Below are 134767 nucleotides of genomic sequence, written 5' to 3' on the forward strand. Positions count from 1 at the left end.
CCTCGACTTACAACAATTCATTTAGTGACTGTTCAAAGTTACAATAGCACTGAAAAAAGGAACTTATGACCATTTTTCACACTTGCAACCATAGCAGCATCCCCTTGGTCGCCTGATCAAACTTCAGGCTCTTGGGAACTGACTCACATTTAAATAAGTTGCAGTGCCCAAAGTCATGTGATCACTTTTTGTGACCTTCTGACGAGCAAAGTCAATGAAGAAGCCAGATTCACTTAACAACCGTGTTAATAACTTAACAACTGCAGTGAGCAACTGTGGCAAGGAAGGTCATAAAATGGGGCAAAACTTGCTTAACAACTGTCTCACTTAGCAACATAAATTTTGGGCTCCATTGTCATTGTAAGTCGAGAACTATCCGTAGCAGCTTTCTCTGCGCAATGTTGACCAGGAAAATTTCACAGGAGAACCATGTCAACATGCTGCTGTGCTATTTGCATCATCCCCATCTGGCAGCTGTAATTAAATTGTAAACAAAGCAATGTTCTTATCACATATCTCCCACTTCCCGAATAAGGTAAGTCTCAGCCTCACAATCATCTTTTGATGTGCATTAAGTGGCGATTGTGATTTAGCAAGGCTCACAGCTTGAGCTAGTTTAAATATCATATGTTGCTGAAAGATGAAATCAAAGATACATTACTTCAAATTTGGCCTTGCTTCAGTTCTTAAGCATTAGTCATTGACTGAAGTGGGCGGCCATAGAAATTGAACAAATAAATTGTAAAATAAAACATAAAAGAATAAACAAATTCGCACTCTCATGAATTAAGGTTTATTTCTCCAATTTAAGCGCTAGTAACTCAGAAGAACGTTCTCTTCCTCACCCTGGTGAGAAGCCCGTCATGTCCTCTGACCAGAATCAGTGTGTCTGATTGTGACTTGGGTGATGATGGGGTGAAGCCTTCTCTTCTTTTCTCCACCCAGGCCATTGGTCTCTCCTCTTTTGTTTCTCTCTGAAGAAATGATGACAAATGGGAGAGAAGCTTGTTAGTTCGATCCTCAGTGAAACTTTCCTGTGAGTCCGTGGATGCTTCAGGAATGGCCTGCTTCATTTGTGGAACACTATGGGATGATCAGAGGTCACCTCCCATTTATGTTATTTACATATTCATTTTTTCCTAAATACAGGGTGGGGCATAACCTTTTCCTAGGGGGTCACAGCAAGATCGACAGCAGTTTACAACTTCTGCGACACCTCATTTTAAAGCCCATAAAAAACTGAATTGAATGAGCTATTAAATGTTAAATTTGCTTTAAGAATGGCTGGAAAATTCGATTCGGAAGAACAAAGGATCATTGACAGAATAAAATGCATTGCCTTTCGAGAGGCTTGCGATGCTGGAGCGATGTTTATCAATCCACCTCGTTTGAATGCTGTTCGAAGGGCTAATGGTGGTCATACTGACTATTAAATCGTGTCAATAAACTCAGTTTTTGATGGGCTTTCGAATGGTGTATGAATTATTTGTGTTGTTATTACAAGTGTTGCTGTGACCCCCTAGGAAAAGGTTATGCCCCGCCCTGTACAAAAACCCACCTTCTTTGATATTAATAAGAGCCATCAATTGATATTTCCCAACGGTGGAGATCAGGGTAAAGGAAATTGAAAAGCCCAGAGGTTCACAGTCAAGGATAAGAGGAAGGAAATGATTGAATCATTTCATGCCATACCTATTCATAGTGAGCAAAATGATGTTTCATGCAGGAGGAAATTAAAGTAAAATATGAAAGGCAGGCACCCCCAACTCTCACGAGGGTAGTGCTACTGAAAAGTATAGAAATTAGAGGACTAAAACGCTCAGCATGCCGAACAAAGTGTTTGGTGAGAACAGTACAAAAAACAAGAGTAAAGTCATTATTTTACTGGAATTCCAGGCATTTAAAACTTGGGCGCCTGGAAACAGATAGTGGGGGACTGTTTATGCTACTTTCCAAAGCGTTGCCTGGTCCTAATATGAATAATATGCAAACGTGTTCTATCTGGCATTTAGGTCCTTGGGCTTAGGAAGGGAAAATGGACTTCATTCAAGATTTGTTTCCATGAAATGGATGTGGGGGAAAAGGACAGCTATGTATCTCAGGTTTAATGTTGATTCTGGGCAGCATGGAAAGGCAGATGCTTAGGCCAGAGAAAAGGTGCTGTAAAACGTGACTCAGTTGTAATGGTTCCTGGGTGGAATGATACATTCCTGCATTGCTCAGGTTAAAAGGCGCAACTATTTGGCCTGGAAGCAAGACTGAGCTGCAGGGCAGGTGAGAGGAGATCGGCTGGCCATTAGATCTCAGCAGGTCTGGGCAAGGTTGGAGAATGTAGTTGCTTATCTTCCCTCACCCATAAACATTCCTGCTGAGCCATTCATCTGTTCCTTAGATAAAGTCATGCCATTTGAATTCCAGCTGGAATGGACAGGAATAACAAACTCAGGTGCCTTGCAGGGACTATCAAGAAACAGGGACAAAACTCAGCTGAAGCCATTCTTAAAATCAACACCATGACTGATGAAGAACATGCATGATCCTTACGCTCAGCATCCAAAGAGGTGGCTGGGCTGTAAATGCCACATAGGCGTCGTTGTGTTAAGTTAAGGTCAAAATGTGTGGCTAGTCTGTGCTCTCTTGCCTTGCCCCCTTGCCACTGCAGGTGATCAGACAGGAATTTCCACCAGGATGGTGGGTCATAATACTTTCTTTTCTTTCTCTTCCCTTTGGTTGCAGTGGGTGAATAACTATTAGAACAAACAAGGACTCTGTTAAACAATGAGCCACCGAAGAAAATAACCAGAAGGGGGAAATAATCACAACAAAAAGGCATGCTTTGTTATGGTTAGTCACTTAGACTTGCTGACTGTTCATGTCCTGTTGGAGGTTTTTTTTTTTTGCCAGAACTGTATGCCAGTAATTCTTTTTAAACTGATGCTTGCATCATCGGTGATATATTGATCATCTTCTCGTCTGTCAATCTTTTTATTTTGCCTTTGAGTTTTCCAAGCATCAGGGCCTTCTCCAAAGACTGGCTTTCCTATTATGTGCACAAAATATTTAGCTTCACTGTTACTGCTGCCAGAGTGAACCCTCTGTTTTTTTTTTCTTAATCTAGCTTTGAATGATTTGTTCCTGTTGTGGTCTAAGGGTTTCTCAACAATTTCCTGCAGCACCTCAGTTCAAAGGCATCTCTTACCCTATGTTCTGCAGAGTTTTCACAAAAGGAAACACATTTACACTTTGCGAAGTGCTATATCTGTGGCTTCTGAACAGATCACAGTGGAGAATCATGATGTAAAGGGACATAGAGGTATCATCAAACAAAGGACAAATGTGCAAAGTCAAAAGGAATAAAATCCTCCCAGATGCTACTAAATTATTGGCTCATTCCATGTAACCTAGTGATAAGCACAACAATGAATGCAGGACTACTTTTTCAGATTTTTGGGGGGTTGTTTTTTTTACTGCATTACAATTTGACAATTGTGTGACTGTCACTTATAGGTATATTGTTAGCTTGCATTCTTCTATTCGGTTATATTTCTTGGCTGGATTTAGAGAAGACTTCTTCCCAGCAGCAAAATCTGCTTCAGCCCCCGTTACTAATGTCTGGTTTGCTTGGATTTATTATTTTTTTGTGCTTGAGGGACAAAATATGAGAGGAGCAGGGAGAAATAAACAAAAAATTATGTACAGTACATTGAATAAATCACATCCCTCTCCTTGTTCTGATACACTGACAGGTATGTTTGTTATCCATGTTGTCTCTACCATGGAATTTAGCTTGTTCAGGAATGAAGCAAAGGGCAAATTATAACTTTTTTTATCTTGTTCTGAGAAGACCAAACCAAACTCACGGAGCTACCATATCTTATGGATTGGTTAGTTACAGTTGTTCTCGGAATGATCTGAGCAGTAATAGATGGGCAACACATTGCCTATTTGCTTTTAAGCCAAAATTCAGAATGATTTTAATGTTGTGCATTGCACAACACATTCAGCTATGTGTGTCATGTAGTATGAATCCATAGTGTCCATTTTTACCACCACCATACAGAGATCTTTAACTTTAGATGTACTGTGTCATGTAGAGCCCAATTTGCTATTGACCGTGGATGCCAGTTACTGACATTAAGCCAGATGTCCTGCTGAAAAAAATCACTGTAGGTGTAATATCTACCGTAGTTTACAATGATCCTGTCATCTATGAGTATGATGGTCATTTCAGAGTCATACAATAGTCTTGCTGAAAACCGAGGTGGAAAGAGCTTGCTTCTTGGAGTTTCATAACAGACTATGGTCTGTGAACAAAGCCACTGGTATTTTGAACTGTCCTGTTCTTCCAAATGGTCACACATCACTCCTATTTCAATGATCATAGATATTGACTTTTTTTTACCAAATAATTCAATTTAGCCATCTCAGCAAGTTCCATCATCTTCTTTAACCATTCCTCCATTGTGGGTAGTCCCAATTTTTTATCTGTGCTTACAATTATCTTGCTGCAATTATCATGTAGAAAAATAAGATTGCATGATTCCCCCCCTTCCCAAGGTTTGTCCCTCAATCCCAACAGAAAAATCTCGGTCCTTAATCTTTGATGCAAATGCATGTATGCATTTGAAGCCAACATTTTCTTGCTTTCTTTACATATCCACCAAACATGATAAAATGTCTCTTTTTGTTGTTCACATCTCCAGCATATCACTTTTATTTTCAGTACCATATATTAGAAGATTCTCTGTTCCACATTATTGTGGAGTCCCTCAACTATTTTAAAGGAAAAAACAGATAAAGCTATGTGCCATGCTCGCATCAATGACAACTTAATCCATCACCTCCAGATTATGTCTCAAAGGGGTTTCATAATTGTGATAAGAAAGAAGCAGGAACATTTTAAAAAGATAATTCAGGTATTTTATGTTCAGTCAGCATCAAATAAACTGTGGACCAAATGCTTTAATCAGTAATGAATACAGCAGATATCAGACTCTTCTCAGCATTTTAAACAAAGAAGCTATTGCTAACATCTCACAAATCCCAACAGTTCTGAAAATATAGACCTCGGTGATTGTGTACCTGCAGTGTGAAACAGACTGGAGTTTATTGGTGGAAATGGTTTCATATAGATGCTAAATAGGTTCAAAAACACATTCCATCACTTAGTTGCCCCAGAGCAGCTTTACAAATTTCAGTACCATCCTCTGGAAGCCACCAATCATGTAGTTGCAAAATCTACTATAATGGATAATGCTCTCGGCTCTACTTTAGACAGTTGATCAAGTATTGAAAACAGGGGAGGGCTATGAGAAATACAATGAGTTGTACTCTCCCATCTTTCTCATAACAGAATCCCGCAAGATTGTCAGCTCAGTTTCATGCATTTATCAACTAGTTTGTAAAAAGACTTAACTGGAACTGGTGATAAAGTGAGTGAAGCTTCTCCATTTATCACCCGACTTGAAGATTTCACCAAAAATAATGTTTGGTGTATGTTTGTGAACAGATTATATGGGACCTCCCATGCCTACCTTTTGCATTTCTTCTTACCACAGTCTGGATGATGATGATATGGAAAGAAATTATGGGGGACAATTTCCTTCCCAAATGGGATGGTCTATGTCCCAGAGGTGAACAGAAGTTCTCTGATCTCACTCATATAAAGAATTTTTGCTGGTAGAACTTCTTACAGGCCTCTGACTGATGACTTTGAAACCTCCTGCCAATCACAGAAGATGGTCCTGGTCTTAGATGGACAGATGGGCCAAAATGCAATATGGCTTCATATGTTCATAAGCAGCTATCTGCAGCTTAAGATATGAGAAGCTTATGGTCACCAAGAGAAAGAGAGAGAACACAAATTAACAGGCACTCATAACGGAATGAGATATGACTCTGTTTTTTCATCCCTTCAAGCTTGCCTTGTCACACATTTCTCTACTAAAGGAAGGGCTACCTAGCAGATCTTGTAACAAGTTAAGCAAAAATTGCATGATAAATTTTTATACCTTCAATCTCCCACCAGATCCTTGAAACTCATTCTGTAAATATGCATCTGTTGCAAAAACAGAGGCCAAGCAGTGGGTTTCACCTCGATGACCGGATACAGCAGGTATTTGGTTTGAAACACTGTTTGAATCATTAGGCTCTTGAGTGTCACACAATTGTTTCATTACTAAAGTTTTTATTAACCTTCAGTCCTTTTTTGTAAGGCAGGATGTGGGTGGGTAGCGAGCCAGGCCCGGAGATGTCATTAATGACTCAGAACAATGACCTACTGAGTATAAACTGGTTGGGCCAGTCCGTGGCAGAGCTTGTGCAGGAGAGTTCAAAGACCCAATTACATGCTAAAAGGAAATGCAGCCTAGCTACAAAACTGCAGCTCAATGCCTTCCAGCAATAACAACGACTTTTGAAACACAAGGTAGTTTTAACTCTTGGATTCCCCAGACTTCAGCCTCCTTAATCAGGGGTTTAGGGAGAAAGATCTTGCTTTCAAATGGACAAATTCTCCACATTCTGAAATGACAATGGCCCTTCTTGAATGTTGAGAAATACCACTCTTGGGAGGCCTTAGGGAGCAGACATCATGCAGTCATACCGAAATGGCAATACTTGTAGAGACAGGGAGAAAAATTAAGCAACACACATCCTGGATTTCAGAAACAGAATAACATTGGAAAGGACCTTTGAAGTCTTTTAGCCCAAATCCCTGCACTGGCAGAAGACCCTATACCATTTCAGATAAATGGTTGTCCAATTTCTCTTTAAAAACCTCCAGCGATGGAGCACCCACAAGGTCTGCAGGCAAGTTGTTTCACTGATTACTTGTTTTAACTGTTAGGAAATTTCTCTCTAGTTCCAGGTTGCTTCTCTCCTTGATTTGTTTCCATCCATTGCTTCTTGTCTGCCTTCAGGTGCTTTGGAGAACAAATTGAGCTCTCTTCTTTGTGGTATAACCCCTTACATATTGGAACCGCACTCAGCTCTGTCTGTCCAGGGGATCCTGAGACATCGAGAAGTGTAACATACTACCTGGGCATATGTAAAGTGCAAACCCTTGAAGCAAATTGGGATCCCAAGGGATCTCTGATAAAACAAGGGATCTCTGATAAAACCAGATTAAGCAATTGTTCAATAGTCTGGACTATCTACTGAGTCTAAACTTACTTTGAATATATGCAAAAAAAGCTGTTGCTAATAAACTATATGTAGAATAGAATCAAACTACTGAACTATATGTAGAATAGAATCAAACACAACAGAACTGAACTGGACTGAATTGAATTGATTTGATTGATTTTATTTTATTTTATTATATTTATATGCCGCCCTTTTCCCCCCGAAGGGGACTCAGGGCAGCTCACAATTCAAATCAGGGAAGGGGGGTACAGACAGAAAATAAAAGACAAAATATAACAATACATAATTTAAAAACACACAACAGTCATACCATTCGAGACGGGGGCAACAGCTCTTTAGTCCCAGGCCTGTCGGAACAGCCAGGTTTTAAGGGCTTTGCGGAAGGCCTGGAGGGTGGTGAGGGTTCGAATCTCCACGGGGAGTTCGTTCCAGAGGGTCGGAGCAGCCACAGAGAAGGCTCTCCTCCGGGTAGTCGCCAGTCGGCATTGGCCGGCGGATGGAATTCGGAGGAGGCCTAATCTGTGGGATCTAATCGGTCTAGTGGAGGTGATTGGCAGCAGGCGGTCTCTCAAGTACCCAGGTCCAATACCATGAAGGGCTTTATAAGTGATGACTAGCGCCTTGAAGCATATCCGGAGACCAATAGGCAGCCAGTGCAGCTCGCGGAGGATAGGTGTTACGTGGGTCAAGAATAGAATTCTTTATTGGCCAAGTGTGATTGGCCAAAGAGGAATTTGTCTTTGGTGCATATGCTCTCGGTGTACATAAAAAGACAAGATACATTCATCAAGAATCATAAGGTACAACACTTAATGGTAGTCATAGGGTACAAATAAGCAATCAGGAAACAATATGCAGCAGTAGGACTTTCCTTAAATATACAGCTGGAACATTTAACAACCTTGCAGTGAGATGCAAAAACAATGCTTGTCTTAAAAAACTGGTCCGGCATATCCAAATTCTTTTCTCTGCCCTCAGTCTTGACCTCCAGCTTTTGCAAGCTAGTTTAAACGCACACATACACACCAACACCTGACTCTTCCAACAGTTTCCATCCTCCACTCTCCACCTGTCAGGCACTTCACATCTGCCAATCATCCAACCTAATTTATTTTTCCATGCATTCCTCTCTTTCTTCTGCCTCTTAAAAAGTTAAATGCAGTAGAGTGCCACAAACTATGACTAAAGACTGCAACCTACTGATAACAGCCTTCTGCCCAAAGGGATATAGGGAAACACTGGAAATATCCAAGCCTGAAATGGGTAGCTTTACGGTGTTTAGCCACTGAAAACTATATTTCTCTAGCTCTTGAGTTCTATTCTGTCAGTATATTTAAATCCCCCCTTAGGTTGATGGGATGGACAAGGGACAAAAGGCAAAAACTCTCTTGCCTGTATCTCGCTATAGTGAGGATTTATGGAAACGTTTAGATTTTAAGTCTTGCAACTGTTACAGACACAGTAATTACATAGGGTTTCTTAACTGTTGTTAAGCAAAATATTCTTTTAAAGTATATTCTATTGATTGAGATGAAGACACTGCTGCTCTGTTTCCATAGCTATGTCTTATTAGATGAATAAAGGCCTGAGGCACATTATTTCCTTAATATTGCATGCCAGTGATGGGATTCAATTGTTTTTTACTACTGGTTTTGTTGGTGTAGCTTGGTGGACATGGCTTAGTGGATATGGCAGGGGAAGGATACTGTAGAATCTCCATTCCCTTCCCACTCCAGGGGAAGATTACTGCAAAATCCCCATTTCCTCCCGATCAGCTGGGACTCGGGAGACAGAGAATAGATAGGGGCAGGGCCGGTCAGAGGTGGTATTTACTGGTTCTCCAAACTACTCAAAATTTCCGCTACTGGTTCTCTAGAACTGGTCAGAACCTGCTGAATATCACCTCTGTCACATGCCCATAGTTGTAATTTGTAAATATCAATTCCTTAATTACAGGTGCACAGATTAAAACCCAACCCCTTTAAGTGGATGTACAACATTAGGTACCTGTAAAGCAGGCCTGTTAAACTGGTGGCCCCTGGGCTGGATGCGTTATGCACAGGCCACGCCCATCTTGGCTCCTCAAAGGCAAAAAAGTCATGATACATGATGATACATCATGTGATGCGATCGAATTTGACACCCGTGCTGTGAAGTGTTACCTGTGCGGTAACTTATCAGCCCTTATGGATGCTCGCAATTACATTAATGTTTTTCCCTCAGTCAAGTTTAAAGATTTATTTTAAAATACTGTAGTTCCAAATAACTGAGATACTATATTCTTCCTTAGACCCAAGGGAGAAATAATTTTGTTTTACGGCACATATTTCTCTTTTGATTTTTAAAGATTCTAAATTGCAACTGCTACAATGATGTAATAAAAGTAGGAAACAACAGATACCAGCATCCAATATATTAGTATATTTCATTTCATGAAAACTTCTTGACAATTGAAATGTCTATTTTATCCTTAGGCACCTGTGTGTGGGGAGAGGGAGAGTAAACAAAATCAAGATGTCACCATGAAGTTGAAGCCTTGCACGTTTTTTATTACATTGCATATGCAATCTGGTAAAAATGGCCAGGCTTCTTATGACCACACCCTCTATCTTGATCATAGAATATAAACTGGCAACAAACCCCACTCCTTAATAGCACTGATGATATTACTTAATTTGCATAATGAAAAGTCACAAGAAAGCACCAAAGAGCCCTCATTTCAACCCTGAGCTACAAATATTCTCCTTTATTGGTGCTATCTTGATTCTTTTTAATCTCTTCACCCCGATATCTGCCCCAATATCCATTAAATTAAACGGTATATGCAAATGAGGCAATTGTTTTTGATGCAATCATCTGTGCTCTTTTCCCCCCCCCTCTGTGTTTTGAGTTCCCCGTAAGCTTTGATGAAACTGCAGGTGCTGTACTTTAGATGTGCTTCTGAGGCTCACCAGCAAATCCAACCCTTAGAGTCAGCATGTATCCCATATCAAAATTGCTCACACAAACACGGCAGCGAGTTCTACTGCATTCTCTTCAACACACACCAGACAAAGTCACCTAGGCTTCTGGCAAGATTCATCGTGCACACATTGCTACCAATGACTTGCTGGCAAAAAGAGATAGGGCCAGTTCAACAATTTGCATCATAATTAGTCTGCCAAGGTCTCCTGAAAAAAAAAAAAACTCTGATCCATTATATTCATTTAAAACTACATTTAACAAATCAAGAGTCCTATGGCCACAGCAAAAGAAAGTTGATGAGGGCAGCAGCAGGTTTTGTTCAGCAGCAAGTACTCGGTAGCCAGCTTAGCATTGTTTTCATGTAGGAAAGCATCTCCTCTCTGTGTGATAGCAGTTTGACACATCTGCCAATGTGCGCTAAGGCCACCTAATTATGTATCAATGAAATTATATGTTTACTTTTCACTAGCTTGTCACTGCCAGCTCTCAATTATTGTACAGTCACAGTCTTTCCTGCACTACTATGAGGCTATGCTTAAAACGGAAGCCTGTTGAATCTGTCACATGCAGTCATTACTTTCCTTTAGCCTCTGATCTCTGTGTGTAGATGGAAAACTTTCGCTTCAATCCTTGCTCAATCATAGAATCAAAGAGTATCACTCTCACAGCCACTTATTTATAGTATTAGGACAGTGATGCCCAACCTTTTTGTCATTGCATGCCAAAAGCGTGTGCGTGCACCCATAATGCAATAGCACATGACCACCTTGTGTGCCACACCCCCGCCCATGCACCCTACACCCACGCATGTGTGCATGACCTCCCTGCGCTCCCCCTGCCCCCCACATAAGTATGTGGACCCCCTACCTGTACCTTCCTGTGCATGCGCACGTGACCCCCGTGCATGCATGTGTGACCCCCTCCACTCCCTCCGCATGCACACGTGTCTCCCGCATGCGTCCTGCCCCCCTGTGCATGTGTGGCAAAGACCTGAACACTAGCTGGATTATTGGATGCGTGTGCGCATGTGCGCTGGTGCTGAGTTGGGGCAACGGCTTTCATGCCCGCAGAGAGGGCTCTGTGTGCCACCTGTGGCACGTGTGCCATAGTTCACCATCACGGTATTAGGACATACCATGGAAGGTTCTCATATAAATTAGAAGAGATAAATTAGAGGGATAATACATGTGGATTCCCAGAAAGATCATTATATGAACATTAGTGGCACACGTGCCACAGGTGGCACATAGAGCCCTCTCTGCGGGCATGAAAGCCATTGCCCCAACTCAGCTCCAGCGCACATGCGCACACGCATCCTGTCATCTGGCATTGAGAAGACTCAGTTTCTAGTCCGCCTTCAGCCTTACCTTAGAATCTCATGGCATAATTTGGGGCCAATCACTGCCTCTCAGTCCAACCTACCTAGCACGATTTTTGCTACGAGGAAAAATAGGAGGAGTAAGCACTACTTTCAATAGGATTTTCAATAGGAGAGCCTATTTGGCCTAGTGGCAAAGGCTCCAGGCTAGGAAGAGACCATGAGCTCTATTCCTGCCTCAGCCATTGGGCCAGTCACTCTCTCTCAGCCCAACCCACATCATAGGGGTGATGTTGTGGGGAAAATAGGAGGAGGAAAATAGGACAGAAGGTGTTCATAACCTTGAGTTATTTATCTAAATAACAAATGTGGGATGTAAATAAATATTTTTTTTTAAAAAAATCACATCAAAAAAAGCATAGAATGGGGAAAAGTAAGGAAATCTCAGCCCAGTGCTCTCAAACTGGATCACCCTGGATCACCCTGTATCTAGAGAGCATTGGAAGGGGAGCTTATAGTTGCCCAATAAAGCATTCCTTCCTTGTATCTGCTATTATACCCAAATTAGAAACAGAAACAAATAACGCCTTCTAATTTTGTTAGTATGGGATGTCATTGGGAAAATAATCAAATTTATATCTATGTAGACATTATCGAAACATAAAGCTATCATGACCCTCACTGTAACATTCCAAAAAAGATAAGATAAATAATTTAAGTGAAGATCTGCAGCCAAAATGGGATCTCTGCTAATTTTTTTCATTTGGAGTTGAGGAAAAGCTTGTTCCATCCTATTGATATTTGTGGATGTGTTTGAATCCACGTATCTCAGTGATTGGGCTTAACAACTGTTCAAAATTATGTAACTGAACTCTACTGAGGTATGCTATGCCTCAAACTGAACTGTAGCTTGTCTGTTCGCACTGAGGGCTAAGAGAAATGTAATTCTCTTTACAGCAAGAGAAGCTACCTCTTGATCTGCCATTGAGTTTTCATGGCAGGACAAGTGTTGCTTCTCTTCCACATTCTTGGAGAGAAGTGACTGAGGAAAGTCAGCCTATCGATGCCCCTTTGGTCTCTCATCACAGTAAGGCCTGCAATGTCTTGTCTTTTCAAGGCCTACACTGCTCCAACAGAGTTGCGATTTGTAAAGTGACCATTGATTGGTCAAGAAAGAACGGAGAGGTACACCTGATGAGCGTCAGTCTTGGTAACTGAAAATTCAGAAACTCTGTCTTCTCTCTATCTAAACTGCACATTTTACCTAGACAGGATTATGGGGCTTGTCAGGTGAGGGAGAGACAATAATAAAGGCAGGAAATGTGCAAGCAGATGCAGATGCACGTACAGACAAACACAAACACAAACACAAACACATACATATACACACGCACGCACACACACACAGAATGATAATTTCCATCATTTGGTGCTGATATAGTCCGATAGTTTTGGAAGGGCCCTAGGAAAAGCAGGAGAGGGGGGATCTTGAATGGCAAAATATATTCAGCTTTCAGCTTTCATTATTCTTCAACATAGGGCCCAAAATCTTGATTTTCCTATATCAAGTGTCAACTTTCTTATAACTGGGAGAAAGAGGGGTTGAAAAATAAAAAGCACCATCAATCAACATTTTTTTTAAAAAAATAATTCTATTTCATGGATGACCTAAATAATTATGTGTGCATTTGCCCAGAGTACTGTATTACCACTATGCAAATGAAATTCAGTGAAGTCAAATTTTATGTAATTTTTCTTCTAAGTATCAAATTTGAAAAGAAATATTTGAAATTGGTTGAATGCCTGGCAATCCTGAAACATTAAGGATGCCCCTCTCAGTTTCTCTTGCTTGGGGCTAAGAAATATTGATGAACTACCATTCCCAATGTCCCCCAGAAGTGTTTGTGCTGACTGAATGTGCTGGAGATGTAGTCTAGCAACAGTTAGGGGCCTTAAGCCATGCAGCTGTACCCAAGCTGTTGTTTATTTGTAACTAATAAAAAAATGTTGATTGATGGTGCTTTTTATTTTTCAACCCCTCTTTCTCCCAGTTATAAGAAAGTTGACACTTGATATAGGAAAATCAAGATTTGGGGCCCTATGTTGAAGAATAATGAAAGCTGAAAGCTGAATATGTTTTGCCATTCAAGATCCCACCTCTCCTGCTTTTCCTAGGGCCCTTCCAAAACTATCGGACTATATCAGCACCAAATGATGGAAATTATCATTCAACATTTATGGACAGCATCAGGTTGAGAAATGCTAAACCAGGAGTCCCTGACAGGAATCTAGAGACCTCCCAATAAATAGTCAAGCAAGTCTGGCTTCCCTCACTTTTCAAATAGTTGAATTCTGCTCTCCAAAAAGGGAGGCCTTCATAGATTGATTAAAACCGGAAGCAAATATTTCCTGCTAGCACCACTAATCTGGACAAGAAGTAGGCTCAAGAAACCAGGTGTCAGCTTCTGCCTTGCTGCTGCTTCAGCTGCCATGAAACGGGAAGGGGGGGGGCTTGTATTTGGGAGGGGTTAATTGATGTGCTGGAGGAATGTTCTAGGATGTACCAGTCGTTGGGATTGCGCATGCGTATGTGTTTCCCGCCTGCATCAACGGCCTCGACATTCCATCGTCCGGCCTGTCTTTTTGAAGTTATCTCACACCTGACATTTGAAGGACTTATGATTGGACTGGAGCTTTGATCCTAAGGGGGGGGAACGGGTTATTCTATATATCAATTGCTTTCGCGCCATATTAATCAGACTTTGCTTTGCTACTGCTCACTTACCATTTATAATTAGTAAAAGTACTTTTGATTTCCAACCCATGGAGTCTCTTAGCCTTCTTTCCTAATTATGTAATGGAGTGGGGCTTGACAAGAAGCAAAGTCTGAAAATAAAACCCCTTTCCAGGAGATTTACATCTACCGAGAAGGGAAATAATGTCTTCTCCGAGCAGAGAGGAGGAGGGGGCCGTTGGAGGGGCGGATTCCAGTGAACTAGGACCTCCCGACCTTTCTTTACACGAGCCCAGCCCGCCTGACCGATCCTTGCACGAAGATTTATTTCAACTGCAAATTTCCAGCCAGCCTGAACCTTCCCCCCCACCCCGATGGTCAACTTCGGTGGGACAAAGAGAGACAGAGACAAGCTGGAATGCTGGACTCACCCAAAGACCACCCCGACAAACTTCGCTGGAGCCGGGTGCCGTGAGAAAACCCCAGACGAGTGAGTTCCCTGACTATTTGAGCCAAAGGTACTTTGAGGAAAGAAGGGGGGGCGATGAAGGAGAATGGAGAAGCTACCAGCACCAGGGGCCCATGAGAAAACCCCAGCGGAGTGAATTACCTGATTATTGGGGTCAAACATATTGGGGGAGAGAAGGGGGGAGGAGGAAAGAGACTGGAGAAATTGGCAACGTTACCCACGCCCGACATCTCCCCCTCCCCCTCGGCCTGCTTCGCCCCCTGCGGCTAGAGGTGTTGCTGATCAAGGAGGCCCTCCCCCCCGAAGACATCGGATGGCTAAAATCCCTCCCTTGCCTGTACGTTATAATGGTGGTTCTGCTAGCCTGCCCTCGTTTCTTATGCAGGCGTTTAACTACATGGAGATTTATGGCCGGGACTTTGAAACTGACACCATGAGAGTCAGGATGATTCTTTTGTCCTTAGATGGTGAGGCGGCTACATGGTCAACTGCGTTGCATATGTCTGCCTCTCCCCTCTTGGGGAATTTCAACCGCTTTATGGAGGCTTTCCGCCAACGTTTTGATGACCCGTTAACTGAGAAGCGGAACAAATTGAAGTTTTTAACCTTTGAACAAGACGATAAACCTGTCGCCCAATACATCCAGGAATTTCAGTGTCTTTCCCAATACATGAGAGGTTGGGGGGAGGACGCCCTTCTGGACAGATTTGCTGAAGGACTGAATGAAGACATTTATCAGCAATGTGTCAATCGTAACCTGCCGAGACGTTTAATCACTTGGTTTGAGCATGCAGCGGACGCTGAACTCGACTTAACCCGTCTCCGTTATGCTAAAGAGGAAAGAAGGAAGCGGAAAGAGAGGGCTGCCAAATCCCTCCCCCCTCCAACCACTCAATCGCTCTTCAAACGACGAGGTGAAGCAAGGGGGACCCCTTCTGGCTTCTCCAGGCCTGTAACATGCTTTCGCTGTGGCAAACTCGGGCACATCGCCCCCGAATGTCGTGCTAAATTACCCCTCTCTGCCCAACCCCCTCCCAAACGTGAGGAAAAGTCTGCCAGAGGCCCTGAAAAGAAGAAGGAGACAGCTTTCGCTGGGGAATCCAACCCCCCTCCGTTTGCCCAGCCATTAGAGGGAGACGCGGACGCTAACTCCTCTTCTTCGGAGGACTCCGATGACGACACATCACCTCACTGGGTGAGTTCAAACAAGGGGCCCCTGCTAATCCCTATTGAATTAAAAGTTCCTCCTGAGGGGATACCTGCCACCCTCTTGGCTTTACTTGATTCAGGCTGTTCCCGGTCCATGATCAATCCAGCCATGGTGGAGAAATTAGGCCTCAAATTGCGCACTTTGAAAACCCCAATTGTATTTTGCCAAATAGACGGCTCCATTGCGGGGGGGGGGCGCCCATTTTTTTACGGAGCCTTTGGAAATGAGGATGGGTACCCATACTGAATTAATCTCTTTTGTGGTCGCTCCGGGCATGGACAGGCCACTCATTTTGGGCATCCCATGGCTTCGAAAGTGGAACCCTCACATAAATTGGCGGACAGGCCGCTTACGCGTTCGCTCGAAGGTGCCTCCAGTGGGGGAGGGCTCTCCGGACCAACCTGCCGTCACTGACGTTCCTGAAGTAGCCGCTAGAGGGCAGGAGAGGATTGCAGGAGAGGAGAAAATTCCGAAAGAATATCTGGATCTTAAGGAAGTCTTCAGCGAACAATCTTCGGACATTCTGCCCCCCCACAGGCCTACTGATTGCTCCATAGACATTTTACCCGGGGTTAAGCTCCCTAAACCCCGGATTTACTCCATGTCGCCCAGGGAAATGGAGGAGATGCGTTCTTTCATTGACAAAAATTTGAAACGTGGTTTCATTGAACCAGCCCGACCCAAAGTGGCTGCCCCTGTACTGTTTCGTGAAAAGAAAGATGGTTCTCTTCACTTATGCTGTGACTTTAGAAACCTTAACGCGGTCTCTTCTCAGAACCTCTACCCACTCCCATTGATGAAAGACTTGTTGGCGCAACTAGGGAAGGGCCGCATCTTCACAAAATTGGACCTGCGAGAAGCTTACTATAGGATACGCATTAAGGAAGGGGACGAATGGAAGACTGCTTTCAACTGCCCTCTTGGTTGTTTCCAGTTTCGGGTTATGCCTTTTGGCCTCCAGGGGGCTCCTGCTGTGTTCATGCAATTTATTAATGAGGTCTTGCACGATCATCTGTACAAGGGCGTTATCGTATACCTGGACGATATCCTCATTTATACCCGCAGTTACGACCACCACGTCAATCTGGTACGCACTGTTTTGAAAAAACTCCGTGCCGCTGACCTTTATGCCAAATTGTCTAAGTGTGAGTTTCACCAAACTAAAATTGACTATCTGGGCTACCGCATCTCCCCTGATGGCATTGAAATGGACCCTGAAAAGGTGAAGGCGGTCACTGAATGGGACGCGCCCAGAACTCGTAAGCAATTGCAAAAATTTTTGGGGTTCGCCAATTTCTACCGTCAATTCATTCCCTCTTTTGCTAACATTGCTCTCCCTATTACTAATTTGCTCAAGACGAAAGGCGACCCGAAGCCTAAACCCAATAAGCCTTTGGACTGGAACATGGAATGCCAGGCGGCATTCGAAAAGCTTAAACGCCTTTTTGCCGCTGAACCAGTTCTTAAGCACTCTGATCTCGACCAGCCTTTCGTCGTCCAGGCTGATGCCAGTGATGTCGCCGTAGGGGCCGTTCTGTTGCAAGCTAACGACCAAGGTAACTTGCAGCCTTGCGCATACACTTCCCGTAAACTCACTGACACGGAGCGGCGTTGGGCAGTTTGGGAGAAGGAGGCTTTTGCGGTCCGTTGGGCCCTCGCGACTTGGCGCCATTTCCTGGAAGGCGCTAAACACCCATTTGAGGTTTGGACTGACCACAAGAACTTGGAAGCGTTGCGAACGCCTTGTCGTCTCTCCCCCAAACAGATGCGATGGGCCCAATATTTCAACCGTTTCAATTTCACTCTAAAGTATATCCCGGGTGGAAAGAACTTCATGGCAGATGCTTTGTCCCGATTACCTCAATATAATTGCTCTAAACTGAGTATCGTCCAACCGCTCCTGGCAGCTCCGGTACTCACACGTCAACAGACCCACGCTCAGAAGGAAGTGCCTCAAGATCTACTTTCTGACCTTAAAAAAGCTCTTCCTCGAGACGACTGGTTTCTGGACCATCGGGACGAGTGCACCATGAGGGACGATCTACCGTGGATTGATGCTAAATTATACGTCCCCGCTTCCCTACGACTTGTCGTCCTTCGTCGCGCTCATGACTCCAGATTGGCGGGTCATTTTGGTTTCGTAAAAACTTTGCACCTCGTGAAGAGACAGTTCTGGTGGCCCTCTTTAAAAAAGGACATTGAACTTTATGTGGCCAGTTGCCCTGTTTGCGCTACCGCCAAAAAACCGCCGGGGAAACCGCAGGGGCTTCTCCAGTCCGTCGCTCGCCCGGTTGCCCCTTGGAAGGAGATTTCTATGGACTTTATTGTTGAGCTTCCCGAGAGCCAGGGACATACCGTCATCTGGGTGGTCACTGATTTGTTTTCCAAGCAAGTTCATTTCGTGCCTTGTCACAAAATTCCTTCCGCCAAGGCATTGGCTAAACTGTTCCTTTCCCACATCTACCATTTACATGGGGTTCCCGACCGTATTATCTCCGATCGTGGGGTCCAATTCACATCTACTTTTTGGAAGGAGTTTCTCAAATGCATTGGCTCCGCCCAGGGCCTTAGCTCCGCCTACCATCCTCAGACTAATGGCGGCTGTGAACGTACTAATTCCGTCCTTGAACAATATTTACGTTGTTTCATCAATTATCAACAGGACGATTGGGTTGACTTGTTACCACATGCTGAGGTGGCCTATAACAACTCGGTTCACTCCAGCACGGGGTTTACCCCTTTTCGGGTCGTTTACGGCCAGGATTTTGTTCCTATTCCCGAATTGCCCACGGCCCAGCCTCAGGTTCCTTCGGTTGCGGACTGGAGTGAGCGTCTCAGTCGCATTTGGCCTCTGACTCTTTCCACTTTGGACGCTGCCCATAAATCCCATAAGAAGCAAGCCGATAGGAAACGCTCTCAGCCCTATGAATACCACATTGGGGATTTGGTGTATTTGTCCACAAAATTCTTGCACACTACACAGAAATCAAAGAAATTGGGACCCAAGTATGTTGGCCCTTTCCCTATTGTGAAAGTCATCAATCCTGTTTCTGTTCGTTTACAATTGCCCAAACATCTCAACCGAATCCACCCAGTGTTCCACATCAACCTCATCAAGCCGGTTCGGGTGTCCCACTTACGGCCCCCGGATGACCCTCCGCCTGCTCCGTTGCTGATTGATGGGGAACGTCATTTTGAAGTTCGAGAAAATCTTGATTCCCGCAGGCACCGTAATCGCATCCAATATCTGGTGGCTTGGAAACACTTCCCCCCATCCCACACGGAATGGGTTGATAAATCCCACGTTCGTGCTCCCCGCCTGCTACAGAAATTTTATGCTTCGTATCCCGACAAGCCTTGACTTTTCTCCCCTCCCTCTTCTTTTTGTGTTTTGTCGTTTGTCTGTTTTGTTTGTTTTTCTTCCAGGCCTGACTGCCTTTTTTCCGGGGGACGGCCGGATGTCAGCTTCTGCCTTGCTGCTGCTTCAGCTGCCATGAAACGGGAAGGGGGGGGCTTGTATTTGGGAGGGGTTAATTGATGTGCTGGAGGAATGTTCTAGGATGTACCAGTCGTTGGGATTGCGCATGCGTATGTGTTTCCCGCCTGCATCAACGGCCTCGACATTCCATCGTCCGGCCTGTCTTTTTGAAGTTATCTCACACCTGACATTTGAAGGACTTATGATTGGACTGGAGCTTTGATCCTAAGGGGGGGGGAACGGGTTATTCTATATATCAATTGCTTTCGCGCCATATTAATCAGACTTTGCTTTGCTACTGCTCACTTACCATTTATAATTAGTAAAAGTACTTTTGATTTCCAACCCATGGAGTCTCTTAGCCTTCTTTCCTAATTATGTAATGGAGTGGGGCTTGACACCAGGCCTACAGGCTACTGCCTAGAGCAGGGGTGTTAAACTCGATTTAATTGAGGGCCACCTCAAAGTTGTGTTTGACCTCGAGGGTGGGCAGGCAGGATGTATGTGGCCAGTTCGATATCACTCATGTGATGGCGGCTTGAGAGGTTCTGCCAATGAAAACAGGCTCCCGAGTGCCATTTCCAGCTGTGACGGCCTCCTACAATCCTCTGCCAGTGAAAACGGAGCTCAGGAGGGCTGCACGCATTCTGTTTTATCTGGCAGAGGCACTGTTACTCTTTCCAGATCGGCCCCGTGGGCCAGATCTAAGCACACGCCCGGGCCGTATCCGGGCCGCGGGCCTTGAGTTTGACACCCCTGGCCTAGAACATCTCTCTTTAAAGAGACTTTACAATCACCACTCCTCTATGACTCAGGGCAAAAAAAGACCCCAGGACCTCTCTTTGCAAAGGGCAGCTGCAGAGGACAGGGCACATTTGGAGCTAAGCACCCTCATTGGCACCTTTCCTACCCACAGTGCCCACCCCTCTTTTGCTCTCCTGCCACTGCTGGCAGCCCTGCACATTGCTGTGCCTGGGTTTGGCACGTCTCACACACAGTGAAAGAGAACTGTAAGATGAGCTCAGTCCAATTCCAGAGATTGGGAGTTTGGTGCCACTGAGTCAGAGGAGAGGCGTGCGGGGAGCTGGGTGGAAGGGAGAGAGAGGCTAAAAATATCACAGAAGAGCAACACACAAGGAGATCTGCTGGGTGGAAAACACAGCCAGGCAAGGGCAGGTAAAGACACCCAGAAGGGACTTCGCTTCTCTCTCTGTTTAATTCCTGCTAAATATCCAACCAGACATAAACCCCGATTTGCTGGGACTACCATTCCCGAGGGCCAGGATGCCCAGTAGCAACAAGCTACGAATTTAGACTAGGTTTTCTACTAGGCAGAAATCCTATCATTCAGTACACATATCAGGAAACACACTGATGTGCCTATTAATCCTCAGTTATTTCTAACTGTTACTGCCCAAACCACACAACCTTGCACTTGCTATTAAGGCATTTGTTACAGCATTCTGTTTCACAACACCCGAACAATGAAATCTTGTTTTTAAACAAAGCCTGTATCTAGGAGTTTTGTAGCAGAAGGGAAACTGGGAGGTGGGATAGGGGAGTAACTGTACTCATGACCGCAGACGGAGGAATGATGATGATCCAGCATTAGAGACAGCTAAACTTGTTCCTGGAGATTAGAACCCAGACTGATCACCCAGTAGAGCAAAGTTCAGTTGGAGAAGTTAGGAGATTCTTTACTTGAATCAGGATAAGTCAGTCGTAGGTGCAGAAATCCCAGGAATACAACCTTTCCCTCTACACAATGCCTCCTCCTCCTCCTCATATGCTTCTGAGCACTGAACACTTGATCTGGAGACTTCTTCAAAGCACCGTGTCTCTCCCTTGCTCTTTTCTTGCTCTCTCTCAATGGCTCATTTTGTCTTGGACACTTAAATCTGATTGTCTTCAGCTCCCACTCAGGAAGACCACACAGGGAACGATTCCTGCATCTTTTGGTAACGGGACAGAAGAGCTACACCTGCTGAAGGGCTTGACTTCTGCACAACTGTTAAAACTCCAGGAACTTTTGCCCTTAGCCATCTCTTCTCTCCTCCTATTATCTGATGCACCAGCCACCTGTCCCACAGCTGCACACCAGCCCAAACTTAGGATTCTACTTCTACCCCAAAGCTGGTAATGCAGAAGAAATCATTGTTACCTTTGCTCTTGGGGCTTGACAGACGTTTATTGATAACTTTTTCCCCACTCTCTGGGAAGGTTGTGTTTGCTCAGCTGCTGGCAGAGGAAAAGATTGTTTTTGTGGAGAAAGAATGTAGCAGTGTGGGAACAGGTGGCGGAGAGATACAGGGGTTTGTGTGTGTGTTTGTGTGTTTGTGAGCACTGCAGGTCAGGAGGAGTTCTCTTCAAACCAGCAAGAGAAATTGCCTGCTCCTTTCCAGAATGACAGGAGCAATTCAAATATCCGGTAGAAAGTGTGTCTCCCATTATTACTGTATTTCCTGCTTTGGAAAAACATGTAGACTTTGAAATTCCAACACAATTGTTAAAGGCAGCGAACAACATTTATCCTTCACAAGGGAGATTCTTGGAGGTCAATTTCTTTCTCTTGCAAGGTTTTCAACAATGGCTGTTATGACAGCCCTCTTCCTATTTGTGTTGAAGGGAGAAGCGCTGCCAAGGGCTGCTTAGCTGGCCAACTCCCCTAGGCATCTACTTGTATTCCTCTGAAAAGATCAAGTGATGGATTCTCTTATTCACGGAAATATTTACTGGATCCTCTTATGCTTCCTACTGCAATGGGATTAGATTACCCATAGTGAGTTTTAACACCAGAGTCAGCATTGGAAAAGGGCAGCAGGGAAGGATCCGGCATTCCTTAGACTGTGGGTCTGTGGCAGTAGCAACTGGGCCTGCGCCTGCATGCATAGCCAGACAATGGCAGCATTGAGATAGGGATATTTCAAGAATCTGCTTGAGATCCTCATGATGCACCCACAGCGATAAACCCTCCATGAACAGTTCATGGGCTTTATGGCCTTCTACCAGGGGTGGGTTCCTGCCAGTTCTAACCTCTTCTATAGAAGAGGTTCCACAAATCTACAGGGCCGTTTAGAACTGGTTCCAGCTCCCTCCTCCCACCCGTCTGCACATTATCAAGATGAAGAGCAAGAGGAGGAATTCTGGGAGTTGAAGTCCACAAGTCTTAAAGCTGTCAAGTTTGAACACCCCTGGGTTTTTTTTTCTAAAGGGTTAAGGGTGCAAGGGTCTTGTAACTTGACAGCTTTAAGACTTGCACACTTCAATGCCAGAGTTCCTGAGCCAACATTTTGGTTGCTAAGCAAGAGCGTTGTTAAGTGAGTTTCACCACATTTTACAAGTTGACCACACCCACCCAGTCACATGGCCAGCAAGCCACTCCCACAAAGCAGGCCACACCCACAGAAGAGGTTCTAAAATTTTTTGAAACCGACCACTGCCTTCTACCCACTTCCTTTCACATAGGGGCTTTGGGCCACACCCAGACCCAGTCAGCTTTCTTGCTGTGCTGTATGTCTTCCCAGCTTCTGTGATTTGAGGTCTTCTAGGTCTTTCCTTTTATTTTATTTTCAGTGATGATATGGGCCCCCTTTCCCTAACTTCTTGTCCTCTAGATGTATTGAACTAGAACTCACAGAATCTAGTTAGCATTAGTACTAACTAGCATGGCAGAACATAATTCAGCAAGTTGGCCAATAATTTGGAGGAGACAATATGGGGAAGGCTGGCTAAAGACTTTTCAGCCTGTATTAAATCAGTTGACAAAGATATGCTGGAATGAAAAGGAATTACAGTCAGAATGTATACATTTGGCTATACCTGCCACACACCTGTTTCCCCTTCTGTCCAAGTGTACATATGCCTTGTCAGGATGTCTCAGCTTGCCTCATGCTCCATTGGTTCCATGACTCTTTCTCTTTCCTGAGTGTATGAATACAAACAGCAAAGGAAGGTAAAAGATTAGGAATTCAGCATCACCATCAGAGCTTTTAACTGTTGGCACTATAGGAAGAAAGATTCTGGAAAAAATGAATTTGGACCAGGAATGTGAAACATGGACACAGAAAGGCACAACCCAATAAAATATGGGGCATAGAGTACTTTTGAGTTGTGTAGACAGGTTGTTCTTTCAAGCCAGACTCCGTATAATTCTCACCAAATACTTCAAAGGATTGAGGTAAAATAGAGATGTTGAATTCCTGCCCTGTTTCTACTCCCATTTCTTCAGACCATTTTGCTTTGTTTTCATATTCTTTATGATCTCATTTCCAACTTTCATTCTCCCTTTATTTTTTTAATTGCCACTTGCTACTTGTGTTCCTTTCTTCTTCTGGTGGCCATTTTCTTTATTTTCCGAGCCCCATATGTTGCTGTCTCAAGCCCCTCTCTGGCACTGGCGGCCAATTAGAGAGCTTTCTCTGCGAAGTGCCTTAAGATGGCCACCTCCTCCTCTATTCATGGAGGTCATCACATAGGAGAACTTGATGAGGATCCAGGGAAGAGTAAGAGGGAAAAAATGTCCACTTCCTTACAGCTTACATTTTAAACAGTAAATCTTTTGCCTTTTGATCAAGGTTTGAGGATTAATAGGTTCCACCCCCTAAAAGAATCTGAGAATCCCTGTTTACAGAACCAGTGTATTAGAAGATACACCAAGTGGAATACGCCAATCTATTACCTCCAGAAATCTCATGACATCTTCAAAACTATAGATGGCCAACTTGCTCTATGCCAGAGTAGCACAGTAAATCTGACCGCTTGATTAACATGGTATCACTAATGATTACATTCCAGAAGTAATTTGAGAAAAGGCTGACATGAAAGCGACCGAACCTAGAGGGTAAACAGCTAGCAATCAGAATCTCAGCAACGTGTTTGAAGATAAAGACTTCAAATAAAATGAAAGTAGGGAGAGTACTCATGTCCTTGGTCTTTCCAGAATGACCACCTGTTGCAATAGTTTCACTGTTTGCAATACATTTTATAAGTAAGTCAATATCAATTTGCGCTACCCAAGGATTAAGATATTGCTTGTTTTATATTTTCCACTGTGGAATGATAGCAGTTCCTTGGACGTATATCTTTTCTTCTGTTAGCAGATACGGTAATATTGTCTGTGTAGTATTGTATCATGGAAAGAGGAGAAAAGAGAACAGATTTCTATTCTGAAATAGGATTTGCCCAAAATTTGCTCAACAGAACCCCCTTCACTTGCTAAATGCTTGTTGTCAGAAACACATAAGTACAAAATTTATGGAATCTGAGCACTGGTAAACATGCTAAGCATGCACTGATGCCATATGTATAGGTTACGGTTTCATGTATGTATTATAATATTAATAATTAACATGTCCCTTCCCATAGAAGGAGAGGCCAAATGCATAATTAACATCCCAATGGCTTGTTCTAGACACCTATGGGTGGGACTGAGGACAAGTGAACTGAACTGAGATGATTGTGACAAACTTAAAACTCTTGGAAAAACAATAATGATTCCAACTTTATGCAGCTCGATGCCCACTAGCTTCCATGGGCCTAACCGACAAAATTAGTAGATTGGAGGGTACCAATCCACTAAATCCACTAAATCTGTTTAGCTGCCTGGCTCTGCCTAGCTGACATTTCTAGGTCATCAACAATTCTGGTCAGCTTAACATGCAAAAAACAGTAACTAATCAAAGTAACACAGAATTTGGAGGGGGAAACCACCTACTCCTCACCCCCAACTCCAGAAATAAAAACAAACAAAAGGCTTACTTGGTGAAAAAGGCAAGTTTTAAATACACTTTTAAAGGCCTCTAAGGTGGGGTCATGTGAATCTCCCAGATAATTTTGTTCCAGGGGGCAGATGTAATAAAGATGGCTCATCTATTGGGCCTTAGTAGAGGACATTGCTTAACTGATGGGCCCAGGACTCATCTACCAGATCTACCCATGGACAGAAACCATGGGAGGCAGATAGCTTCTGAAACAGCCAGGCCTTATGCCCTGTAGAATCTTAAAAATAACAACCAACTGCTTGAATTGCAACTGTACAGGTTTCTAGGAAAGTCATTTCTGTTGGAAAAAAAGTAGCTGGTTCCATAATCCTTTATTTACTTGATAAGAGAAATGTACAGCTTTTTTTTTCTTTTTCTTTTTTTAAAGCATATCTCCCTCTCAGGATCTCCTTTTACACTACCCTGATCTTCCAACATTTGCAAGAGATAATATTTTCTCTCTTTGGCATGTGGTGAAAAACATTTTCTGCAAATTCTTGCATACTGTTATAAAAGGACAAGCTAGATGTTTTCCATGCCTGCTTATATGGCAATTCTAGAGAAAGCTGACTTCTAAGGATTCTATGTATTTACTGTTAAACTGGTCCCCAGATTTTCCAGTCATCTAGGCAGCTTTCAGCACCCTGTCTGAAATGGAGCTGACTGCAATGAACTCAGTAAACCAGCAATACATCATTACTACTGCGCATACATAACAGTTCAGTATAGCCATGCTGTGTCCTTTGCTCATCGGTTCAAAATAACATCAAGCTTCTTTTAAAAAGCCACACACCTGTTTTGGGGGGGATTTTCAAAATTAACTTTAAACAATCTGGCAAGATCAGAAAAAGTCAAAGTTACAATAAGAGGATCAAAACAACAGAAAGTCAGTACTGAAGAGGTAGAACAGTCACTCAAGCACTACAGCAAAATATAATTATAGGATAACTTTCTTAGGTCTGTTAATGAGGTTATACAAGAAGATAATAAGCTGTTGCAGAAACCTTTTAAACAATAATAAGAAAATAATAATAGACCTGCAGCAGGGAGATCCCTTGATTTAAGGATGGATATCACTCACTGTCAAAACTAATTGACTAGTGCATGGATGTCATTCACTATAATACTGGCCACTGAACGGTAGGGCTGCCAGATCAAAACTGCAGAAATATGGATGATCATTAAATGGCATCAAAGTATTGAATGGTTTTCTTCATCTATTTACTAAGGTCAGAATTGCAGCCTGGAACTGATAGCCCTGTGCATGAATGAGGAACCTGGAGCCCATTTCTTATCAGCTCCAGACAACATCACAAATGATCAGTCCTGATGTGATGTGGAGTTGGAAGATAGAATGTTAATGTGCACTGTGTCCAGTTTATTGATCATTTCACAAGATATACAAACTATTATTTTATGGATACCAATTGTTTATTTTTAAAATATTTGATTTGTCTTTTTTTTTTACTGGGAATAATCTATTTAGATAGAAAATCATGGAATAGTTGTACAAATGCATATATATGTTTTATAGAACTTAAATGTTTCTAAAAGGGTTCCTTCACCATCAGGAGGGACACTTATAATTCCTTCTGCCTACTTTCTCCTGCTTGGATATCTAGGATTTTATGAGTATGTCCACTAATATTCCCACATACCCATTTATACTTTTAGAAATAGCTAAAATTCCAGACTTTCAAAGCACCAAATTATCACTTTGAAAATTCTGTACTTTACCTTTTGTTAGCCTTTCCCTTTATATGTAAAGCGCTGGGCAGTTTTCCAGCAAATGAATGTTCTGAAGTTAAAAAAAATGACGATCCTGTTCTGTTGTATTCCTATGAATACAACTTGAATTCTAAAGCGGTGAAACACCTGGGCAAAGGAATTACAAAACCTACTTTTAAGAGACAATTCCTGTATTCATTAACATGTCACAACCAATCAGTTATTAGAGACTTTGTAGTAAATGAAATTACCACATTTTCAGGAAACAGAAGAATGATTATGATGAACAAGAAACCTTTTTTCATTTTTTCTAAAATTTAGAAATATTTATAACTTAAGAGTTATACATAAGGCTCACTGATCAATGAATAATTACTCTTGGATTTTTGGCATAAAAAAGAGGTACATACCCCAATACTATAAATCACCTTCATGTACATTTGTACATTCAGATGCAATGAACATATATGGCTGAAAGAGAAATATAAACCATCCATTTATGCAGACAATATATCCCGGTTTTCTTTGTTAATCTTTTAAAGATAGGCTTTATGAAGGCTTAGTCCAGTTTTTCATAACTTGTTGTTTTTGTTTGTTTTTATTATTATTGTATTGAGAGTTGATAGACTGTAGGTTCTAGGTATATTTCAGTAATTATAAGGTAGCATGCACTTGTTGTCTAGAACTTACCACAAGCAGAATGTAGAAGAAAATTATGTAAAAGAAGGTTTGCATCTGTGTCCTAGTCTATTGATTAATTGATTGATTGATTTTATCTATCAAATTTATATGGTTGCCCTTATGACCCCAGGAGGCATACAGCAAAAACTATAAAAACAGAAATGTCAAAAGCAATCAGACTAAGAAGCTAAAAAGCATAACACACAAGATATTATATCAGCAAGGGAGCGATCTCAATATTTCACTGGTCCCCTGGCCAGATGACTTAGCCAGTCCTGAAAAGCTTGCATAAAATAAGTAGGGATGGGGATGGCCTCACTTTGGGGGCAGGAGAGGGAACAATGTTCCATAAGCAAGCACCACTACTCATCAAGGATAGTTCACTGATAGATGGGACTTGTAAGATGTCTCTCTTTCTGGCTCTGATGAGATGGACAGATGTAATCCAGGAGACGCGATCCCTCAAATAACCCAGTCCCATGCCATGAATGTTTTAAAGGTCAAAACCAGCACCTTGGACCTGGAAACAGACTGGCAACCAATGCAGCTCACACAGCAGAGGTGCCTGTGCCACTGCATTTTGCCTGTGCCACTGCACTTCGCACCAGCTGAAGCTGCCAGACACTCTTCAAGGGCAGCCCATGTACAGCACATTACAGTAATCCAATTAGGAGGTGATTAGGGCAGGGGTGATTGTGAGCACAACCCCTTAGTCCAGGAAGAAGGCCGGGAGGCTCTCACAACAGTCACTCGTGTCCTTGTGACCTCTAGGCTGGAGTACTGCAATGTGCTCTACATGGGGCTGCCCTTGAAGAGTATTTGGTGACTTCAGCTAGTCCAGAATGCGGCCGCACGAGCGATTGTGGGTGCACCTCGCTTCACCCACATAACACCTATCCTCCGCGAGCTGCACTGGCTACCTGTCGATCTCCGGATACGCTTCAAGGTGCTACCTGTCACCCATAAAGCCCTTCATGGTAGTGGATCTGGGTACTTGAGAGACCGCCTACTGCCAATCACCTCCACTCGACCTATTAGATCCCATAGATTAGGCCTCCTCCGAGTCCCATCTGCCGGTCAATGTCGACTGGCAACCACGCGGAGGAGAGCCTTCTCGGTGGCAGCTCCGACCCTATGGAACGATCTCCCCGTGGAGATTCGTACCCTCACCACCCTCCAGACCTTCCGCACAGCCCTCAAAATCTGGCTACCCCGTCAGGCCTGGGGCTAAAGACTGTAACCCACCCGAATGGCATGAATGTTGTGTTTTTTAATGACGTACTGTCCTACATGTTAAATGTTTGTTTCCCCCCCCCTTTTTGAGTTGTAAGCCGCCCTGAGTCCCCCCAGGGAAAAGGGCGGCATATAAATAAACTTCTCAAATCTCAACTGATGCACAAAATGAAGCTGTGAAAAGGCTGTTAGCCACAAGTTTATGAATAGGGGTCATGAATCCAGGAGGAGCCCTGGGCTGCGTACTGGGTCTCTCTTGGGCTGTACAATCCATCCAGCAGGAAAGATGCCATAGTCCTGAAACTGGCAGGACCCAAAACCCAGACCCACTCAGTCTTGCCAAGGTTCAGCTGAAGCCTGATGTTTTTCAGATCCTCCCAGCCTCCAGACACCTCCGGATTTTTTGTGAAAATAAGTGCCTCTAAATTGAATAGCACTCCTTCCCAGGTAAATTTCAATGGTATGCTACAAACCGCTTCATCTAAAGCAGTGGTTCTCAACCTGTGGGTTGGGACCCCTTTGGGGCTTGAATGGCCCTTTCACAGGGGTCGCCTAAGACTATCGGAAAACACATATTTTCAATAGTCTTAGGAACCAAAACACCAATTTTATGGTCGGGGGTCACCACAACATGAGGAACTGTATTAAAGGGTCGCGGCTTTGGGAAGGTTGAGAACGACTGATCTAAAGTGATTCTCAAAATTATTTCTCAGATTCTATATTAATAGCATCTTCCTAGGACACACTGTGTATTTTGTATCTATTACTTGATTATTGCAGGATAATATATTTATGACACTGCATTGCAGAATCTAGAAGAATTATGGCCACAATTCATCTCTATCCATCTTTATCCTTTTAAAAAATCATTATATTTATTTAGTAATAAGGTCCACAAATCCATCTTGAATTGGCGTTATGTTGCCCAAAAACATAATGCCCTGTAAACAATCAGCCACGTTTGTACACAAGGAAAGACACGTTGTGCAGTGCCTGTAAGACATTTGGGTCTTAAAGATGCCCCAAATATAATTGTGTCAACTGCTTTTTGCTTAAGGTCGTAACACTTGTAAACAGTCAATGTGGTCCCTGTCCCCGGTAGAATGAACACACTAGATATGCTATATTCCAAGTTTATTTTCCTTTTAGGAAGTGAACATAGAAACATTAAAGGCATCTCTTCCTTACATAAACAATACCCAGTCTCATCCCTGTTGCTAAGATTGTAAACCAATCAATAAACAAAAATGGTCATATCTAAAGCTAGACTAATATGAGAGCTCCATATGGAATGGCCTGTGAACATTGTTGGGAAGGATCAGCTGTTGCAAAATGTACAGGCCTGTCATATAAGAAATGTGTCACTATAAGCAATCAATGCCAGTGTTTTGACATCTGCCTCTGCTCTGCTGGATACCATTCTGTAGGATAGCTGTAGTCCTGAAAAATCTACCTCAGTGCAGTGGTGAAATTCAAACTTTTTTACTACCAGTTCTGTGGTTGGTTTGGTGGGCGTGGCAGGGGAAGGCTACTGCAAAATCCCCATTTCCTCCCCACTCCTGGGGGAAGAATATTGCAAAATCTCCATTCTCACCCCGCTGGCACTGCATGCCAATGATGGGATTCAATTTTTTTTTACTACTGGTTTTGTTGGTGTGGCTTGGTGAGCATGGCTTAGTGGACGTGGCAGGGGAAGGATACTGTAAAATCTCCATTCCCTCCCCACTCAGGGGAAGGTTACTGCAAAATCCCCATTCCCTCCCAATCAGCTGGGACTCGGGAGACAGAGAATAGATAGGGCCAGCCAGAGGTGGTATTTGCCGGTTCTCCAAAATACTCCAAATTTCCACTACTGGTTCTCCAGAACCTGTCAGAACCTGCTGAATTTCACTCCTGCCTCAGTCCCAACACAAAAGCAGGAGCTAAGGTATAGCGATCTGCAGGACAAGGGTACTAAGGGATTCAAGCTGCATAATCTGCTGACCTACGGACTGAAGGTGTCCAACTGAACTGCCTGGTTGCTCTTTTTCATCTTGAGATTTCAGAGGGGTTGTGAGTCCACATGCTCACCGCCTTTTCCAGCTAGATTGGGCCAGCTCCAAAAAGCCAGCCAGCAGCCACCCTCCAAATACAACACGTGCACTCAAATGGTCGAGCTAAGTTAAGTTCAGGATCCTTAAAACTAAAATTCCATTTTTTTGAGGGAAATAACGTGGTAGCTTTTATTGACCCCTTTCCTATAGCTGTTTCCTTGCACCTTATAGAACTGGAGAGATATAGAATATCTTCCTCCCCGAGTAACCGCAGCAGTTCCCAACAAAACAAGGATATTTATAGGGTTTCCGGAAAGATTTCAGCCCTGGCCTCATTTCTACAAAGGCGCTGCAATGGAGCCCATGAGACTGGGCCTGAGGGAAGCACTTCCATCCCCCTCCTGGGTTTTGTCCCTTGGAGGAAAGGAGAAACCCAGGCGGGCTTCGCAGGTGGGGCGATGCATGTGCCGGATTTCTTTCACCTCCCGCAAGAACGTCGGCACCCACCAATCGGAAACCGACAAGCTGAAACCCTACTCAATTTTACCCAATAAGAAATACAAGGAGGGGCGTGGTCTCGATTTTGGGAGTTGGGGGTGGGGGTGGGAGCAGAGTAAGCAGATCCCAGAAGGTGTAGCCCGAGGAACGCGCACGGCAAAGGAGAGGCGTGGCTTGGCTCGCAGAGGAGGCGTGTCCTGCGGTCGGGTAGGGGGAGTTCTTGCGCGTGAGGCGGAGTCCGACGAGTTGGGTTAGGTTGGGCTGGGCTGCTGCTGGCCAAACAAGGCGACGCTGCCGAGCGGCGATGTGTGTGTTGCAGCTCGAACTCGGGCAGGCTCGGTGATTGGTCGTGGCGCGCTCGTGCCGGCGGTTGCTAGGCTCCTGTGCGCCGCCCCTCCCCCAGGTACGTGTCGCGCGCCGTCGCGCTTGCTCTGTCGCCTGGTCTGTCGGTCACTGTGCCGGTGGCGGGTCCCGGGAGGGAGCGGCCTCCTCGCGGGCCGCACTTCGGAAGGGCTGGCGGGGCGGGGTGGGCAAGGAGCGCGCGAGCCCCGTGGTAAGTGAACCCGGGCGCCGGAGAAGCTTTGTAAAAGGGGGACGAAGGCATCGGTGGAAAGCTGGGGTTGCGGGACTCCGGGAAGTCCTGAGGCCTCCCGGCGCCCCGGATTAAGTTGCAGCGGTTGGCGCTTTTGGCGTTCTCTCCCCCCCGCCCCCATCCCAAGGCTCTGGCGCCTCTTTTCCCTCACAGCCGCGTCCCGGTGGATCGGCTTCCCCTGGTGATCTTCGCCGTGGCTCTATCACCTTGGGCCTGGGCCGCTGCCCTCTCGGCCGAAGGGGCGTGTGGCGGTGAGGTAGCCGGTCAGCGGGGGATCCTTGAATGCCACCGATACAAGCTCAGTAGGTGCAGGTGGCCTTTGGCCATGGAGGGTGGGGGGGGGGTGTTGTGCGCTGAGGTGCCTCGGAGCTGGGTTGGCGAGGCTTGGTTGTCATTGGCGGGGAAACAGTGGGAAATAAGAACTTAGGCTAGGAAAGTGAGCAGCCGAGGTGGGGTAGCTCTTGTTTCTTTGCCGTTTTTAGTGACTATTGCAGGCCTTTCTCAGAAACGGTGCAGCTGTTTCTCTTGGTGAGGAATATATGTTTTTGATAATATGGTACTACTGAAACAGGCAAGATTTTAGGTTTTGGCCAAAAGTTCGGGAGGTATCCAAGATAAGAGACTCAAAAAGGGGTTGGGAAATTGTTAAAAGGTTCCATTGCATACTATATGCCTAATAGAATATTATAACATTCATTTGCAATGTTCAGAGTTCACAGCCACTGTAATTTGGTTTAGATAAAAGTATTCAGCATTATGTCTCTGTAGTCCCTCCAACAATTTTGCAAGATAGGAAACCACGAAATATAATCCTTTGCTGTCAGTAAAGTATGTACTGGTTGGCTTGCAGCTGTGTAGCTAATTTTTACAGTTGGAAGTACTAAGGGCTTTTTAAGTGCTAGGCAGGAGATAGTGTTTTCCTGTTGGCGCATGTTTATATATTAAAGTTACCTTCATGTTTGTGGCCTGGAGAGTTAGACCTGCAGGGATCATTGACAAGTTAAATGTAAGTTTGTTTAAAAAGATCGATGTATTCACCAGAGGTTCTATTGATCTGTAAAGTAATGTCTTGGAATCGTTATTCTTGTAGGTAATGCTGTCATGATACCAGTAAGTGCTGGTATCCACCATATGGAGAATGAACATTGCATTTCAAAAGCTGAATTTAGTTCAAGCATTCAGCTAAATTTATAAATCCTCTGTGTATTTAGAAGCGATACGTAAGGGCATGTTCAAATAGTGACTTTCTTAACTAATGTTGTAGTGGACGTTTCCCCCATATTGCACTATTTCCACAATTATTTGTTCTGGACGTATGATTGTGTACAGAACCTATTTACACTGATTGTAGGAATTAGACCCTGCTGCTTTTGCATAGTTGATCTTTTTAAAGATTTCCAAAATACCAGCAGTTGAGGCTTAAGTATGTATTGTGGACTTGTTTTCTGGGGAAATAACTCCTAATATAAATGTTATTTGAAATGTTGCATTCAGTGTGCAAAGTTACGTTTCCAGGAAATAATACTGAAAAGCCTTGTTTATCATGCATGTAGCAAAAATACAGCAAAAGAAATAAAATCCTTTAAATATATGTGTTGATAGTTTAAACCTAATTAACTGCTCTAAAACAATTCCAATAAAGGCCACAGCAAGATCTATTAGAGAAAATTTTACAGTAGATTTTTAACTACCTTAATAAAAGAGAACTTCAAAGCATGATTGCAGCAAAAGTTTAAAAATCTAATGCAAAGTTTTCAATTTTTAACATGAATGCAGAGTAATTAAGAAAAGAAAAGAGGTAACTAAAGTTTCTTTTTTCCATAGAAAGGCAACTTTTTTTTTTTTGAAAATCTGGAATGACCTCAGGGTTTACATTTTTATGTTTTGTGCTGGAGTTCCAAAACTAGACCTTGACCCTTTGACAGAGTAAGCAGAGTGATTTTCTTTGTTGTGTTCTTTTTCTCCATTAATATTTCACAGAAAAAAGTTACTATGTAAACAGCTTCCACGTCAATTCATACCTCATTTGCTGATTTTTAGATTGAAACATTACAGTACATGAATTCCTAAGATGCTTGTGTTCTATCTTGAAATTATTTGATTCCCTTATAAATTATGTTCTGAACTTACGTGGATTTGAGAGGCTGGCTCTGGTAGCAGTTTGCAAATTAAGAAGATATTCCAAGAAGGCAAGTGAAAAGAAAGTTTCAGGAGCAAATGCTGAATTCAGAGTTAATAGTAAACTAAAGCATTTATTTATTTACAGTAGTCTCTGCTGTTATGTTTGCTTAAACATTTGAAGGATAGATGAGACCAAAATGTTTTTTCAACTTTCCATTTCTAGTAGAATTGTTCATAGAAGGTGAGTGTTCTTTCTCTAACAGAGAATGGTGTAGTAACTTTATTCCAGCTGTTCTCTCTGTGATATGTGGTTGTATTTTTCCCCCCCTTGTGAAGGTGTTCTTGTGATGAAGGGTTATAATTTTGAGGTCTCTCTTGGACTCCTGGCTAATATATGAAATCAGAAAATGATGGTATTCAGCTGTCTAGCTTAAGGCACTGAATAATTATGTGAATAATATTAATTATAAATTACTTGGGACTTCAGTGGAGCTATTGGTAAAATGGCAAGTCAAAGGCGGTAAAATTATGCAATATTTTATATTGATCTGCTTTGATAAGAAACAGTTCTATAACTTTTACTGCCTAAAATATTAGCAGGTTTATTATAGAATATACTAACATTTTGTGTTAACGTTCCAAATGAATAAAAATGTTTTGTGGTAAACTCTTGGTTCAGCATAAGGGTTTCACTTGCTTGTGCTAAGAGTCCTAATAATTTAGGACAAAAATCATTCCTTAGTTTAGGGACAAGGAAAGTTCTTCAATGTACAAAAAATAATTTTCTGAGTACCCAGTGCAAGATGTTTTATGGATCCCCATTTTTACTAAGACGTAACTATTTTAAATGTGTTACTAAGCCACATTCTCTTCTCAAATGCATAGAGAATGAGGAAAAGTTCCTTTTAATAAAGATGTATGGTGGTATGTTGGCTGTAATCTGCATACCAATTATGTTTGTTCATTAATTCCCAAATGGTGTATCAGTTGTGCTGCATACTTGCTATGCTAAATTAGTTAAATATAGAGTACCGTGTATACTTAGTATGCACACAGACTATAGGCTGCTGCTGCATATGTTCTTATCTCTCTCCAATAAGACTTCACTGGAGGTTTGCAGTTCTATGTAGTCTCTGCATTCATTATAATTTGAGCATGCAGTCACTTCCAATTCTTGACATGCAGCAGGATTCTTGCCTTCAAAGGAAGCTGCCCATTGTATTCAACCAGATGGCATGCCATGAACACTGATGTATGCAAAAATGAAGGAGGTGTTCCTTTGAATGAGCATATTCCTATGCATTCCAACATAAATCCTTTTAAGTCTAACTTTAGAATATCTCTAGTAAAAAAATGTACATTTTTTCAGACATTTGGGAAGCATTGCACCAATTTAACTAGGTTGATAGGGATTAATGTAATGCTTGTTTGTGTATGAATCTGGTTTCTTGGTTAGCTTATAAATCACCATTGCACAGAAATAATTCAAAATAACATGGCTCTTAGAATCAGTCCAAAGCATTGAAGAGTAACAGTATACTGGCAAATTTCTTTTTTTATTTCATAATTTGGGTAAAGACAAAAGAGTTCCATACACATTTTGCTTCTATTTTAGCTACCTTGTAACTCTTCCTTGACTAAAGTGTGATGGGAACTTCAGCATATAAAACCAAGAATGCTTTTGTAGTATAAATATTCTGGCCTGTTTCAGTAAATCCTTCAAATGGAAGAGAAGCCTTATTTTTTAATTGTGAAGTTGATAAGTTGTTGAACTCTGTTGTTAAACATCAACACATGTGAAGTGCTTTTTTTGTTTCTCTCGAAGAGACACTGGTATATTTCATATCTCATTCCTATTTTTTTAAACTTCCCATACATAATTACTTGATTCTCTACAAGATTTAACTGGCAAATTGCTATCATAAGACTTAATTCATAATGGAAGCTCTTCCAAAATAATATATGAAGGCAATAATCATTGATTGTAAGTAGCTTTAGAAATCACCATCACAACAAATATGATAGGATTATTGCAGAGCTGGTATCTTAGAGTCTTAGAGCATATAGAGCTTTTATATACTTGATATTGCAGTGATAAATGGACTACTTAATTATTGCAAAATATTTATATAGCTATCTTGGGATGTGTTATCAGTGTTCTTAATTACTACAGAAAGAAAAAAGGTGCAAAGTATAGGTTTTCATACCGACTATTTCTTTGTGAATTGACTTTTGAATGTTAATCATGAGAGACATTGAATATATCTTGACATTTCACTAGCCACAGCAAGTGAATATGTGTCAGCACATATTCATTGTCTTACATGGATGGCACTGCCAGAAAGTCATTGCACCAAGAAATAAATTACATAGTCTTTAAAGACATCAGACACTGGTAACGAAGGATAAATATATCATTTTTGGATTTTCTGTTAATTTCTCCAAGATTCTTGAGTAAATTGCTACCTGTCCCCCTCCCCCCTTACTGTTATCATATAATCTTGGTAGTTAATGTAAAGAAAATCAATTAAAATTTAAAGCATTTATGGAATAAGGAGACAATGTGTCATGTATAGAACAACAGTGAAAGAATAGAACTGAGTATTGAATGTTTTATCAATTTTTAAAAAAATTAGGCAGCAAAATCTCCCAGGATCTGTAGTGGGAATTAGAAATATTTATGTCAGTCTAATGTATAGAACCAACATGATTAATAAGGGGACATTTTTGTTACCAGTATATAGATCTACAAAGCAAATAGTCAGTGCTTTGCCCATGGACTTCCTGAAAGCATTTAGCTTCCTACTACAGGAATATTGTTGAATTAAATGGATTCCTGGTTACTTTTCTGTTTTAATTTGTAAACGTCTTTTTACAGAAAACTGTATCTACAGTGTCTAAAGTATATAATTTCACATTCAAAAGATCTGTTTTACCTAGTTCAATACTTGTCAGTGCAGAGTTGTGAGGTTACACTGTCCCACATTCAAGTTTTACATTGCTTTAATGGAATTAAATAAGCCATTTCTACAAAAAAATCATTTAAAGATTGAATCAATTTTGTCTTTTGTTTTAATAGAATTAAATTCATTGAATTCATTAAATTAAATTCTGAATTAGAAGTAGTAACATTCTTTACTACAATTCTTTAAAATGCCTTCAAAAGTACATGCAAAAGCCAATGTCAATTATATAAAATTCCTCAAGAATGAATATAGTTTATAGGGAAAATATAAATCTTCCTCTCTAAAAATAGATTATTACTATCTTTGATAGCTCCCATACTGATAGCAATTTGACAAAGAATAAATAATTTCTGCTACAAGGAATAGATGGCTGGCTTTACATTTTATTAGGTTGGGGATTGGAAAAGAGGAAAGTCTCTAGCCACTGTGCATTGTGCAGTGGAGTGAAAAGATGTAATTAATCAGTCAGAATTTTGTGTAAGCAATTACAGAGATTACTTGTAACTTTTCATTACTGTTCAGTAATGGAATGTCATAACAAAAGTATGTGAAACCAGTAATGTTAATTATAGGTGGAGCTGATAAGTTGTGCTTAACTCAGAAGTAAGGTTGACTAACTTGTAGATTTGAATTGTTCACAATAAACCTTGTTCACAATACATTAACTTCTGGTTTGTTCAAATTTTGTACATCAAGAGATTAAAGAAAACTGTATAAAAGCCCCAAGCTGCTGTCAACAGATTCATTTTCAAACCTGTTACATTTTCCTAGCAAAATTTGTTGTTTAGTTTGTAGTAAGGTGAGTTGGAAATATTAGATCATGAAGAGCTTACTTTATGGTACCTAATAAAGACCTGAAAAATGTTTTTAACATGGATATTGGCCAATTAATACCTGGTTAATACAATTATGATCTTTTGTTGTTTTCAGATTAATATTATGCATGCACACAAATTTAAATGTGTAGTTTTTATTATGTCATGTAGTAAAACATTTAACTGATTCTTATTGCAGGCCTTTGAGTATTTTAAGTTGGTCTAGTGTCATGGGAAGATGATTGACATTACAATTTAAAATAAATAAAAATAAATAAATTCTGAAATTTCATCATTTTGGGTCATTTAAATCAAGAGAAACCTTCAGTAGGTTTTAGGTTTTTTTAAAATTGGGGACTAGAGTGGTATTATAAAGTCAGGAAATGTAATTAAGCAGCTCAGCAGTACTCTTTGGTTTTTGACTTGAGAATTGTCCTAAGTTAAAAATCCATGAAAAATTGCCTAGCATTGGGGAAATTGAAATGAACAATGATTTTCATAGGGCCGAGAACATGGATAATGGTTGATTCTGGGGAATGGGGGAAAAGGATTAGAGAGAAGTTCAGTCTGATTAACATCATGTATCTGAGATTTGTTTCCTGCTTGACAGCCATTGAATTCAATCCAGATTTTCCAGCCTGTTAATCAGCAGCAAACGAGAAAATGAGAGGATGTGAATGTAGATTGTGATGTTTAAAGGAAAGCTGTAGTCCCTGACAATTTTGTTAGCCAAGTGCTATCTCTTTCCTTATGAAATATGATTTATGCCATGCCTTCCCTTGCTTATGTCACCTTGGCTAAGTATCTCTAAACATCCTACTCTATAAATAGAAAACAATTACAATTAAAGAGCTCCCTGTCCTGTTCCTGTAGTTTGGTAATTTTGGAGAAATAAATAAATAAAAGTCCATGCTACATGGTTTCCTTGTAATCTTAATTTGTTTTCACAACACTTATCTGAGACAGTTGAAGAACTAATAGCTGCATTAGCACAAACTGCATTAGCACAAACTACATTAGCACAATATGTTAAACTTGGTTAACTTCTCACTTTTGAGTGGGTGGGGGTTGCTTAGTATGCTATGTGAATATAAGCTATTCGGTTTGTTATTTCTCAGTTGTTTTTTTGAGAACCCATAAAACAGGTAAATCGAGTAACCAAGTAAAGTATGTTGTGCAAACATACTACATGTCCTGTGTTATTTAGTGGAATCAATTTTGATATTCTTTTGCTTCTTTAATTTTACAGTGTTGTTAATTTGTTCAATAAGATTTTTTTGCATTTCCAGTCTGTGTGCTACCGCTTAATTTAGAGCACTGCAGACATATTTATACTAGTCTAGGCATGCTGATTTGCTTACTTTTAATATTGGTTGCACCACGCTAGTATCCTAAATATAGGTTAGCATGCCAGTTTGGAACATCCTGTTAAGAAGTTGAAATATCTGGAATGCTAATAGGTTTTTGGAGAGCTACAATCCCTTCAGAATTCAGTTGATGCATTTAGTATGGAAGTATAACAACATATTAAATTGAAGGGGAGGGGCATCTGTACTGCCACCAGTAATAAGTATCCATATAGCTATGCTAAAGTTTTTTAAACACATATTTTTATTGAGTTCACAAGTAAATATGCATAAGTTACTGTTCCTGTCTGACTGTAGGAATGTCTCTTGGGCCATTTCATATTTTATGAGCATATAATTTTCATTTATACAGTTGAAACTAATTGCAGAGGAGTATGTGTTGCAGTGAAAACAAAGAATCTTGTAGATAAACATTATTCAAGTTGTTATCATATATTTTTTATCTGAAACATGGAATATTAACTTGAATGTTAAGAACAATTTTCTCAACTAAGTATTAAATCCTTATGCTAAGAGAGGATGAAAGTGGTAAATTGGAACAGTATAGTAAATGAACATATTTGTTCCTGGTATGAAACATCTGACTACTAAAACATGAGTAAAATATAGCTTATATTGTATAGTGTCAAGCAAAGTTATTCTTCCTCTTGAAAATTTTTATTCTGATTTTAGTATGCAGTCAAATTTAAAAAAATTGTTTAGAATTTTAGGTAGAAAACAGACATTCTGAAATTGATCAGAATTAATTCAATTAATTTCTAGAGTTCTTATATGGACAACTGATTTCCCTCCTCCTCATTTAACATTTGTTATTTTAGAAATTAAAGTCAATGCATTATATATCTAGTATTTTCTGTGGGAGAGTTTAAAAGTTTTCTTCCTTTTTTTAAAACGAAGCAATAGTGAAATATATTCCTCCTACTAGTTATCTTGGGATTGGATGCTATTTAACACATTGCAGGGGGCTTTGTAGAAACATAGGATTAGAAAGGACCCCCCCCAAAAAAAATACAGCACAAGAACCCTCCTGTCATCTCATGTAAACATCTATCCAATATTTACTTGAAAATCTCTACTAATAGAGCACCCAGGACACCAGATGGTAGGATGTTGCATTGCTCGGTAGTTTTCACAATTAAGAAATTTCTCCTTATTTTAAGTTTGGATCTCTCTCTGTAAAACTTTTCATCCATTAGTTTTCATCTACCCTTGGGTGTTGTGGAGAATAATCCATAACCTCTTCCTTGTGACAGCACTTCAAGTGTTGGAAGACTGCTATCATGTAGATTTAGGCTAAATACATTGCTTCAACAGTTCTTCATATGATTTAGTCTTCAAGCATCTCAGTGTCTTTGTGAGTCTTTTCTACATTCTTTCCAGTTCTGCAGCATCCTTCTTGTATGGCAGTGGCCAGAACTGGACATGCTATTAATTAATGAAAATATTGAAGAGGGCAGGACTGAGCCTATTCAGATACCCTATACCTGTGATGGCGAACCTGTGACACGTCTGCCACAGGTGGCACATGGAGCCATATCTGAGGACATGCAAGGCATTACGCTATGTCAGCTCCAGTGCGCATGCACGATTGCCAGCTAATTTTTGGCCTTCTGGAGGGCGGGGGAGGCCATTTTTGCCCTCCCCAGGCTTCAGGAAACCCTGAAGTCTCTGGATAGCGAAAAAATGGCCCAAGGGGCCTACTGGAAGTCCAGAGGCTTCAGTGAGGCCTGCATGCGGGGGAGAGTGTGGGGGGGTTGTGCGTGCATTCGCAAGGGAGAGCATTGCATTATGGGTGTGGGCATGCACGCATGCGCTATCGCACACCATTTTGGCACCCGTGGAGAAAAAACCTTTGCCATCACTGCCCTATACCATCTCTCCATATAGACCTAGATCTATTAAGAACTAAATGTATTGAGTATGGTGCGTCAGCCAGTTGTGAATCCATCTGACAGTGGGACCTCTATCCTGCATTGTTCTGCTTTATCAAGAAGGAAACTGGTCAGCTTTATTAACTGCTTTACTAACTCTAAGCATACTCCAAATACAGGTTTCCTTTGGTCTACTAATTGGGTCACTTTGTTAAAAAAAAGCAATAAGATTTATATGGGACAATCTGTTTTTAACAAACTCAAGTTTAACTAAAATACTGTGCATTTGATCAGTGACCAGCAAAATTTGGAAATATACAACAGAGAAGTAAAATCAAATGGGTGAGATAAAGTACTAGCATAACAAAGATTATCTATAATATATACATGGTCTGTTACTTACCTGTGCAATTATACATCTAAAATATTGCAATCTATAAGATATAAAATACATATCACTTAAAACAAGATAGCTAACACATAATGTAATTTGTGTAATGTATACAAATATAACATAGTAAACAATGATGAATAAAAACTGGCTATTTCTATAACCAATTATGTCTTGTCTTCATCACAGTAATACAGAATTTGGCTGCTGTGGAAGTGATAAATATTATAGTTGAAGGTTCTGAGGTAAAAGTCTTACAATTTTTTTAAAAAATAGTTTGTATATCTACAATTTTTAAATTGTTTAGATCAAATGTCCTCTTTAAAAATATTTTTGAGCATTTGATAGAGATGTGTTATAGGTTTTAATTCTGACATGGGATTCCATCAGGTAATAAAGCAACTCTGATCCTTTGAGGCTGCCAAATTCCCTTGCTTAAACTGAGATAGCAATAGCAATAGCAGTTAGACTTATATATCGCTTCATAGGGCTTTCAGCCCTCTCTAAGCGGTTTACAGAGTCAGCATATCGCCCCCACAGTCTGGGTCCTCATTTCACCCACCTCGGAAGGATGGAAGGCTGAGTCAACCTTGAGCTGGTGAGATTTGAACCGCCGAACTGCAGATAGCAGTCAGCTGAAGTGGCCTGCAGTACTGCACTCTAACCACTGTGCCACCTCGGCTCTTCTAATACCAATATGTGGCAAATTGGGAAGACCAGAGTGAACTTGAAGATGGGCAAAATCCTTTAAAATATTTATTACATAGTAATGATTCCAACTTCTGCCTGAGTTTTCCAACAGTAGATTTTTTCCCAAAGTATTACCGTAGTTATTTATGAGTTTCATTATTAGAACACAGTTTACATTCCAATATGGCCCAAAGATACTTCACTGCTTGTACTCCTGGAAATAAAGGCCTTTTCTTCTATGTGTTGTTCTGTGTATTTGCCATGACTGCAAAGGAAATAAATCACTTTCCAACTTAGTCTTGACTCCTAAGTTTCTTTATCACACAGGGATGCTTATGTCGGATGTCTTACATTTCTATATCTTTCCTTCAAGCAAAGTATGGTTGAACTAGGAAAGTTATTATTTCATGTAATTTAATAGAGCTTTTGTAGATATATTAAGCTGATCTCTTTGATCTTTCTACATCAACAAAAATGTACTGAAAAAGAAACGTAAATGGAGAAATTGTCTCTAATACTAATATTTAACTTCATAAAATTATTTGGATCGAATAAGTTTTTTAACCCAATTTGTGTGGGTAGAAGAGGTATTGAAATGTGTTATCTCCACTTGCGTTCTGAATTAAAACATCTTCAGAAGGCTAAGTTGGAATAAATACTGTTACTTAAACCACATATACTCTCAAACACTTTTCCTATATAATACTAACTTTTCTTTATATATTTGTCTTTCTTGCACAGCTTTATCAGACCCAATGATTAGTAATGTGTTTTATTCAAGATATATAAATAAGGATTAAAATATGGGATGAAATAAGCACTGAATTTTAAAGAATTCATTAACATTCCAAACTATTTCAAAACCATTGTTCTCAGTACTAAAGATGCAGATTTCTGACAGTTAAATCCCCACTTCCTATATAAGATTACATTTTTGACAGATATCCTTAACTTATTAGAGATTGAATGTAGATTTGATTTTAATCTAAATATTTTGCTAAAATATCTAACACCCAAGACAATTAACATTCTTGCCACTGACTCTTTTGGTATTTGTTGAAATACTTCCTTCAGAACATGAGTAACAAAATGTCTCATTAGACTGCTTGCTTTTATTTGTTTTAGGAACATTTGACCAATGTCCAAATACTTCATTTACGATCCCTGTTGCTGAATTATGTAGATTCTAGATGATCTTCAGTCATAAAATTGAGAGAAAAATGTTTACTATTTATGCATATGACTGTACTAATTTGTGTCTTGAGTTGATAAATCAAGTATGAAAAACAGCGGTGTCAGGGTTCCAAGTAACATCCCTTGGGCCTTGGATCTTCAGGCCTGTCAAGTATTTTCACTAGTATAGAGGTGTCAAATTTGCGTCGTCATGGCATTGTCACGTGACATTGTGACTTCTTTCCCCTTCGCTTAACCAGGCATGGGCGTGGGCAGCGCATGACACATCCAGCCCATGGTCTGTGAGTTTGACACTTCTGCACTAGTAGATCAAATAAATACCTTTTGGATGTTTGAAAGAGCTATGTTGGTTAGAATGCAGTATTGCAGGCTAACTCTGCTCACTGCCAGGAGTTTGATTCTCACAAGCTGAAGATTGACTCAGCCTTCCATACTTCCAAGGTAAGTAAAATGAAGACTCAGATTGTTGGGGACAGTATACTGACTCTGTAAACTTCTTACAAAGGGCTGTAAAGCATTAAGAAGCGGTATATAAGTCTATGTGCTATTGCTATTGAAGCATTTGACCTCAATAAAGAATACTCATTTGTATTCTGTGTGGAATATGAATGTTACTTGATTAGAAGAAATTAATGGAATTTTAAACTAAAACTAAAACTGGCTTTTCAACATTTTTTATCCTTTAGATTTCTTCACTGTTGAAATACAGCCTTCATTATAGTAAGGTGTTATTTTTGTTTTGTACTTGGAATATCTAGGTTCAGATGTAAATTCAAACTACAAACAATACTGGAAATGAGGTACAAGCTCTTAGGCTATTTTTTAATACCCTGTCTTTATACCAGTATAGCACTCAAACAATCAGTAGACAAAATGAGAAGAGAAAACAAGCTGAAATCAATTTAAAATAGCAGTTAAAATAATCCAGTTTAATCTAATTTGGCAAAGTTACGATGAACATCAAAACTTTTCTCAGACAACAGCAATGAAACTTTTAATGTACAGGTAGTCCTCAACCTAGGACTACAATTGAGCCCAAAATTTCTGTTGCTACCTAATAAGGAATTTTGCCCTGTTTTACGCCCTTTCTTGCTGTAGTTGTTACATGAATCACTGCAATTGTAAAGTTAGTAACATGGTTGTTAAGTGAATCTGATCCGCATTGTCTTGTCAGAAGATAGCCAAAAGTGATCACATGACCCTGGGACACTGCAACGGTCATAAATATGAGTCTGTTGCCAAGCATCTGAATTTTGATTGCATGACCATGGGAATACAGCCACAGTTGTAAGTGTGAAAAATGGTCATGTCATTTTTTCCAGTGTTGTCATAACTTTGAACCGTCACTAAATGAACTATTGTAAGTTTTGAATTAATGGACTGATTCTTAGAGTCTGAGCCCAACATTTTAAGAGATATGCATATTAGAAACTTTTAAGTGTTTCATGTCTTATTAGACGGTACAGAAATTCCGCAGTACTTGTTAAGGATCATTAGAAAGTCTTTATTTGGAGCAATAAGTCCTAACTGAGGTGATGAAAAGTGATGATGAAGCTAAGGACCAAAGTTTATACAATTAGGCTTCTGTCTTACAGCTTTGAAGTGATGTAAAATACATTTGCAAAGTACATTCATAGTGAAACACTTGTTCCATTTACAAGCCCCCTCCCCCCATCACCCACTCACTGAAAAGGAATTAGCTTTATTACCATGACTCTGGAAAGTTATTGTACTTGTTGGATTGAAACTTTTTTGAGTCTCACTATGAGATTCTAGACATTTTTTTGCAAATGTTATTCTTGTCAGGTACTTCTCTTGCTCAGGAACTACTAAATCCACTGGGTGTTTGATTCGCATTTTTGAATAATTTTTATACAGAAGGTTTTCTATTTGTTGAGGGGGGAAATGAAAAAAAAATGTTAATACTGTTCTCTTGTAAAAAGGCTAGTACTGTAAACTTTCTGTGTGGAGGGCTTGGTCAGTGTTTCCTGGCACTTTGATACCTTCTTGATAATGTAGTGTTCACTTTGCAAATTGTAATCTATGAAGTTTTTTTTTTTTGTAATGTATTTTATCTTAAAGCAGGGTTCATAACATAGCCCTGTATCTAACATATAAATAGGAATTAAAAAAACAATTCTCCAGAAGTTGGATGTTATGCATCATTATTCAGCTCTTTGGCAATTAATGACCATTTCCTCCTGTTCCAAGATGAAATTTTATTTAGATTTATTCCTATAAAAACATCATATGATTAATCAGGCTTTCGGCTCTAGGGCTGTTTTGCCAAATTTGTATTGACTTGGACAAGATTTTTTTTTAGACTTCTTAATCATGCCTTTATTGTTTTTGATAAATAAATGACGATGGCAAACATATCTTCTGTTATTGTCCCCATAACAGCAAATCTGTTGTTAAATTGGGGGTATGGGCTGAGAGTGATTGAACCAAAGTGATTTAATGTTTCAGGTCTAGCCAGAAATAGTGTTTCTTCTCTCCTTGACCTCTTGGTGACTTTTGATACCATTGAGGATTGTACCCTATTGAGCTGGCTGCAGGACTCTGGCTGGAAGGCACAGTTTTGCACTGGTCCGGCTCCTTTCTCCAAGGCTGGTCCCAATTGTTGTTGATAAGGAGGAAGAGGCCCATGATCTCTTCTTTGTGAGGTGCCATATGAGCTGCCATAGCTTCTGTGTTCTCCCTGCTTCTTTTTAACCATGAAACAGCTGGGTGAGATCATCTGACACTACAGTGATGAGTTATTTTCAGTATGGTGATGATTGTCAACTATGTATCTCTATTCTGAGTGACCCAAGAAATGCTTCTGGTGGTGCCTGGAGGCTGTGAGTATCTGGAGTGGTGGGGGGGGGGGCAACGGGTTTCAGCTGAATCCCGGTATGATGGAGTTAGCCTTGGGTGTATAGAGTCTCAGCATTTGAGAGTTTATCATTTTTTGTTCTGGATGCACTAGGCTCTACAGACACAGTGTGCAACTTGGAGGGGGTCCTCCTAGACTTATGATTCCTACTAAAAGAGTAAGTGGCATTGTAATAGGAGAATTGTTGCATGACATTTTGTTGTGTGTCACTTGTGCCTTTTCTACCGGAAGAGTGGTAGACTAGGTTAAGAACCAAGTACTCTATGTTGGAGGTGGCTGATGGATTAACAGAGAAGATGATACCACTGTACTGATCTTGCTGTTTACTACTTCTCTCTTTACTTAATGTTTTTAATATATTTATATTTTTTTAATTGTTAGCCTCCTACAACCACTTTGCAAAGTGAGATGGGAGGCATATAAATTTAGATAAATAACTTACTTCAAGCATCAGAAGAGGTGTCAATATTGTTCAGAGTTATTCCAGGACAGGAAGGTATTTGGTAAAGAAGTACGTTTCAGTTGGCAGCCAGAAAAATATTTCTAAATGTAAAAACTGTTCAGTACTAGAACTCTACTTCACTGATAATGTTTAAATAACACTTAGTAGCAGTTTGCTTGGATTTGTAGTAGTGGATTTCTGCAAGAGCAGGATTTATTTTAGGTAATCTTCAACATGCCTTCCAGGCATTTCATTTTATAATCTCTAGAGCAGACCTGGCATTTAATGGTCCGCAGGCCACATCCACCCGGTGGGTGGTCCCACTCTGGCCTGTGGTATCGGCATGGGGTAGGGCATTGGTGGAGAGAGTGGCATCAACCAAGGGCAGGGTGTCTATGTAGCACTGGGTGGGGTGGCAATAGTGGTTGGCAGAGTGGTGGGGGTTAGCTCTCCACAACAGTCCATTTCTCAGATATCCCTTAGAAAAAATAATTACCATATTTTTCAGAGTATAAGATGCTTCGGAGTATAAGACACACCTTAGTTTTGGGGGAGGAAAATAAGAAAAAATATTCTGCCACTGCCTACCAGCATCCATCGGCATCCATCGGCCCCAAAAAATGGGGCATGCACAGAGGCTAAAAGCAAGATGCGCAGAGGTGGTGATCGCAGTGATGTGCTCCGGTGATCCCTTGCAGCCTTGAACTGTGTTTCTCAAACGGAGCATTCAGAGGCCAAAAATGCAAGCCATGGATAGGGCTATGGTCTGTGGCAATCTCTGCAGCCTGGAACAGGTCTAAAATGCTACACGTGGAGGCTGAAAGGTGGGGGCCGGTGGGTGGGCGGGGCTACATTCGATGTATAAGATACACCCAAATTTTCACCCTCTTTTAGGGGGAAAAGTGCATCTTATACTCCAAAAAAATACGGTACCCATCCCTGTAATAGTGTATTCAGGTTTTCTTGATTCCTCCTGATCCATGTGTCCACAGTCGCTTGACTGTCATATTTTGCTTGACCAAATTAATGTATGGAAGAGGAGGAGAAACATGAATATTTCTTGAGCGTTGACCCCAAAATATGTTTACTATGAATGTTTCCTTAGAAAAGGCCATGTTTTGCCAAATCTAGAAAACAACAAGTAAATACTTTAACTGTTTTCTTTTATACAGAGGAATTATTTTGACTTTTCTTATTGAGTTCCTGATTTGTCAGAAAGTCCCCATAGTTATTAAGACTACAAGTTTTTTTGTACACTGACAAACCTTTGGTCTGCCAATACCTCTTTAGCTTATCACCAGAAGCTAAGATGATAAAAAGGCTTCAGTTTTTGTGGCATCATTTCTATTACTGCTGACCTAAGTAAGTGGTTGTTTTTTTCAAACATGCAATTGCTACAGCACAGCATTCTGAAAGTTATGCTACTGGTACTAAAAATCTTTTAACATTTTCCATTCCCTAATTAACTTACTTTTTATTTCAGCTATTTGCATTCTGTGTTGTCTGTCTTGTTCCTCAATTCCAAAAATGCTGACTAGTTTGACTAAAATATGTCCAGTTTTTCCTATAAAAATCCTGCAGATATATCAAAACAAAAGAATAATTAAAAAGACGAAAACTAATACTAATAAATAAAAGAATAAAAAGAAAAAATAGAAAGTGCAAAAAAGAAAAAGAAAACCATTGAAAAAATAGAGAAGAAAGAAAAATAGCATAGTGAAGAAAAATCATAAATGACTTCTCCCTTCATCACCAACACTGACAGGACAAGTCACTAGAATATAAAACGAGAGGCAATCCAAGTCCCTAATACTACTGATGATGTTACCTAGTTTGGGGTAATGAAACATCTGCAAGAAAAAAACAAGCTCAGAGAGTACCAAGGATCCTTCATTTAAACTTTGAGCTATAAATATTTGTCTAAACCACTACACAAACTGGTTGATGTTACTCCAAATTATGGTGACTTAACTTAGTTATGTTAGTTATATTAACAAAGGAAATGGATCAAATCTGTGTATGCCACCATAAATCAAGCTTCTTCAAGTTGTGTTCTAGTATTAAGACCTCAGGTCTTCCTAAAATACTGTCTAGGAATTCTGAGAATTGATCAGCCAGTATATCTGGAGGACATCTGTTTGGGGTAGGCTGCCAACATCCAGTTAGTAGTGGTGCTAGAAAATAGTACCAGCTGCAACTTCCAGATACTTTTCAAGGTTAGCCCAATGTTGAGGATATTGCAGAAATCCACTGGAGAAGTGACTAAGCCATGATGACCATGAACAAAGCCTTTAGAAGGGGTGCAACTGGTACAAAAAATAAAAATGTGCAAAAATTTCCACTGCTTCTAACTGCTCCTTGAACAGGAGCTTTGGGTCTGTGAGGACCTCCAAATTGTATCTTCTTTGTGGTAGTGCAGTCCCATCCGGAACAAGGAGTTGTGGGCTACAACAGAGATGGCTAACCTTTTTATCGCCGTGTGCCAAAAGCGTGTCCGCATGCCTGCACCCACCCTCCCATGTGCCCCATCCCCATGAATGTGCCCGCTCACCCCCACATGTGCACTTCCCCATGAATGTGTGGATGAGCCCCGCGCATGTGTCCTCTGTTCCCTGTTTTGGCTTATAGGTTGGTGCAGGAGGCTTTCCAGGGCTAAAACGGGGCACAGGAAACACATGCGCTAGGCCTTGTTTGGGGCCTGGAAAGCCTCCTGCACCAACCTGGAAGCCAAAACAGGGTGCGGGGGCACCACGTGAGCCCCCAAAATGCAATGTGACTGCCCCAAAATGCAATGTGAGTGCCCCCTGCACATGCGCCCTGCCCCATGCATGCATATGTCCCTCCTCCACACGTGCTCCAACCCCCATGCATGCGTAGCAGAGACCCAAAGACCCGCTGGCCACTGTGAGGCATGCGCACAAGCCCATTGGTGCTGGGCTGCGGTGACAGCTGCCGTGCCTGCAGAGAGGGCTCTGCATGTCACCTGTGGCATGTGTGCCATAGGTTCGCCATCATGAGGCTAGAATTTTCCCTTCCCCAACACCAACTATAAAGGATCTTGGAAGAAAAGGGAAAGTTGTCGTAATCCTGTGCCCTGCCTTTATCTGAAGTTAGCCCAGAAGGATATCATGTTGGATGTTATTGAAAGCTGCTGACAGGTCAGGGAGACCAAAGATGAATCAGGGAGACACATTTTTATTTGTTTTGAAATATGGAGCTTGCTAGATTATTTTGTGCCAGTCACTTTCTGAGTTGCTGTGGAAATAAAAGGATGTTCTCCCATACTGAACTCTCAAAAGAAAAGATCTAATTGCAGTAATAAATAAAATAATAAATATCCAGGAGAGCAAATAGGCCCGTGATGGCGAATCTACATCACACTGCCACAGGTGGTGCACAGAGCCATCTCAGCAGGCACACAAGCCGTCACCCTAGCTCAGCTCTACCGTGCATGTGTGTGTGCCTCCCACCGGCCAGTTGGTTTTTGGGTCTCTGCTGCGCATGTGTGTGGTGGGGCTAAGGTGCATGAGGGAGATATGTGTGCATGCATGCAAGCATGGGGGGGGTCGCACAGAATTGTATTATGGGTGTGCGCGTGAGATGACACAAAGGTTAGCCATCATGCCCTAATCCCATGAGATGTGTTAGTATTGGAAAATGTACAATATATGTAAAGTAAGGTGTTTTTCTTTTTTTTATATATATATATATACTCAATTTTAAATCCAAGAATCAAACTAAATGTTGAAAAAGGATCATCTGAATTGAAGTGGAATAGTAGTACTTTTTGAATTAATGTTGTTTATTACCAACTTATTTTTAAAATCCTATCTGTTCCTGTATAAGTTGCATCTCCCAGTGCATTGGTTAAAGATTAAAAATTGATGTAGCCTTCAGTCTAACAATTTTATCCATGTTTTATATCGTTAATGCGGTTAATTTCAAAATGCCAGAAAAGGACTTGTATGTTCATAAACCACCTTGAACTGTAAAGTATGCCTCTCTCATTTTTTTAATGTTTAATTTTATAGAACTATGTCCCGTCCCCCCCCCCCCCAATATGTATGACTTCCACTCTCCCAAATTTTTCAGATGTTGCTTTGTTCCCAAGCCTGGGAGTTAGTATGTTAGTATTAACACTTGTTGTGGGATTAGTTTTTTTTTTAATTGTTGTACTATGACTGCCTTTGTCTGGGCTGTTAGGTTGTAAGTGATTTTTTTGGACTGGGCAGCTATAATCTTATCATATGGTTAGTCACACAGTCAGTCAGCTATTTAGGCTGGATGTGTCATTTTTATCCATCAAGTCCTTTCTAAGGACCTGGATTCAAATGTTGTATGATTGTGTTAAAATGTATCATCGCAGAATGTAAACTGTTTCAAGTAGAGTTGCCTTTTGCAATTGACTGGTGGTGATTTTGTTAATGTGGATAGTGTTGAAATGGTTATCCAGATGTTTTGGGATTGCACCCAAGGCACTTGCTACTATTGATGCTATCTTTACTTGTCTTTGCAGATCTTTATATTTTGTGATTTTTTTCATTTCTCTTCTGCTGTCTCCAAAAATTACAATGTCAACTATCCATATTTTCTTTCTTTCTTACCAACAATTGTTAAGCCTGGAATGTTATATGGCAAGTGCTTTTAGTCTCAGAGTAGTTTAGCTTCCTCTATTTCTATTATTTTGTCTATTTTGTTGTTCCACCAGCTGGTGCTTGCAGGCAAATAGTATTTGCAGGCATCCCAATGCACACTATTGTTGCTACTTTATCATGCCATTGTTTGTAGTCAGTCTGTGTTATTTTCTTGCAGCAACTAACTAGGTGGTCCACTGTTTCTTCAGTTTCTTTATAGAGATTGCATTTGCTGTCTCTTGTGTCTTTTCAAATCTGGCTTTGTATGCATTTTTTTCTTAAGGCTTGGTGTTGTGCAGCCATAATTAGTCTCTGCCTCTTTCTTCAACTTTGCTGCTGTTAACCTTTGTCAGACGTTATTTACTTTGCTTGCTAGTTTTGTTTTATGTACTGGTCATTTAATACTTTCTATTGCTATGTCTTTTTTATTCTTCATTTGCTCTTATAGATCAGTTTGTTCTCTTAGGTATTCAGTAAGCCTTCCCAGTGTACTAGCTTAAGGGCATATTCTTCACTGTCCTTCAGATAACCTTCCAATGCCCCTTTTTTTCTTCTTCAACTGACTTGTGTACTTGCTATATTTCATGCCCATTTAATGCTCTTTAATAAATAGAGTCTGTCAAACACACTGCAAGTTGAGTATGCATCAGCCCTATTGTTTTTCTTTCATCTGTCCATCATTCAGCTGCTACTGCTCAAATTATGGACAACCAGCCTTTCAGAAGCAGTGTTCATTATGAAAGTTGCCCTAATTTGAAATGAAATGTTCCTTCTCTAATAACTCCTATCACTTGTAAAAATAGGCATGAATGGAATTTGATGCTTTCACATTCAGGGATCTCCTTAGAGTATAAATTTCATCATATTCCTGATATGTGTCCTCCTTATGGATTGTAAGATATTGCAATTTTCATTTGTTTTCATTTGTGTCTTTATTAACTGAAATAAAATTTTCAGCTTAGGAATGTCAGAAATGCTAGAGTCAGGTATAAGAAATATCAAATTGTTATTGTATAAAACTGGGGTACGTAGTGAAAAAAAATACACTTATGATGGTCTAGCTCAGTGATAGCTAACCTTTTTGCCCTTGTATGCCAAAAGCATGCGCCCGCCCACCCATGTGCCCACACCCATAATGCAATGCGTGTGCCCCCCCGTGTTTACCCCTTCCCCACATGTGCGTGCATGTGCCAGATCCCCCCTCACCCATTTTTTGCTTTCAGATTGGTGCAGGAGGCTTTCCAGGCCCAAAACGGTGCACGGGTGGTGGTGGTTCCAAAATGCAATGCAAACACCCCAAAATGCAATGTGAGTGCTCCTGCACATGTGCAGCAGAGATGCACCAGCTGGCCGGCGGGAGGCACATATGCAAGCCCAGTGGAGTTGGGCTGGAGCGACAGCTGGCGTGCCCGCAGAGGGGGCTCTGCATGCCCCAGGTTCGCCATCATGGGTCTAGCTGATTGTTTTGAAGTCTTCAAATATAAGTATGTGACTTAAACTATATAGTAAATATCTGAAAAAAGTGTTATTTTTATTGCATGGGTTAATTTACACCTAAATTCTTAGAATTCTGTTTGGGGCATAAATTATTTGATATTTTGAATGGGAAATTCAGCTTTCTTCTGTCATATATTAAAGCAAACTTTTGTTTACCTTTCAGATCGAAAGAGTGGTTCATATGCAATAAGGAAAATACATGCACACTAATAAAAACACACAGGTGTATCTTCTATTAAAATATATTTTAAATTATCAGGACAATTGATGCCTACAAGGTTGCCTGGATGAAATAATTTTTAGGTGTTTCAATTTGTTAAGTCTTTTTTTCAGGGGAAATAAAATAGACTTAAAGTAATACCATATGTAATAGTTTCTTGCAATGTTAAGCCTTGAATGGAAGGAAAAGAGGAATTTGGGGTACATGAAACAGTTTAGTATTTTTTTTTATTTTTCTTGAGTTATTTTTCTGGATTATCTTTAGGTTTTCTATTTTCTTATTTTTGGAAAAGAACAGTCTTGAAAGCCCTTCAGTTCTAGAAAGATTAGCAAAATACCAGAATCAATGGAAATCATGCACTGTAGTATTTTATTACAATATGTTAATTTAATATTTGTTTTGAATTTATTGTTGATATGAAATAGTTTCTTTTATAAACACAGGTTGTAACTGGAATAAGCAGTTTGGAGGATTGTACAACCAGTTTAGAGGATTACAAAAGGCTAGAAAATTCTAGGGTAGCATCTATTAACTAGATAGCATATTAGAGTACATAAGCTTGTGTGGCTGAATAAAATAGCCCTCCCGTCTTATTACAGAAAAGAAACGTTCAGGTAAGGACCAACGTTCTTTTATTACAGATTATATTACCCTATTTTGCTTTTGAATAACTTTCTCAGCTGATCCTTCATTTCATTTTTAAGTATCTAGCAAGTGTCACATTCTTTGAAATCTTATCTCTTATCATTGTGGATCATACTACATGGTAAATAAATTTGTATTCCATAATATGTGGCTTGAAATTGATAATCTGTTTATTGAAATATACATGGAAAGAAAACTATAGGCACCTTTCCAAATTCTGGAAACATTAGTTTCTAAAATAATCAAGGTTGACTTCACCTTCCATCCTTCTGAGGTGGGTAAAATGAGGACCCAAATTGTTGGTGACTCTGTAAACCACTTAGGGCTGCAAAGCATTGTGAAGCGGTATATAAATCTAAATGCTATTGCTATTATGTTCATAAAGTCATATCTGCTAAATTAATGACATGTATTTTTCCACATTGTGTATTAATTATATACAGGATCAGTATGCTAAGAAGGATATCATTGGCAGTGAGCCACGCATGCCTTTTCCACCTCACCCCTATATGAGTAATACAGTTTTGCATTTTTACATGTGGTGTGGTCCATTTCTGTGTGTAATTAAGAATGTTCTTACTCTAAGGCCAGGGAGTACAATTTTACTTGAAAAGAATCCTAAATTGCTTCTCCAAATAATGTACCATAAGAGTCATCTTTGATTCACTGAAAATACAGTAAATTAGATTATTATTTTCACTTTGTACTTCCTGGAGAAAGGATTGCTTCTCTTCACATAAATATTGTAGGTCTATTCATAGTATCGGAATTAGTTGTTCTTCCTAATGGTGAGCATATTCTTCCAAAAAAGGAAAACTACTTGATGTTAGAAGTACACTATAATGTGAGAATTTATTTAGAGCTTATCAAAAAATAGTCATATAACTGGCTAGCTAATCTACTTAGTAAAGAGTTTAGCATATGGATATGTTTGTAGGAGATTATTATTTAAATACCAGTGTAATTAAGAGTTTACTAGAGGGATACTATTTCATGTTTATTATTAAAGTGGACACTTAATGTGAATAAAATGGTTGCTTGTAATTCAGAGCATATATGAGTTGCTGCCTGTCCAAACTTCCAAAGTATATGTCTTCCAAGGACCATATGAAAACTGCCTGTAGCTAGTCCCATGCATAAATTTGGCAGGTGATCTTTGTACATTTGAATGCCTAGGAAAGAAATGTAGAGAAAGAGTGCAGAGAAGTCAGTAATAGTAACAGAGTTGGAAGGGACCTTGGAAGTCATCTAATACAACCCCCTGCTCTCTCAGGAGACCTATAATATTTCTGATAGATGGCTGTCCAGTCTCTTCTTAAAAGCCTTCAGTGTTGGGGCACCCAGAATTTCCAAAGGCAAGACGAACAAATGTGATAAGGGATCAAGAGACTAAACTGTATGATGAATGGCTAAGGGAATTAGGTATGTTTAGTGTAATAAATAGGGAGTGGTGGTTCAGTGGCTAACACATTAAGCTTGTCGGTCAGAAGTTTGGCGGTTTGAATCCTTAGCACCATGTAACGGAGTGACTTGCCATTACTTGTCCCAGCTTCTGCCAACCTAGCAGTTTGCAAGCATGTAAAAATGCAAGTAGAAAAATAGGAACCACCTTTGGTGGGAATGTAACAGCATTGCGTGCACCTTTGGCATTTAGTCATGCTGGCCACATGACCACGGAAATGTCTTCAGGCAGCACTGGCTCTTTGGCTTTGAAACGGAGGTGAGCACCGCTCACTAGAGTTGGGAATGACTAGCACATATGTGTGAGAGGAACCTTTACCTTTACCTTAGCCTAACAAAGAGAAGGCTTAAGAGTGACATAGCTGCCTTCCAATCCAATACATAAAGATTTGTCACAGAGAGAAAGAGTTGATGTCGCGACGGCACGACGTGCAATCTTGGTGCTCCGAGATCGCAGTCGACATTTCTGCCACTGGACGGTCCATTTGGACCTAAGCCATCCCGTAGAGACAGTGATTGAGAAGGGCACCTCCTGCTGATCTCAGGGCCACCGCAAAGTCCCTGAAAGATCCAGGAATAGCCTTTTTTTCCAGCGACAGAAATGGAGCTAATGAAACTGCTGAAGTTGGGACAGCTCCGGAACGGGAAGAAAGCAGAAAGAGAAAGTGTGTTGAATCAGTGAGGAAATTTTATTAGAAAAAGAGACTACCCCCCCCCCCCCAAAAAAAATTAAGTTAAATTAAAATTGAAGACAGAAGACTGAAAGCGATGAAATTAATCTACATTAAACTTAGTGTGTTATCCTGCTTCTAATTTTTTTTCCGCAGATGGAACTTTTGCAAAGGCTCCCTATTTTTTAAACTGAATGGATTAATTCTTCTTTTTTCACCTTTGCTTACACCTATGGACTAAAATTCTCCTTTTTTATATATAATGCTTGATTGGATTGATTGGATTGATTGGATTGTTTATGATCTCCATTTAAAGGTTTTTTTCTTTCTTAAGCTTGGAATATAAAGAAGATAATAAGAAGGATTATAAAGAGGGTTGTAACTACAGGAGGAAAAGCAGTTACACTGCCACTTAGAGGCTGGAGGTTGGATACATTGTTTTTCTTCTTTCCCTCTGATCACTTGAGATTCAAGGTTCTTTCAGCTTGTTTATTGAGAGTGATAGTAGGAAGAGCACAATACATGTGCCTTTTGGGAGTTCTATCACTATCTATTGGAGGGAAGACAACATTTTGACTTGAAAGATAATAAATGAACCTGTTTGAAGTTTATTAAAATAGCCTTGAACCCTATAGTGGCAGTGTCTGCAAAATTGGAACAATAGCGCAGCAGGAAAAAGAAAGTGTAACATTGCAAATGATTATGTTTGAAATTAAAAATCTATTAGTTGTGACAGAGAAAATTGAAAAGAGATTGGAGAATATGGAATACAAAACAGAAAAATTTGATGGAGAAACTGAGGAAAGAAGAAAATGAAGAAAGTGGAGGACAGAGTTCAAAAGATGGAAGAAAAAAATGAGCAAAGAGATAAGAAAACTGTGGATGCTGACAACAAGTGAGCATGGTTGGTAATGGCAAGAGCGGAATATGGAAAGGGGAGATAGATGGATTGGAACTCTACCCCACACTTCAAAGCACAGAAGAAGAAAAGAGAGAAAAATTGATGGAAATAAGGAGAGAAATATTGACAGAAGCACTAGGGATAACCAAAGATAATAAGCTGATGGAAAGAACAGATGCTGGGTTTCAAGCTTTTATGAGATACGAAAGGAATAACATGTTGGCGAAGAGAAGTTTATACAAGAAAGTAACTAGAATATTAATGCTACAAATGGCAAGAGATATAAGACCGTACTATTACTGGAAAGATACAGGTTGATGCAATGAAAATATATAATAAAAACTAAGCTAAATTTAGTTTACTAGTAGTATGTATAAAATGAAGTGACAATAGTTATTGTTAAATAATGATTAATAATGATAACAATACATATAGATATATTAGTTTGATAATATGATTTTTTATATAAACACATGGAGATTATGAGAGGAGGTTTAAAAGCTTTATCTAGAATATGTTATAAAGATGTATTGTGATTAGATGATTTTAGGATGATTTAATAGATGGTTATATAATCCTATTCTAGATTTTGAATATTATATATAAAAGGATGTAAAAACAATTATAGTCAAATTAAGGTTGAGATATAATAATTGATATACATGAATATAGATGAATTTAAAATATTCGATTTGATATGAAACGCAGGTGATGACTATGGAAGAGAGGCATGGAAATATTGTAACCAACTGACACACTTTCTACAATTTGTAATGGAAGATGTTTTTTATTTTTATTTTTGTTTGTCCTTGTTCAAAAAATAAATAAAAATTGTTTAAAAAAAATTGTCACAGAGAATAGAGTTGATTTGTTCTTCAAAGCTCTTGAGAGCAGGATAAGAAGCAGTGGGTGGAAACTCATCAGAATGAGATCCAACCTGAAACTATAAGGAGAAATTTCCTGACAGTGAAGACAATTAAGGGAACATCTTGCTTCACAAGGTTGTGGATGCTCAATCACTGGAGGTTTTTCCAGAAAAGATTGGACAATCATTTGTCCAGGATGAATAAGAACTCTCCTGCCTTGGCAGGGGATAGAACTAAAAGTCCTCCAAGGTCCCTTTTGGCCCTAATTCTGTGAGTCTAAGATGGACAAGGAGGATACACAACATTAGAGAGGTTGGTTGGATACTAAGTAGCAGTAATGGGGAAAGAACTGCACGGACTGTGGGGGAAAAGGGTGGTTGATCCAGGTGGTATTTTTGGCAACAGATAAGTGGAGACGAGGTGGAATGTGATATAAAATCAACCAGTAGGCTAGGACACAGCTGTGGAGAGTTGTGAAGGGATGAGGTGCACCAGCTTGGCCCACTTGGTCTTCTCTTCATTTTCCTTGACCAAAACATGGTGCTTTAGTTGGGCTACTGCCTGCTCAGAATAAAGTGCATTGTTTATTTTATGCATACTCCTACATCAGATGTCATGGCTGTAAATGTTTCACTAAAATTGATGGAACTTGATATAGTACATCTATCAATCTTCAAAATTTATAGAGCTTGTCGTCTGTATAGAAATAAAATGAGTATTCATGAAGATTTGTTATGCTTCTGCAGCATGTAGTGAAGATCTGGAGCTTTTGTTTTGTTTGTTTATTTATATAGCTGCCCACCTCACAAAATGTGGCTAGATGGTGTACAAGTATAACAGCATTTTAAAAACCATAAAACATGCAAATATAAGTTTACAAGGGATATTGCTGAATAAAGTAAACTTTCAATATTGTTGAATGCTTTCTATAGTTAAATCCATTTGTTTTTAGCTTAAGTGAACAACATTTAAAAACCTTTCTCATGGTCCCATAAACATATAGTGTCTCTAACATGATAAAATTAAAGCACATTTTATATGGCACATGCAAACTTCAAATAATTTAATATGCATTAATTTTTAAAGAAATCGTGTAAAGTAGTGATGAAAAAACCTGTGACTCTCCCTGAACTACCACTTCTGGATTTTGTACCAGTTTACAGTGTTGTCTGGGGTAAACAGAGGATCATGCCTTTGATGTGAGAAATCAATATGATCCTTCATATTACAGATGCAATGAGAGAGTAGTTTGCTTAATAAGCTCATGGCAGAAATTAGATTTGAACCAAGGACTTCCCAATTCATAGCACTGTGCTATATTAGTTCCAGCCTTGTAAAATATGTTTTTATATAAAACAGTTTTTCATTTTTGTTAGTAGTCTTTCCTCTAAAGAGGAAAAAAAAGACTCCTTATCAACAATCAGATGAGTGATTTCTGGGGAATGCATGGAATGTAAGCACCAGGTGGGGACAGGCAGATGTGCTTATCAGTCGCAACAGATTTAATAGAGAGTGATTTATTTCTTTAAATCTCTCATATAATTTGTGCAACAGCTTTATGTATCTGTTTTCTCTGACACAGATTCTGATATGGTAACTATTATGCAATTCATTGCAGGTAGGTTTTGTTCTGGATTCAGCTTTCAAGGTCCAGTTGTTCATTACCTTATTATAACTAAATGTGGTCTTGAAGTGATTACTACTGATTAAAGAATACCCAAGGAAAATAAGAAGATAGAGAACATTACGGACTCTTTCATGTTCTATACTCAGTAGACGTCTTAATTTGCATCTAGATGGTCTCATCCGTATGTTTACTGAAAAGCAAAAAGGAGCTGATAGGGGAAGTAGGTTATGGGAAAGGTTCTTTTAGGGAGTGGAGGAGTAATGGAATTCAGCAGTGAAGCAAATTTTCAGTACATTGGAAATACAATGTTCAGTCTGTGCTTTAAATATATTTTGCCAAGTTATCACTATGTTAAGCTTAGTTTCTTCTGCAAAATATTAGATGTTTATAGATCAAAAGCTTTGGAATAGATTTCTTAGGGAGAAGCATATGCTTTTGTTAGGACAGAACTGATCATATTCAAAGGAGATAACAATCCATAAAATGGAAGTCTGAGGAATATTAACAAAATTAAAAAATGTCAATTTTGTTACTGAATCAAATGACAAATTCTTTTCTATTGCTAATTAGTGGACTTTGTACAACAGATACTGGGGCAGACAATGTAATCATTACACTTCTTTATCAGCTTCAAGAGGATTTAGGATACGTGCTATCAAACTCTGAATGATTATTGTGATGAAAATTGTTTTGATTCAGCAAAGTAATTAGCAGTCACATATGTGACACTCAGCAGAATCCAAGCATTTTAAAACATTTGAATATAAAACATCTTAGAAGATATTTTGGGGGGGTATTATAGTTCTGGCAATTCTTTAAGATATGTTATATAATTGCTCAAGGTTATCAATTGATACTTTCCTGTAAGCTAAGAAGCATTTTGATACTCTCATCACTGTGTCCTGTGTTGACCCCATTCTGAGATAAATAATGTAATAGCTCTCATTCCATCACTTCAGAGTAGCACAGTGCATTTAAGAATCTATCATAAAAGTCTTCTGCAATTATTATCACTCTGCTGTCCAAATTGTTTCCATGCCAGTGTCCATTCCCTTTGCTTTGCCACAGGGATTCTCCTAAGAAGAATGGAATGTGAGATAACAATAGTGGAATGGGGGGAAATTACAATCTTATGTCTGAATAGACTTTGCCTAATGCAATACTGTATACTTCAGTTACAAAGAAAAATGCAATAATCTTGAAATAAATCTTGTTGCCTAAAATAGTGTGTGGGTATAGTATTTAAGCTCATTACAGACTAGGGAAGGATAACTAAACTATCTCAAGGCACAGAGGAGAGGAGAGATCTAGGGCAGATGAAATATGAAATAAATGTAGTCAAGAACTATATCTGAAATTTTAGATCACAAAGGTTAAGAAAACATCATTAATCAGTTTTGTCCATCTACTTACATCTTCATTTGTATCTTAATTTCTTAAATGTAATATTTAAGGATGTTGGGATATCTACCAGCAGTTAATAAAAAAAAAAATGTGCAAGATTGAAGCCTATAAGAAAAGAGTGTTTGGAAATCGGGATCTTTCCTCAAGAGGTTAGTTGAGATGGTGGAGGATTAATACATGCAGAAGGAGGAACAGCCTCCAAATGTCAATTCTTTTTGTACTTTCCAAAGTATTTGAAAGCAAGTATGAATTGTAAAAGTTAAAATGTATTTCCTTTTCTATTAAATTCCATTTATATGGAAGACCATTATGCCTGTGTTGGACTTCCAAGATTTCAAAAAATGATAGCTGGGCACTTTGTTTTCCCCCCCCAACACTATATGCCTGCCAATTTTGTAAGAAAGCCCAGTATTGATTTTTAGTTTCATTTTAATTACTTATTAAATATATATGCCACCTGACTTCTAGTGACTCTGGGTGATTTTATATAAAACATAGGAAATGGACAGGAAATAATTTGAAAAGTTAAATGCCCATTTGATTTAATATACTAGTACTCCCTAAAACTCTCTGCCGAATTTCAGACAATGTACAAAACCCAGGAGCCACATATGAGGTTTAATTGGAAGACAATATTTCATGATGAAGCTGCTGGTGTGCTATAGCTAGTTTGGGGAGTGAGGTGTTGGTGTTTTGGTGTAAGGTTTTTGGTAATTCTATCCTAGCTATTATGCTGAATGGGAAAAATTAAGTATCAGTTACATAGGATTTACAATCTATTCTTCAAGTGTGTCAGTGAACAATTTTATGCAAACAAAATGCCTGCCTTCATTGTGGATAATATAGATACACAATATGTGCTAAGTGCATGAATGCCTTTGAAATTAGTGGAGGTGAATACCTTTGAGATATAGTCCATTTAATGTCTACATTGATATAAAATATAATACAAAGAAATAGTGCACAAAGTACAGACTTTCCCCTTTAAATTTCAATGACAAGAGAAGCCTCTACACACACACAGACACACACAAAGACACACACACACCAAGAGCTTTAAGCAGCATTTAACTTTGTGTTTATACGAGGGAGGTTGTACTAAGACTTCCCAGGGCCACCTAGTGAGTTTTTTGCTAAGCAAAGTGTTTGGGGTATTTTGTATGAAATAAAATATCTGTAACCATGCAGTAGCTCTAATTAACTTGAACTACTGGGTGTTACCAGATATAGACATGTCCCTTATAAAAGAAATTGAGGGATGGGGTGAGACAAGACAGCAACTTCTCCTGCTCCTATGCAGCATGGTTGAGTTTTTTATTCTCAACCTTTGATCTATCAGGCATCATTGTATTACATTTTCCCTTTTCACTTGTGGCATAGAAATTTAAGTATTTATCCTTCATGCCTAGGGAGTGGACAGTAACTAGATCCCTTAGGCTTAGCTTTTCATCTATTCTACAGAAACATCAAACAAAGCATCTAAAGTAATTTTGTTGTAGAAATTTGCATCACACTTATCCAGATAGCAAGCCCCCCCCTAACACTTCCCCCTTTAATTGATTCTAGGAAATTGTATGCATCTGCATTTTAAAAGATTTTCTCTCTCTCTCCTTCAGCTCTTTTCTTTAACCTCTTCACATTTGAACAAAGCCTTTGATGAAGTAATAGTGCCTGCACAACTGCAAATTGGGGATCAACAAAACTTTTGAGGGCAGGTATCACAATACATAGTTCAATTTCTCCATAATACCATGATCAAAATAAGTTATTCGTGTTCTGAATTAATGTCTAAATGCAGTGCTGGGATAGATGAGGGCCAATAAACTGAGATTGAATGCTGACATTGTTGAGTGATCAGCAAATATGAGAACAGGGAGTCGGCTTGTTCTCAGCAATGATTCATTCTCAGAAGGAACAAGTATGGAATTTGATGGAACTCAACTCATCACACATACTCGATGTTTAAATTATTTTGTGACCAGAAGAGCTCCTTATAACCAGCCTGGGTTTGATTGTTCATGTACTGGTCATGTTATATATAGTACTTATGACCGATCATTTAATGACCATTTGAAGTTACGATGGGTTTCAGAAAGGGTAAAGCACTTCCAGCCATCATGCTGCACTCCAGTCACATAATCACATGAATAGTTGCCAAGCACCCAACATTCTCCTAGGCGCTGCTTGGAGTGTCCAAGCATTGGGTTAATTTCAGCTTGCTGCCCAAGGACTGAATTTAAATCTTTAGTGTAGCCATGCCTCTAGCTCCCTTTGGAGGTCAGTTTGAAAAACTCAGTTGCCCTAAAAGGATGTATTTGAGATTTCCAGTCCTTGGATAGCAAGCTGGATTTCTCCCAGTTAGTTTAGTGTAGCCTTTTTTAAAATTTCTACCACAGTTGTAGCCTTACATAGACCTAGGTTTTTTGTTTTTTTTTTCTAATTGCAAGAAGTCTATTTGTCTAAATAGCCTTCCTCATGTGCTGACCAGGCTGCTGGAACGTTTCCAGCCTCCTGTGCTTCCATGCGATTCTGGCAGCACTGGGAGGCTCATCAGCGGCCGCTGGTGAACTTAGGAGCCAGGTGGGGAAGTCAGTTGCCCATATGAGCCATTGGGAGGCCCCTCTTAGTTCTGGAGGCTCTACTGAGCACTCTGGATCACCGACAGCAGCCCGGTGTCGCTCCAAACTTGTGGCGACCATTTTGGAAGAGAAAAAAAGTGCGCGCTTTCAATCCAAGCCATTTTTTCTCCTTTCCTGTGCTGCAGCCTGGTCACTTAGCAGATCACCACTGGGAGGGGTGTTGGTCAAGTGGCCTTGCTCTGGGTCTCCAGTCAGGCCTCCCCCTTCCCTGAAGACCTTGATTGGGGGCTACAGGGACTTTGGCTTCCTGGCCATTCCTTGTCCTGATATTATCAGCGTGGATCTGTGAGCGCCATAAGAGCTTCCTTGTGGTGCCATTTTGTTGCTGCCTCACCTGCTAGAGCCGTTGCTTCAAGAGTTCATCACAACTTGGGACTCCATTTCTCCAAGCAACCTTCTCTGGATAACGAGGTTTGGGGGCTGGAAGTTCCACTATGACTAGCAAAAGTGTGGAAAAGGTTACAGAGCAGGCAGGGCCTACCATCAGTAAGTGCAGCAGGCCCAATCCTGCGGCCAAGGGTGTTAGTGCAGCATGCCCCACTAAAGGCAAACAGCTGAAAGCTAGGAAGGTGTCCAAGGCAGAAGAGAGGCTGGCTGAGAGGCGTCAGCCCTAGAGAAACAATTTCAGAAGGCTCAAAGCAACCAGGGGCTTGAAAAGGAATTCCCTCCATCTGCTGAGGTTCCTGCTAATTCCCTCACTTTGAATCTTCCACCAGAAGAATCTCCATCTGCAGGGGAGGAGGTTGATTTTGGGTTCTCCCCTAACCCCTCTAGGGCATCTCCCAGGTCCTTAGCCTCATCTCTAGAGGAGGAATACATGGAGGAGGCTTGTTCCCTGTTGTAAGAGGAAATTCCCCCTCCTGGGCCTGTAGCCAGGGATTTGCCCCAGAACCAAGATCCCACTTCTGAGCTGACCTCAGCCATGAAGGAGGTGGTTTCAAGGGCTATCTCTCAGGGGATTGCTGATGGCATCCAGCAATTGGGCCTTGCCTTTGCCTCTCCCAGGCTGAACCAAAGCCAAAGCGAGGGTTGTTGAGCCCACACAGCAAGAGGGTAGGATCTTTCCTCCTGCCTCCTCGGCCATCAGCAAAGCATCTGATACGGAGGAGGGCGGTCAGGATGCCTCAGATTTATTGGAGGACGAGAACCTGACCCCCGACGTTCCCGCCTTCTCAGGGTTATTCAAGCCCTCTATGTTTTGGACCATTCTCACCAAGGCTAGGGCCTCCTCCATTCAGATGGGGCTTCCTGCGCAATCTGTTAAGAATTCTGCCGAGCAGGGCAATAAGACAACCACTGGGTCTCAGGATCTAGGGGCAGGGCTGTTCAAGGAAACCACCCCTCCTCAGGAGTTGGTCCCTGCTCCACAGTTATTCCTAAACATTATACAACATCAATGGGCCCATTCGGGCTCCATGGCTAATCTCAGTGGGGTGGACAAGAAGCTTTATTCTATGGAAACTGGCATGGGGGATCTCCTGCAGCTTCCCCAGGTTGATGACCCCATAGTGGCCCTAACTTCGAATTCAGTCCTCCCAGCTGACCTGCTGGAAGGACTTAAAGCTGAGATAAGAGGGCGGATAAGACTCACATGGTTACAGCGTGGGCCATAAAGTCTTTCTCCTCCTCTTCCTACTTTGGTAGGGCAGCCCTATTTTGGCTGCGCAAATTGCTGTCCAATCTCCCAGCTGGTGATGTTAGGTAGCGCCAAGATATCAACAAAATAATTGCAGCAGTTGAGTACTCGGCTGACGCTTCGCTTAACACCGCCAAATTCTCAGCTAGGGCCCTTGCCTCCAATGTGACCTCGCATTGCCTGCTGTGGCTTCGGCACTGGCAGGCAGACATGAAGCCAAAGTGGAAGCTTGCTTCTGCCCCATTCAAGGGAGGCAAGCTTTTTGGGGAGGCCTTAGACTCTGTTTTAATTGAGTTCAAGGATAAGCGCAAGGTCTTGCTGGCTGTTACCAAAAAGCCGGACTGGAAAGGGCAGCCGTTTTTTCGTAGATAGCCCTTTCATAATGCAGATGCCCCTTCTAACTCTGTGGGATACACTAGGCCTTACACCCAGTTGCAGGACCGCTCCCTCGAGAGGTCCTTGTTCATGGACAAGAATAGGCAGCAGGTGAACCCCAGGGCCTTCCGAGGGTATTCCAACTGCTCCTTTCAGCGGACTAAGTGACAATCACCAGTCCCCTTCCATTAGGGGTCGTCTACAGTTGTATGCTGACCAATGGGAGGAGACAATGACGGATGCTTAGGTTCAGAACACGGTTTGGTATGGTCTGACCCTAGAGTTCCTTTTAATGCCCCTGCAGACCTTCATCTGCTGTCCCATTCCCAAATCGCCGCTCAAACGTGACCCGATGCAGGCAGAGATCAGACATATGCTGGAGATAGCAGCCATCGAGCAGGTACCCCCGGGTTAGGAAGGCAGGGGGTTTTACTTGATCCTCTTCCTGGTCCCCAAAGCATGGGGGGGGAGTTGAGAGCAATACTGGATCTCAAGAAGCTCAACATCCACCTAGCATACAGGCGCTTCAAGATGCAATCGCTCCAGACTATCTTGAGTTGCATCAGGCAGGGCGATCACATGATATCGATCAACTTGAAGGAGGCGTACCTGCACGTCCACATTCACCCAGCGCATCACCAGTTCTTGAGGTTCCAGTTTGCAGACCATCATTACCAGTACAGAGCTCTTCCCTTCGGCCTCTCATCAGCCCCAAGGACACTCACAACATATACTCCTACTGTTGTCATCCGTCCCACAAGCACATCGGGACCTCAATCTCATAATTCACACCCTTGAACGGTATGGCTTTTCCATCAACCGGGAGTAAAAGTCACCTGACTCCAACCTTCAGAATTCAACATCTGGGCACAGTGATCGACTCCAACATTTACAATGTCTTCCTCACGCAGCAACGAGTGGACAGCATAACCTCCCTTGCATGACGCATCAGAACGTCAAGGTTAGCCTCAATCGTGACTCTGTCCCAGCTTCTGGGGAAGCTGGTCTCATGCATTGCGGTAGTTCCCTGGGCTCGAATGCCCACACAGGAGCTCCAGTGGTTTTTGCTTCCGATTCAATGTCGCAAGGCCAGCAATTCCAAGAGGATTGTGAACGTCCCTCCAAGAGTCATCACATCGCTCAGGTGGTGGCAGTCACCAGCTCTCCAGAGGGGCTCCCTCTTCAAAGATCCAGAGCGCCTGGTCATAACGACGGATGATAGCCTGTATGGCTGGGGCACCCATTTTCAGACTCACGTGGCACAGGGCAGAGCTCGCCCACAATATAAATTGGCTGGAACTCAGAGCAGCCAGGCTGGTACTTTGCCACTTCTGCCAGCATGTTGAGGGTGCACACGTACTAATACTGACGGACAACATTGCCACCAACGCGTACATAAACCATCAGGGCGGCACTCGATTGAAGGCCCTGATGTTGGAGGCAGAAGCTCTCGGGCACTGGGCTGAACGCCACTTCAGGTCACTGAAGGCAGATCACATCTCGTGGGAGGAGAACATAACTGCAGACTGGCTGAGCAGATAGATGATCAGCAACTCAGAATGGCGACTTCATCTGTCTCTTTTTCATCAACTGTCCAAGAGATTCGGCCTTCCGGTAATAGATCTGTTCGCCAGTCCATCGAACACGCAGCTCCCCCCCCCCGGTTCTTTTTGCGATTCCAGAGCCTTGGGGCAGAAGGGGCAGATGCCCTTTGATGCCGCTGGCCTCCAGATCTCCTTTACTCCTTCCCGCTTCTCAACCTCATTCCCCAGGTGATCAAGAAGATCCTACTGGAAGGTGCTGAGGTGCTGCTGGTCGCACTCCATTGCCCGAGACAATCCTGGTTCGCCGACCTTGTTGAACTGTCAGTGACCAAATGCTGGTGCATTCCTCAGGAGCAGATCTCCCTCAGCCAGGGGGCCATTCAGCACCCGGACCCTCAATGGCTCCAGTTGGCCGTCAGGCACTTGAGGGGAATCTCCCGAGGCAAGACAATTTCTCGGACAAGGTCATCCATACCATCCAGGCATCCAGATGTCCCTCCACAGTACGAATCTATGACATGACCTGGTCTGCCTTTTCATCCTGGTGCCTATCGCGTCAATTTGTCGCCACTGCAGCAACTATTCCACAAATTCTTGACTTCCTTCAGTACAGATTGGACAAAGGTCTTGCCCCTAACACCCTTCAGAGGCAGACGGCTGCTTTGGCCACCATTTTGTCCAGAGACGACTCTGCACCACTCAGCAGACACCCCAGGGTTTGCAGCTTCCTGAAGGGAGCTACTAACTTAGGTCCTCCGACGGTCCACCGGTACCCGACCTGGCAGTTGTTCTGCAGATATTGACCTCTGCTCCATTCAAACCATTTCATTCCATCATCTTATGCCACTTGTCATTTAAGACTGCCTTTCTAATTGCAATCACTTCAGCTCGTAGAATCTTTGAATCCCTATCGGTCAGGGAGGACCTTTGCGTTGTGCATCCGGATAGGGTCATTCTTCGTCTTGACCCTTCCTTCCTACCAAAAGGTAACATCTTGTTTCACAGCTTGCAGGAGGTGATTCTCCCGGATTTTTGCCCGCATCCCAGGCATCCCAGGGAGTGAGTTTAGCACAAGTTGGATGTAAGGCGGGCAATACGCATATACAGAAAAGAACAGCTTCCTTCTGCAAGTCCGAATCCTTCTTTGTTTTCTTCCAGCCCGCTTCAATGGGCAGGAAGGTTTCCTCTTAAACTATTGGACGTTGGCTGCGCGCCTGCATAAAGCTGGCCTACGAACATTAGGCCCGGCCGGTTCCTCCTCGTATCACTGCCCATTCCACAAGAAGTGCCGCGACCTCAGCTGCATGGGCAACGCAGGCACCCATCGAAATATGCAGGGCAGCTACTTGGACCTCACCGTCCCCGTTTATTCGTAATTACAAATTGGATTCCTTTGCAGCTGTGGAGGCCTCCTTTGGGAGGAGAGTTCTGCAGTGAGTCCTGGCGGCTCCAGCGGGTCCTGGCAGCTCCAGACCAATGAGATTCCTCTGCTTCCCATCCTGGGACTATATAGCTTGGTTATGTCCCATGTCTGGACACTCCAAGTAGCATCTAGGAGAATGACCGTTGGCTTACCTGAATGGTCATTCTCTAAACACAGCGGGAGTGTCCAAACCCACCCTGGGGTAATCTGGCGGAGCTGAGTCACCTCTCCTGACGACATAGTTCACCTTCTTACGACATCTTTCTGGACTCCACAACATCGTTTTTCAAACTGACTTCCAAAGGGAGCTGGAGGGGTGGCTACACTAAAGATTTAAACTCAGTCATTGGGCAACAAGCTGAAGTTAACCCATGCTTGGACACTCCCACAGTGCCTAGAGAATGACCATTCAGGTAACTTTAATTTCCTCAGCAGTAAATTATTAAGAATATATAGAACCTGTGGTAAAAGGATTAGAATTGTTAATTAAAATTGAGGTGAACCAAATTTACCCTGTTTCCCCGAAAATAAGACCTTCCTGGATAATAAGCCCAATTGGGCTTTGAGTTCATGTGCTAAAATAAGCCCTCCCCCAAAAATAAACCCTTCCTGAAAAATATTGCAACACAGCAGCAGCCATGAGGTGACCATCCTTGCCGTCTCCTGCACCTCAAAAATAATAAGACCTTGCCGAAAATAAGGCCAAGCGCTTATTTGGGGGGTCAAAAGAAAATATTATTTTCGGGGAAACACGGTAGTCAGCAGTGAAAAATTAAGTGACTTTGAACTTTGGGTTCTTATGGGGAGAAATTGGAGGACTGAGCACATTGTACTCTGCCATGAATTCCTAGTGGAAGACTGGGGTTTTATTTTATTTTATTCAATAATGATAATGGTCATGAAAAAGATTTTGGAATAAAGATTAATTGAAAACTGAATATGAGCCAAAAAGTTCAAGAAATAAATTGTTTATTGGTGTTGAAAATTTGGGTTTTTAATGACTCATCAATGCAAATATTAGTCTAATTTATAATTTATATATGTGAATTGTTCTGAACATTATATTTTAAATGAGTTTTTTAAAAATAGATTAAAAATAGCCATAAATAGTGTACCAAATACTGCATAGCTATGTATTATCGCTGTTAACCTCTACATTTTTGTATATAATGAAATGTAGCTATCTACTACCGTGTTTCCCCGAAAATAAGACAGGGTCTTATTTTCTTTTGACCCCTGAAATAAGCACTTGACCTTATTTTTGGGGAGGTCTTACTATTTTTGAGGTGCAGGAGGTCACCTCATGGCTGCGGTTGTGTTACAATATTTTGGGGGAGGGCTTATATTAGCGCATGCGCTCAAAAGCCATTTGGGCTTATTATCCGGGGAGCTCTTATTATTGAGGAAACAGGGTAACTTTTATTTATGCCATATATTTTTAAAACCCATACTTATTTGGAGTTATTGCAGTACCAAAAGGAAAGTGGGAGGATAGCCAGTTTTAGAACACTTCCCTGCCAGAGGTTACTTAATAGTGATTTATGTTGTTTTTGGAGTTTATGACTGGTAGTGCAGAGTGAGAATTTGAGGGCTGTGTTTCAGAAGGACTGCTACTATTACTCCTTGTGTGGAAAAGTTCATTATGTGTGGATGTGGGCAGACTTTGGTCATAATTGAAATAGGAAGTCTGTAAATTTTCAGAGGAATGTTGCTGAATACATATTTTGTCAAAATAAACATATGCATTTTTGCAATATGACATAGTGGGTTAAGGATTACAGAGTGTCTTACATAGAACTTTGTCCCCAAAGGAAAAAAGGTCATATAAAAAGGCTGCCCAAGTTATGAAAATGTAATGTGGAAAAAGCTCAAAATAATGGGAATAATTCTGTCATTCACTACAAATGATCTTTTAGTCTGATAACTAAAATGTAAAATTCTTGCACAAGTGCGCTTTTGTTTTCTTGAAAGGTCATCTGATTCCATGATAACTCCTCAATTCATATTTTATTTTATTTAGATTATTGTGACTCATTAAAATTATTCATGGAGGGAGGAAACAGTAAATATCTTGGGAACTTCTAATACTGAAATTGCTAAAACTAAGGTGGCATGAGCCTGATTAAAAATGTAAATAAAAATCTCTTATAGCTCCTCTAAGAGCAGGATACTAGTTGAATAAGAAAGTACAGGTGGGAAAAATCTGTTCGGTCCTACGTTGGGTGGCATCCATCTATGCTGAGGCATACCTGTAAAGTTTGTAAAGCAAGGACCTAAGGCCGGCTGCTTAGCTTCAATTCTTGAAAGATTTTGTGTACTAATTAGCTAATAAAATGAATCAAAGAACATTTAATGTTCATTAAAATTTAATAAATTTTCTTCACTTTCTGATCACTGTTGTGTATGTTCTTCTTTCAGGCATCAAGACTGACAACAATGAACCTGGTGTGAAGACCTTTTGATTAAGCAACTTTATACAGATTGTTGGTTCTGAGCCTTATTTTGTGGCTAGTATAAGAGGTGCATATCATTAAAATGAATCCTGGATTTGTACAACTACCCCCAGTATTGGGGAGGACTTTGCTGGTTCTGACATTGATTACTTCAGCTAAGTGCCATTGGCCCAGTGAAACCTCAGAAGTCGTACGGGACTGGGAACATCAGTTAGAAGCCTCCATGCATTTGGTGCTTTCGGACCTTCGTGAGAGTGCACCAGCAGTGGTGGGGATTCCAGACAGCTCTGCTGTAGTAGGTCGCACCTTCAGAGTCACCATCCCTACAGAACTTATAGCTTCCAATGGAGAGATTATCCAGGTGAGAATTTAAATTGATTGATTTGATTTGATTTATAACCCTTATGTAGCCTCCAATCTCACACAAGTGACTCTGGATAAAAACATGCAAACTGACCAAAATATATGCCTCGCCCTTCTCTCCCAATAAGAAATTAATAACTATTAACAGAAGCAAAGCTCACTTCATCTATGATCCAAATATCTAGGAAAACACCCAGGTCTTCAATGCTTTATGAAAGGCTAATAGGGTTGGTGTCATCTTAACCACCGTCTATGTCTGGGTATCTTTGTAATAGGCAGAAGGAATAACTTTGAGGAGCAGAAGGAACAGCCACAACCAAGACAGTGGTCAGATAAAAGATATCTAAGTCTAGGCCAGAAGTATAGCCTGAAGAAGGAACTCAGACCCTTTTTAGTTCCCTCAAAATAAAAGAAGGAAGAGGGAAAGTGCAGTGAGATGTACAAGATTGAAGTCAACCCTTCAAGGTAGATTTACTTAGGCAACCAAAGTCATGCATGCTAATACTACTGTTTATATAAGGGTATAATAACCGTGGTGAGTTGTGGTGGCGCAGTGGTTAGAATGCAGTACTGCAGGCAACTTCTGCTGACTGCTGGCTGTCTGCAATTTGGCAGTTCGAATCTCACCAGGCTCAAGGTTGACTCAGCCTTCCACCCTTCCGAGGTCAGTAAAATGAGGACCCAGTTTGTTGGGCGCAATAGGCTGACTCTAAACCGTTTAGAGAGGGCTGTGAAGCCGTATATAAGTCTAAGTGCTATTAGTGCTATAACAGAATCTTGCAAGTCAGAATGTGCCACCCTCTCCCTCCCTTTATCTTCCTCTTCCTAAAGATTACTCCTGTTTCAGAGACAAGCTATGCCTCATGGCAGGTCCTGCTACCGAGAAGACATAACTCTGGGATCCAACATGTTGACATTGTTTAAGAGAAGAGATCTGGTGCATGCTCTCTACTAGATCTGGTGAGATGGGCAGAAGCAATAAGAGAAAGATAGTCTTGCATGTAGTTGGCCCCATGCCAAAACGCTTTACAGGTAATAAGCAGCACCTATTGAACTGTACCTAGAAGCCTACTAGGAGCCAGTGCAGCTCATGAAACAGTAGTGTTACATGGACGTAATGAGAAATACCAAAAACTGCCTGCACTGCTATATTCTGGACCATCTACAGCTTCCAAGTACAGTCCCATGCCAAGCACATTACAATAGTCTAATCAGGGGAAGGGCAAGACATGAGTCACTAGAGCAAGGCCTCCTGATTCAGGCATGGGCACAGATGGTGTACAAGATTAACTTGCACATTGAGCAGGGATTGAGAGGAAATTTCACACCAATTTCTGACTAGGAAAGTGTACTCGCATGTAGAGTTAAAGAGGTAAAATCCTCTGAACTAGGGGCTTTAAAACTCCATCTTACCAGAGTTGAGCCAAAGCTTTTTCTCCCCCATCACAACTTCCAGACACTGGGAAAGGTTCTTGACATCATCACATGGTCAGTCCAAGGAAGAGATGTGCAATTGGATATCATCAGCATACTGATGATTCCGTATCACTTACCTACAGATGACCCACACTCAGCAGTCTCATATACAGTACTACTTAAAAGTTTGCAAGCCCTTTCGAATTTTAAATATTTCTACATAAACATGATCTAAAATGTGATCTATTCTCATTAGGGTCTAGTCCTGCAACTAGATAAAGAGAACACAATTAAACAAATGAATCAAAACCATTATACATTCATTAAGTTATTGAGGAAAATAATCTAATGTTACATATTTGTGCATGACAAAAGTGAGGCAGCTTGTCAGGCACAACTTTATTGTATAATTCTCCAGTGAAAGAAGTAGTTGTGATGATGATGATTGACTTTTCTTTTAGTGGGAAAAATGCTGGCACAACTGACCTACCTTTGTTTCTTTTATTTCTTTCTGGACTGTCAGACAAAAAGTTAATTTGCACCCATAACTGAAAGGTCACCTTTATAGAAAGATAAACTTGGAATCATTTATGAGATACAAATGGCTTCCCAGACTATAAATAACTAAAGTAGTTCCCACTCTGACATTTCATCTCTTTCTTGCCCTTTCTTCTCTTTCATTGTGTCTCCCCCCTCCCCCCCAACAAAGAGCTACTTATTATTCTGGCAATAAAAAAGTCCTTTTTAGAGTGACTTCTTACGTTAGGATTGTGAGGCTTATACACAAAACATGAATTTGTCAACTTGAAAGTTTACTAAAAATATAAAACACATCTGGCTACACAATTACTACACTGAGAAAATTCAGAAGTGATGGTTATTTTATTGTATTGAATAAATGCTTCTTACCATCCTAGTCAACTGTCTTATTATGCCTCAATGAAAACTGTTAGCAAGAGATTTCTCTCACTCAATTTGCATTATTTTGTATCTCGAAATACAATCTGAAATGCAGCTACTGGAACTTCATTTTCAATTTGTGTGTATAAGTTGTTTCATTGTACTTTTATTTGGCCAGCAGTTTTGGTGTTATATATATTTTGGTGTTATGTTGGTGGCAGCAAGAATATATTATGCACAAAAATGGAAGCACACTTCGATCTCCACAAAGGACAAATGGCTGCAAAAGTTGATGGAGTTAGCAGAGATGGCTAAATTGACTTTGATTAAAGAAAAGAACACAATTAATATATTTTCATATAAAAGTAAAAAGTTTGGATTTTACCTTATTCTACTGCACAAAAGGAGTCAGAAGTCAGTGTTTTTTTCTTTTTCCTCTTTTCCCTACACTTTTCTCTCCCTCCATTATATTCCCATTATTTTCATTTTTCTTTGTTTTTCTGTACTTTACATTTTAATAAACTAATAAAAATAGTTGAACCATTTTATTTGGCCAGCAGTGTCCATGCTGTTCATAGAAAAACCAGTGGGCATTATTTTACAGCTTAAAGCTTTTAGTTGCATGTATTACTGAATCTTGCCATTAGCAGGCAAGAATATGCTTGCAACTTGTTAAGTGATTTCCAAGATGTAAAGAAATGGTTTTCCTCTTTCCCTTTTAAGCTGTTTACATTTATGCTCTAAGGATCTCAGTAGTTTTTGAATGGAATGAATTACAGGCAAGCCGGTAGAGGTATTAATTTTGAATAACTTCAGAGGCTTCATTGTAGAAATGACTGAATTTCAGTATGAGAGCACCTTATAAGAAAAGATAAGAAACTTCATATATCATCTTGATTTCTAGGTAACCCACTTTTCAAAAGGAATAAAATCTCTTATTCAAATTTGATGTCTTACATTTTATTCAGCTTGCCTTATGCAGCAGGCATGGAATTTTAAAACAGGAAGGCCCCTGAGATCAAACATTTAGGATCCATGAACTGCATAATAGATACTTATGAAGTGACATCTGCTTTGATGAAATGATTCAGACAATCCTGATTCACTTCAAGTGAAATAATGTGACCTTGTGATTTGTGATTTTAGATATTCATTTAGCATATTTGTATGGCCGCCCATTTCACAAGAAATTATTCTGGGAAGCATACAACATTTAATTCAAAAATAAAATGATTCTCCTTGAAGTAGCTAGTGTGAGGAGCGACAACTCTTCCCAGCCTAATCCCTTGGTGTTCCCTGAAAAGCATCTGCCCAGCCTTGGCAGGAAAAAGCTCAGTCATCTTCTGTAGCATGAGTTCTGTAGCTTAGCTTCATTATGCCAAAGTTTCAAACAAAATAAAGTTCTTGTTCAAAGCTTTGCACAACTGTATAGCATAATAGAGGCAAGGTGAAAGAATACATTTATTACGCATCAAATATTGCATAAAATTGAATTCCTTTTTAATGCTAAAAGGAACAAAATAGTCTTTTGAAGTAGACTTTACTTCTAAGTTCCAAGGAAGGACTAACCTTTCCATTTTCTTTAGTTAACTGATTAGTCTAATTTTTGGCATCCATATGAACCTTTGTTGGATTAGCTTTTATCAGCTGCTTTGAACTCCTGAATATGCTTAATGTTTTTTAATCTTGTGATATCTTAACTTTTTAAAAATTCTTGGATTTATTAATTCCCCTTTGCAAGCAAGAAAATAAAAATTAGTAGCTCAATAATTATTGCACATTAGTTTGTTGGTTAGCCTGTATTATAAAATCCCATACTTTGTAGATAATTTGTTATTTAATTATGAGGTAACATCCCCTTGAAAAACTTGCAAACCTTTGTGAATTATTTGACACTTGGATCACTTCGAAAATACAGATGCTACATATGTGTTATTCTTCTATAATTGAATTGGAGAAAGTTCAAATGGAATCAACTTTGACTGGCACATCTATTTTCTGAGATGAGCAATGGTGGTGCAGTGATTACAGTACTGCAGGTTACTTCTGCTGACTGCCGGCTGCCTGCAATTTGGCAGTTCAAATCTCACCAGGCTCAAGGTTGACTCAGCCTTCCAGAGGTTTGTAAAATGACCCAAATTATCAGGGGCAATATGATGACTCTGTAAACCACTTAGAGAGGGCTGTAAAGCATTGTAAAGCGGTGTATAAGTCTAAGTGCTATTGCTATTCTGTTTATCTCAGAACCATGAGGTGCTGTGTTCCATTTTTCTGTAAAATTGTTTTATTTATCCATAAAGTTGCAGGGTACAGTGAGATGGAAATGAAGTGACAAGAGAATTGGAGTCAACTAGTAATAACAGTGAAGATTTTTTTTAAAGGATTCTTTTACTTGTATATACCAAACAATATAAAAATAGAAATATCCATTACAATTCATCAGGGTGTTTTTGTTTAAGAGACCATAGAAAATCGTTGGAATGTTTGGGAGTTTTATCCAATTGAAAATACTTACTGGAATCCATTAAAAAATCAAAACACTTTCTTAGACAATAATTATCATCCCAGCAAATGGAACTTAAATCTGCCTAAAATCAACAATCACCCACACCAGTGATATGGTAACAGTGTACATTTCTTATCAAAAGTTACCTTTACAATATCTGCAGTTTTATTAATACTATATATCCAATTTTTCAATTGTGCACTTTTTTCTGTCTGAAATTTTATAGGATTTGAAGACCAATAATTCCTGCATATAAAATATCATGCAGTTGCATTCTCAAGAAACAATGTTACACATGCCCTTCTTACAGAATATGAAGAACTCCATCTCCTACATCTGTTTCTCTGACATTGAGAAATGCTTATTTCCCATAGACTACATATCTCACTCTATAAAAACAAATTCTTATTTTAGTCAAATGGAGATATACAAGCCTTCTCTCTGAGCAAACCCTGAGGTGTATCTCTTGAGCTTGAGTTCAAAAAGCGATCTATTTCAGAGTCAAATACTATGGTCAGGGTATGCCCTTATTAATTTGCATTACATCAGTGAAAAGAAAGAAGAAAAATGCCCCTTATCTATCTGCTTTAGCAAAATTGCCCCTCTGATCTTTTTACTGCCAGTAGCTGGATAAATAGTACTTTCAATTCTGCATTGTTTTGGCCCCAGGCTCATAAGACCATTGTAAAATGGTTCCTTTTTCCTTGCAAGTAAAGGGCTACATTACTTTTCATCCAAAAGTGCTGAACAGGAAAACAATCTAACAAATAAACTTTCTTCCTAGTCTTTTTATCATATCTCAGTGATTCTGTAAAACAAAATGTAACAAAAGTACCATTATAAACTTCCAGGTTAAATCTTGAAGCATCAAATGGTGGAATTAGTGTCTTATAAATAAAAAAGCCATTAAGGTTGGTAGTAGTGACTGTATACTAGAACAGTATTTTAAAAAATGTGAAAGAGGCTTTTCAAGTTTTTTGTGTGTATTGTACTAAAGAATTAAACAACCCTTGCAGTGGCGGGATTCATTTTTTTTTACTACTGGTTCTGTGGGCATGACTTGGTGGGAGTGGCAGGGGAAGGATACTGTAAAATCTCCATTCCCACCCCACTCCAGGGGAAGGATAATGCAAAATCCCCATTTCCTCCTGATGAGCTGGGACTCGGGAGGTAAAGAATAGATGGGAGCAGGTGGTATTTACCTGTTCTCCGAACTACTCAAAATTTCTGCTGCTTGTTCTCCAGAACTGGTCAGAACCTTCTGAATACCCCCTCTGAACCCTTGGTGTGATTACTGTGTTCCTATAAGAGAGGATAGTAGGCTAGATGAATCTGGATATGTGCTGGATATCGATTAATTGTGTAATTCTATGTGCTATAATAGTGTAGATATTTTATTTCCTTTATTTATTTTTTGCTTCTTAGTCTGTCTGTTTCAGCCTTCCCGCAGTCTGAAGATGTTTACCATACCTATAAGTGCACAGATATCATTCTGATTTGTCCAAAGTGAAACCAGATTCTATCCATTGAATAAGCTCATTCACCAAATGACTATATAAAATGGTGGTTTTGGGACTAATGAACCATTTCACAATAAATCTGAACATTGCTGCTTAGTGAGCTCCAACAGAAACTTTTCCCCACAGAGACTGATAACAGTAATAATTCACTGGGAACATGTTTCAACAGGTTTACTTTTAAAAAGATTTCATAATTGTAAATAAAATCTGAGGACTTTACTTAAAATAAGCCAGACAAGGTTGTAATTAGTTCTGCCTGTCCCAAATAAAACATAATACAATATCTATGCTAAGAGGAGGATTCTTCTGGAGCATTGGCGTGTGCCCAATAATTACTATTAATGCTTTTTCTTCTGACCTTTTGTGATGAAAATTGACATACTGTAGAGACTTTTAACTGAGCATGAACTCAAGAGTAAGGAATAAGTGATACAAGAAGCATTTCTCTTAAATATTTGTGCTAATAAAGTGGTTATAGTTCAGGAGATTGTCTGCTAAATAATGGGATTGGTATTCTGCACATCTGAATCTGGATTTCTGGGACATCTGATGATATCTGCCATATTAAGGAACTCTGAATAAGCGTCTGACTTGTGATCTCTAATGTGTTTTTTATTGTAAGGGATTTGAGCCTTTTTACTTTTAGCTTGAAATGAATGTAGGACTCTGTCTAATTATAAACTGATTTCCCAGGCTAAATAATTCCTTGTCTCAACATTTTACATTCTACTCAAATAGCTTTGGTAGTCATTAAGAAATAGTATGCATTTATGTATGGTCTGGATAAAGGTCAGTGAATCTGCTCCCTGTTCAGACATTAGAGTATCTGCTGACTATAGGAAATAGTAGCAAGTACAAAGCCTAAAGCATCAATAAGTATCTGGTGCAAATGTTGTCTTAAGAGATTGTTTTTTCCTTTTGTCTTTTTGCTGTAGAAAGGTCATGGATATTGAAGTGTTCTCTTTTAAAATATGATATCTTGCCCTGAGTTTTTGACAATAAAATGGAAACAGGCAATAGAGTCACAGTTCAAGTGCTTATATCACTCACAAGGAATAGACAATTGAATTGTTTTTAGATTTGCAGCATTTCCTTATGAAAGAAGCATTTCATTCAATAGTCAGTGTTTTGCTGTGAGTACCGAGTGAAATTACTGGCATGCTCTGCAATAGAAGAGGGGAAATCTTTGAATAGTTGCTTTATAATAAACACGGGCACATCTGGAAATGAAGGCGTTATAGTAGGAGTGATAGAATGGAATTAGCTGGAACATCCGTTTATATCTTTGTCAGCTGAACAATGCTGTCTCACAGAGATGTTGTTATGGACAGGAACAATGAATGTTTTCTCAGTATAAATAATTTCTATATATTTCTTTGTTACCTAAATTTGACCAAAAATTTAATATGTATGGTAGAAATGTCCATCTCAGAAAATTCCAGCTTCATTATACTGAATACATTGAATGTGTTTATTTGAAACAAAACAATCAACTACCATAAAGATAATTCATGGAATTTGTGTAATACTATATTGTGTCAACATTCAGGCAAGCTGGTTCAGTCTATTTAAATATAATTATAATACACTTAATAATATATGTTACATAAATACCAATTAAGTTGTGAATATCTGAACTCCCTCTAGTGGCTAAATAGATGTTTCTATTCCTAGAAGTCATACCTGACATTTATCTGCTTAACATTTTCAACATCTATATAACCTTTTTAGCATCTCTGCATATATGTGTTATTTTCTATTATGATTAGATTAACTCTCAAATTTCTGGCCTTTTAAATTTGGTCCCATTAAAGTCCATTGGCTTTAGGTCTGGATATGATCAGGAATTTTCTCCCTCAAATACAAATAATGTAATTCGTTGTTAATAAATATAGTGGTGGCAGTAATTGTTATTAATGTAGGTTTATTAAATATAATAATAATATAATGTTGGTGGTGGAAAATATCTTTCTCAATTAATATTAAACATTCCATATTATGTACTAGTTAATAGTAATTCCATACTGTTAAATTATGCTGAATGACCATGCATCTTTCACTTTATTGTGAGTGGTGTATTTAGCTGTTGAAGACTATATGGACTTTTGATCTCACCCAGCCAAATAGGTGTAATGCTTCATAGGACATAATTATTATGCCCGTGATTGCGCAGTGGTTAGAATGCAGCATTTCAGACAGTTTGGCAGTTTGAGTCTCATCGCCTGAAGGTTGATCAGCCTTTCATCCTTCCGAGGTCAATAAAATGAGGACCCAGATTGTTGTGGGCAATATGCTGACTCTGTGAACCACTTAGAGAGACCTGTAAACCACTGTGTAGCGGTATATAAGTCTAAGTGCTATTGCTATTATGACTTACAGGAGTTTTACACTTCTCATCCTTGATTTTACCAAACCAAAATGGCTTCAGCTTTCAGGAGTTCTATCGGTATTACAGCTAATACGGTTGGATTCCGTTACCTGTGCTGCTTTGCTGTTGGAAAACCAGGGGGTAAACATAATTTTGTGCTCAGAGGGCTCAGTCAGAAAGCTTGTTCTATAACATTGGAAAATATCAGTCACTAATTAAGACCCATCAACATCCAAATCCTTACCTATCCAGGAATCCTACTTCAGTTTTTGGGAGTAAATGCTGTCATATTCTGCAAGGAACTCTTATGACCATTGCGGCATCCCCATAGTCATGTACTTTATATTCGACAACTGACTCACATTTATGAAGGATGCAGTGTCCCAGACTTATGTGACCCCTTTTTGCAACCTTCTGATAAGCAGAGTCAGTAGGGAAGCCATATTAACTTAACTTACTAATTTAACAACTGAAGTGGTTGACTTAACAAATATGTCAAGAAAAGTCATAAAATGTGGCAAAACTCAACAAGTTTCTCACTTAGCAGTATAAATTTTGGGCCTAATACTAGTCATAAGTTGAGGGCTATCTGTATTTATACACATTTACTTATTGTTATCATTTATATGCTGCTCAACTCCCAAAATAATCTTTGTGTAAATGTACTCCATAGATTTTAAGGAAGCCGATCAGAGTTAAAGATATTCTTTTAAACCAAATGATGATAGAGGCAGGTGCTTTGCAGGATGGTAGTTTTTCACTTAATTTTTTTTAATTCTAAAATTAAAAGAGCTTTAAAAAAAACCAAATAGACAATGGGATCAATGGGACGTCCTGAGGTTCAGGACGTTGTAAGAAATGTTCAGAAATACCAGATTCCTGCTGTCTCAGATTCATGCTGATATATTAAAATCTAAGAAAAGTTAGTGAAGCAGCACAAATTGCACTTCGTGCTCACCACATTCAACCATGAGTGTAAACTGTAGCTTATTAATAAATGAAACAAACAAAATGTTAAAAAGTTATGATATTTATGTAGTTACTTATGAAGCACATCTAAATTATATTAAAAGTAACCAAAATATTTTTACAACTCCCAAGCATGTTACCCCTAATGTTTGGAAATTGAAATTTGAAAATTTCGACATTGCCTAACACAGGCCTAAGTAGGAGAGAACTTGGATTCTTGTAATTCTTAAAAATACTAGAGTACAAGAAAAATGATTAGGAAATTTTGTTTAGTTTCCTTCCGTTCTTTTTGATCTCTAAACTGGTTAATCTTCATTTTGAATTGTTTGAAACAAGATTACATTCATAAAGCATAATCAAGGTTGATTTAAGGTTGACCCAAGTTCTTCCTTTTTTCTTTCTGGTTCAAGGTTGACTCAGACTTCCATCCTTCTGAGGTCGGTAAAATGAGGACCCAGAAGTTTGGGACCTGTATGCTGACTCTGTAAACCACTTAGAGAAGGCTGTAAAGCATTGTGAAGCGGTATATAAGTCTGAATGCTATTACTATTAATATTTTAATAAAGCTGGGTTTAGTACACATACCATGATTATGGCACAGAGGGATAATATATTCAAGCTCTTTTCTTCTGGCTCAACTAGGAATACTAAGTTTTCATTCTTGCCCTGTTCTAAGTGAAATTCCTGCCAGCAGTTTCTCAGGAATTCCTTAATGTTACGAGACAAATGTAGTAGAATTTTTAAAAGAAATTTTAGAAATTAAAAAAATGCATTTTGGCATTAAGGTATCGGTAAAGGTTTCCCTTACACATATGTGCTAGTCGTTCCCAACTCTAGGGAGCAGTGCTCATCTCCGTTTCAAAGCTGAAGAGCCAGCGCTGTCCAAAGACGTCTCTGTAGTCATGTGGCTAAATGCCGAAGGTGCACAGAATGCTGTTACCTTCCCACCAAAGGTGGTCCCTATTTTTCTACTTGCATTTTTACATGTTTTCAAACTGCTAGGTTGGCAGAAGCTGGGACAAGTAACGGGAGCTCACTCGGTTTTGAACCACTGAACTGCCAACCTTTCTGATAGACAAGCTCAGCATCTTAGCCACTGAGCCACCATGTCCCACATTTTGCATTAACCTTGGTCATAATTTCTTTCTACCTTAGTTCTTAATTCTGTGCAGTTTTTCTATATATTATTAAAACATAACTTAGAACTCAATATAGAGTTTAAAACAAAAAATGAAAAGGGTTACCTTTGAACAGAATAGAGATTATATTAAGAATATCAAAAAAATGCCTGTGTTTTCCAGTATCTTATTCAATGTATATTGGGACAATTTAATATTAGTGAAATGTTTTGTGCTCTTGTTCCTTTTTTTGTTCAACCCTGATGTTAAACTCTTTTGTCCAGAAGGTTTCTGCCACTATGAAAGTAATTAATTGATGTAGTATCCTTGTAATTATGCTGTGGTTACATACATTTGCAGAGGTAACTGCCAACCATAAATCAATAACTTTAACCCATTTGGTGGGAGAAAATGTCAGACAGCCAAAATAAGTGGACATAATTAATTGGTGTCCAAGAACCATTGGCAGACAAGATGTTTTGGCGAGCAAAAAAAAGTAATTGCAGTAATTGATTACTAAGTAATTAGTAATCATAATTCATAAGCCAAAACTGATTTTATTTTTATCAAAGAGACCTAAGAATATTTCTAAGAAAAATTGGGGGGAATCCAAGTATACAAGGGCTCTTAACATACTATAGGAAATGTTTAGAAATTGTTATTTTCTATTAAAATAGGTGTTACAAATTGCTATCTGAAAAAGTGGCCAAATTCCTGCATCTGCCATATTCATTTTTTTTTCTTACTTTAAATGTATAAGCATACATAAATGGTATGCATTTAAATTTGCAGAAAGATTTAGGGATTAATTGAAACATACAATTTGATCAGGAACGCTTACATATTTGTATGTAGTTGTGTTTACAGATACCTGTAAATAGATGTGCTTTACTAAATACTGAGGGCTCCAGTCTTCATATATGTAAACAGTTATAGATTTAATGTGCTTAATGCACTAAATGTTTGACTTCTAAAACCATTGCATGTAGTGCATGTCTTGAAAAGACTGTTGTGTACTGAATCTGTCTGTATATAAATTGGAATACATTGCAGGAATTTAAAGAATAAATGCAGAGTTGATTGTATTTTCTAAGATTAGAAGTTAAGTAGAAATCTAGCTTGCATAAAGGAACAGAGATATGCTTGGAATAAAGTTGATTCTTGGTTGCATTTATTCAATCATGGTCATTGCTTTTTGGGGTGCCACATGGCTCAGTACTCTCTCTGCTCCTTTTTAACATCTACTGTGTTAAACTATGGGTGAGATTATCCAATACCATGGTATGAGGTATCACCAATCTGCCAACGGTACTAAACTTTATATCTCCATTCCTAGTGATCCAAGTGATGCTGCAGCTGCCCTCTTGCAATACCTGGAAACTGTGAGTGTCTGGATTGGGATGCAACAGGTTGAACCCTGGTAAAATGGAGTGGTTGTGTATTCAGGGGGCCTCTGGATCTGAGCCTTAATCTTATTTAGTTCCGAATGGCGTTGCACTACCACAGACATGCCACATGTGCAATCTAGGAATTATCCTAGACTCATTAGTCTTGCTTGAAGAGCAGATGGCAGTTGTGGCTCAAAGACCCTTTGTGCGTTTTGTGCCAGTTGTGTCCTTTCCGGGATTGTGAGGCCCTGCATGCAGCCACTCATACCTTGGTCAACTCTTAACTGGATTACTATCACACACACTACATGAAGCTACCCTTGAACAGTATTTGGAAGCTAAAACAGGAACAAAATGCATCAGGGTCTAGGCAAAGAACCTTTTCTGCTTTTAGTTCTCTCCTTTAAGAATATTCTGCCATCGGAGGTGAGGTGCTCACTCACAATCCTGGCCTTCCAGAAGAGTTTTAAAAACTTGGCTCTGCTGGCCGGCCTGGAGCCTATTTAGGGGTGTTGTATACTGATGATGGCTGATGGGATAGACAGAAAATCCCATCCCCATGTCACTTGTCATCTTGGTTTTTTTAGTCTTATTTAATTGTTCTTAATTTGTAATTGCTTTTATACTATCTTTTTATTATGCTGTAAGGTGTCCAGAGTTGTTGAAACAGTATGATGGGTGGCATATTAATTTATAAAATAAATACATTTAATAAATAAATGAAATATTGACCAAAATCTGCCAGAAATAATACTGTCCCTGTTGTTAGCAGGGAACGCTACGTGGAGCACAAATATAGTTACGGCTATATTATAATCTACATTTTCTCTTTGGGACTAAAAAAGCATTATGTGAAAGTTTTAATTGAACAAAGCCATATTGGTGTTAGAGATAAATATCTGGTCTGATCTCGTGGAGTGAAGTGGAAGTGTACATATAGAGAAGTGAAGATTATGAATGAAAGTTGGGGGGGGGGGGTTATGTCAAAGTATGACTTGGCAACATCTAAGTTATTATGGGTGTATATGAATGTAAGAATCTATGTTGATTATAATATAATTGCATATTACTTTTCATGGAATGGTATTAATGAAAGAATTGGAAATGAGCTTTGTGAAAATTACACAATGTTCTTAAGAGAAGTGAATTCCAGGACAAGAACATTATTCTGGATAAAATGAATTGATAGGTGGGAATGAGACAAGAAAGTAGAGAACAAGAGTTTGAGCCATTTGTAGATCCAAGAATGAAAGAGAATGGTGGTGGTCTGATGAGTTCATTAGATCAATCATTAAAAACTGTTTTAATCATTAGGCTGCTCATACATACGCAAGGAAAGGATATCTATAATAAATCTAGAAGCATAGCTAATTTGAATATGATGAAAGGCTGGGAGAATTAGTGAAGTATAAGAGGGTAATTTTTTATAGGATAGATCTTGGGGGAAATGGACATAGAAGAACTATAGGATATAGTTAAAGAAACTATAGAAAGACCGCAGGATCAGAAAGTATAAATCTTGTATAGTTTACAAGTCAGATTAATCACCCAACAGTGGAAAATAGAAGTAAGGAAGTACAAATGGAAGCTACTTGGACATTGTTAAAAACATTATGCTATAGAGTGTCACAAAAATGTGTGATGATAGAGGAAGTATGAGAAAGGATCCCTGATAATATTATAGAGAGCTTCTGGATGAGAAAAAAAGTGTGTATAAGAAAAAGATTGCTATAAAAATAAGTATGAAGGAAAGTTTGCATAATGTATAAATAGAGAAAAAGAATTACAAAAAATGTAATTAAAGGAATGAATGTAAACAGATAGAATAAAGGTAGAAAACCACACAGCAATTTTGATATCAGTAGTTTTGAAAATTAGAGAAAAGAGCTAAATTAGGAGCCCAGCAGAACAAAGGAATTAAAAAGAAAATGATGAAATTCTTTGAGATGAAAATGAAATGAGGAACTCTTAGAATTGAAGGTTTTGGAGATTTGTATGGAATGTATATTGAAGAGTAGAATTGAAGCAAAAATGGTATAAATGTTAGCATACCAGTATAAATTATGATAACGGAAATATAGTTGATGTACTTGATGATGTAAAATATAGGTGTGTTTGTTTGTATGTCTTGTTTAATGTGTGTTGTGAGTTGTGTGAAGATTGTACTTGTATCTGACAATTGGAAAATGCTGTTATTGTTCTATATGCAAAGGGAAGGTAGAAAGAGTGAATGCAATTACTACAAGAGGATTAGTTTTTATGTATGCCTAAAATGTGTTTGGCAGAATATTATTGAAAGTGGTATAGACATGGTAGAAATCAGAATGATTTGTAGTTGTTAGGGAAATGTGTATGGTAAGAAGATGATAGAAGAAAGCTGTTTGAGAATGAATGGGTGCTCATTGAATAGGAACTGACAATAGAAGTGAGTTGATACTTACCTTGATCATATGACGAGAAAAAATGAGAATACAATTGAAAAACAAATATGAAGAAACGGAATACTCCAGAGGAAGGGAAAACCAAGAAAGATATGAATGCATAGATGAAATTGATGAGATCTTCAAAAAGAGAGGAGTGAAAAGTTTAAACAACAAAAATCAATGTATACACAGTGTATAGAAACAAGGATGGTTTGAAATTTAGAACAAGAGTGGAGAGGTATAGTTAATCACCGTATTTTTCAGAGTATGACGCACCTTTTTTTTTCCTCAAAAAAGAGGCTGAAAATCTGGGTGCATCTTATACATCAAATACAGCATTTTTTTGCCTCCTGAAGCCCCGCCCCCTTCACAAAAATGGCTGTGCATACCCTTGTGGAGCCTTTCAGAGAGCTCCTGGGGGCTGGGGAGGGCAGAAATGAGCGGAAAGTGGGCCTTTTTTGCTCCTCCAGCCCCAGCAGCACTCAGTAAGCCTCCATAAGGCTATGCATGCAATTTTTTTGACAAAAAACGGGCTGTTTTTTGCTCATTTTCCCCCCACCCCCGCAGGAGCACTCTGCAACACCCCCCCAAGGCTATTCATGCCTTTTATTTGGAAAAAATGGGCCGTTTTGGGGAGGTTTGCAGAGTGCAAAGCTCTTTTGTAAGAGTGATGAGAATTAGATTGATCAAGTGCTGTGCCAGCAGAAACAAGTTTTAGATGCTGTAGGTTGTCAGCTATTTCCTTTTCCAGCACATGGATAAATACACCTGGGAACATCTACCTACCTACCTACCTACCTACTCTTTCTCCCTCCCTCCCTAACTACTGTATTTCTCTCCCTCTCTCTCTCTCCCCCTACCTACCTAGTGTATTTCTCTCTCTCTTTCTATCCCTCTATTTACCTACCTACCTACTCTCTCTCTCCCTACCTACCTACTGTATTTCTCTCTCTCTATCCCTCTACCTACCTACCTACTTACCTACTCTCTCTCCCCACCTACCTACTGTATTTCTCTCTCTATCCCTCTACCTACCTACCTCCTCTCTCTCTACCTACCTACCTACCTACTTACTCTCCCTCCCTACCTACTGTATTTCTCTCTCTTTCTATCCCTCTACCTACCTACCTACCTACCTACTCTCTCTCTCCCTACCTACCTACTGTATTTCTCTATCTCTCTCCCTCTACCTACCTACTGTATTTCTCTCTCTCTATCCCTCTACCTACCTACCTACCTACCCTCTCCCCCCACCTACCTACTGTATTTCTCTCTATCCCTCTACCTACCTACCTACTCTCTCCCCCCACCTACCTACTGTATTTCTCTCTTTCTCTATTCCTCTATCTTCCTACCTACCTACTCTCTCTTTCTCTCCTCACTTGCCTACTGTATTTCTCTCTCTCTATCCCTCTACTTACCTACCTACCTACCTCCTCTCTCTCTCCCTACCTACCTACTGTATTTCTCTCCCTCTACCTCCCTCCCTCCCTACCTACTCTCTCTCTCTCTTCCTACCTACCTACTATATTTCTCTTTCTATACCTACCTACCTACCTACCTACTCTCTCTCTCCCTACCTACCTATTCTATTTCTCTCTCCCTCAACGTACCTACCTACCTACCTACCTACCTACCTACTCTCTCTCTCTCCCTACCTACCTACTGTATTTCTGCCTCTCTCACTCTCTCTCTGCCTCTCCCTCTACCTACCTACCTATTCTCTCTCTCTCCCTACCTACCTACTGTATTTTTCTCTCTCTCTGCCTCTCTATCCCTTTATCTATCTACCTACTTTTAAAAAAAAAGCCTCTTCAAAACCTTGGTGCGTCTTATACTTTGGTGCATCTTATACTCCGAAAAATACGGTATATAGGAGTCAACTATTTGCATATTCTTTTCTTATCCATACCTTTAATTTATTTACCATTCTTACTGTTTTTCTGCACCTTGAATAATGTTGCATATTTCAAAAGGAAATAGCAATATAACCAGATATCTCTGGATATTCTCAGTCATCCAGGTCATAGTTGTCTCAAAGGTGCTTTTTCAAAAGGCAACTAGATTGCTTTTTGAGGAAGAATGTGTTTTGTTTCTCATCCAAGATGAAGGTTCTTGGCTGAGAAATAAAATGTCTTCCTCAAAAAACGGTTGCCTTTTAAAAGAGCACCTTTGAGAGCGCTATAAACATGTATATAGTTTAAGCCTGTTTTAAGGTTGACATTACAAATTATTGTGTTTTCCACTGAAAATAGTGGGAAAGATGTGTAAATGAATCAGGGCTGGGTTTCAACCGGTTCGCACCGGTCCCTGCGATCCGGTTGGTCGCCGAACCCGGAAGTAAGTAACTTCCGGGAACGGCGAAGCCCCCCCCCCGCGCCCGGGCGCGCCCGCACACCCGCGCCCGCTCCTTACCCGTTTTTTTTGAATTTCGTGCTTTCCACGCATGCGCAGAACGCCTGCGCGATCCTCCAGGAGCAGCTGGAGCATCGCGCAGACGCTAATACGCATGCGTGCGCCGCGTGCGTGCACACGCGCGCCACGTGCGTGCGCGAGGACGCCGCGTGCGTGCACACGCGCGCCACGTGTGTGCGCGAGGACGCCGCCGGCCTCGTTCCAACCGATCCGGTTGGAACGGGGCGAGAAACCCACCCCTGAAATGAATGGAAGGCAGCAGGCTCCTTAAAAATTCAGGTGCCAGATATATTCGGTAAATCCACATGATTTAAAATAAATTATTTTAAGTTAAATTATTATAATTAAGTTATCCTAATTATGATTATGTTTTGAATTCTGATAACTTTTCTTGACATGCTTTATGGAATCACCAACTTTTGTAAAACATCTTAAAATATAATTATTTTTAATTATACACAAATAATTCAAAATAAAAGCATGCTTTTTTCCATTGAGGAGAAGAAATATTACCTGAAATGGCAGAGTTCAGAGACTTGTTTTGCTAAATTCAGTGCTGCTTGTAAGTAGTTCTTAGATTGTTCAACGCTTTGCATTTCAAAGAATATCCTTGGGTGATAACTGGTGCTACAGTGACTATATAGTGACATTATTGGTTTTATGTAATACCTTATTAGTTTTGTCATTGTTTAACCCTTTGTGGTCTCTCATATTTGTGGTAACTGTTATTAGGAAGACATCTCCCTGAATCTCTTCTGTCTCTTGCACCAGCATGTTTGAAATTTGTTGGAAATTTGATAATAGTAAGGCTCTTCAAGTATTGGGCACTTGTCTATAAAGAGAAACCTATTAATCACACAGAGGCTTCTCCTTGTGTACCAATGATGCAATGATGGAAGTGGTAGAGAAGATGTGAGTGATCCTCACTTTTTCTTGGAAACAAAGCCTCAATAATGTTCAGTCTGCATACACTAAATAAAGTACTCAGTAATGGTTTGTGATATTACACTTTCAATATATTCAACTCAGCTCTTCAGCTGGTAGGACTCGGTGTTTCTATATAATCAATGCAAATCTAAATCAACCAATAGCACTCATTAAACATTAAACATAAGCAAGGCTAAATAAACAAAGCAACTTTAAAAGAAAATGCATGTTCTGTTTGCTCAAGCTTTTTAAAGTTTGCTCCTGATGCCAAAGCCAGGACAGAACTGGGTACATTTTGGAAGAAAATGAGTCTTACAAATGCGGTGTAACAGCCTAAAGTTTCCTGATATGGCTACCACATGTCTTTCTGCAATTGACAGGAAATGTGATCTGTGATTGATGCCGATAGCAACTTTCATGCAAAAAATTGCAGTGCTTTAAATAACTTCTTTGAGTTGTGCTCAGAAATGGGAGCAGAATCCTTATAAAATCAGAAAGGTGAATATTTCAGTTGTAGCAGTTAATAGATGAAACAACCTTTTATGGGAAGGAAGATGCAACCCTGATGACTGGTGATTAAGTAAGCCAAAATATTTATCCTGGTTCTCTTCCAGGATGAGCACTGTCAATATTTTCCTTCCATTTTTAAAAAAAGTTTTTTAGAATATCTAAAGACTTAGGATACTTCAGAACTTCTAATGCTGAAGTTTCTTGTTTCATGAGAACAAACAACTTGCTAGTGTTTAGAGTTTGGGTTTTGGGGGATTTTATAATGAGGTTTAAAAGTGAACTCTTAACAACAGTAATCTGTATAGTAGCTTTCACCGTGTTGACATCTTCCAGACATGGATGACTATGTCTTATATCCTTTCCATCTAACATATGGAGTCGGGTAATAAGTTTTAGTCTAACAGTATGCATATAGTTTGGAAATGTTCTACAGTAATGTATAGTAATATTTAAGAATCTTACACGCTACCTAATTTTAGTATTCTCCCTTTGTTTAGCTTCTCCTTCTACTTATTTTTAGCTATCCTAGTCATCATCAGCTTTTACATAAAAATTTTCTAATCTTAATATCAAAGTACAAATACACCCTTCATTGGGTGGTCAGTTCGCTGTGGAAGTGAAAGTGAAGTTTTAATCTTGAAACTTCTTCTAGATCCTGGTATATGTGATTGGCATATGCATACTGTATAGCTGGGAATCTTCTATTTTTTTTTCTTCTAATGATGTTTCTGTGGACAAGAGGCAAGTGATAAGAGGTATATCAAATTCTTTCCCTTGCTAACTTTCATCATGAAGCATGTTTGTCATTTAGCATTACATGGGTTAACAACAAAAACCTATGGATTTAGAGCAGTGGTGAGATTCAATTTTTTTTACTACTGGTTCTGTGTGTGTGGCTTGGTGGGCGTGGCAGGGGAAGGATACTGTAAAATCTCCATTCCCTCCCCACTTCAGAGGAAGGTTACTGCAAAATCCCCATTTCCTCCTTATCAGTTGGAACTCAGGAAGCAGAGAATAGATGGGGGCAGAGCCAGTCAAAGTGGTATTTACTGGTTCTCCAAGCTATTCAAAATTTCCACTACCAGTTTTCCAGAACTGGTCAGAACCTGCTGAATACCACCTCTCATTTAGAGCTTATATCTGAAATAATTATTAATTGTGTATGAGGTATCATAACACAGCTTGGCTTCTGAATCAAAAGTGTTTTTGGCCTCTTTCTTTGCAAAATGTGACCATATTTAAACATTTGGAAAATGTTAAAGGAATATAATACCATGTTGAAAATTTTTACATCTGAGATTTTACTTTGTTCATAATTCATCTTCTATTCAGAGAAAGAACTGGAAAACCACATTGCTATTGGCACAGATTGTTGTGTAGATGCGTACTTGATAGCTCACATTCTTAGGGTAAGGCTGTACTGTGCAAATCATCTTGAAAAGAACACCTTGATAGACGATATGCTTGACTTTTGGTATGCCTTGTGGATCTCTGTCACTGGTATCAGATGCAGGAGTAACTATTAATTTCTGCCTTAAATCTTTAGAGAAATGTGCATATCTAAGTCAATTTGCATAGCATAACAGAGGGGAGCTTGTTTTATGGCAAGTGTATAGTTCCAGTACTTGAAATCTAGGTTTGCTAAGAATATGTTTCTTACATATTACCCTCTCATGGCAGTGAGGGCTTTGTGTTGAAAATAAGCATTTAACAATCAAACTTTACTCTGAGGAAAGCAGAGTAAGTAGCAAGCAAAGAAGGTTTCTGTAGTAAGGCCTAATGGAATGCAATGCCTACATTCCACATAGAGCCTCCAGTGCCATGGTACAGTAATATGCAAGGAATGTAGAGTAGTGGTTAAAAAAAGAGAGAGAGAAGAATTTGTCTCCCAGAAACCTTGTCACTTTTATTGTAGTAAAAGTGATTTGGCTCTGTGTCTTCTAATTTTTGTAGGTAGTGCCAATCAATGTGCCTCTTAAATAAGAGCAGGTTTAAACATTTTGTAGTTTCAATAATAGTGGCACAATAGTAGTGGCACAGAAAGAAAAATCATAGATCAGGAAGTGTGCATTCTCAAGATGAGCTTTGATTAGTGAACCATGGTTTACAGAGAGCCAGTATCTGTATGCCTTATTCATAAATTGCTGAAACAAAACATAAGGGAAGATAGTGATACATCATCCTTTCTACACTAGTTGGAACAATAAATTTGTAGTACAGTAGAGTTGTTGAGTTTCAGCCCAAAATTTCTGCTGCTAATCAGGACAGTGGTTAAGTGAATTTTGCCCCATTTTACAACCTTTCTTGCCACAGAACCACTGTGTTAAGTTCTTAAGGTAGTAACATGGTTGTTAAGTGAATCTGCCTTCCCCATTGACTGCCTGCAAAAGATGATCACATGACTTTGGGACATTGCAACTGTCATAAATATGAGCCAGTTGCCAAGCATCTGAATTTGGATCGTATGACCATGGGGATGCTGCAACAGTCACATGTGTAAAAAACAGTCATAAGTAACTTTTTTCAGTATGCTTGTAACTTCGAATGGTCACTAAATGAATGGTTGTGTATGACTGACTTTTCCTGATCCTGTTGAGACCTATAATGCATACTACAAACTGATCCCCAACTTTCTACATTCTTTTTACAATTCTTAAAGACAGAGTTAGTGTTGCATTTTTTTCTGGGATAAAAGCTATTTTTGGAAACTAGCATCACATTCTACAGTATGATCTTAAACAAGCTACTATCTTTTTGATGAAAGCCTTATATGGTATATAAATGGTATCCTTGAACTTCATTATACGGCTATTGTAAATATTTTTGGAATAATATTACGTTTTAACTTTAAAGTGCTATTGCTGTTGTTAGGTGCAAATTTGTGTCCAACTCATCGTGACCCCATGGACAACATTACTCCAGGCCTTCCTGTCTTCTACCATCCTCTGGAGTCCATTTAAGCTCACACCTACTGCTTTGCTGACTCCATCCAGCCACCTCATTCTTTGTCGTCCCCTTCTTCTTTTGCCCTCAATCGTTCCCAGTATTAGGCTCTTCTCCAGTGAGTCCTTCCTTCTCATTAGGTAGCCAAAGTATTTGAGTTTCATCTTCAGGATCTGGCCTTCTAAAGAGCAGCGCTAGATATCTATGTCTGTCTGTCTACCTCAGCAGCAAATGCTTAGTGTCTTAGGAAATATAATATTACACAGTTTTTCATATAGGGAATGTCTTCTCAAATACTGTAACATTGCTGAAGTATTTTTAAGTTGGCAGAATGCATATTCACACTTCATCTTTCCCTTTCCCAAACTGCTGCAGAGTTTTAACTACTTTACTGAGCAAGAAAGAAAAGGATGTGGTTGAAGTATTTCTGTGCTTACACACACAACACATACACAAACACACAGTATTTGGGATAAATATAAAGTATAAGTATAAACTATTTTGGATAAATATGTTTTTAAAAATATTGTTTTCAAATCAAAATTTTATATAGAATTTAACTTTTTTTAAAAAATGGAACAGTTTCCATGCACTGAACTTTGGAAGGTAATATCTACCTGGCCCATGAGCTCACAATGACTTTTCAGGAATATTAGGAAAGGCAGATTGTAACAGTGGAATGTGATGGGAAATCAGAAAAATAGCAGTGTACAAGGAATTCAGACTTTTTTTTTAAAGTTATTAAATACTTTCCTGAAAAATTTATCTCTCTAACAGAAGAATATTTTGGAGAACACAAATCTATTAAAATGTATATTTAAAAAGTATGCAGTACTGTTGTTTAAGGGCCAATTATTGATGTATCTGAGAACTATTTGGGAAGAGGATTGCTGAGATACCTGACTTCAGATGTGAAGAATTAAAAAAGCCAATCTTTATAGTATTTCTTATTGAAAGAATCTAAAATCCAGGATGTGCTGGCATGTACTCCCCAGGGTTGTCCATTGAACCCAGATGGCTCATCTTTTATTTCTATTTCATGAGCTACCTCTGACCACTCAGCAATGTTTTTAATTCTCTAATTAGACATCTTTTATTTTGCTTGCTAAGCTGCATGGGCAATTACTTTGTTGGAGGGGGGATGGAGTTCTACCTGGTAGCTAGTATGCCTTGCTTCTGGAAAATTCCAGATTGTTATTTCAGACTCAGCCTTTGAACATAGACTTGGAAATGAATTCCCGCATTAAAGTTTGTTTTCAAACAAGCATACATAAGATTGTAATCTTACCTTTCAAATAATCCACACGTAGAAAGAAAGAACTAAATAAAAACTTAGCTCTTGTAGCATGTGGAAAATCTGTAGCCAAAGTGTTTGAATTATGCTCTGTCTTATATTTAAGGGTTTTGCTAAAGGCAGTTTGATTACAGATCAATTTGAACAACACCAAACACTTAGCTGATATGTGTGTTCAGTACATTCCTTTTCAGCACACCCAAAACTAAATTCTTCTGCTACTCTTACATATAGTCTTCATGCTTAGAAAATATAGCAAAAATTAACTTGTTCCAGAATAGCAAGCATTAGGTTGTTCCTCTGTATGTTTTTGCCATGTAGCAAAATAAAGATAGGTTTTATATTGTTAAATATGAACCTTCACTACAGAACACTCAAGATCTAAAATGCTAAACTATGTTTAGAAGGATGGTGTTTTTATACAAAATTAAGAAATTTTCTTATCTTCTGTGAAAGCATTCATCTTAAAGATATACTTTTCCCAGACATAGGAATATGGAGATTATTCAGCTGTTTGTTATGCTGGGGGAAAAATACATTTCCTCTAATAATCTGCAGATATTTATTTCATGTGATCTTTGCTGTGAAACAGTACCAGATATGTTTGGAGGGCCCATCATATTTTTCTTACTCAACATTTCATGGTATGGTGGAACTTCCAGAGGGATGTATTTGGGGAAAAATAAGTTAGCAATTCAGTGTAGAAACAACACTGGATCTGTGAACATATTTGAGGATTGTTTGTTTGTTTTTTGCTGCATTTTCTGGTATAATTAAAATGTATTTATTATTACATAGAATGCTAATAGAGATTAGCGGCATGTTCAGTACTATCATAAAACACATGACTTCAGCCAAACCTGTCAGAATGTTTTATACACAAACTTTTAATATCCATATTTTCAACATTTGCTATGTCTTAAAGGCTGTTCATTTCTTAACTACTTTTTAACTGTAATCTTACTTTTTCTAAATAAAAGATGAACCTTTCATGTGAGCTGAATTCTAATTAAATATAAGATTACACATTATCAGGAATTTGATTTTTTATCTCAAAGCAGCACTCTATAAATTTCTACATTACAAATGATCATTGGGAAGATAGAGGAGAAATTTTATTTAGTAAACTAATTTATGACATTCATTAAACAGCCCATACAGTGCAGAATGAGTGTTATCAGAGACTGCTAGACTTAGTAGCTTTCTTCTTGAATTAAGAATTTGGGGTCCATTTTATTTACATGATATACACTATATTGCCAAAAGTATTCACTCACCTGCCTTTACTCACCTATGAACTTACAGTATTTAACTTGTGATTATGTCTTCCCGACTGAATTGCTGTTAGTATTTTTTCCCCCTTTGGATTCATTGTTGAGTCACTGACACTGCATTAGTGCCCATAATGTGGCTAGATATTTCCTTAGTCTACTCCATGCTTCATTCATTTTTATTATCCTACAGATACATATGAGTTATAACGTGACTTCTCCAAATTAATGACTTTTTTCATTATTCTTTTTTTTAGTTTAGTTTAGTTTATTATGATTTATAGGCCGCCCTTTTCCCTGAGGGGACTCAGGGCGGCTTACAATACATGGGAAGGGGGGTGCAAAACAAAAACACAAGACAGTGCATAAATAAAAATAAAACAATAAAACACAGCTTTCATTCAACATTCGGGTGGGGCAAATTAGAATCTTATCCCCAGGCCTGACGGGATAGCCAGATCCTAAGGGCTGTGCGGAAGGTCTGGACGGTGGTGAGGGTGCGAATCTCCACGGGGAGATCATTCCAAATGGTCGGAGCTGCTACTGAGAAGGCTCTCCTCCGCGTAGTCGCCAGTCGGCACTGACTGGTGGATGGAACTCGGAGGAGGCCTAATCTGTGCGATCTAATCGGTCGAAGGGAGGTAATCGGCAGGAGGCGGTCTTTGTGCTAAATATAGTTAGTCTGGATTTTATCAGACTGATTTTCATTTATCTGTTCTGTATTAATATGAGTATTGGGTAGAGAATTTGTAACAACATCCCTTAGACATCAGTCAGCAGAGGTCTGGAGCATGGGGCAAGTCCATATGGGAATGCATGGGGCAGGCAGAGGTTGAGGGGAGCAGGTAGTCCTGCAAGTAGCTCGGTTCTATGGTATCTAAAGCTTTAAACCAGGAAACTTGAATTGCACCTGAACTTCTATTGGGAGCCAATATAAGTTCATATGCAAGTAAAGGCAGGTGAGCGAATACTTTTGGCAATATAGTGTATGATATATTGCACATATTTTGTATAATAGCAGTGAGGTAATGAGATGTCAAGTAGTCTAATTGTTAAATATCACATTTTTCCCATTTGCAGATATGAGGTTTTTTTTTAAAAAAAATCTATAAATTGAACTCCACTCTTGATTACCTGATTGAAAAACAATGCCTCCAGTCCAGTGTTGTAAATCCCCAACAGATGGCAATACAGGTAGTCCTCGACTTACAACAGTTCATTTAGTGACTGCCCAAAGTTACAATGGCATTGAAAAAGTGACTTAGGACCATTGCAGCATCGCAGTGGTCACGTGACCAAAATTCAAATGCTTGGCAACCGATTCATATTCATGATGGTTGCAGTGTCCCTGGATCATGGAATCACTTTTTGCAACCTTCTGAAAGCAAAGTCAGTAAGGAAGCCAGATTCACTTAGCAACCCTGTAACTAACTTAACAATTGTAATGATTCACTTAGCAACAGTGGCAAGTAAAACTCATTTAACAAATGTTTCACTTAGCAACATAAAGTTTTGGCTCAATTGTGGTCATAAGTTGAAGACTTCCTATACTGATATCCTTTAGCGTCTCTTCCTGCAATGGAACTTGCAATAATATCCCTGAGCTTTAAGCAAACCTAGAATTGCCTAAAGACTTCTATTTAAGAATTAATCTTTAGATTCACCAATATGAAAATCTGGGTACAGTCCTCACTTAACAATGGGAGTTGGGACCTGATTTTCTGTTGCTAAGTGGTGGTAAAGTGGTGGTGCCATGTGACCTCCCCACTTAGTGACAGCAATCCTGGCAGTCCCCATTGCCATCATAGGATTCTGACTTGGAACTTGCTGTTGACATCCAACAAGCAAAGGTGGTGGGAATCCAGCAGGAAGTCTAGGCGATTCACAAGCAGGTCGGCAGGCCAGTGAATGCAGAGAGGTGCTTCAGCGGTCTAAGAGAGTGTGCAGGCGACTGTGGCCATCATGTTGTGGGTGCTGTAGTCTGGTGCATGCATGTGTACTACGGAGTGTGGGCAGGTGGTTGCAGCAGGTGGGTGTCTGCTACAGAGTACAAGATTGCTGGAAGGTAACTTTATGGGAAATTTGGCAGCTCTTGTCTGTCTGTTAGTAACACTGACAGTGTATTTAGCAAGAAGATAAACAGTAACCAGTTACAATGCACTGTATGTATTGAATGTAACTATGTATTACTGGAGAATTGATTATAGACTTATGATAAGATTTCAGAGAAAAGCTATTCCTCTCGTCTTTTCATTTCATTGTGGAGTGTTTCTAAAGAATCTTAATTTTTGAAGGGCAACTCAGAGACATGTGAAGTGAAATCAGTGGAACAATAAGCTGAATCCATGATGCTAATCATACATTTACACACATTTCATTTTACTACAGTTTATAAATGTTTGTAAAAACAGCCATCTTGTTTATAATGCTCTGAACAATTAAACAAAAGTTAGTCAAATCAGCTGCAGGATAAATGAGGTTGCCAGACATTTTCACTTTCTACAAAGAAATAATGTATATAAACATAATTTTATTTTCCTCCTTGAATTGTGCATTTGAAGGTTTTTAAAGTGACCTTATGCAGACCAATATTTCAGGGATTGTAGTTCTAAATAGCATGAGTTAAACTTTTCTTTTAGAGTTATAAGAGTTGAAAAGAGCTTAAGCCACTTCTCTTTGGAGAAAATGGAACAGTGAAATTGAAAAGAAAAAAGAAAAAAACGAGACGTGAACTCTCATTAGAGTCTTCTGAATATTGAAGTGCTATTTTTGCTTATGTTATGCTCTTTCATTCCTAAATTAGGCTGGAGGATATTGAGTAGGCACTCATTTTAGTCCTAGTACTCTTAGAATTAATCATTTTCATATTCACCATGATAAAAGTTACTTCTACCATAGGAAAGGCTAGGAAAAAAATATTCAGACCTAAAATGCAAATGATGGTGACTGCAGTACTTTGAAATTTATAGCTATTGCGGTTAAGCTCTCCAAAGAATGAAAATAAAGTGTCTGAATTATTTTTTTTAAAAGAATACATATCAAGCGCTTAAAATATAAATGAAAAAATACAACAGAAAAAATTAAAATATAGACTATGTAGTCACAATATATTCTTTTGTTTAAGGTTGTTATATTTTGTAGAAATGAGTCCCATATTTCATTATGTGAGTGTCTTCAATCCATTCAGCAACTAGGCCATACATTCATCTTTCCAATATTGTAGTATCAGTTTTTTAGCTATAGTAAGAGGATGCAGAATCCCTTACTAGTCTACTACTTTCTTTTAGTAAGTATAGGACATTGTAAAACATATGTTTTAAAGACACATTGTCTTTATTATATCCCCAACAGAATGGTGTCCTGGACAATCCTTTCCTATACTGAAGTAATGGAGCCCAATAAATTCTAATTATCATCTTTTGTGGTATATTTCATACTTGAAGATCCATTGATACTCTTTATGCCACTCAGCCCTCAACATTTGCACATATATTGATTGATAGAGAACAAATATCTGTAAAAACCTATTACAGGTAGTCCTCAACTTATGACTGCTCCCATAAAAGAACAAAGAAAGCTATATGTATTTTTGTATTTTGTTCCTTTTGTTTTTTGTTTTTATCTGCTGTTACTTTAAAAGCAACAAGAAATTAAAGTCTGAATTATTCCTTCTGGAACTAATTTGGATCAGCAAAATTACTGATATTTTAAAATAGGCCCAACTCTGTTTTATCCCTTCAAATGCCTATTTCAGGCATTCCTATATAATACATAGCACCCAGATAATATGTTTCTTTGTGCTGGAACTATCTGTTTCCTATTCAAGGTTGCCCTGGTGAAAATGGCTGAATATGCTAGAAGGTGGCAGTGCCAAAAATATATGTGTATAGTTTTATACATATGTTACAATGTATATAACTAAAGGCAGCCAACAAGACAAAAATCGCAACAATCAAAGTCAAACAAAACACAAAAATTCTATAGTCTAAAAATATTCCACTTCTAATCATAGGATTAGAATGAAATAAACCCAACAATTAACCTCCCAAGCCTAAAGTCTGAGAGAATATGGATATCTACAAGAAAAGTTAAAACATTTAATTTCAATGCTTAAAACTGAAATTTAATTTCAGTTTCAATGCTTTAATTGTACTGCCATTTTTAAAATTGTTTTTGTCTACTTGACAAAGACAGCAGAGCCTTTTGTATTTTATTATTGCTGCAAAACTGGGTAATTTTAAAAAGCTGAAATTCACTTGGATCATGGTGGGATAGAAATGGAATAAATAATTCACTTGAAATATGAATGTTTTGATGCTTTTGAATACATGTGTAGATGGTGTTAGGAAATGAACAATAAATAAACTATCCTTAAATTCTCAAATTTCTATGCCGCACAGTCATTACTTAGATTCTGGTCTATTATCAGTTGTGTGTCCACATATTTTCAGTCAGTACAGTATGAAAGGAAGACAAGGAGTCCCTGTGGATTTTACTCTGCTAGTCATTGTCAATTATAGGGAGCAGCGCTTCTCTCCAATTGATGTAAGACAGCGCTGTCGGAAGACGTTTCTGTGGTCATGTGGCCAGCATGATGTCATGGTGGGCTGTTTCCTCCCCACTAAAATGGTACCTATTTTATCTACCCACATTTGCATACTTTCAAACTGCTAGATGGGCAGGAGCTAGGTGAAGATGTACCCTTAACCCCATTGTGCAACACCCAAGTCTGCCCCGACAAGCCCAGCATCTTAACTTCTGAGCCATTGTACTGCCAGCCCAGATTCCTTCATTATTTATTACTTTTACAAGAGGACTCTTGCTGCAGAGTCAGGTTTAAAACTTTGTTTTAAGAAACTGCCAAATCAAAAAGAACCTTATCCTTCAAGAGTTCGCTTAATTATGTGGGCTAGGAATGTATTAAACTGTGATGTTAACCCAGTCTCCCAAATAAGCCCATGAAAGTTTAAAACTAAGCGTTTGGATGATTTTTCCTAATCCTTTATGAAAGATAATATTCCTTTTTCTCTCAATTCATTTATTTTCAACTATACAAAGATTAATCTTTAGTAGAGGACTTTTACTCAATACAGGCAACTAAGCAGTCATAAGGAACCGCTTCTAATGGTTTTCAGATATTTTATGTATTCTTGGTTTGCTATAAAAAGTTGCATTCTTGCAACTCAGCCATTCTCACTCAAATGGTAATAATTTCTTTCTTTCTTTCTTTTTCTTTCATTCATTCATTCAATATTCAATTTCTACAGCTACCCATCTCAGTCAATGACTCTAGGCTGCTTGCAATTCAAAACACATTACAAGTAAAAATAATAAAAATATTTTAGAACTGTAAAACATGCTAAACAAACTACAAAAACATACAATGGTCTGTTTACAAAGATGTATGAAGCAGAGGAGGTTCCCTACTGAAAACCAAACTCAGAAGGCCTCACAATTTGGTAAAAAGAAACCAGAGATCCCAGCTCACATATTAGCAAACTAAATAAGAAGCTTCTATATTTGTTTAGCCTTTTTTTTTTTTCTAGTAAGAATTAATTCATAGTAAGCCAGAAAATTTCATAGTCTTGGGCATATGGGGAGATACAAAATTTCAGTTTCCTGTAGCTTTTCAACAGTGTCCATATTTTCCTTCAGTAGCTGCCTATTAGGAGAATTTCTAAAATGTGTTTTGCATTTTTTGCATTATTGCTTTCTAAAAAATAATGTAGCTGTCACTTTTTTTTTTTCATTTTAATAGATTGCTGAAGCTGGAAAAGAATCCTTGCCTTCTTGGTTGCACTGGGAACCTGAGAGCAGAACCTTGGAAGGTCTCCCACTTGAAACAGATAAAGGCATTCATTATATCTCAGTGACTGCAGTGCATCTGGTATCTAATGGAAGCTATGTGCCCCAAACCACCAATGTCTTTTCAATCGAAGTGCATCCTGAAGATCATAATGAACCTCAGTCAGTACGGGTGGCTTTACAAGATGTGAATGAAGCATCGCCATTTGTGTGTAGCGCTGAGGAACCAGTCACCATCTTGACTGTAATTTTGGATGCTGACTTAACAAAAATGACACCAAAGCAGAGGATTGAACTTTTGAACAGAATGAAAACCTTCTCAGAAGTGGAACTTTATAACATGAAATTAGTTCCTGTTGTAAATAATAGACTCTTTGACATGTCAGCCTTCATGGCTGGACCAGGGAATGCTAAGAAGGTGGTGGAAAATGGAGCCTTGCTATCATGGAAACTGGGTTGTTCTCTGAGTCAAAACAGTGTTCCCAACATAAGTAATGTTGAATCTCCAGCTAAGGAAGGCACAATGTCTGCTCATCTTGGTTACCCTGTGGTTGGTTGGCACATTGCAAACAAGAAACCTAATCTTCCAAAGAGAATAAGACGGCAGATTAATGCTACACCAACGCCTGTGACTGCTGTTGGACCTCCAACATCTGCTCCCCAAGAACCACCAAGTAGAATTGTTCCAACACCAACTTCTCCAGCTATTGCACCTCCTACTGAAACAACAGCACCTCCAGTAAGAGAGCCTATACCATTGCCTAAGAAACCCACAGTTACTATTAGAACAAGAGGTCCTATTATTCAGACCCCAACTCTTGTCCCAGCTCAGCCAACCAGAACAGTAGAAGTAGGTACTATTACTTCTGGCCAGATTCGACCAACAATGCCTGGGCAGGGAGAAGCTACTGCCGTTGTTACACCTCCCACAACAAAGAAACCCAAAGGAACAACTCCAAAAGTATCAACACCCTCAACAACTGATACAGGAACAACACGAAGACCAAGACCTTCAAAAACTCCTCGACCTCCAAAGCCTCCTCGGACTACTAAACCAAGCCTTGTTGAAAAAACAGTTTCACCACCAACTCGTTTGCGCACTACTGCAGTTGGACTTCCCCGTGTGCCCAATGATCCACCGGTGTTGAAAAACCATATTGACAGGGTAGATGCATGGGTAGGCACATACTTTGAGCTCAAAATACCTTCTGACACTTTCTATGACAAAGAAGATACTACCACTGATAAACTACAACTGACCATGAAACTGGAAAATGAGAAAGCATTGGAAGAAAGCTCCTGGGTGCAGTTCAATAGCACTAGTCAACTAATGTATGGATTACCTAATCACACCCATGAAGGCAGGCATGAGTTTTTTATGCATGCTACAGACAAAGGTGGCCTTTCAGCGGTGGATGCTTTTGAAATATTTGTCCACACTCTTGAAGATGATGAGATACCTCCAGTTAAATTTAAGGCCAGATTCCATGGAGACCATAATACAGTAGCCAATGACATAAATAAAAAAATTGTGTTGGTGAAGAAGTTGGCATTTGCTCTTGGTGATAGAAACAGTAGTACTATTACCTTAGAGAATATTGGCAAAGGTTCTATTTTAGTTGAATGGACAAATAATACTCTGCCTTTGGATCCATGCCCCAAAGAAAAGATTCTCATCTTGAGTAGAAAGATTTCTGATGAATCTGGAGTTCCAAGCACAGTTTTTTCAAATACTCTAGAACCAGAATTTAAGCCCATCGATATTTCTGTAGTTGGTGCTGGTAGCTGCAAACATATTCAGTTTATTCCTGTGACTAAAGATGGGTTCCCTACAACTGTACGTCCCACAGAAATTGTTCAACGAGCTCCGGAAAAGACAAGTGAAGACGATGTTTACCTGCACACCGTAATTCCTGCAGTAGTGGTGGCAGCCATTTTGCTTATAGCTGGCATTATTGCTATGATTTGTTATCGCAAAAAGAGAAAAGGCAAGCTCACTATAGAAGACCAGGCCACCTTTATCAAGAAAGGAGTACCAATAATCTTTGCAGATGAGCTGGATGACTCCAAGCCTCCCCCTTCCTCGAGCATGCCATTGATTCTGCAGGAAGAAAAGGCTCCTCTCCCTCCCCCTGAGTATCCAAATCAAAACATGCCAGAAACAACCCCACTGAACCAGGATGTCATAGGAGAGTATACACCTTTGCGGGATGAAGACCCTAACGCCCCTCCCTATCAGCCTCCCCCTCCTTTCACAACACCCATGGAGGGTAAAGGTTCCCGCCCGAAGAACATGACCCCATACAGGTCTCCACCTCCTTATGTCCCTCCTTAATGAACCAGAGACACCCATGGAGATGGAGCCTTTAGTTCCACACCAGTGTTATCTATCGGGATCAGTGGCCTGCAGATCTGTTGCCAACCAGAAAACCAACATTCAGAATCTCAAAACATTGCCTGATCCCAGCAGGCCCCTCTCCGAGTGCATTTGCAAAACCAGAGTGCTTGTGGAACTTTTGGAACACTGATTTTATTTTTGCCTAACAGCTTATGTTTTGTTTATTCATAGAGAGAGAAAAAAAACCTTCTTGGCTCAAAATATTTCTGACAGCAGGCGTCTCAAAGCATTTTGTGCAAAGGGAGACTGGACACGCAGGCAGCACTAGGGGTGGCACACTGGGTCGGTCTCTGCTGTTTGCCTTTAAAACTAACTGTACTGTCTTTTCTATTCACGTGTGTCTAGCTACAGGGCATAACATGAAACATAGCCTAAGAATTAAATTCAAAGGACTTTATGAAACCAATATTAAGTTTTTACACTTAATTACTGTTACCGAAACGTATCTGTATAGATTTGAGAAAGGAGGGAAGTGCTTTACTACAAATAGGCTCAAAGGGTGTTTCCAAGGCCAATCAGGCTGAGGAACCATCTTTTTTTATCAAAGGAATCCTATTTTTTCACATATTATACAGTTCAGTCATCACCCGGGGTCCTTTCTGCAAACTGTAGCGCTCTTGTTTCTCTAGCCTGCTGTTGCTTGACAGATGGCACAAATATCTTTAACAATGGAGCTTGAAGTACCTTTGCCATTATCAAAAAGCAGAATTATGGAGTAATGTTGCTGCCTTTTGGGAAGTGGAGGCCCGACAGTGGTATCTGTAGACTGCGAAGGGTCATGGTGCTGCACTGAGATTTTTCCATCTGGAAGGTATACTTTGGCTTTTGAAACACTCTTGAGGTATTTTGGTGAAGATGCAATATTTTTACGGGGTGCAATGCGGTTTCCTTATATGAACGCCTTTTGGGCCCACAGTATTGGAACAGCCCCTTGTCCCCCACCCACCCACCCACCCACCGTTCTGGTTGTCCCAGCTCACTCCCTCCCTGTTTTCTATTGCATACAGATGCAGTAGAGCAGGCCTGACGTATGGCAAAAGTAATAACAGATGCCAGAAGCAGTTCTTAATAAACATCAATGAACTCTCAGCTCTAATTTTTTTACTAAATTTTTGATACAGCGTCAAATTTTATTAATTATAAAAAATAATTAATAGTGGTAATGCTGCCAGCAGTTTGTATGAGCTTAGCTTCTTAGTATCAATTCACTGGGTCTGATGCTAGCTCATGTTGCTTTTTTTTTCCCTTTTTTCCTTTTTCCTTTTTTTCCTTTTTTTTTTTTTTTTTTTGGTCTTTCATAGTCATTGTTTTAAATATTAGAGCCATGTCTCGGTTTCTTGCCTTTAAAAAAAAACACTGAACTTCCTTCTGGGAAGTTGGAGCTACTCCCAGGCTTGCTCCCAGCTTTTTTTCTTTAGACAAAATCATTTTACGCATGGATATATATATTTTTTTGTCCTTTGAAACTATTTTGGGTACACGAGAGGGAGGAGAAACCTTTTGCAATAATGAGTCCATCCCCTGGCTGGGGGCTGGGCAGCCTCTGGCTGACTTTGCACACAAAGCAGACACTTCTAAGCCATATTGACTGTTTTGCAAAGTATTTTTTGTGTGCTGACATGGCCAGTTAACATGCTAGTGGATGAATGGCTAAAATGACCTTCACCTCTGAACTTGTTACGGTGGTATTTTTCATCAAACCTCTCTTGAAATATGCGAACAGAATTTAAAACCTGAAAATAAATGTTAATTTTGCTCTCCCCCATAGACCTGTGTCTCCACTCCAAGAGGCCGAGATGTGTTGAAGTGAGGGTGACAGTATAGATTTGCCCTAGAAAGTTTCTTTAAGTGCCCCCTCCCCCGCCCAATCCCTGATGCTTGAATATTGTCCTGTGCTTGCTCTAAAATAAAGGCAGGCTCTGGAACACTTTTTCCCACCCAAAAGAGGTCAAGGTAGATCATTAAGTGGCGTCAGGTAAGGCAAAGTGCATTTGGACAGATGCACTTTGGAAGTAAGTTAGTAAGCTGCTCCTCCCTGCTCCCCGAGTTACCAGTTTGATGCCAACATCTTTACTGGCTGGCCCACATTTCAAGATGTCCCCCACTTTTATCAACACACACAGCCTCCTAAGCCTAAATGCTGCAAGCTTGAAGGGCCTTCCAAACAGTGCCGTTGTCCCTAGCAACTGATACCACTTTATTACTGGTCATGCGCAAGCGCAAACAATTTCAGGCCTGGGCCTACCTGTCACCATAGAAACTGGAGGCGAAGGGGCAGTGAACAGAATAATAACAATGGCATTCTCATCAGCTGGTTTCCCCTAAGCACCAGTGCTGTTTGTTTATGCCACTAGACACTGTAATGGTGGGAGAAAATCTTGTATTAAAAAGTGTTCACCAACCACTGATGTGTTTTTATGTCCTTATATAATTATTTTAAAATGTGTTTTCTGCATTATGTAAAGAAACATATCAACTAAATAAACCAGTGTACTTTACTATAAACTCAGAAGTTATAGAGCTCTTCCATTGGATCCACAGGATTCTCAGCACACAATAGTTGAAAAATATCTGATAGAGGTGTTGCATAAAATTCAGCAGAATGATCCCAGATTGTTTGAGTGCTCTGTTGCACAGTGATGGCTGTGAGAGAATGTTGTGGTATTCTTTAAGGAATTCCAGGTATTTTTAGTGTTGATTTCAAAAGCCTTCCTAAAGGTGGGGCTGGTAGAGACTGAGAGTTTCAACCAACACACGAAGTTGCCATGAGATGGGGAATAGCTTAACAAATTTTGCAGCTGCCTTAAATCTTCAGTGAGTGCAGGAAATTTAAGGATCAAAGGTGATAAGGAGAATACAATAACAAAACTTCAAATTATATTAAGGAAAGTAAGGACTCTTCAAACACAATTGTAAATCATGTCATAAAATCATAGGGTTGCACAGGACCTTGGAAGAAACAACGTAAAGGAATTAAAAAAATTTAGAGGCCATGAACATGCTTTAGTTCTGCCTGCTCCTTCCACCTTTTGACCAATGAGAAATTTAGTACTCCTAAAGTTTCCATGCTATTCTTTAAATTCAAATTCTCAGTAAAGAAGCTGCCACAGCAGAGATTTCTGGAATATTTTCTGAATGCAATAGCAATAGCAGTTAGACTTATATACCGCTTCATAGGGCTTTCAGCCCTCTCTAAGCGGTTTACAGAGTCAGCATATTGCCCCCAACAACAATCTGGGTCCTCATTTTACCCATCTCGGAAGGATGGAAGGCTGAGTCAACCCGGAGCCAGTGAGATTTGAACAGCCGAACTGCAGAACTGTAGTCAGCTGAAGTAGCCTGCAGTGCTGCATTTAACCACTGCGCCACCTCGGCTCTAATGGTTGGGATCCTAGGGTGGGATTCTCCATGTTAATTACAAATATCAGATTTTTAGTATTATCAATGTACACTGTCCATGAAAATGCTCCACAAGCATGATTCATCCTCCTAACACTCAAGGTAACCTCAAAGACCTGTTTTAAATATGAAAAGCATTATAGCATAATTAAATCTTTATTTTTAAAATTCTGTGACAGTTTCCCAATCAGTCTCGCAATACCCTGCTCCCTCCATCCAGTAGCAGCCCCTTGCATGCCTACTAGGAAGGGAAGGAGAGAGGAAGGAAAAAAAAAGAAGGAAGGTAGATTTCCAATGTTTTCTGCCACATTCTCACAAGAAGGAAATTGCTTCTGCACATGCACACACACACACACCCACTGCCCTTGGTCATTTTCTTTCTGTGTTTGGGTAAGGAAATATCTCTAAAGCAATAACCCAACAACCAAGGACTATGACTCCTACTATTCTCTAGGTTTCCTCAAACACCAGTTCTACCATTGTTATGGTGTGAGATTCCTCAACCAGCAAGAATAGATTGGGGAGCGGGAACAGGAGCTCATGGAATCAGTTTAGGTGATCTCTTCCTCTCTTTAGAGGGCACTGGAGATAATTTTGATTCAGTAAGAACAATTTATCAAAGAAAATTATATTCACTTTGCTACATTGACGATTTTGTGAAAGTTGCTGGTCCTTTCAAAAGCTGTATCTCTAACGCAGAGTAGGCTGTTTTTAATAGATGGTTGTAATTTCACTTTCATTAGGGGAGTATGCTTTTCCTCTGTGACTAGAAACAAGTTTTATTGTTCGTTTGGAGATTGTAGGTCAGAGGGATGACAGAAAGATTATAAAATTGAACCTTGACCATACTTTACATATCTCTGATATATCTTCACTGATTCCAGATTTAATACTTTCTTTAACTAGTTATGCATTCCTATTAATTCTATGCTGTAATACTTTTGCATAGGCTTCAAAATTGATAAATATCTAATTGGGGGATAATCCTATATGCATTCATAATTCATGTATTTATATTTGCTTTAGTCAGGAAGACTAAAGTTCATATTAACATTCTTTCGGTATCCCTAAGGCACAATTCTATGCTTACTTAGCACACCGGAAGCCCCATTTAATGCAGGCAAACTAATTTCTAAGTAAATAGGAACATGATTACACCTTCTGTTTATCTCACTTTTAAAGGAGTAAGAATATACTTTGTATTCTTTTTTAACTATTGGTTTCCCCCTCTATAAGACAAAAAGTCCTCGAGAAACAATTCATTTGTTTAGTAAACAAAAGTTACAAAGGCATTGAAAAAAGTGACATGATCGTTTCTCACAGTTATGACCATTGCAGCATCCCCATGGTCACCTGATGAAAATTCAAATGCGTGGCAATTAGCATATATGTATGGCAGTTGAAGAGCCCCAAGGTCACCTAATGAATTCTTGCAACTTTCTGACAAGCAAAGTCAATGGGAAGCCAGGTTCATTTAACAACCGTATTATTAACAACTGCAATGATACAACTGGGAAGAAAAATGGTAAAATGTCGCAAAATTCACTTTGTTGCTTAACAGTGGAAATTTCAGACTCAACTGTGGTCATAAGTAGAGGACTACCTATATTGTGAAAAAGCTTGACAGGGCCTCCAGCTCTTTAATTCAAAAGTTCCTGCATATATCCAAATATGGGTAGACATATAGCGTCCAAATCATGTAATCAGATTATCTTTTAATGGAATATATTGCCTTTCCACCACAATCCAAATTCTTTCTGAAATATTTCATTTTAAAAACTTGGGTAGCAATAAAATGAAGTATTAATACCCCTTTAGCCATGAAAGCAAAATAAATTTTAAGAGGTGGGAGGAAAGGTAGGTAAGAAAAGAATTGACTTGAAATTCTCAAACTAAGAGTATCTTAAAGTCTTTCACTGGGGAATCCCAGCATCTTCCCTATATGTCTGACAGTGCCTAATACTGAAAATATAAATGAATTTTGCATAAAAAGGAACTAAGGCCCCTGCCAAGATATTGGAAAGACCTTTATTGTTGGTCCTGAACTGCAAAGATTTCGTAAATTAAATCGTTTGGATTACAGGTATGCCCAGTGATAAATGTCCCTTCTCTCCCATCATATGGAAGCTATACTTCAGATATAGTAAATAGGGAAAGAGCATGTTTAATAATCTTGTCAACCTGTTTAAAATACCCTAAAGGGGTTAATATAATTCATCCAAATATTTACGTATATGAATGATGAAGCAATATCCAGTTTTAATGTTTTAATGTTTCATTTCCATAAACCCATTTGGATTTTGAAACACCTGTTTATATTAAAACTGAGATAAAGAAGATAAAGAATTTTAGGTATTTACATTTACAAACAATCTTTATTTGCACTAATTATTTCAAGAATTATTAAACAGATAAATATAAATATTTATTTAAAATATCCTTTAATTAATTTTCTTACGTTAATTAAAGCATATGGGAAGTATCTTATTCTGGTTAATTTAATAATCTGATAGTGGTATGTATCAAATTTTTTATCCTTATCAGTAAATGTTACTGTGTTTTAAGTGTTTTAAGTCAGTAAACACAGTAAAAAGTATTTATCATTTCTATACCCTGGTTATCCTTATCCTACTGGGCAAGACAAGCCAGTGTTTCCAGTATTAAATGGAATATCAAAGAATGAACATCCTTGATGAAATAATTCTATTTGTGAAAACCCTGGCCAAAGAATGGGAAATATACAATTCATAGAGAAAGGAAATCAATATTTAACCAAAACTTCCTCAAAAAATTAAAATTGTATTGTATTGGAGACTTTTTTTACATCCAACTGACCACCTCTGCAAAAAACATTTTTTTCAACTGAATTTTTACATTCAATATAATGCAAACTAACAGTCTATGGTAATATCATACTTTATGGTTGCCCTTTCATGAAACCAAATTGTGCAGAATGAACAATTGCAACAATTTTACTATCAACAATTGCAACAATTTTACTACCAAAACTTAGCATTAACATCTAACAAAAAAGATGATAGTATGTAGCAGAAGTTTTACCCGTCTTAAAAATCTTGATACAAGAAAGAAGGCAGAAAAGCATAATTATAAATCTTGAACAGTCAATATGCATCATATACCATTCAAAAGGATCATAATCAGCACTGCAAGCCTTTCCATTTTTCATGTACTAAATGATTATTATTTCCTGCTAGAATAAAAGAACAGCTGAATAAAGAAGATAGTGTGTTATCTTTGGGGGAAATTGTATTTTTAAAAGGATTAATTTCTCAGTAACTTAAATCAGTAGTTGAGTGTACAGTATATACATCTTTTAAAATTTTGCTTTGCTGCAGTGGTTTCAATCAAGTAGCAATTATCCTCTTTCTCTTGCTCACAAGAAAGTTGCTTTATAAGATTCAGTGAATATTCTATTTCAGCTGCATAGTATTAACTAATAATCTAGCAACATAAGTAATTTATATAATTTGACTTCGTATATGCATAATTCCTTGCACATTCAAAAGTTCCTTAACTATTTTTTCAAAATTTTCTCATGTTTTCTTTATCCGTGAAGTACAAACAATAATCCAATCATAACATGCCTTAAAAGTATCCCAAACTATCATTAATCCTGCAGAGTATATTTTTATGCAAACTAATATTTTAAATCTTATTTTACCTGTCTAATGTCAATCTTCCATTAATGATATAATTACCTACCATCTTATACTTTCTGGAACTTGATTGGGTGTTGCAATAAGATTACAATTATCTATTTCACCAAAGGTAAGGACAATAACAAAACAAGGGGAAGGATACTGCAAAATCCCCATCAGCTGGGACTCGGGAGACAGAGAATAGATGGGAGCGGGGCCAGTCAGAGGTGGTATTTACCGGTTCTTTGAACTACTCAAAATTTCCACTACCGGTTCTCCAGAACTGGTCGGAACCTGCTGAATACCACCCCTGGTATACACCCCTCATATCCTGGACATAAACTGTTTCAGCTCCTCCCCTTGGGATGCCAGTATAGGGCATTACATGCCAAAATAACTAGACATGAGGACAGTTTTTCCCCTTGTTCCATTAATCTGCTGAACACCTAGTTCTCTCACTACCTTACTTCTAAGTACATTTATCCATGTTGTAGGGTTGTAGTAGTAGTAGCAGTAGTATCCTTTTTATCTCCTTTATTACCCCCTCATTGGTGTTATTATTATTAGGATTATTACTGCTCTGTCACTTTGCGTACACTCAGAGCTTCTGCACCAGAAACAAATTCCTTGTGTATTTAATTACACTTGGCCAAATAAAGTATTCTAATATTTTAATCTAATCTTCCAATCTTACATATCTAGAGAGACACAGCTCTCAGCAGCTTGAAACAATTTCTTAAATAACTTGAGTTAGAGAAATCACATGGATGGGCCATAAGTATCTTTGGTGGTATTTATATTTTATATTTTTTTTTTATATATTTTATTAATATTTGTATGCCGCCCTTTTCCCTGAGGGGACTCAGGGCGGCTCACACAAAATCAGGGGAAGGGAAAACAAACATTGACAAAGAAACATATAATAAAATAATCAGCAACATACATTCATCATTCGGGAGGGGCAGCTATCCTTGTCCCCAGGCCTGACGGGCTAGCCAGTTCTTAAGGGCTGTGCGGAAGGCCTGGACGGTGGAGAGGGTACGAATCTCCACGGGGAGCTCGTTCCAAAGGGTCGGGGCTACTACTGAGAAGGCCCTCCTCCTTGTAGTTGCCAGCCGACACTGGCTGGCCGATGGAATACGGAGGAGGCCTAATCTATGTGATCTTATTGGTCGCAGGGAGGTAATTGGCAGAAGGCGGTCTCTCAAGTATCCAGATCCACTACCATGTAGGGCTTTATGGGTGACTAGTAGCACCTTGAAGCGCATCCGGAGATCGACAGGTAGCCAGCGCAGCTCGCGGAGGATAGGTGTTATGTGGGTGAACCGAGGTGCACCCACAATCACTCGCGCGGCCGCGTTCTGTACTAGCTGAAGTCGCCGGATGCTCTTCAAGGGCAGCCCCATGTAGAGCACATTGCAGTATTCCAGCCTAGAGGTCACAAGGGCCCGGGTGACTGTTGTGAGAGCCTCCCGATTCAGGTAGGGTCGCAACTGGCGCACCAGGCGAACCTGGGCGAAAGCCCCCCTGGTCACAGCCGTCAAGTGGTGGTCAAACGATAGCTGTGAATCCAGGAGGACTCCCAAGTTGCGAACCCTCTCTGAGGGGTATAAAATTTGACCCCCCAGCCTGAGTGATGGAATATTGATCGAATCTTTGGGAGGGAAGCACAACAGCCACTCGGTCTTTTCTGGGTTGAGCACAAGCTTGTTAACCCTCATCCAGTCCATAACGGCTTCAAGGCCTCGGTTCATCACGTCTGCCGCTTCATTGAGTTGGCATGGGGCGGACAAATACAATTGAGTATCGTCCGCATATTGATGGTATCTAATCCCGTGCCTGCGGATGATCTCTCCCAGCGGTTTCATGTAGATGTTGAATAGTAGGGGGGATAAGACCGAGCCCTGAGGCACCCCATAAGTTAGGGGCCTAGGGGACGATCTCTGCCCCCCCACTAACACCGACTGCGACCTGTCCGAGAGGTAGGAGGAGAACCACCGCAAGACGGTGCCTCCCACTCCCACCTCCCGCAGTCGTCGCAGAAGGATACCATGGTCGATGGTATCGAAAGCCGCTGAGAGGTCAAGGAGGACCAGGATGGAGGAATGTCCTCCATCTCTGGCTCTCCAGAGATCATCGGTCAATGCGACCAATGGCACATGACAAGAAGGTGATGGGTATGCATGAATCATGGCAGAAGCATTTGACATTGATTTTTTACCTTTAAAAAGTAATAATAAAATGCACATATTTCAAGCTCAGCTCTGTCCTTTCCTCTACTTTAGGTCACGAACTTCAATTGGTTTTGAAGTACTGCTGAAAACTCTAAAAGGTGGACATATACCAAGTGCTAGTAAATATTTCACATATCATAATCAATGAACTTAAGAACACCACCGAAGGTTAAGGGACTTCTGGCAAGAATTATTCAAATCATTTGTTTGTATGTAATTCATGTTAAATCAGTTTTTACAAATATCTGTAACATTTAGTTCAGTTGGCAGCAGATGAAGTTCACTTGCTCACAAAATTCACACTGGTGTGAATGTTGCTCATTCTTACAGAAATATGAAAAAATGCCATATGATTAGAACTTAGTTTGAAGTTCAGAGTTCAAATGCACAGGTGCGCAGAGAATTTTAGATAGGACTTAAAATTTACATTCTTCAAAGTTAAAATTACTTTTTGATTTTACAACTATTATGCTTCTTTTATTGGCGCTTTGACTAAAATATGAGTTTTACTTCCTCATGAATTAATAAATAATAGCCTAGAAATCAATTCACTGTTCTTAGAGGCCTTTCTCGTTTCTAGGATCCTTAATGAATCAGTATAGTCAATACTGCAGTGTTTTTCAACCTTGGCAATTTTTAAGATGTGGGCACTTCAACTCCCAGAATTCTGATGCCAACATGCTTTAAATTTGTATATTTAAATTTGCAGTGAAAAATGCAGCAATGCAAACTTTTCAGAAACCACTACCAATGCCAATTTTATTTTATCTTATATTTTATTGTTATCTTATCTCATGATCTTATCTGATCTGTGATATGATATATGATCTTTATATTCATTAAACATGAAACTCAGTCAACTGAACATTCAAAAACATATCACAAATACCATTGACTGGTGCTAATGGTTGATACGGGTTGCTGCCAGCGTCCTAGGTATCAACTAAGTACCTTCTTAAGATGTATGATGTTCTGAGTAGCACAGTTTTTTGCAGTTCTGCTGGTATTATTGCAGGAAGCTGCAATTTCTTGATGTGTTTTATAAAATTCTTGGTCATGATATCAAATGTCCCTATTATCACTATTATTGTTGTTGTTATATATATATACTTGATTCATTAAACATGAATCTCAGCTAACTGAACATTCAAAAATGTATTGCAAATACCAGTGACTGGTGCTAATGGTTGATATGGTTTGCTGCCAGCGTCCTAGGTATCAACCAAGTGCCTTCTTAAAATATAAGATGTTCTGAGTAGCACAGTTTTTTGCAGTTCCCCTGGTGTTATTGCAGGAAGCTGCAATTTATGGATGTATCTTGTAAAATTCTTGTAAAATTCTTGGACATGGTGCCAAGTGCCCCGATGACAATGGGTATCACTGTTACATGCTTCATCCATAGCCGTGTAGTTTCGATGGCCAGGTTGCAGTATTTTGTGATTTTTTCCAGTACTTTTTCTTCGACTCTGGCATCTCCTGGTACTGCGATGTCAATAAATTGTACATTTTGGCCCTCTTCAACCATGATATTTGGTGTGTTGTGTTCCAAATGATGATCCTTCTGTATTTGAAAGTCCCACAAGATCTTTACCTTCTCATTTTCGGTAACTTTTTCCACTTTGTGCTCCCTTGACTTTTTGGTTACAGGTAAGTCATATTTTTTACATAATGACCAGTGGATTAATTTTGCAACTTGGTCGTGCCTACATATTACTATTATTATTATTATGTGGTTAATCTTTGGTGAGATCTTTGGGGCTGGTAGGTAGCTCAACAGCTCAAGTCCTAACCAAGGACCTAGGAACTGTTAAGGTAACGTCGGAGGATATAAGCTGTTCCAAGTAGGGTGGTTTTTTGTAGAATCAGAATGTTCAAGTCTGATAAATTTAAAATTTCCAAATAGCGAGGTAGCCCTTTGGGTATTGCTCCAAGGGCTCCAATTACAATTAGGACAACACACAATTTCTTTTTCCACAGTCGCTCAACTTCAATTTGCAAGTCCCGGTACTTTGTGATTTTTTTCTTGCTGTTTATCTTCAATTTGTGCATCTCCAGGTATTGCAATGTCAATGAACCATACTTTTTTTCTTTTCAGCTATTGTTACGTCAGGTGTTTTGTGGGCCAAGTGCCTGTCAGTCTGAAGTCCCACAAGATCTTGACTTTCTCATTCTCTAAAACCTTCTCAACCTGATGGTCCCAGTGTTTTTTTGCTGTACTCAAATCCATACTTTTGGCACAATTTCCAGTGAATGATCTTAGCAATGTGGTCATGGCGTTATAGGTAGTCAGTTTGTGAAATTTTGCTGCACTCACTGATCAAGTGGTCGACTGTCTCATCGTTCTCATTACAGAGGCGACATTTGCTGTTGGTGGTAACATGTTGAATTTTTGCCTTCATGCAGTTTGTGGCTAAGGCTTGTTCTTGAGCTGCCAAAATAAAGCCTTCTGTTTCTTTTTTCAGTGCTCCTGATCTTAATCAGTTCCAAGTTAGTTTTTGGTCAGCTTTGCCTTCAATACTTTTCAAGTACGTATTGGCTATGCATAGCTTTGTTTTTCCAATTTTCAGCTTGCTTCTCAATTACTTCTTTCTTATATTCAGCTCTTGACTTAGTTGTCTTTAAAAGGCCTCCTTTATTTACTTCCTTAATCATTGGTTCTTCACTTTTCTGGATGTAATCATTCAAGCTGTGTTTTTCTTCTTCCACAGTCTGTTTTACTTGTAGAGTCCTCAACCACACTCTGCTCTTGGTAGATGGTCAACATCACTTTTAGGGTGCAAAGCATGATTCACTGTCATTAGCTTCCTTGTTTTTCTTTCCAAATTGTCCAATGCCATCTGGGTCCAGTCAATTATTCTTGCAGAGTATCGAATCACAGGTATAGCCCAGGTATTTATGGCTTTTATGATGTTTCCTCCATTCAATTTGGACTTTAATATCTTGTGAATTCATCGAATGTACTTGGCTGAAGTTAATTCCTTGACTTTATTATGCATTAAGTCAGAGGCCTCTAAAATCCCCAAGTACTTGTAGCCTTCTTCTGGTTTTACTGCCTTTATCATTTCTTCATTCTCTAGTTCTATTCCATCATCTTCTATTACCTTGCCTGCTTTGTTGCCATTGTTGCACATTTGTCAATTCCAAACTGCGTACCAATGTCTTGGCTAAATTCTTTTGTGCTTTCAATTAATAAATTCACTTCAGATTGTTGTTGTTGTTGTGATTCACATCCTTGAATTGTTTTAGAAAAGGAAGCCAGATTGATTCCATTGGCCCACTTACTGTATACTCAAGGCCCCATGTAGAAATGGAATTAACTTGCATCAGAATGTCAGAAAATTGTTAGAACAAATTAAATCCAGACTAAATTGCAAAAAAACATAGTTCCACTGATTGAAATCCTATGGATTTCAATCATGCATGACTAAATCTATTCACTCCCTGTGTATTTAAACCTTTTCATTAATACTACACAGATCCTTATGAGAATAACTGAAGGTTAAGGTATTTTATTTCACTTTTTAAAAGTTATTTACCATCTTTTCTTTTCCAGTTCTCAAAACTACAGTATGCTCTTCATGGGGCAGCCCTTGAAGTGAGTCCAGAAATTAGAAATGACTGAGGCAATGGGATGATGTTGAAACAGTTGTTCTGTGTACTGACTGCTGAATCCAATTCAAAACAATCACTGTGGCATATAAAACAATGCATGCCTTAGTCTCAAACTAGTTTTGGGTCTACTTGCTCCAGTGCAGTCTGCCCCATCCTCTTTGATCATCCTTTTCAAGTCCTGCCGCTGGTAAATTTAACAGTAACAAATTCTGTTTCTGACTTAGACCATATGTGGGACATTGGGATTGAAGCTGGCCTCTTCTTAATTGCAGTTCAACAATACACTATATTGTAACCTATACATTTTAGAATTCAGAATTGTCAACATTGCTGGTTTTTAATATGAAAACATTGGACCACACCAAACTTTCAGCAAGTACACCAAGTACCTGCTGGTAGTTATAATTTTGAGCCTTGGTTCCTTGAAACATTCATACTGTGTTTCATTCTAGTAGGGAAAGACTTTCAGAATTGTATTTAGATGCCTGGAAAAGTACTCCCCATAAATCCTGTGTTCTTGGTCATTGAATATGAGCTAATAGGAAAGGCCTCTGCAAGTAGTCCTTGACTTACAACAGTTTGTTTAGTAACCATTCAAAGTTACACTGGCACTGATGAAAAGGACTTATGATCGTTTTTCACACTTAACGACCATTGCAGCATCCCCATGGCCACATGATCAAAATGCAGATGCTTGGCAACTGACTCATACTTATGACTGTTGCAATGTCCCGGGGTCATGTGATCAGCTTTTGTGACAAGCAAAGTCAATGGGGGAACCAGATTCACTTTACAACTGTGATTGTGTTGGCACAATCACCGCTGCACCTGTTGGCGCCTCATTAAAGAAGCCTTTTCCAGGACGTATATGGCAGCCCTGCAGATAAGCAAGGTAGCTGTCTCTCTAGGATAGGAAAGACGTGAAAAAATCCTCTCTTTTGCTTGGTGTCCTTGGACAGCAGGGGTTCAACCACATAGCACCATTTGAATAAATAAATAAATGTTTTAATGGAGTACATATAGATTCACATTCATAGAGAGGACTACCTCCCCAAGCCTCCTAGGTGATGTTAGAATGGCTAAAGGGCTGCATTCCAGATAAGAATGTTAATGGGAATTTGTCTGGTGGAGTCCAAGGGAGCAGTTGTTCCACTGTCAGAACCAAGGACAATGTTATAGTGGATAAGCACTGGATAAGAAAAGACTCATTCCTCTGAGGAACTGGCGCACCTGAGGGTGGCTAATTAGTGATAGGAGGATAAAGAGCAATTGTCTAGAGCAGTGATGGTTAACCTTTTTGTTGTTGGGTGCCAAAAAATGTACAATTGCACATGTGCTTGCCAACACCCGTAATGAAAAGCACTCCCCCACATGCGCATGCATGCACAAACTCCCACATACACGCTCCCCCCAACACGTGCCGCACTGCTTACTTCCAAGCTGAGATTGGTATTTCCTCTGGGGCAGGTCATATTCGCCCTCCCCAGGATTTAGGAAAGCCTCTGGAGCTGGGGGGAGGGCGAAAAACAGGCCCAACAGGCCTACTGGAAGTTCGGAAACTTTGGGTCTGTTTTTCACCCTCCCCAAGCACCAAAGGCTTTCCTGGATCCTGGGGAGGGTGAATATGGCCTCCCCCGGCCCTCCAGAGGCCCTCCGGAAGCCGGAAATGGATCATTTCCAAATTTCCGGCAGGTACATTGGACCCATTTTTCACTCTCCCCAGGCTCCGGAGACTTTCCTGAAGCCTGGGGAGGATGAAAATGGCCTCCCCTGGCCCTCCGGATGGATTAAAAACAGCTGGCCGGTGTGCACATGTGCACTGGAGCAGACTGCTCACATGCCAGCAGATATGGCTCCTCGTGCCACCTGTGGCATGCATGCCATAGGTTCGCCTTCATGGGTCCATGTCATTGTAGTCAAATACATGGTCACAATGTATTTGCTATTGGCCCCTTTTGCAGTGCCACTTGTAGGGATCCCAATTGTTCAACGAACCAGTCAGTGTCTTTTGTACCATAATTAAAAGACACACTTCAGTGGTGGCTAAGTATTTAGAACCCATGAAGATTCTCAGCATGGGGGCCTGGAAAACCAAAATGTTTTTTAAGTTCCCATGTAATTTTCAAGCACAATATTGTAGCAAGCCCAGATGTAGAATGGGGCCTTGAGTAAGACCATCTGGTTTTTGTTTTGAGTAGGACAGAGTGCAGGAACCCATCCCTTAGTTTTCCTAAGAATTCCAGAACTGTCTTGAATAACCTTGCTTGGGTGCAAAAGGTGGATCAAAATGTTTGCAGTTGTCCATCCAACTGGGAAATATTTGTGACAATTCAAGGAACATTTCCTTGGCTTTTTTTCTCCAAGAAAGCATAATTCAAAACAGTAACATCTTGAGGTATTTGGTGGAGTAATTATATTTGTCTGTGCTGGCAAAGGCGTAGAGTCTTGTGCTACCTTAAATAGATTTGTTGTGGTTTAAGCCTTCAAGGAATATAGCGCATTTTAGTTAAGCACAATGCATTATGTTCCAGTGACAAAAAATAGGTATATTTACTCATGACGGAAAATGAAATGACAAAAACAAGTGGGTGGCTAATTCCAATATATAGTATTGGAGCAATTTGGCAGGGATACCCATTTGGCCTTAAAGTTACTATCCTTTATATGGAAATTTTAGCATTTTGCCAAACTTCATACTATAAGTAATTTGAGTTTCCTTCCTTAGACCTCAGCCAGGGTAACAGATTCTCAACAATAGGTTTTTTTTTTTAAACTGCTATAGTAAATTTTTAAAAATTTCAATTGGTTGTCCTTGGGATATTGCTTGATGTAAGGATTGCAATGTGAACGATCACAGATTATGTTTTGCTCTCAATATAGCATTTGGCGCCACGCTAGTTTGTTTTTTCATTCTAGAACACAAGTGCATCTGCCGACTGCGGAAAACCATGAGATGAATTGGGTTGAAACTCAGACTGGTAAACAGCACCATCAATCTCTTAAACTTTATTACTCTTGGCCGTAGCTGAGGCTCGTCTCCTAGGTCCTCCTATCGGGCCAGGCATGTGGCAGATTCAAGATTGCCAGCTTGCATCGTTGGGGCAGTTGGACTGGAGAAAGTAGAGAATCGTATCTGTGGTGCTTTGTAGCAAATGTGGCCCCCATAAAACCCAGTAAGTGGGAGAAGAGAACTGCACTGCCTCTTGCCTTCAGCAGTTCCGAGTTTGAACCACCCACTACTATTTTTGGCATGTTGTTGCTTGGCTGTACCCTAAGGGTATGAATTGGATTGTTCAGCCAAGCCTTAATCAGACTGCATTCAAAGAGAGGGTGGAAAGAATGAGAAAATGGGCACTTAAGAGCGTTCTGGCATCTCTGTTCAGAGGCTGAATGGCAGGTTTGCATCTGCTCGACTAGCTGCTATCAGTGTAACTTCCCATTTTCTGCACTGGGCAGCTGGGCTGTTTGCTGTCTTGTGAATGCTAGCACATGGCTCTGCTGATAAGAATTCCCAGCCTCCTTTTCAGTGGGTTTTTTTTCCCCCCTGCCAAAGGGCAAAACAGGCTTGGAAAAACAGGACTCTGCCTCGGAGAGCCCTTGTTGCTTTCACTCCCCATGTCGGCTTGGCAAGCGTACAAACATTCGTAAAGCCCATCCCATCTATTTTCAGCCTTGCCAGGAGGGGAGAAGCAAAAAGTTCTGTAAAAGGCCTTCCCTATTTATGGCTCCCTCTCTTGCAGCAAAATGTTACCATCGTTGCACAGCCGCTCCCTTTCCCAGCCAGCTACATTTAAAGAGAAACTTATTTAGAAACCTAATTTAAGACTTATTTCATCCCAGAGTCTCAACAGCACAAACGGTTGGGAATAAACAAGCAATTTTTAGCATCTGTGGGTGGAGCAAATGTTATATTTTGTAGACGAACTCCAGCCTTGGAGTGTTTGCTGTAATTCAAGGGCAAGGCAGGACATTTTGAACGCTTCTGCTTATCTGCAGTCACACTAGAGCTGAGCGCTCCCCCTCGGATTTTGGAGGCTACACTCCTAAGAAGTTCCAGCAGTGGCCTAAGAAGGTTACTGCGAGAGATTTGCCTTCTGAACTGCTCTGTGATTTCAGAGACGGCCTCGAGCCTTTCCTGTATTCTGTTGATTTTTTTCCGTTTGCTCCCCTGCAGCATCTGCCATTGTGTATTTGTCACTCCCAAACTGTTTCTCCACGGTTGATAATGGCTTCTACTGAGCTTCTTGATGTGATTCCTTAGAATGTGGGAAGAGTAATCAGTTTGCTGTATACACATCTCTCTCTCTCTGTCTCTGTCTCTCTATCTCTCTATGTAAATCTATCTATCTATCTATCTCCCTCCCTCCCTCCCTCTCCTTTTCCCTGTTCTCTGCTTCTCTCTCTTCCTCTCCCTCTCTGCCTCTGCCTCTCCCTTTCTGCCTCTGCCTCTGCCTCTCTCCCTCCCTCCCTCTCTCTCCCTCCCCATCTCTCTCACTCTCTCACTCTCCTCCCTGTTTCTCTGCTTCTCTCGGATTGGTTTTTAGGATCTGTCTTCCCTGGATTGACCTTTGGGGTCTTTTTCTCCAGCCTGTCTCTTTCTCTACTTCAGTGGTAGAGCCTTACAACTCATCCAATTGCAATTGGCAACCAGGGCATTAAGCCTCTTGCCTTGTGTGGTTGGGGGGGGGGGGGGCTCTGCCTTTTCCAACTCTGCTGTCTCCAAAGCTGAGGAAGCTTTCCCTACTGAACAAAAGATGGCATTTGATTTCGTTGTACAGGGGCAATGCCAAGAAAGCAAACGAAACTAAAAATACTCATTCCAGAACTTAAAAGATACAATGAGGCCACTTCATTTTCACTCACCCCATATCCAGGCCTCTCGCTGCAAAGGGGTCCAAGTAGGAAGCCATTTGCCACCTCTTGATCAGAGGTGCAAAGGCAAAGCTGGGAATGGCAGGTTCAATTATATCTGTAGGAGTTTCCTCGTGGTGCTGACACCTACATTGGAAGATGAAGAAGGGTAAGTACAGAATTGCTAGAGGAGTGGAGTTCAGACGGATTTGACTTCCGCTGCTATTCTTTAACCACTTAATGTACGAGCGCTGGTGCTAGACCGCTTTACAAAAAGAACTGGACATGTTGCTAAGTAACTTGGTGCCACTCTGCATAGCCATTTTTCCTGGAAGCTAAAAGAGATCTTCTCCATTCAAAAGCAGCATCTCCTGGACTAACAGACCTAGAGTTTCTCCCCATGGATGCATGTCAGCTTCCCAGGACTGGATACAAACCAAGCACACCATCTTCCTCCTTCCAAAAAGGCATACAACTGGCTGCTGCAGAGCTACTGCCCTACAATAAAAGAATTAAAGACAGTAGACTGTTCTCTGTACAATTCCGTCATATGGTCCTCTGCAGGTAAAATCCCTTCAGTCAAGTTGATTCCTTGTGACTTCATGGAGAGGCCAGAGAATGGACAAAGCACAGAGGGCCAGCTGACTTGGTTCCACCACAAATGCGCGCACAACAAAAGCGTGCCTGACTAAACCGCGGTGTCTAAAGCACGGTGACAAAACCGAGCGATGAATGAGCGACTAATTAGCCCTAAAGCGCGCCGACAAAAGCGCGCCGACAGAAGCGCACTGAAACGTAACCCTCAACCTAACCCTCAACCTAACCCTCAACCTAACCCTCAACCTAACCCTAAACCGAACTGTAAATCTTACCTTAAATGAAATCGCGCTTCTGTCGGCGCGCTGTTGTCGGCGCGCTTTTGAAATCGCGGTTTTAGCGCCGCGGTGTTGTCGGCGTGCTTATGACGTTCGCGCTTTTGACGGGTCACGGCTGACTTTGGCCTTCTTTTAAGGCCATTTTTCGCCCTCCGGAGCCTTCAGGGAAGCCTCTGGAGGCCAAAAAACGGGCTATGAGTAAACTGGAAGTGACGTCCGGTTTGGTCTTAGGGCCGTTTTTCACCTGAAACTCTTGAAGCCTCCGGAGGGCCTCCGGGGGGAGTGTGGGAGGCTGTTTTCGTCCTCCCCAGGCGCCTAGAAAGCATCTGGAGCCTGGGGAGGGTGAAAAAAGTGCACCAAAAGCGGGGAGGGGGAGAGTGCTGGTTGCACATGTACATGGGGGTTGCACGCATAGCATTATCGGTGTGGGTATTCCTGCGCACAACCCCCCTGCACTCCCCCCACTTTTGGCACACGATCCAAAAAAGGTTAGCCATCACTGTCCTAGATCAACTGTGCTTAGATCTTTTAGGATCAGTCAAGTTTGGCTATATGCTGGCACCCAGGACTAACAGCAGTAAATTTGACCATGAGCAATGGAGCCTGCCTACTTCCTCACACATCCCCACACTCCCAAATTATATGTGCATATGATTGTTGAGTTAGGAGTGGTGTGGTCTCCTCACAATCAGGAGGCTGGGAGTTCAATCCTAGGTAGAGGCAGATATTTCTCTCTCTGGGCACACTGAGGATAAATCTGTTGAACAAAACTCCACATTGGTGACAGAAAGAGCATCTGGCCATTAAAGCACTCTTCCACCCCGCAGTCCATCCCGCAAAGGATTGTGGGGTCATTAAAAGAAAATGATAGTGATATGATTTACGATTTACGATTTTATTGTATTTCTATGCTGCCCTATTCCCAGAGGGACTCAGGGTGGCTCACAAACCAAGTCAAGGGGGGGGAAACAAACAGGAAAAAAAAGAAAGACAACGGACAACACAACACCACAATTTTAAAAACAATCAACAGCTACACCATTCGAGCGGGGAGAGGAACTCATCAGCCCCGGGCCTGTCGGAACAGCCAAGTTTTTAAGGCTTTGCGGAAAGCCTGGAGGGTGGTGAGGGTCCGAATCCCCACGGGGAGCTCGTTCCAGAGGGCCGGAGCAGCCACAGAGAAGGTCCTCCTCCGGGTGGTAGCCAATCGGCATTGGCCAGTGGATGGAATTCGGAGGAGGCCTAATCTGTGGGATCTAATTGGTCTGTTGGAGGTAATTGGCATATGATTGTTGAGTTAATATGAAAATCAATTTCCAACCAACATATCTGATTTCATAGTGCAATACGTTACACATCTACTCAGAAGAGAAATCCTTCCTCCAAGTTCAGCGGGACTTACTCCTTGAGAGGTGCTTATAAAGCAGCAGTGTAAAAGGCCAACTTGCTGCAGGACAATTCCCTGGGGCACAAGAATTATACTAATATCAAAGAAATGGTGGAATAAAATCATTTTAAAAAGGAGGCAAAATGAAATGTGAATGACAAAAATTAAAATAATTATTAACTTTTAAAAAATTAAATAGAATTCTTAAATTGTCCCATGGCGAATTGTCCCATAGCAAGTTGTCCATGACAATTTGGCTGCAGCAAGTTGTCACATTCGGAACAGGTGCTACTCATTCAGTCATTGGACAGAGTTAAATGTGATCATGTTTGAGATGTCTACAGGTTCTTCGATTCTTCACGTTATGAATTAACAGTAGCTCAGTTTGCATTATTTACCAGCTAGAAGCCTCATTATTTACAAAGCACAAATTCATTTTTGTTCATCTAAATTGCCATAGTAGTATCCCTTTTTTTCTAACACTGTAAATAGCAATCAACTAGTAAGTCATACTTCCTCCCAACCTTTTTTTAAAGAGAGATTAAAATTAAACGTTTTTTTTGTGTGTGTGTGTTTTGTTTTCTAGAAATATATTTGCCTGGAAAACAATTTTAGACCAATTATCCACATTTAAATCTGTCTGTAGAATTAGCTCATCTTCATTTTGTTCCACAAGAACTGAAGCCAGCAAGAAATAATTAACTTATGAATAGTGTAATACTAAATGTCCAGAAAAAGAGCTTGGTGTGAAAATGACCATAAAGCTAAACAGCTTAATAGAACATTACAATGGGAAGGATTGAAATCTTTCCACCCACCCCTCGCTAACCCTCCTGGGAATTGGTCATTTGTCTGAAAATTGTTAGACTTGTACTCCAGCTTCTTTGCAGGAGATACCATGTCATGGAGAGGCAGACGTTAAAAGAAGACTGGGGTCTGGAAGAAGGTTAGGAGTAAAGACAGTTTGTCAGAGAAGCAGTATTAGATTTGGAGAGTATTTTGTGCTGAATAAATCTAAACAGGTTTTCTGTTTTGAACCTTATTCTGAATTTATTTCGCTGGACCCAGTGTCTGGAACCCAAATTAAAAGTTGTCTGGCAGCAGCTGCTTTCCAGCTGAAAAGTGACAATAGAGCTTTGTCTGGAACCTGGGAAATCCCAGTTTTGGTGGGAAAGGATTACGGTCTGGCATTAGGACTTCTAACATTTGTTGCAAGCACCGTTCCAGGAAATGGGCGTGAAAAAAAGCAAGTGCTTTCTAACCAGTATGTCTTCCCTTAGATTCTCTCAGCAAAAGTAGGACAAGTCCATACTGTATGTGACAGCTGTTCCACTCCACTGCCAATTCTTAACAACAATGCCAAAGTCTCACATTCAGTCTCTTCACCAACATTGAGGGGTATGACCCAATCTAATTTAAGCAACATGATCTTCCTTGATTTCCACATAAATGATCTTCAAGTAATTATCCAAAACCCAACCTTATTTTCCCCTTGGTTTTCATTAAAGAACATCAAACACACATTATCTCACTTTCTTCTTCTGCCTCTCCCTGAGCTGTCTAATTTTTCTTGAAAACAGTTGCCTTGGAGACCCTACAAGGTGGCAGGATGGGTGACACAGGGAGGGCTCCAGAGAGGACCAATGAGGGGGGACCTCTCTGCCTTTATACTCTGCTGCGACGAACAACTTTAGATGCGGCATTTGGGGCCTTCAAGGGGAGTGGTTAACAATGCCACTAAAGTGATTGGGGTGAAACATTGAGGCCAGTTTTGTTAGTATTATTTATGGATTTTATTTATTAGATTTATGTGCCACCCATGTTGTCGAAAGGTGACTGTTAAGAGGTGAATTGGGTTTCTTCATGCTTTTGTTCATGCTAGGCATTCTTTTTGTACCTTAAATCCCAAATAGACCACATCATTCTAATTTTGTGACAGTCTGGGTTTGAAATAATATAATGGCCTTACAAAGCTTCTGTAATTCTCTATCCCTTAAAATCCACTGAAAGGAAGCAAAAATTTGATTTCATCTATTTGGGGGAGGGGAGACCATTTGTATCCTGTAGATTGCCCATCCTTGTTCTGCTGGATGTGTACAGAAAAAGCTCTTCCTTTTGTTCAAACAATGGACAATCTGAATCCAATTAATTACAGAATTAATGCTATGTACCATTGAAAAAGAAAACAGTGACTCTCCCTGATTTATAAATGTTTGCACATAATAGTGATTCCACAGCTGCTGCTGAGTAAACATCTCCATAACAAATTGATGCGCTCTAGATATCACTTTAGACAATGTTGGTCATCTGTTAAGAGAGGAAAGAAAGCATGTGTGTAAGGAGGAGCAATAAGAGGTTAAAATGTGAGATTTTGCATTTTTCCATGGAAGAAGCTTTTCTAGCTCATGCCATATGCTGAACGGAGATCTGATTGAAACACTTCCAGCCATCAAACTTAATCCAGAAGAGAATCTGCCTTTGCATATGAAAATTGATCTGACTAGAAATAGCAACAAAGCTATCTGAGATCCCTTCAAATGAAATCAATGACAGTTAATAATTAAAGATGGATAGGACATGATTTCAGAAATACCTGGTTTTTAGATTTTGGACAATATTTATTTATTAATAATGATCCTGCTACAGCTGAATAGCAAGTACTTTGTGTGAAGGAGCTCCAATGATCAGCCTCTAATTAAAGCATCTAACTGGATTAGATTGAGATTTTAAAAGATGGTTTGACTATGGGGATTAGGCAATACAGAATTAGATGGACCTATTGCCTGACAACCTTGTATAAACAATTTCATAGCTTTTATAGTAATGCATCACTTGACATAAGTCAATCTATACTTGCATTCATATTCATAAGAATACAGGTTAATAAATGGATGGTTGTTTTTAATCTAAGGTACTGCTTAGCTGCACTGCAGTAGAATTAGAATTGTGCTTCAGTCTGTACAATTGATATCCCAGACTACTGATGAGCAGAATAGTGGCAAGGGAACATATTTGCAAAGGAACAAGTCCTGATTAATGTGAGAAGATTAGCCAACATCTAAAGTTGAACATTTTGAGAGCGAGATGCCTCATCATCATTCACGTGGTGGTTTAGCCATGGCTGTGCCATTCAGATCAAGTACTGTGGATACCACTTTGGTTACAGTTCTACCTCCAATTCCGTGCTTTTACTTGCAGTCAGATGACATTAACAAATATTAAATTATACATATAAATTTATAAAGGGACTCATTGTTCATCTACAGGAGGGAGGAAACTGTTCCAACAATACACATTAAGTGAGAGCAGAGGTGGGTTCCTACCAGTTCGCACCTATTCGGTAGAACCAGTTCGTCAAATCTACCAAACCGGTTAGAAGAGGTTCCACCAGTGGACCCGGAAAGCAGGCCACACCTACAGAAGAGGTTCCAAAATTTTTTGAAACCCACCACTGGTCCTTGGATATGATTATTCTACACTATCATGCTCATATTTATAAAACTCAGTGCCTCTGTGAAAGGTAAGGATGACTACTGCGTTTGTGGTGCAATTAGAATATTGCGTGTGTTGAAGTTGTTTTAACGCAAACCAAAGATGCCTTTTAAAAAACAAGTTGACATCATATTCTTCTGCATGCCAGTGCTGTGTGTGAGGTAATTTAAGGTGGTTCTGACAAGTGTCGTCAGCATCTTCATATACGGTCATATGGGCGGCAAGCCACTCCCATCTGGTCACATGGGCAGCAAGCCACTCCCACAAAGGAGGCCACACCCACAGAGTAGGTTTGAACAATTTTTGAAACCCACCACTGAGAGTCTTAATACAAATGAAAAAGAGCCACTGATGTTATGAAACTACCAACTATCAAAGTAAAATATGAATATATAATGCTTAACTGCATAATCTACAGGAAGAGATTTGTGCATGGAAACCAACTACAGTATTAAGTTAGTCCATTGCAGCAAAAGCAGAAACTGGTTGTGTTCACAGAGAATATCACTAGATTAATGATGATTCTTAAATCTAATAATAATATTACTAGATAAAACTATCTTCTGAGTTTGTTCAATACACTGAACTTTAACCCAACCAGATAGACCAAATTTGTTCTAGGCTGGAGAAAGAAACTGAAGCATTTTGCAAACATGCAACCATTCCATTTTTAAAGAACTCGGGCACGCATGTTCCACGACTCCACTTGTTTTGCCATTATCAGCTTGTGCGAGGATTTTGAAACTTAATACAATTTTCTGGCTTTACACAGGACCATGAATCAAAATTTCAGGGTATTTTGCGTGACGTGTAGACTAAAAGGTGGCTCACTTGGTCCTATAAACACAGCTGGAATGTTATGGCATTTTCAAGGCTGTCAGAAAGTTATCCCTCCCTGTTGGATCCCCGAAATGGCATCTTTGATCAAATGCTGACCTCGTTTGAGAAAGTCTGGTATTGCATGTAAAGAATCCCAGGTCAACACAGCTGTTCAGGCTCACCCTTAATAATCTTTACGAAGGAAAGGTTTAACGGTTAGAAGCTAATGGCACGTAAAAGCTTTGCACCAATAAAGCAGGCATTTCTTCAAGTACAGTTACTATGCTCTGGCATGATTTTAATCCCACCCTTTTTTTAAAACAATGGAAATAGCCAAGGTTAAACTGTTCGGTAGTAAAAGGGGATTGGATTGGGTCATTGGTGTCAACTTGGCAGGGCTGAGTAGTTAATAGATGTCCCTCAAACCCTAACAGGTAGAAATACAAAATAAAAGTACTATCACCTTTTAGTACTGCATAGTGAGCTGAAGGACATAATATCTGTATATGAAATCCAGGTGTTTCATCCATATTAAATGGCTTTGTTGAATTGCTTATCTGTGCATTAATGTGTTGGGCATATCTATCTTCCACAAGACTTCATTGCATCTATGCACAAGAGCTGCTGTGACAAGCTCTATCTAAGCCTGGTTTGCCCTGTGCTTAACCACGTAAAAGTTCATTCTATAAAGGGACAAAAATGATATTTCTTGCCAATTCTGGCATAAGTGTCTTAGATGTTTCCCTCTTCTCCACTGAAGACCTGAATGGTTTCCATTCTTCTTTTTAACAATGTCCATTCGAATGCTGCCATGAAACTGCATTTGAGAAACATCCCAGACCAGTTCTGTAAAGAAGCAACGCATGCACTGCCATCCTCTTCTATGACAAACTTTTCATCTTGAGGAATATCAAGGAGTGTTCCTGCTCCTAGGAAGACTTAGGGGCTCTAACTCTCATTATTCTGTAGTGATGTGGTCTCTGCCCAGTGATTCAGAATTGTTCTGTAGCTGCTTTGCATTCTTTCGGCAGAAACGAAAATAAGTTCTGCTTATAATGTTAATGTTGTTATGTTAATATTTGGTATACCTGTGTTTAGGGAGTCTAACAAGACAACAGAAGCAGCATCAACTGCAACATGAATCCAGTAGTTTGAAGTCACTGACTGTATAGAAGTAACAACAGCAATAGCACTTAGACTTATATACCTCTTCACAGTGCTTTACAGCCTTCTCTAAGCGGTTTTGCACAATCAGCCTATTGCCCCCAACAATTTGGGTCCTCATTTTACCCACCTCGGAAGGATGGAGGGCTGAGTTAACCTTGAGCCTGATGGGATTTGAACTGCCAAATTGCAGGCAGCAGAAGTAGCCTGCAGTACTGCACTCTAACCACTGTGCCACTGCACTGTCCTTCAGTTCTTGAAGTCCATCTTATGGAGCAAGATAAGTCTCAGATGTCTTACTCTTGCTGAAAGTCTTCATGCCAGGCAAGATCTTTCACGGAGTTCTGATGTTTTCAAGTCTTATTTGACTCATATGATTTCTATACATATAATTACATTGACATACCATATTTTTCAGACTATAAGACGCACCCTTTTCCCTCAAAAAAGAGGGTGAAAATGTGGGTGCATCTAATACACTGAATACAGCATTTTTGGCCTCCCGAAACCCTGCCCCCATCACCAAAATGGCTGTGCATAGCCTTTAGGAGGCTTCCAGAGTGCTCCTGGGGGCTGGGTGGTCCATTTTTGGCTCATTTTTGCCCCCTCCACCACAGGAGCCATTTTGGGGAGGTCTGCAGAGTGAAAAAACATTTGTTTTATTTGCCTCTTCAAAATCTTGGTGCATCTTATATTCTGGTGCATCTTATACTCCGAAAAATGTGGTACTTTGTATCACATATTTCTCAACATGAAATACAGTGACCACATGCTATATTTATGGCCCTCTCCCTTCTCAAGAACTTGTATTCCTTTCAGAAATTAATTCTATACTTCCATCATAGCACTGGCCACAGGTTCAAAAGATAAAGAGTAACAGAGCACACTTTTCAAAACAAGAGGGCAGAGATTGTGCAGTCCTGCTATAAATTTCTTTAAAATCCACGAAATTCATAAAACTCAAACCTCCCCCCACCTTCAGCAGACACATCCTAAAAACACATGTTTTGCCTGAGCAGAAGAGCAAAAGCTGCTTCTGGTTTGAGTCTTTCTCAAGAAGATCACACTTCCTCTCTTTAGTGCAAACTGGTAGTAGCTGTTTCAACCTACAGCTTGAGTTGACAGCTGGAAAGGAGTAGGAGTTGCAGTGACTTCAGGACTCAGGAAGTGATCTCCTTTCTTGGCATCACTTACTGGAGCCTGATGATATCACTTGGTTTGGCAGCCAAGCTCAGAGTGGAGGCCAGCACTGGAAGAAGTCGTTGCCCTGTCACAGCCACCCACAGAATATGACTGAGTTTACTAAATATATTACAGAAACATGTTTGAGTTACCCAAATAATGATGCTAATTTATGGTATAGTGCAGGGGTGTCAAACTCAAGGCCTGGGGGCCAGATTCGGCCCATGGGATGCTTAGATCTGGGCCGCAGGGCTGCTCTGGAAACAGTGAAGGACCGTCCTGCAGTATCTCTGCCAATGAAAATGGAACTCAGGAGGGATGTGTATGGCCCTCCCAAGCTCCATTTTCACTGACAGAGGTTGCAGGAGCTTGTCACAGCTGAAAACAGAGCTCGAGTGCCCATTCTTGCCAGCAGAATGCTCGGGTGACCACACAAGTGACATCAAGCTGGCCACAGTCCCCTTGGCCTCCCAAAGTCAAACACAACCCTAATGCAGCCCTCAATGAAATCGAGTTTGACACCCCTGGTATAGTGTGTGGCATGATCTCAGGCAACTGGGTTATTTTAATAAACCACAGTATGCTGGCTTTGTAATCAAAATAATCACTTACCATATTTTTCAGAGTATAAGACCTCCAAAGTATAAGACACACCTAGCTTTTGGGGAGGAAAACACAAGAAAAAAAATCTGCCTCTGCCTCCCAGCAATTTGCCTCCTTGCACCAAACAGTAAACAGTACAGAAAATATATACTGTTTGTGGTGTTATATTTCAGACTATACTTGTACAGATGCTGTTAAAATAGATGTGCTTTCTGGAAGCATAGTTATTCTCTGCTATTTAAAAGAAGATACAAAAGCACTGGGCCTCTTCAGATCAAGCATTTATTTTAAAAAGCTTCATTTTGTTAAGTTGTCTAGAACAATAATAAAGCAGTCTTTAAAAAATAAGTCTAATAATTTGAACATTCTATAGGCATTTATAGTTATTGACTTACCTCCTTGCAGCAAACAGCCTGTTTCAATTTAGCCTGATTAGAAGGGGGAAAAAATCTGCCTCTGCCTCCCAGCAATTTGCCTCTAGCAGCAAACAGCAAGTTTCACTTTCAATTTCAGTTTAAGCATGGGGCTCCTGATGAACAGCTGTTTCAGGCTGCAGGGATTGCCATAGCCTATTGCTGCCTCCACAAGCCCCATTTTCTCTGTTTGCTGCAAGGAGATAAATTGCTGGAAGCAGAGGCCAAAGGGTGGGGGCTGGTGGGTGGATGGGGCTACATTCGGTGTATTAGACCCACCCAAATTTTCACTCTCTTTTAGGTGGGGAAAAAGGTGTGTCTTATACTCTGAAAAATACGGTATGTAGCAGCAATTTCCTGATAACTGAATTTTCAGTCAGGAGCTTTTTACTGTCATTTGCTTTAAACATGCTTATAATTACTTTGTTCACATAACACATAGAATCATATGTCCTAACCACAGCTTACTTGACCCATGTTATGATTTGTACAAAATCATAAACTAAACCCATTGGATGGGGTTCCAACAGCGGATTTAGCTAAAATGTTGTTGGCTGATCAGTTTATGTCATAAAATGTAATCCATAGTTAACTAAATAGTACCCAATAATTTATTAGAATCATTTTGAAAAGTGCTCCAGTCTTTTAGCATGTTGATCTGAACATAAAAGTTACACGTGTTACTGTGGAATATTAATTAGACATTAAGTCAACATAGTGACTTAATGAAAGTCACTACTAGCCTCTTTAGCTCAGATACCTCTGTTCCAAATTTACTCAACTGGAACCACACAGACATTTTGGAAGGATCAGTAACTCTAAAATTTTTGGACTGAAATTCTTCAGTGCCCCAACTCAAGGGCTGGAGAACTCAAGGGATCCCCTTTCTGATATACACAACACTAAGCAGACGAACCTCTGGCTCTTGTTCCCTTTCACAGACAGAGGTCTCCCTCCCAGAACAGGCCCAATTTTGTTGTGTAGAGCCATCACTGGGGAAACGCTCAGCTGCTTTGAACCCTTTATGGTCAGTGGATGTTATTCCACCAGAATTCTTTGTCAATAACTGCTTGTATGAAAATAACAATACTGTAGTCTTTCCCAATCGTTCCATCTTCCTATGTTAGAGTGTCTCTCCTAGCATTCCTTAAATGAGGCGGAGGAGGCTGCTGCCAATATTTCAACTTTTATACCGACTTTTATAAGTTCATGCATGCTTGTGTAGATTGGTGATTGATGTATTATTTATATAATTTAAATAGCTGCCCATGTCACAGAAGTGTTTGTGGACAGCTTACAAGATTCAAATACACAATTTTTGATTCAATTCACCACCAACAGCTGAGTTCATCCATCCCTTGACACGAATACCTAGGACCATGATTGCGAACCTATGGCACCCATGCCACATGTGGCACGCAGAACCCGCTCTGCGAGCACGCAAGCCATCGCCCCAGCTCAGCTACACTGCGCATGTGTGCGTGCCTCCTGCCAGCCAGATGGTTTGGGGTCTCTGCCACGCATGTGCAGGGAGTGGGGCACACACGGGACACACATGCATGGGATCATGCACACATGTGCAGGGGCGGGGAGCACACATGGGGTTGTGCGCACATGCCTGGGGGCAGGACACACGGGGAGGTTGCACGTGCATTGCATTATGGGTGCACACATGCAACGAGAAAAATAATCTGGCCTAGAGAAGAGCTACTGAGATGAGATCCAACAAGATGGCATTTGTACAAAGCTACAATTTAAAGTGCTGTTTTTGATCTATAGGGTTTTTATAGCATATGAACCATCCATTTCTCCTTCTATCTGATATGAACTTGTTAGATAGGTCATGCTCCAGGTCCCATCCTTAATATTGTGTCATCTGATGGCATCCAGGTGGGTGAGCCTACTTTGCCACGGGGCCTGCCCACTGGAAATTTGAATCACCTTGACCTTTAAAACAAACGTGTCTCTCCTGCATTGCATGCATTTCAATTTAATTCAATTAATGTATCCAGAACATATATTTGTTTGCGCTTCCCCCCAATTATTTCAATATACTGGACAACTATATCAAACATATTTCTTTCGGATGAGAGTCATTTAGAATGACGGCACTAAAATTTCTCCCCTTCTAATTTCAAAACTTTGGGTGGGGGTGTTGTCTTCTGGGTGAAGTCTATGGTGGCAATGTCTTCAAAGGAGCAGAGATGGCAATGTGACTGTGGCTAGCAGTGTCTCTCTAGATCAGGGGTGTCAAATCCGCGGCCTGCAAGCCAGATACATCACACGCTGGCCATGCCCACCTCTGGTTTAGCAAAGGAGGAAAAAGTCGTGATAGATCATGTGACATTGCGAGTTTGACACCCCTGCTCTAGATAAAGGAGAGACAGAGAGATCACTTACCTGCATGCTGGACAGCTGCTGGTCATGAGGAGACTGCAAGAATTGAAGTCTTGTGGTCTTCTCTTGAATAGAGCAGCTGGGGGATGAAGGAGAGACAGCATGCTTGCACCTGAGCGCAACCTTTTAAGGACATTAGGTTTGTTCAAACTCTCACTCTCGTGCTGTAAATCACTTTTGGGTATAACCAAGGTACAGTTAAGGAGATATTTGGAGCAGCTGAACAAAGAAAATCCCCACTCGGTGAATCAGCCTTCTTTCCAAATTACAGAAAGAAAAGAGGAAAATAATATTTTTAAAGATTTCCAATTGATAGCAAAAGGCTTAATGGGATTTTAACTTAAGAAAGTTATAAACGAACAATATACTTTTGGAAGGTTAATATTTTCGCAAAAGTGCTTCAGATGCTACTTGGAATTAATTAGACAAATAGACTAGACCCTGGTGGGTGCTAATTGTTCAACCTTAAAGACAAAAGACAAATGGTGCATTTTACAAAATGAGAAGGTAGTTAGAATGTAGGATAGAATATATAAATAAAATTACAGAGACAGATGGAGCTAAAGCCTTAAGGATACAGAAGAGGCAAAATGGGGATGGGGGAAGCCCAGCCTTTATTTTTACCTTTGATTCACTTTCACTGTTGGGTTACAATTATAAGAAAAAGGACTACCAGAAAAGCTTCAAAGCTTGGGGAGGATTGTTAGAGCCACTGACAGAAAAGCAGATTACTCCAGAAAAAGTATTTGAAAATGGTATCTGAATCTGCCAGGTCTGTTAAAAGTGATCTGGCTGATTTGTTTAAATTTGAAATGGAAGAACAAGAAGTGAAACGTGTATGATAAAATGGGCTAAGAACTATATACTGAGGGAATAATAGGAAAACATCTTGACTGAACAGTTGGAAATTTACATTGTTGTAATTTAAAAGAGATTTTTTTATAAAATGATGGACCATTACTACTTGAGTCCAAATCTATGTTGGAAATGTGGAAAAAATAAAAAGGCATTTGTTAGGTAATGAGGATTTAATAGCTGCCAGTTGATGTAAGGTTGTAAACTGTAATCTGTAGCCTAATGCAATGGGGATGATTCAGCAATACATGTATCGCCTCCTTAAGACTCTGATGGGGTCCACACAAGTCATTTAACCCTTTAAGAAGTTCTCTATATAGGTGGTCATTAGAAGGCATTTCTCTCTCTTGTCGTGTAACTCATATCTCTCCTTGTATCCAAGCTGAGTGGTAAGGGATTTCTATAAAATGTGTCTGTCTGCATATATGCATATATAAACCTCTATTAATTGTATAAAGGCTCTGTGTGCTGTGTGCTCTGTTTTGCTCCTGAATTTATCTCATAATAGTCATGCTGCTAAAACTCTGATACCATTTTATCATATTTGGGGGACTTCTAAAATAGCCAGAACATTCTGAGTTCAAATAAAAGATAAAAGTCATGTCTGCCTATGGTGTATGTGTTTGTGTGTACTTATCTCCATTTCTTAGTCAAGGGAAGACACTTTCATGGTCATGTGGGTAGCATGACGATATGCCAAAGCACACAGAATGCTTC

At 40.0% G+C, this 134767-nt stretch overlaps 1 protein-coding gene across 6 annotated transcripts; it reads left to right on the forward strand.

Moving 5' to 3' along the window:
• Nucleotides 1-31515: 31515 nt before the first annotated feature.
• On the forward strand, nucleotides 31516-105613 carry DAG1 (dystroglycan 1). Of its 6 annotated transcripts, XM_032210106.1 has the most exons (4): nucleotides 60633-60653; nucleotides 62121-62219; nucleotides 70540-70935; nucleotides 100664-105613. In XM_032210106.1, exons 3-4 carry the CDS (start codon nucleotides 70657-70659, stop codon nucleotides 103043-103045), a joined length of 2661 nt encoding a protein of 886 aa, XP_032065997.1. In that variant the 5' UTR covers nucleotides 60633-60653; nucleotides 62121-62219; nucleotides 70540-70656; the 3' UTR covers nucleotides 103046-105613. The 6 variants fall into 6 exon arrangements, with proteins under 6 accessions (XP_032065995.1, XP_032065996.1, XP_032065998.1 ...); XM_032210104.1 differs by lacking the exons at nucleotides 60633-60653; nucleotides 62121-62219 and adding an exon at nucleotides 31516-31654; XM_032210105.1 differs by lacking the exons at nucleotides 60633-60653; nucleotides 62121-62219 and adding an exon at nucleotides 31686-31804.
• Nucleotides 105614-134767: the final 29154 nt, after the last annotated feature.

This window comes from Thamnophis elegans, chromosome 2 (assembly GCF_009769535.1).
Source record: "Thamnophis elegans isolate rThaEle1 chromosome 2, rThaEle1.pri, whole genome shotgun sequence".
NCBI classification, from domain to species: domain Eukaryota; kingdom Metazoa; phylum Chordata; class Lepidosauria; order Squamata; family Colubridae; genus Thamnophis; species Thamnophis elegans.

Bases quoted from the DNA above. Each gene is read 5' to 3' on its own strand.
- DAG1 (XM_032210104.1), top strand. From the start codon at position 70,657: ATGAATCCTGGATTTGTACAACTACCCCCAGTATTGGGGAGGACTTTG. The intron at 70,936-100,663 runs GTGAGAATTTAA...TCATTTTAATAG, and splicing joins CCAATGGAGAGATTATCCAG to ATTGCTGAAGCTGGAAAAGA.